Source organism: Festucalex cinctus, chromosome 2 (assembly GCF_051991245.1).
Source record: "Festucalex cinctus isolate MCC-2025b chromosome 2, RoL_Fcin_1.0, whole genome shotgun sequence".
NCBI classification, from domain to species: domain Eukaryota; kingdom Metazoa; phylum Chordata; class Actinopteri; order Syngnathiformes; family Syngnathidae; genus Festucalex; species Festucalex cinctus.
Window position 1 is genome coordinate 34,019,880 of NC_135412.1, and position 142,012 is coordinate 34,161,891.

The window sequence follows — 142,012 nt, forward strand, 5'->3', positions numbered from 1 at the left end:
ATGGGTTCAACTGTGAAAACCACTGATAAATATTTTGACAATCAGCCGCCACAATTGGTTCATGAGTTTGTCTTTCCACTGACGTCCCAAAAATACTTTTAAGTTCCCTGAATTATCTTTATTTTCGATCTGACCAATTATTGCAACATGCTGATTAGATTGATTTTTTTTAAACTCAAATGATAACTATGTTACAAAAAAATGCTGTGTTCGTTCCACCACAATTCAATCAAAAGTGATGCAAAACTACTGAATGCAAAATATATTTCAAAGTGTTGATAACCCTACTCAAGGTAATTCCATTTATCATGCAATCAAGTGAATGTGGTTTCCCATAAAAGATAACAAAAGGCTCTATAGTTGCAATCAAAATGAATCAGAGCCCATTATTAATAAATTACAGCACATTTGCTATATGTGCGCAATTTGTGTACTAAGTGTCAATGAATGAGTTGTCATTCTGCGTGGAGCTACTTTGTTTTTCTTTTGTTGGTTCATTTTTAACTGCCGACTCTATGAAGCATGCAAATAAACACAAATGGGATTTGAAGCATTTTGTGTGCAACTTAATAGTTGGCATAATAGTTACATGGAGACGCAGAACGTTTGTGTCCTTATTGTTGGTTGTTTTTGTCCACAAGCCTCCTCCTGAGCTCAGAATTCTCCTTTTGCAGCATTTTGTTCTGAAAGTGACCACAGTGAGAATGCAGTATAGTAGTAGACATGATGTTTCAACAATATGGGCGTGGGGCTGCCGACCTTGTGCCTGAGAGCCTCCACTATCAGGTCGCGACTGCCTCTCACGCTCTCTTCTTTTTTGGCAGCTCGGAAGACATCGCCGACAGCGGAGACCAGCACGTGTGCCTGGGAACAAGTTTTGGAAGTTGGGGTCCACCGTCCAGTTGTGTGAATGAACGCATACTCACCAACGTGTTGCTCTTGAACAAGTAGCAGTGGTACATGTCTACCGCAGGGTGCTTGGCCACAAAGCCGAACACTTTGGGCAACGAGGGCAAGATGGCGCAGAAGGAAATAGACGGGAGGGGGCAGGTGTACAGCAGAAACTGACAGGAGAACAAAGTCACGCCACATGCGAGGATGTTCAAAAAAGTCTGGGTTTGGAGTTGCTGCACACCTTGGTTTTGTTTTCCAATATGTCAATCCCACTCAAAGACACAAATAGATGGACTTTGCTCTTCTTTGCAGCCTTTTCTGCGGAGTATGGGTCAGGGGTCTTGGGGATGACAGGGAGCAGCTTTAGGAGTCAGTTACCACAACATGTACACCTTCAAATGAGATCCAATATGCAAAACGCATTTTTTTTTTTTAAATATTACACCAGAGGATGTAAAGTATGGCCCAGGGGCCACATACAGTACTGCACCTTCCACTCTTTCTGCCAACCGACAATTGTCAGATGAAGGGGAATGTAATATGCTTGTGAATCAAATCAATCTGTGCAGAAACAAAATGTGTGCGTCCATTAGCAAGTAAGTGCCTCAATATTAAGTATTATTTTTTTTACAATATTATGATTTTTTTTTTTTTTTTTTATAATTTCCATCCTCCCCATAATATCATAATTATCGTATCGTGATGTTTGCCTATCGTTACATCTCAAGTAGTTACTGGTATAGTTGGAATGTCCGTCCGTCCATCCATCAATTTTCTGAACCGCTTGCTCCTCACAAGGGTTACTGGTTTAATTTTGAACATAGACATCCCATTTAAAGAGGGTGTGCATCTCTTTTATCTCAGTTGTTTATTTTTACAACCCCTCTTTTTTTCAAAATAAACTGTACTGTAAAGGCAAACGGGGGAGTGCAGACTTTTTATATTCACTCTTATTACAAACGGCAACAACAATAAGTTATATCGATACATATGACAGAGTCGTAACATTATCTGTGAATCTCAGTTTGTGCAGGTGTACCTTCTGATAGACATCATGTAAAGGGTGCAACTATATTTGTTTAACTTATTACCTTGAGGCTCTGAGCTGCTTCCTCCAGGATATTTAATCCGTTTGGGCGAACCACCTCCACTCGGCCGAGAAACTGGTGTACAACCACATAAGGTGATACGGAAGGCAGGCTTGTTACATGTAGTCAGTATGTCTGCCAAAATTTCATTGCGCTGATTGTACATTACTCTCCGAACTGGCGAACTGTCATGCTCATCTATCCATACTGAATTTACTTACCTTCACTGTAAAAGAGATCTCACTGTCATCCTCTGTGTCACTCATCCTTCCTGGTAGCAGGTTCAGCCCAGTGGGCCACAACTATTCATATTTACACTCATTTGAAAACACAATCATAAAGGCAATGCAAATATCAATAATGGAAATAGAATTCTAAGTTCAGCTTACCGTTTTGACAGTCGACAATAAGTGACTTCCTATAGTGGACGGGAGTAAAGTCTGCTGAGTAAATGAATAACTTACATCTTCTTTATTATCCGTTATCAGATATCCATGGTGACGACTGGCAAATAAACTACAAATCATTTAAAATTGGAAATAAATTTAAAGGCACACAAGAAAAATTCCATATGACCTGGATTTAATATGCTTAGAGTAAGCGCCACTTTGTGATTCTCTTGATACAGGTTGTATGTTCAACAGTGACATGATGAAAGAGGGAAAAGGCAACATGAGAGGAATTCAGAGCCTAAAATAAACAGTTGACAGACCAGAAATTCTCAAGATGCTAATTTAAACGGTTGTGACAGCTTCAGCACATACACTAACCTTGTAGGATTTTTTTTAAATGGTGTTTGGTCTTAAATGAGCTGCTGAAGACAGATTTAGACCTACACTACAGTGTTCCCCAGTGCTACAAGCACTCACAAACAAACAAAGCCAGAAATTACAGTGATCTTGTTTGTTTTAGGCTCGGAATGTGAGTGAGTCATTTACGAGCCGTATTTATGACCACTGAAAAATGCACAGGAACTATCCCTTTGTCAATTATGGTACATAGTAATGGGATGGAGCCACCAAAAGCATTTTCATTATTAAGTGCCCACTACATTTGTTTTCTTCTTTCTTGGAAAGGATTTGGTGTTACAATGAAAGGCTCAATTCCATAATATTTATTATTTGTGCAGCTAGGAGTCGTTGACTGACATCTCCTCCATGGCGTTGGGGAGGCTATAATCTCCTGCTTGCTTATTCTTTTGTTTCTTTGCCTTTTTGGACATCTCCAGGTCGATGGGTGCGGGCTTGACGAACTTGATGATTTCGGTCATACCTTGATGGATAAACAGCGGAGACAAGTGGACAAATTTGGTATTACAAAGCAAAAACAAATTTCTTCTTCCTGTACAGTCAAGTCAAGTCATCTTTACTTGTGTAGTAAACATAATATGTGCAGGAGATAGAAATGGCGAACATCCACGTCTATTGTAATTAGCCAGTACCCCCCCAAAAAAAAGCTTTACCTAAAAATGCCACATGGATGGGATGAAGGACATTTTCCTATTCGATAGCAATTATTTCCTATTAATGCTATGGCCTCAACAAATGAAGCTCCTTCCCTCACTTAAACAGAGCGCTAAAGCCACTACAGTAAATCCCCTCCATCGCGGGTTCCGAATTCGCAGTCCTGCTATTTCACAGATTTTATTTTGTACAGTTTACTCTATATTGTTCCAAATCTTGTCGATTCTGTGTGTAATATTGTTTTTGACCAGTAGATGGTGGCACACAACTTACTTTGAGTGGGTGTGATTTTGAAACAAGGTGCTGATCAACAAAGACAAATAACCAAAAGTCCTACACAGCCTAGCTTTACAATTAAACGTCATTCCATCATAAAGGATCAGCAGTAGCTTCATTTTATAAAGTACATTGTTTGGCATGCCTGCCAGTGTCCATTCAAGCCATGTACAGTGTTGTTCAAGTCTAAGTCAGGTCAAGTCAAACGAATACCAAGTTAAAAAAAAAAAGAAAAAAAAAAAGAAAAAAAAAAAAAGTCAAACTCGCCTCTGTATGTTTAGTAGTATTTGTGGCCTAAATAGATAAGAACATTTTCATTTTGGTCACCTCACTTACCAGGAGGCATGAATTCCCTGAGCTTCTCTGGAACAATGATGCCCTCTTCCGTTTGGTAATTCTCCAGGATGGCGCACATCACGCGTGTGGTGGCACACATGGTGGCGTTAAGCATGTGAACAAACTCTGCCTAGAAACAGGAAAAGCAGGAAGTGTCGAGTTAACAGCCATAGATGAGGGCATTTCCAAAAATAGCATCAACAGAAAATACAACAAATAGAGAACAACTAATTAAATTAGATGGCAGAAACTCATTCAAATATGAGCTAATTGTAAAAACAACAATTCTTTGAAAATTACTGAATCATTTAAATGTGTGACTGCAGAAGCACTGGAAACGCTTGCGTGTCTGATTCGGGGACCTCACTCCATTCATTTGCTATCCGTGTGTTGCCTTGTACTGAAAGATGACTTGAAAGGTTCTTGCACCCCCAACAAAAGTAGTGAAGATTAAGGCCAATATAACCGATTTGTATACGTTGAAAAATCAACCTACTTCTTCTTATAACATGAAGCATTAATCAATAATGCCAGAAAGTTCAACGTTGTGAAACTTTTTGAAAAGTCAAACCCTATGTGTTCCTAGCACTGACGGTTGGGAATCCTTGATTACTTTTATTTTCCAGTTCAAAATATTCAGACAGAAAATGCTGAACAGAAAACAGGTTGGGCCTGAAATCGCACCCTCTGATGGTTGCTACCAAGTAGTGAAATTGATCGTCTCTGGCTTGCGTCATTAGAACCTCATTGATACTCATGTTAGAGTCGTTTAACTCCACATGAAACACTTTTAATAAGCATCCTTTAATAGCTTCAATGCCCAAGTTGCTGCAGTCCTACCTTGTCCATCATTTTTTTGGTCTGTCCGTAGCGGATCCGCAAGCGTCTGGCCTGGTAGTCTGTGCAATTGGAGCAGGAGACCAGCTCTCTGAAAGCACCGGAGCCCGGGAACCAGGCCTCCAGATCCAGCTTCTTACTGGCGGCGTGATTGAGGGCACCTGAGGATGGATGGGATCCATTGAGTTAGCTTGAATTCAAACGACTGACACACGTGGTAGGCGATCAGACATACCAGAGACGATATTGACGATACGATAAGGAATACCAAGAGACTTGTAAAAGTCCTCTGCGGTCCCGATCATTTCGTCGAACATCTCCCACGATTTGCCGTCGTGCGGCGATGCGTAGACAAACTGCTCAATCTAAGCAGCAGGAAGAAAAAAAACAAACAAAAACACTTGACATTTCTATGCCACTTTTACTGTGTTACAACCACCTTAGTCTAACAAAGCCAACCTTCTCAAACTGATGCACCCTGAAGATTCCACGCGTGTCTCGGCCGTGGGAGCCCACTTCCTGTCTGAAGCAGGTGGAGAAGCCGCCGTAGCGTATGGGCAGGTCCTCGGGCTTGAGCCACTCTTCCCTCAAGAATGCTGCGATAGGCTGCTCAGAAGTGGCGATGAGGTACTTCTCGTCGATAGAGTTGTCGTCTGCTCGCTCACTGCCTTTACCAATCACCTACACAGAAACACGCAGGAGGTGAACCTAAGACAAAATTGCTGGGCTCCTACATTAATTACTCACATGAAAAAGAAATTACAATGGAGACTGATTAGCAACAGGGAGTGTAATGTTGGCAGTAAATCCTATCACTCTTTCCAGTTATATATTAAATTAAGAAATGATTTCCAAAGCAACAATAATTCTCTTCGTGAACCACTGTGACCCAGTTTTCTTCATTATCAGCCCCCCCGACAATTTACAACAACAACAACAACAACAACAAAAAAAAGAGAGAGAGAGAGGCCTGGAAAAGCATTTCCAATAAAGACTACAACAGTATGGTGTTAATGAACATATTTTGGGAAACAATTTTATGTATTACTCCCTCTCTTTGGGGTCATTTACCTTGTAAAGCTCTTCATCAAATTGGCTGAGCTGGGCGACTTCCTGCATGACCTCTTTCCTCATAAAGAAGGGCGTGTAAAGCATGGTGTAGTTCTTGTTGTGCAGGATCCTCATAGCAAAGTTGATGAGAGCCTGTTCAAGGAACACCAGCGGGCCCTGAACACAGCAAGAAAGCAAAACAGTGAGAAAAGCAAAAGATAGGAATGTCCGTGAGTGTTTGTTCGCATGCTTGATTAGTTCACCTTCAGGAAGTAACCTCTACTCCCAGCTACAACGGCTCCCTTCTCCCCCTCGAAGCCGTCAATCATGACCACTAGGTCAACATGGGAGTACTTCTTCTGGACACTGCAGTCACCCCATGTACGCTCCACTTTGTTGTCTGCATCCTGCAATAATAGCAGTGGAATCACTCGACGTGATTAGAAACAAACAATTGAGTATTTCCTAGACAACGGATTTGTAAATAATGCACACTATTCGTGTGCTTGAGATCTTTACAGTGAGCTGGTCAGATTTTGGAAAGAGCTGAATTTCCATCCATCTTCTATACAATAATATTAAAGTCTTAATCTAACTTAAAGGCATTTTTATGATGTTGCAAGCAAAGGATTCATTAACATGTTGTAGCATGAGAAGCAACCTGTGTTAATAATCTCGCCTCAAGATATGTAAACGTGGCTGATGGCGAAATGGGTATGGATGGAAGTAGTAATCATTTCTCTGCTTAACATCCCACTCATGCACCCCCAAGACCAGGGGGTTGCTAACAAACAGCTGGTGGCTTGTCTGTAAAGATTGTCAACTTCTAAATCCATCTTCAATGCTTCCTGTTCCAATAAGCAAACATAAACTAGCATCAATTCAGGCTAAACTTTTTCACGAACACCCACCTCATCGTTGCTGATGGGTACGGATGGGTGCAGAAGATTGCCGATCTCCCTCAGGTATGAGAAGCGTTCCCCCTCCAACTTCAACCGTTCGCTATCAGTTTTAACCATGGCCTCATCCACCAACACACGCACCTTCTTGATCTGGGTAACTGTTAGAGCCTACAGTGAGGGAGGGAGGTTGGTAGGAAGGACGGAAGAGAACAATTGAAATTTAAAATTAAGCTAAAGAAAAAAGAAAAAAAAGACACTGAATGGGACAAGTTATGTAAATGACTTTTTATTGGCTTTTATGCAAACAGCTGGTCCTCTGAAGTGCCTCACCAATCAATAATTGTGAAATTAAACAAGTTCTGCCTAACCGAAAATGTGCACTTCTGAATTTCTCAAGGTTGTGACATATGGTGTAGTTAAAGCGCTACATAAAAAGCAGTCCGTAAAGCTTTCATCCTTTAAATTTACCACTGCACTATAGAGTGGCACTACCATGTCAAAGACAAAAGGTAAACACAGCTGAATGTCAGTCATATGAGATTAGCGTGAGCTAATGTGTCTGCTAAATGTGCCACATGCACAGATCTAATAATTATATATATAAACTAATAATTTGGCAGCTTGGTGAGAAAGACTACGTCGCTGCTAGCCTCGTTGCAAGTTCATCGTTGCGCCATACTTGCCATTGGCCCAGTTGCACGGACGTAAGACGAGTACTGGCACCGCTCCAGAAAAACGTAAAAATAAATAAATAAATACAAATAAATAAATAACCAAGGCGATAAAGTGCATGTTAAATGCCCTGTAACTCTTTATACTTTGTGTCTTTGATGGAAGACTATGAGAGACCATTTATGAACACCTCTGGGGACTGTTTTAAATTATAGTTGAGTGTTTTGTTCATGTGTCTCTTTTTAGTGCAAGTGAAAACGTGCACACATACAGCTAAATTACCACATACCGAGAGTATATCTGCCGTGAGCGCCTCCAGATTCTGTGCTGCCTCTGGGATAGACTCATCCTCCCCAACTGGTTCTTTCCTCTTTAATGACATGATGTGTTATTAGATAATAAACACAAATAAAAAAAAATACACTTTTTTTTTTTTTTTTAATAAAGTTAAAGCGGATACCTTCATTTTCTCCCCAATACTCTTGCTGCAAAGGTTTTTTGCTTTGTTGAGGTTGTCTGCAGTGAAGCGGCCTGTTTGAGATTGGGAAAACAGTGAGCAATGCACCGTGAGATTACCTCTCTCATAAACAACACTCATGGCACCTTGCTTACAGGTAATCTCGCACAATCAAAAATAGTACGTGCACACGCGATCAATGAAACAAATAACAGCGTATCTGCAGTGTGGGTCACAATGACACGCGTGGAGGAGTCAGCCAGCAGGGCGAGGTTGTCAAACTGCTAGCCGAGATTGCGTCAGACTGCACGTTGCCGGCGAAGCTAAACCAAAAATATCAACGTCAACTCTCCCACAAATATATGCATGTAATTCAAACTACACAACGTGTGTAGATTTGGTATTCAGAATTTTAGATACGCACTCATTTAACCAACAGTTGTTACCTCATTGGCTTACTTTGCTGGTCGAGTAATGCTAACATTAGCACCATTGCGAGGTAGCATATGTAACTTGACACATCCCATTAAACCCTATTGAAAATCGCTTCCTATCACGATAAAATTATAGAGATCCGTTATCATTTGAAATGTAAACAAAAGGGTAATTTCGGAGGGGATGAAACCCTCTCAGTGTAACAATTGTAATTGTAAACATGCTTAAGTTACTGCCACTGCCACTGCAGTCAATGTTAAGAGCCACTGCGGCATTGGTCTGTGTGTAATTAAAATTAAATATGGATTAAACACTTTTAAAAAACGTTTCCATGTGCATTATGATGCCGAAGAGTGGCACTGCCCTTATATTATCAGTATATTTAACTTATTCAGCAACAAACACTTAAATGACACTGTAGTATAGGCAATATTAAAAACACTGAAATCTGTAATGTGGTTACGCTGACGTTAGTACCAGTGGCTACATGTTAGCATTAGCACAGTGCCTGAATGAGTAAGAAGGTATCTTACACTTTCTCCATTCTGTATCCGCGGCGACAAGCTTGTCCACGAGCGTGACATCCTTAAAGCGATTCCTTTGGACCTCACGGACGAGTTCAGGATCGCCGCCTTTGTCGGTCCGAAACAGGTCCAAGTCGAGCACCATTTCTCCACGTTGTCTTACTCTGTGCTCTGACAAGTCGGAAAACCCGAAAGAGCTCCAGCTTGTGTTAGGCATCTACTGTGTTGCCAGATTTTTTTTTTTTTTTTTTTAACGCAGGCGACTAAAATGCACGTTCAGCCTTTATTTGCTTCGACTTATAGCTTGTTCACGAAACAAAAACGACCCCCAAAAAACAATGATCTAAGAAAAAAAAAGAACGTAAATGATTTTTTTATACAACTTATGTGGCTTTTGTATCAAAAACTACTGGAAAGTTTCGCACGATTCTGGCAACCTAGCGAAACAAAACAAAACAAAAAACTGAGGATTTTTGTTTTTTCTATTTATTTATTCAAACCACCAATATTTTCAATTCGCATATATATTTTAAAATAATATATTTATGCATTACAAGAAAGGCTCAAATGTTTTTCGCTCTCTCTCATTTCATCTTGTCAGTTTGTGTGAACTGTGAAGTGCCTTGGGATGAATTTTGGCACATAGCTATTTTGTATGAATGGGCATTCTGTTGGCACATGACACATTGAATGCGCCCCAGTGAAATTTATTTTACTTTATTTGATATTTGAGTAGAAAATCAATAAATAAACCACAAAATAAGTCATTTGTATACATTACAATTATTGTCTCCTCTATACTTATGTATTTGTACACACATGTTTCACAGAGAATCTTGTATACAGTTATATAGCGTGCACAAAATGCATAGTGCACAGTCCCAAGAGTTTAAGGGCTTTTAAAGGAGAGCCCATTTTAGTGGCATGATGTGCTGCACAAGGACTATCGTACAAGGAAAAATGAATCTGTGTGAACTATACTTACAATATCTAAGTACCATTTGAACTGTTAGTTGAAATACACTGATTACAATCAAACAAGTCCAAGTTAATGTGAATACTCATTGTCTATATACACAAACTCGACTTACACAACTTAGAAAAACACAATTCACACATTCATACTCATCATTTGAATATTATCATGGTATTTTTTGTGGTAATATTCTTCCATGTACGGCATTAATAGCTTATTCACAGACATCAGTAATCACACCATAGTTATATGGTGCTTCATATGCTTCATATGAACATATGCTTCAAAATAAATAGAACAGCAAATGTTATTAGAACACTTGTTTTTGATTAGCTTATGTTAGTTTAAATCTTTCACACATCCTTTGGGTGCACATAACTAACAATTCATAGCATCTCTATCTATCATAGCATATCTATCGACACATGTTTTAGGTCAAAGTGCACAGCTGAGGTAGAAGTATACTATTGCTGTGCAAAAAAAACAAAAAAAAAACAGAGCAAAGAGTGACTATTTAGGAAGAAACTTTCTTTTTTTTTTTTTAGTACATAACCACGTTCATTCATAGTTTTGATGCCTTCAGTGAGAATCTACAGTGTAAATAGTCATGAAAATAAAGAAAATGTATTGCATGAGAAGGTGTGTTCAAACTTTTGCATGTACTGTAAATATCTTTTAAATGTTTGTCTGTATATTGTGTGCATGTGTGTATAATTTTGATTGGATTTTGAGTCTGCTAATAAAATCAATATAGGCTAGCCTGTCGGGAGAGAAAAAAATATTCTTCCTAAATGTCAAATCTCTTCTTTGTTTTCCTTCATCGCCGTCTCAGAGTCGCGAATCGCCTGCTGCAAAGCCTGTCCAGCAGGTGACATGGTTAAATCTTCCTCTGAGATATTGTTGATCTTGACATAGCGGCCCGGCGTGTGAAGGCGAACTTGGTGGAGTTGGGAGAAAAGCAGCAGCAAGTCAGCCGTCAACCTGTAGCGGATCACCAGTCCCAGTTCGGTGGGGATATCTGTCTCCTCCGAGTAATTGAAAATGGCTGCCATGTACTTGGAGAGATCTTTGCCGCGAGATTTGGCTTGGCCCACTTCCGCGCCGATGAGGCTGACCATCAACTCGGATCCCAGGAGTCCCTGTTCTGAAGGCCCACATTTGCGGCACAGACCCTTGGAACAAACCACCAAGACAAAGTCGCTCTCCTGGATTCGGCGGCAGAACCACGACATGCTTCCCTCCTCGGCCAGTCCCAGAGAATCCCAAAGGTCCAGACATACCTTGAGGGGGAAACAGAGAACAGCTAAAGTCACACAGAGAATAAAAAATGACCACGAACTTCACTATTTCATCCCTTGGTACATACGGAATTGTAAATATGATTAGGTATTGTTGCAAAACACGTCTTGCTGGCTATAAAACCAGTAAATGGGCGTGAGCAGTGGAGTTACTTGCCACATCGCCAAATTAAATGACACTTAATGTCACGGCCTAACTCGGCCTGTGTTTTAGAACCACCTCGAAAGAGGTTCTGAAGAGCGGTTCCATATCACCAGCCCTGAAAAAGTATCATTGAAAAGCGACCACTTAGGGGTGGTGCAAGGCCGTTTGGAACCACCGCAATGGAAAATCGGTTGTAGCCCTTTAAGCCATAGTGCCCCCCAATTGGAGGCCTCTCAGACTTTGAAGAAGAAAGAATATAATGATGTTGCACATCAAATGAAACTGCAGAACCGGGGCTACACGAATATATAAGCCATTTTTACATTCCCCAAACACAGCTCAAACGCTAATGTAGTTATCATTTGTGCTTGTGCTGATATTTACACATCTGAACAAATCTCACAAGTGTCCCCTTTATTATGACACAAGAATTATTCAAATAGACCTTGTGGTTTCAGAGATATCTTTTTTTATTTTGGGTATATCATTTTTGAGCAAAAGCCTGAAAAATAGCTTAGGGCTTAAAGGGCTTTAAAAAGTCCCCCTCAGAAAATGAAAAGAACAGTTAATTCCTGCTTTACCTGTTAAATTAAACCTTGTATTTTAAAAACCGTGGCGTAGTAAACGGTCAAACCGCAAATCAGTCCATGCCTACAGCAGACATTGCTACATTTCCAAACAGGTATTTTGCATTTAATACAGACCTATAATTTAATAGGTCATTAACCTCAACTCAATTTTATTTGATTTCATTGGTCTTATGGGGTTTGGTGGCTCTAGCTTGTTGCTAGCATGTCAAGTGAAAAAAAAATAAAGTATTTTTGTTGATCTACGTCACTGCATTGCCACTTAATTCCAGTCAAGTTCAATTTAAAATGAAAAATGTTATGCATCCCAAGGGTCAACTCAAGGCCCAGTGCAGCTTAAAAAAAAAAAAACTTGCACAACAAATACAAATAAAAAAAAAAGAGCTCCAAATGAGGATGGAATTACATAAGCTGAAGACATGTTATTTACAAATATGAAACAATATAATAAATCAATACTGATACTAATTTTAAAAAGTTTAACGTTACAAAGGTTTTTTTTTTTTTTTTTTAATACAATGAATCATGGATGATATGTTTGTGTATGTTGTGGGTAAGTGAGTACAGTACTGTCATTGTCCTGGTATGTAGGCCTACCTAACTGGTTGCTGCCCTACCATTTTCGTTAATATGAAAACACATTCAGTTTTACAAAATACATCCTAATCCACATGAAATCTTAAATTCATCATCATCAGTGATACATTTCTGTCGCATGCTCATAACAGAAGTTCAACTACCTGAGTGGCCATGTGTTGCTGCATGAAGGCTCCCAGCTTCATGACCGCATTGACGTGGGCGGGGCCATCATTGCTGCTGTAGCAAATCAAAAGACGAGGAGGGCTCTTCCCGTTGTCAGACAGTATCATCACTTCTTCCTGGGCCTTTACTTCATCTAGATGCGTATTTATTAGCTCTGAGAAAGAGGGGATATTATATTTATGTATTGCTCAAAACAACATGCCAAAATAATACAAAATCTGATTGTACTCATATAGTGTCGTTTATACTGATTGAAAAAGTTTTTTTTTTTTCCACCTGATTTCATATAAGGCTTCTCCATTTGATTGCAGGGCGTCCGCTTGAAAACAACCAACACAACTACAAAAATGGCCACTGCAGCAAAACCCACAGGAAGAACCAGAATCCAGCTGGGAGATGCTGAGGCAACATCTGTGGGCAAGAAAGTGTTGTCGTGTTTTTTTTGTTTTTGTTTTTTTTGTTATTGTTGTTGGGTTTTTTTTGTAGTTACAAGACACTTTGACCTCAGCATTGAAGATATAGCCCTCAATTCATTTCTTGTTGTCTTTGTTCCGATACTTGTTAAGGAATTTTTTTGTTGCCCATGTTTATAACTCAAAATAAAATGAATATTCACCATGTTTGGTAGTATCCGCATTTGAAGGTGACTTAATAACAAACATACCTTGGCGCTCGACTTGAAAGTTGAATAATTTCCTCACGGCATCTATTTCGTTTGCAGCTATCTACAACATAAAGGTCACCAAGATAATTATTGTTCTCATGAGTATTTAATGGGAGAACAAAGAGTATGTTAGGGCATATAATAGGTATAGTCTACCCATCAACCCCACCAAAGTAAATGTTTTATTAATTTTTAATCTAGCTATTGTGCATAAGTGTTCAATTTCATAGTCATGTTACCTCGCATGTGTAATTGCTTCCTTCTTTGAGGTCTCTGAGCTCGAAGCTGTGGTGTGTCCGGTTTCTGGAAAAATTCTAAAGAAATATACATTGAATTAATAACCTAATATATACACCCATTCACATTTCTGCACAAAAATAATATGTGATAAAATCCAATGCTATAATATGGTAAGGTTTTGGTTACCCTATTTATCAGCAGCACAAAATATTTGAAATAGCTCTCAATACATGTGACATATCAAAATCGAGCGTTGTCATCTTTGTTTCAGGAGAAGTTGGAATCTCGTTAGAGGGTGCAGGTGCTCCTAATGAAGTGTCCCTGTTAATGTATTTGGATGGAACAAAGTCACTTACAGGTGCTATCTCCATGTACGTGCTCTTGCCATTAGCGGAGCAAAATGAGAAGTAGCTTGTGATGCCCAAGTTATGAGGCGCCAGGTTGAATGTGACCGTGATCACGGTTCCTCTCTGCTGAACGTCAACGTACTTCGGATACCAGTCTGCAACCACAAGCAGCAATTTTACTTTCAAAACTGACAATAACGTAAGATAGTTAGTGTATTGAGAATATTGCAGTGAAAACCTCAGATATTGACAGTATCTGTTTGGTTAGAAAGGTTGTTCTCATTTCATAAAAAGGTTCAAAATGAGGTTTTCCTGTACCATATTTAACTTTATCATAATTTCTTTCTAAAATGTGGGAAATTGAAGATAGGTCTTTGGATCCTCACCTGCTTTGCAGTGCTGAAATCCATTTTTCTCTGCACATGCTGCAAAATCATGATACGCAGGAATTACTAAAATGGTGTGTGATGTATTTTGCTTCAACTACTAATATAGGACTGTGCAAAAGCATTCAGCAATAGCTTTGTCGTTTTCAATCATTACTTTTTTTTTTCTTTTTTAAAATCATGATGCAGTCACCACCATGCGTCACTGCAGGTACCATACATTTTACCTTTTGGAATTATGGCCAAAAAGTTCAACCTTGTTGATTTCTTTCGGAAAAAAAACAACAACAAAAAAAAAAAAAAAAAAAAAACACATTTCAAATCTGGTCTGAATGGTCAGATGAAACCAATAAAGAAGGTGACAACAATTAATGCATTATTAGATCTGCACAGTCCTGTGAAGGATCATCACAATGTTTAGTATTATTTGCATGCAAGTGTACATGTGTGTGTCTTACTGCGTGTGGAGAAGATCTTGCTATGATAAAACTTCTCCCACCTCTCAGGCACCGGCAAAGCCATAACGGTAATGGCATAATTGGACCCAAGGGAGAGGCCGCGAAATGGGTCGGACTTGTAGACCTGCAAGGGGACGAATGGTCTCGTGATTAGTAGTTCATTTTAAGAAATGATGTTTATGATACATTAAGTAGCATAAAGTATCACCACCAATCAAGTTATCATAACTTCAACGGGTTCATATCTTGACTGGTCAGACATAAACCATATTAACATGTTTTAAATTGAAGAGGAACAAAATATTGTACAAGTAGCATATCTATAATGACTCTGGTGATGTAGAAAATACATCTGTTAACAGACAGACTAAAAAATGTAGAAAAACAACTTCATTGCTTTTGTTGGTGTGTAAGCGCCCATGTGAAAAATACCATTTGAGCGTGCGAGGCTGAGAGTGTGAGGTTTCGCTGGAAAACAAAGAGCTGACAGGCAGCACCGGAACCTGCCAAGGGCTGGAGGGTCACCTGAAAGCCTCGCAGGAAGGCAATACCTACAGTAAATGGAAAAAGGCGTTTTAAAAAAAAAAAAAAAAAAAAAAAAAAAAAAAGTTCATAGAAGCCTACAATGCATTCGACTAGACATCTTTCGGAACTTCTCATACATTTGGAAATGTTCCAACGTCAAGACATTAGAGCTAAGTTGGGTTTTTTTCAGAGTGGAACGGGGGCATGGGTGAGGGGCTTTTGTGCCTGACACGGCAATGGGTTTGTTATTTAAAAGCATACACACATACACTGCATGGGGCGATGTGGGGTGAATGGGTGTGTTTAGGTGTAGGTCAACACACCATATTGGCTTGGCTTCCAGGAGACATCGACAGTGTCAGAATTAAGATCCGGATCAGGTACAAAATGAACGTGCACATCAGTGGGCGCTTGAACATAGTGCTGGCAGATGCCAGGGTCCTCATCACCCAACAGTTTGAAACATGGCCACGGAATGCAATCTAAGGAAGGTAAAAATACAAAATGATTAGACTTTCACATTTGTAAGATCACAACCATTTTCAATTGATGAGGCAGCATTTTATCACAGTATTTACGGCGCAAACACATGCAAAAATTAAAGGAATACTTATTTGGCCATTTTTGACAGTCAAACATTAATATTTTGCCTATAATAAATTTGATATTTTCATACTTTTTCACATACAATTAGTACCTTTAAAAACACATTTGGCAACTTGCTGTCGACTGAAAATGACATCACAAGGGCTCAGGTAACCAATCACAGCTCAGCTTGTGAATGTCACATGACCAAACCTAGAAAACAGGTAAGCTGTGATTGGTTACCTGAGCCCTTGTGATGTCATTTTCAGTCGACAGCAAGTTGCCAAATGTGTTTTTAAAGGTATTAATTGTACGTGAAAAATAATGAATGTGTCAAATTAATTATAGACAAAATATTAACTTTTTATTGCTATAATGGGCTAAATAAGTGAAGTAACCCTTTAACAATAATAAATATTACTACAATTACTACTACACTCAGTATATGAGCTTCAACTGTATTAATGTGTGAGGAAATGTACAAAAAGTGCCCTACTTACTTCCCAACAAATTTTTGGACGTATGGCCCACAGCTTTGTTGACATCGTCACTGCTTATTCTGCAGTAGTCACACCCGGGTCCCCCCTGCGGGTGACACAATCAAGTGTAAGTGGATTCTCATTTGGTGTCGTGGTGTTTGGTGTTTTGGGAGACTATAAATCTGTAAATCACAGCTGTCGTGCAACAAGCTACCGTATTTTCCGCACTATAAGGCGCACCGCATTATAAGACGCACCTTCAATGAATGACATTTTAAAACATTTTCCATATATAAGGCGCTACAGTAGAGGCTGGGGTTACGTTTTGCATCCATTAGATGGTGCTGCGCTAAAGGGAATGTCAACAAAACAGTCAGATAGGTCAGTCATACTTTATTCATCGATTACAAACCAGCTTTCTGACAACTCTATTCACTCCCAAAATGAATAAACAGCTGTTTTATTATTTTCTCTGAGGTAAAGTATTATTATTAGCTAGCGATCCAAGATGGCGGGATCTTCTGCCAATCATGCAGGGTCACCGATAGCGTATTGACAGTGAGAACTGTTGCGGCTCAATATTAATCCATATATAAGGCGCACTGGATTATAAGGCGCATGGTCAGCTTTTGAAAAAATTGAAGGCTCTTAGGTGCGCCTTATAGTACGGAAAATACGGTACTTAAATTAAAAAAAAAAAAAAACTATTTAAATGCACAATTCAGAGTAGTCCGGAAAAATACAGAGTACTCAGACTTCTTGTTTTCGTAACACAGAACTAGTTTGTCAAGTTATCAGGAGGCCTCAGCAGCTGGGACGTCTTTGAATAGTAACAACTCACTTGCACACAATCATTATCCCAATTAAGCCGTAGCCATGTTTGCTTCACTTTCACATTCTATTGAGATGATCTCATTGAGAGCCAATTCAGACCAAGTTTGAGTTACAACATCAAAGCGGTACACTACTCATGAAAAGATTTTGATAAGATTAGCAACAACAGAAGCCATAACTACAAAGTGACCTGTGACAAAAATTAATTTGACGATTGACACCCCTGTTATTGTGATGTAATGTACATCACAATGTGGGTACCAACTTCCAAACAGGCAGCTCTTTCTGCTGGATCGGTTGGGTCATTGCAACAATTTGACCTCAAAAGGAAAACTGCAACCATGTAATGAAGTTCTATTAGGACATGTGGCAACAAATTAAATAGAGTTATACCTCAAAGATATTAAAAGGCTGATGTGACCAAGGTGTTAATGTATGTAAACAGACAATATCATTATAATGCCAAATAGCATCCGCGAGTTTATTATTGAAAACATAGCTGTGGAAAGTCCAAAATACAGTAAATGCTTCCGTCATGATGTAATGTGCGTGCCTAAGTCAACGCTGATGAAAGATATGTTCTCATATGGCCTCATTTCCTAATATGCAGAGGGGAGGAGTTAGTGCGCAGAGAATCAGCCAATCAAATCCTCATCACCATCAGTGCAATTTGCGATGAATTGCTCATGCCACAAAAATGCAACAAACCATACCTAAAACCTGCAAGCCAAATATGCATACAGTCATTGAAATGCAACTGAGCCAAAGCCATTGGTTACATCATTGCCATCCAATTACATACAGTATATCAGCTGTGCCAAACAAGTTACATGGTGATGGCAATGGTGCTGTAATCAAAAGGAATACAGTACAGTACACTAAAAAGAGAATTGTTGAACCAATTTAAGATTAAACAGAGAGTTGTTGACCTTGGTTGGGCATTAGGAGGACAGCTAGAGATATTTACTCATTATTATTCTGATTGCTTATTATACCCCAAATATGTAGTTTTTTGTTTTTTTCTGTTTAAGGAAACAACTCAAATTGTTCACTTATATCCATTTGCTTACTGTTCAAACAATTTCCCATTGATTGTAATAGAATGAATAGGCAATAGAATAGGCAAAAAATCATTAATAAATATTATATTAATGCTTTTGTTTTGTTGTTTGACAAATATCAATATGAATGTTCATCGACACTGGCCCGATTCAGCCAGTTCACATTTCTTACACAAATATGATTAAATCAACGCATTCTTGCTTTTTAAAAATATTAGTAAATATTTGAGTTTATCCCCTTCAACTGATTAAGTTTCATTGATCTTTTAACTGTGCTGCTAACATTTTTGTACATCAAGTCCTTCAATAGATTATTTATTGATCGTATGGATAATTTTGTCAGATGAATAATAAACAATATCATTCCACTCAAATTCAGCACCGTCACTCACATTCAAACCAAAACAAAAAACACATCTCGCTAGAAAGGGTTTTTCATGTGTCATTCCTGTCAGTATCGGCAATGTTTTTGTTTAATTAAACACATAATACAAGAATATGTATTTGTTAACATTCCCACCATTGTAATTATTTTATTTTTGGCATAAAACAACACCCTTAATAGAGTTGCACAAGACACACAGCAGGGGGCCTCACCTGACGGATACAGCTGAGGCCGCAGTTTTGTGGTGAGATGGCTGCCGACAAATCGTCATCCGATTGGCCAAGCCGAGCAAGAACCAGGACCTGGCAGAAGATTAGTACTGCCATCCACATCTTCATGGAAACAACATTCAAACTTCCACAAGTCATCCACGTCAAATGTATGACAGCGACGAAGTAGAGTGGAGGAAAGGTAGAGAAGTGTACGCAGAGGACTTCCAAGTGTTGCGAGTGAGAAATGATACAGGAAGGAGAAAATAAAAAAAGTGCAGTGGGCGTGGTGATTGCAAAAGGCGGAGGGAGGTTTGTGTGGGGTGATCGCATGAGTGTGTCATAACAAATCCACAGCTGACTAAAGCCACATTATATAGATTAAAAAAATAAAATAAATAAATAAATAAATAAATAAAAAGCCTTGTCATAATTACAGCCAAAAAGGAGCAACAACATCCAAGTGTCATTACAGGATCAATTTAATCAGCAATATTTACATTTACAAATGCACGTTTACATGGGAGACAATCAATGTTTGAAGTACGTTTGGGGGAAGTTCAATTATATAAGGGTGCAAGAGAGATATGCTATAATACAGGAGGAGTTCTCTGCAGCCTCACCGGATCTGGAAAAACATAACAAAGGTAAAGAGGCGTTATGTTGGAAGGCCAAGCAAACTGCCAGTCTGCAGCAGTCAGGCATGTAACTCGACCGGTGTTGCATTGGAGGCTTGGTTCATACAAGACACGTGTCAAAACACAAGCAGCACCACAGACAGGAAAGTTGGGGAAATCTGTCACTTTTTACTCAAGAAAGGACACAAGTAAGAAAGGAATGGGACTGCTGTTTTTTTTTTTTTTTATCTACTGTGGAACCTGTAAAGTCAAACGCCCTCAAAGTTGTACAATTCCAAATTCAAATACAAGTTTCTAAGGAAATTTAGCATATCAGCAAACTCATTCGGAGAGAATATACATGGTTGAGCTTTTTCATCTAGATTTTTATTTTTTTTTTTAAAGTAGGAACAACCTTAACATTGGGTGTTTTGAGAAGAATCAACATCAGAGGATACGGGAATTAAAAGCAATAAGGCTCCAGCGTTTACGTACTATTAGGTACTATTAGTAAAAAGTTTGAGATGCTGGATACCGGGCTAAGACTAAAATGCAAATTAACCTCTTCAGATGACCTGCTCTAAACTTGTGAATGCACCTTCCAACAACTTGCTGTTCTCTATCAAGAAGCAGAATGGCCAAATTTACAACTAGTGTTCGAAACATTTCCAAGGAAGTCCACTTTTATGCTTTTCTGTGGCTTCTCCAGTCTCGGTTGTAACCAACTGATAACACTCTGTGACACTCGGGTCAGTGTTCACTTTCCCTCAGAGGACAACCTGTCTGAATCCTCGACAATGGCTTCACTGTTGACCAACTGTCAGGCGTCCTCTTGGTCTCATGATGTCAAAATAGGAACAGCATGATGAAGAGGACTAGCACGATACTTGATTGGGCTGAAGAAAATAATAGGTCTCCAGTTTCTTTCTGGATTTAAAAATGGTATCAGTACTAAAAAAAAAAAAATCAGTGGTGATTTAATTATTATTATTATTATTATTATTTTAATGACTAAATTTAGGTCATCGTAATGATGCCAATTATTTACTGACAACTTTTAGTGAAATGTGTATACATAATCACTTATTGAAGCTGTTTGTTTTAGTAGCTGTTTTGACACAATTATTTGGCAATTCAGATGTGTTATCACCCCTGCAATATGCCATGAAATGATTCCCTTTAGTTTTAATAAAGGTGTACTAACTTCATCTCATTTGTAAAATGACTGATTTTTTTTTTTAAATACTGCATAACTTTATGGCTATTCATAATGGACAGTAGATAGGACAGAGAAGGCAATTTGCTTGAGGGAGTGTGGGAGGAGTTCCACAAAGCGTGAGGTTTACCACTACACCTGCTAAATTGACAGACAGTAAGTAAGCTCTGCGCCACACATACTGTACTGTAAAATAGATGTGAATTCAAAATGGCGCTCAACAGCCTGTGTAGGAAAGCAAAGCTCACCGTATACTTGTCCCATTTCTTCTCTGGGTCGTACGGCTCCCAGCGGCTGGCGGGAAAGATGTGCTTGTTCTTCTCATACCAGCTCCTCAGCACTACTTTACCTGCATGAGACTGAAGGACAAGAGGGACAATTGCATGGATGTTGATTTGGAAATCTTTAAAACTAGGACACTCAGAGCTTTACTTTAAATGGACTCGTAGCAGTTTAGGCTGTTACCCAACAATAAAATCCTTACAGTAAAGAATACTATTGTAAATGAGCTGTACACATTTGAAGGCTACTATGTGAGCCCTCCTTAATCCTGGCTACTGCTGACCACATACACTCGAACCACATAAGGAAATGATTTCAAGTTTGGGAATGAACCGTTACATACACCGAGCTCAAATAGAAACAAAGATAACTATTACATTACAAGATGCTAAGAATTTTCTTTACCTCATCTTTCTCAACAGTGGCATCGTTGACCAGACGGATATCATCGTGGACGTCAAAGCTGAAGAGAGGACCTGTTAGGGTAAAGACAAACAAGTCTTTCTTCTAAGTAAGGACATACGGGATACCACTTGTGACTCAACACCTGAAACAACTCACGTGCAGGTGGAAAAACATGAATAACAGCATTTATCAGGGAACATTGGAAACCTTGTTATTGTTTCCCTTTTGCAATGCTATGTTAGAGGTTCTGGACGCAGACCTATCATTCTTTTCTTTTCTTTTCTTTTTTTTTTTTTAAAGGGTGCGATCCTTACAATAGTAAATGTATATACATAGAAAGCACATGGGCAAATTATGTGTATGGCAAATCTGCCAAGTTGTTTATTCAGTGCAGTTTTACATGTGGACGGTGGAGTGAATGGGTATGTGATGCAGGCCAATGAGAAGAGAAGACCATGGAGGAAAGTTCCAGCTAAAAAGAAATGTATTTAAAAAAAAAAAAAAACAGCAGTGAATAGGAGATGAAAAAAAAATGTTTTTAGTAGTTGAGATTATTTAGGATGGTCTATATATGACATTTTTTTTCTCAACTGGGTATCAGGAAGAATGCCACATCCGATAGTATTCACTAGTGTTGTTCCGAAACCGATATTGGTATCGGCAGAGGTGCCGATACTGCATTAAAACAGTGGTATCAGTATCGGTGAGTACTCACAAAGCAACATGCCGATACCATTAATTCCAACACTGAGATAGGATTTTGGATGCAGCATCTTGTGTCTTGCTCGTGCACGATTATTCACTGATATGAGACATGTTCACTGCATGCCAATCTAAGCTATCCTATTGGCCCTTGAATGCTCTGAACCAATAGCAGGACAGCTTTTTCATGTTGAGGGGAAAAAAAACCTTAGGTATCGGTATCGGCCGATACTGCAAAGCTGGGTATCGGAATCGGTATCGGGGGCCAAAAAACGGTATCGGAACAACACTAGTATTCACACAATTATCTTTTGAAATTTCTTCACAATAAACCCACCACATGCAACATTATGACCACTTGGGCAGTGGAATGAGATCCAACACGAGAGCTGAATTGAAGTTTTGCCTTTGCAAAGATGATAATGCTCAAGTTCAAGAGGTATTATTATTCATTTAACTATATGGTACAGTGCCCCTCCTCGAGTCATCACCTTATCGTGGTGGAGGGGTTTGCGTGTCCCAATGATCCTAGGAGCTATGTTGTCTGGGGCTTTATGCCACTGGCAGGGTCACCCATGGCAAACAGGTCCTAGATGAGGGGCCAGACAAAGCATGGCTCAAAAGACCCCTTATGATGTTGACGACAAATGGATCTAGTTTTCCCTTGCCCGGACACGGGTCACCGGGCCCCCCTCTGGAGCCAGGCCTGGAGGCGGGGCTCGAAGGCGAGCGTCTGGTGGCCTGCACCCATGGGGCCCGGCCGGGTGCAGCCCGAAAAGGCAACGTTAGTCCCCCTCCTTATGGGCTCACCACCTGTGAGGGGGACCAAAGGGGTCAGGTGCACAGTAAGCTGGGCGGCAGCCAAAGGCGGGGGCCTTGGCGGTCCGACCTCCGGCTACTGAAGCTAGGTCTGGGAACATGGAATGTCACCTCTCTGGCAGGGAAGGAGCCCGAACTGGTGTGTGAGGTTGAGAAGCTCCGAGTAGATATAGTCGGGCTCACCTCCACGCACAGCTTGGGTTCTGTTACCAATACTCTCGAGAGGGGTCGGACTCTCTTCCACTCTGGAGTTGCCTACAGTGAGAGGCGCACAACAGGTGTGGGCATACTTATTGCCCCCCCGGCTTGGCGTCTGTTGGGGTTTACCCCGGTGGACGAGAGGGTAGCCTCCCTCCGCCTTCGGGTGGGGGGACGGGTCCTGACTGTTGTTTGTGCATATGCACCAAACAGCGGTTCAGAGTACCCACCCTTTTTGGAATCTTGGGGAGTGTGCTGGAGAGCGCGCCCCCTGGGGACTCCCTGGTCCTGCTGGGGGACTTCAACGCTCACGTGGGCAATGACAGTGAGACCTGGAGGGGCGTGATTGAGAGGAACGGCCCCCTGGATCAGAACCTGAGCGGTGTCCTATTATTGGACTTCTGTGCTCGTCACGGACTGTCCATAACAAACACCATGTTCGAACACAAGGGTGTCCATATGTGGACTTGGCACCAGGACACCCTAGACCGCAGTTTGATGATCGACTTTGTAGTCGTGTCATCGGATTTGCGGCCGTATGTGTTGGACACTCGAGTAAAGAGAGGGGCGGAGCTGCCAACTGATCACCACCTGGTGGTGTTTTGGATCCGATGGTGGGAGAAGATGTCGGTCCGACCTGGCAGACCCAAACGTGTTGTGAAGGTGTGCTGGGAACGTCTGGCAGAATCCCCTGTCAGAAAGAGTTTCAACGCCCACCTCCCGCGGGAGGCGGGGGACATTGAGTCCGAGTGGACCATGTTCCGCTCTTCCATTGTTGAGGAAGCCGATCAGAGCTGCGGCGGTAAAGTGGTCGGTGCCTATCGCGGCGGCAATCCTAAGGGATGCCGTCAAGCTGAAGAAGGAGTCCTATCGGGCCTTTCTGGCCTGTGGGACTCCGGAGTCAGATGACAGGTAACGGCTAGCCAAGCGGAACGCGGCTTCGGCTGTTGCTGACGCAAAAACTCGGACATGAGAGGAGTTCGGTGAGGCCATGGAAAACGACTTCCGGACGGCTTCGAAGAAATTCTGGTCCACCATCTGGCATCTCAGGAGAGGAATGCAGTGCACCATTAACACTGTTTATAGTAGAGATGGGGTGCTGCTGACCTCGACTCGGAACGTCATGAGTCGGTGGGGGGAATACTTCGAAGACCTTCTCAATTCCACCAACACGTCTTCCTTTGAGTAAGCAGAGTCCAGGGACTCTGAGGTGGGCTTTCTTATCTCTGAGGTCAAAGTCACTGAGGTGGTTGGAAAGCTCCTCGGTGGCAGGGCCCCAGGGGTGGATGAGATCTGCCCGGAGTTCCTAAAGGCTCTGGATGTTGTGTGGCTGTGCACCGCATCATACTAACAGCTGTGTCTCATTTCATTACTTCTAGAAAGTAAAAATATATATATATTAGGAGCAGCACTTAAAGCCCAATTCACACTGGCTGCGGAACGGATGCGGTGCGTTTTCCGTACGGCAAAACAAGTATAGAACGCATTCAAGTCTGTGTCAATTCCTACCAGCTGCGGTGCGGTGCGTCTGCGGTGCGGAACGGATGCAGCGATGCGGAAGGTTTCCACAAGCGTTCTATTTTTACCGGACGCCGCATGCGGTATTTCATGAAGCTGAAGAAACTACACGAGACGGACAGGAAGTCGGGCGTCTCATCAAGGTAAATCCGGTATATTTAAAAATAAAACAGTTTGCAAACTCGTTTTTTTCGGAGGGAAGCTAGCTAGCTACATAGCATGAAATGAGTCTGACATTTAAGACACAAAAATAGCTCAGAATAAATTAAACATGACAAAATGACACTATTTAAAAACAAACCGTACTTACCCATGGTAGGGCCATGGTAGAAGTCCAAAAAGCACATCGATGTGACAACAGGCTAACGTGGCTATTGCTTATAAATAGGACTCTTTGTACACGGTTGTTATTGCGTGAACTCAACTCTCCAGCGTGAACCCCATGTGATCTTGTGGTCTGCCGGGAGCAGATTTCCGGACACGCAACGGTGTGAATTGCAGTCCTTGCGGAACCCGTATGGAAAACGCACCACTTCCTTTCCACAGCCAGTGTGAATTGGGCTTTAGTGTGATCTATACAAGAGGGCATTTTTCTGTACTGGAATGTTTCGACTTTTAAGTGAGGACCCGTATTTGATGCACTTCTGAGCCTGAGTAGTTTCTAGTAATTGCAAGTGTTTTGTTTGGGCAGTGACAGAACATCATCAATCGGCATCATTGCAGGCACATTAGTTGATACCTGGATCATTTATCCCATTTTTTCCCCACCAGTTTCCCTCCATACTCCTGATGGAGACCTCATATGGATCTGACGTTGCACTTTTTTTGTGTGCTTGCACTGCCTGTTTCACTTGCCATGGTTCACTTCAGCTATAGAATTCAGGAGTTAACTTACCCGATTTGCCCCTGGCTTTGGTCACAATGAAGTCGTAGAAGCTATGGTGCTAATGGAAACAGAAAGGGCCATTGTTTGAATATTACATTTGTTATCTTTTTTTAATAAAATAATTTAATATCTAACTTAATGAAGGAGCACGTGGGATACTTACATGTGGAATTATCAGATCTTCTTTAATATACATCAGCTGCTCAACTCCAGCAGACCTGCACAGATTACAATGCTTCTCTATTTCAGAAAATGTCCAATTTTCCTAGAATTTCCTGTCATTTCTGCAAACAAGGGCTGAACAAGTTTGAAAATTACCTAATTGAGATTGTTTTTTCCCTAAATATTGCTATTGCGATTTAATATGTGACTTTTTTTTTTTCAAGGTCTATGTCCCATGCTTTTTTTTTTTTAAACACAAGCAATAAATAGCGGTAATCTGTATTACAAAAAGCAATATCAGATTTAATTTACAGAAATGTTTTATTAAAGTGAACCATGAAAACTGTATCTACTTTTACTAACTTACCAAACATGTTGACTTGCAATCCTTTAAGTGTTCACTACAACAACTTCACCAAATTCTACCAAACAAGCGTGGCGTAAATCTAAGTCAGTGACTCAGTATAGCCAGACTAAGTCCACAAAGCTGTGAGATAAACAACCCATGTTTCCCTTTCCTATGGGCGTTTGTATCAAATTAGCTTAAACAGCACTCTCAAATGGGCTATTTCAGCAGGTCGGTTTTACACTTCACTAACCCCACCTTTTTCAGTTTTACACGTCACTAGCTCAGCACGAACTCCACCCTCACAGTTTTCAACCACTCCCCCCGCCGGATATTTCCAACCAACGAACAAACAGCAGCAGCAGCAGCAGCAGCAGGAGGACAGCATGGCAGCAAAACAACCCCGTAGGAACTTATCTGAACCGGATTGTACAGAGGACAACAAAAACATTTTTCTTCTGCCACAGAAAGGCTTGTGGTTGGACTTTATTCATGCATTAACTATGGGCAAGCAACTCCCAAAACGTGTTTGTTAGTTCCTGCGAGTGGGGTGGACGAATTCGCGGCCCCGTATCTCGGGCCCGGAGGGTCGTGGAGGGCCGGCACCGACACCGTTAGAAAGCCAAGGTCGAGCCGGTTCCGGGGATGTGTTCATTTTCCCCAGACGACATGGTTCGACCGGGACGGGGGTGTCAATCTATCTCCCGAGAGTAGGGTGGCCTATTTCGCCACCCGGAGGCTCGTGGAGGGCCGGCACTGACGCCGTTGGAAAGCCGAGGCCGTGCCGGTTCTGGGGATGTGTTCATTTTCCCTGTAGGATTTATGGCTCGACCGGTACAGGGGTGTCAATCCCAGTAGCTTTACCGGGAAAATGTGCATCGTGAGGAGGGTTAGCAGCCCTGACAGTTTGTGCCAAACATTTTACTGCCGACTGTTTCAGGAATTTGGGACAATACAAACGTGGATTAGCAGTACATCTTTAACTTACCCTGGGATCGGTACCAACTACTTAAACTAAAGCATGCAAAAGCATGCGCCAATATTCCTTCAGGTGCAGACGTGAAGTCTCTGTTTGTAAACAGGAGCACACGGAAAAGATGAGACTAAGTCACGCCCAACTCATTTTGTCCTCAAGAAGTCTGGTGAGCCTTGGCCACTCCCACCAAAATCCGCTTGTTTAATGCTAGGCTAACAGTAGACCTTCCTAATGGAGACTGCAACTCTGCAACAAGGTACAATTTCATGAACATTTCTTTGATACAGTATTAGAGCGTTCAGAGGATGGTTGGTGTCATTACTGCAAAGCTCATTTCAGGGGATCTTTAATTATCAGTAAATTAAACAAATTTTTTTTTTTAAAAAAAACATCGGCTGATCGAAATGAAATTACAGCCTTAGTGATTTGAAAATTGCATTCTACTACATTGCGATGTCAATTTGAATTTCACTAATTGTTCGTGGAAACAGAGACTCAAGATAAGCAACAAAAATAACACTGTTACATCAACTAGAACACTCATGCTTCTAATTTCGTAAGGCTAATAATATTCATGCGGTTTTGCTTCATCAACTTTAAATCTTTCTACAGCTACAGTGATTGTAAAATAAGTCTATGAAGACTTAATTACTTCCATAAGTTGGAGGAGAGTAACATTCAGACGGGCCAAATACGATAGTTGCAACACCAAGTGTCGCGAGATCCTACTTTAGAAATTCTGATTGGTTACCAAAGAGAAAGTTACACCTACATGAACCGTTAACTCTTTGACTGCCAGCCATTTTCGTAAAAGGTCACCCTATAGTGCCAGCTGATTTACAGAATTTTTAAAGATTTTTCAAGCTCCACAGAAAATGTTGTGTTAGGACTATGGAAACGTGGATACTACCAAATGAAAGATTGAACTCTCATCTCTCATCGAAAAAAACCCCAAAACGTTTCTACCTTATTCAGATTTTCAGGAATCAACAATAGAAAACAGCTTCGTTTCACCCAAATTCTCTGTTTTCTTCCAAAATATGGAGAAATCAAGCTTTTTGTTAAACGATGTTATTTCATGCACTCTAGTGAATTTGACACTTTTTTTGCATGAGTGATTCTACAAACACCTAAACTTCTATAAAACACTACCCCAACGAAAAAAAAGAAGTGTTTTTTGATTGCAAAATAACAGTTTATTTACATTCAACAATAACAATCCGAACAAATAATTTGGAAAACTATTTACAAACTACTTACACATGTGTGCAACTGCGCATGTGTGGTGTGTGTACGTGTTACTATTTACAATTGTGTGGATGTTTCAACTCCACAATTTTTCTTTTTGTGTGGTATATTGTGGAGCAATCCCCTGCGTGCAAGGGGGATGCAGCAGGATTTGCACCACAGATTTGCTTCACGGCAATAGGTCCTTTGCGTGCAGACCCTAGACTTTCTCGCCAGCCCTTTTTGTCGGTCTGCTTCTGCAAGGACTAATTCGCGTAGAGGTTGGTATGATGAACGATGTACTGGAGAAGTTCATCCGTGATGAAGAGCTCCAGGAAGTCAGCTGGCAGGTGGGAATTCAGCTCTGATGCAGCATCCCTTGGTCCTGGTTTTGCAGCAAAGGGGAAGATGGTTGGCTGCCAGCCCACTTCATGCCAGCCAGAATCTTTGGGATCTGCAAATATACATTTCAATATCATATATTATTTTAGAGCAATGTAATGTGTGTGTGTGTGTGTGTGTGCATATGTTTACTTTTTTTCTTGGATCTATTAGTTGATGCACATTCTGTAAATTATAGAAGACACTTACCATCAAATATTTTATTAGTGCTGTGGAGAACCTTTTTTTTTCTTTTTACCTTTGTTCTGCTCACTGTGAGAAGGGTCACTTTGGGCCCTAGCTGAAAGAAACATATACAATTACAATACTATCGAAAGACTGTTTTCTTTTATTGTTGCGGTGTATTGAAAACTTTTTTTTTTTTTTAACCTTTCTTTGTCGTAGAAACAGCGGTCGGACGTTGCTGTGAGCACGATCTATAAAATATACATTCACGTTTGTATAGGTAATGGATGTTCTAGTGTATATCAGCACATTTACACATGCTGTTAGCAGATCGCCGGAAAAGTTAGGAAAGTAATCTTACTAGCAATCTCTTAGCATGTTAGCGCTTACCTTCACATTCTTTGGAGGATGAAAGACTGTCCAAATCCCGTGTCTTGTCCATAACCAGACTGTACCCACTACGCCGATGAAGATGCATGGTAGTCGTCATCGTCCGATGAAACGTCATACTGTGCACAAGTGCTCAGTTGTGCACCACGTTCTCCGGTGTTAGCATCGCCAGCCGGTGGGGCCTTAGGACGTGGTCGAAGCGGCCGCGTCACCGCTTCAACTATGACGTTAACCTCGTCATCACGGTGCTCTTTAGCACTGGTCGATGCTTTTGAGCTTTGAAAATAAGGATCGTGTGAGCTGCTTGCCATCTGTAGCCTTTTTGACTCCCTTAGCCAAGTTAGCCATTCTCTGCCCCCAACACTCTAGCTCAGCCTCTCTCTCCTTCTACTGTTGTCTCCTACCCGATCTTGTCCAAAAGACTCATCACAGCCATCTAGTGGCCAGGAATTAGGGCTGGGCAATAAATCAAATTAATTCGATACATCGTCATTTCAAAAAATCGAATCGTTGAAAATTTGCTAAATAGTGAAATAGAATTTTGTCTTCTGGGTGATTAAAAGCTGTTGTTCTTATGTTCTGTTACATCCAAATGCTTTTATGTGATGTAATTTTGCCTTAAAACTGATCTAGAATCAGTATACGTTACTGGTGTCTGAACATTTTGCACAGGAATTATTTTTGAATAAATGAAACCTTTAAGTAAACGTTTGTTGGATTTATTAGGTTAAAATCGATTAAAATCTTAATCGTCCTGAATGACTGCAAAAAAAATCGAGATTTTATTTTTTGGCCATATCGCCCAGCCCTACCAGGAATACTCATTATAGTAACCCGATCGGCTTGATATTTGGAGCACAGCTGCCCAAGGCTTTCCTCCACCCGTTTCCATTAAAAAACATAGTTAACGTCAATTGACGTTTTTGGCAGCAAACCCTAGGTTTATACTAAACGTCATATGACGTTTTTTGCGGCCAAAGAGTTAACAACAAAAATGGGCAAAAAACAGTTCCAAACTTCTCTGACCTGAGCTCACTGAAGTCCTTCCTTAGGACTTCCAGGGCCCTCTGCAGAAAGTTCTGGATAGTGTTTCCCTTCTTCATCTGAAGGAAAAAAAGAAAAAGAAAAAGGGGAGTATGAAAGCAATGAATACAGAAAACATTTTCCGAACTTTTCATCATGGCCCATGCACCGACCTTGACAGTCTTGCGATGGCCAGATCCATCCCAGTAACTAAAGGTAATCTCAATCTCCTCACCTGAAAACAAGAAGTTAAAACCACAGGAATAAGGTGAATATGTGCACATAATCACAAAAGTTTATGTGAGTGTTTGTCATGTGCTGAAGGTAGGATCCCAAAGCGCAAACACAAATAAGGTTTTAACTATTTATTCACATCGAGAGGTGTGGAACAAACTTGGCTAGACGAAAAACAAAGCGTTGCACATAGGGACAGAAAGCAATAATCCGGCAATCACACACAGTTCTCAAACTGCACCTACAAACAGTGAATCGATCTGATTGGTTGTAGCAAGTAAAGGACCAAAGAACGACTTCACAAAGGTCTAAAACATCACCTAAAGGATTAAAATTGACATCACATAGCCTAAAACTAGTTGAAACTAGATGATGGTTATATGATGGGTACATCAGTTCAAAACAGACACTTGTTATATCAGTACAAAACAGACACTTGACCTCACGGTCGTGAACCCAACTTAACAGGTCATGAACTCAAACTTAACCCTGGCGTGACCCCACACATGACAGTGTTTTTGTGCATTTTCACACTCACTCTTGATCTTTTCTTGTTTGAGCTCCCACTCCTGCCTGAGCTCTTCTCTGAGACGATTCTCCTCCTCCTGGACATGAAAAGAAAATCATTCAGTATAAAAGACCATTGTGTAAGACCTACTGTATATTGGCACAACGTTTTAATAATACTATCATACTGTTTGAAAAATTTGCCCATTGCTCACTTTTCTGTAGCGACTACAAACTAATCAACGAACCCATTTTCAAATGATCATTTTTACAAGAAGAGAAAACTACAATGTCTCGTCACTGGTGAGGTACATTTAGAATCTTAGGTACATTGTGGGCTAACCTGGCCCCCTCTGGCACCTTGTCTGTGAGCCCTATTACACCATTATACAGGTACAGTATAGCACTCATTTGTGCCCAAGCAACTTTACATACGACATATGTCTGGTCGCAGCAGTACTGCAGTTTTCCTGACTTTGTTAAAGTATTGTTGTTGTATTAATTTTATACTTCCACAATAATGTCTGTGCAGCCAAAAAGCCTTTTATTTCTCATTCTCAGGTTAATGTTGAGCGATATCTGACTGCCCACTTCCCTCTCGCACTTTCTCTGGAGGTGGCGTGTGCTGTAGTAATGAAGAGTCTTAAGTGGCTCCACATTGTATTTGTTTCTTAGTGGAAAAAGGGGAGGCGTCTCAGGTGAGATGATTTGTTATTCAAGCAAATGCTGCAACTGGTAATTCAATTTGTCTTCTAGACTAAAGCAAAGGTGGAAGACCAAGAAACAAGAAACGCTTTACAAGTGTACTGCAGCATTTAGGAATGTGTAATTATTTAACCACACCTCTCTGTCACGATCAGGAAGGAAACTTGTGTCTACATCTGGATTTTTTCCAAGCTTCTTCTTCTTTACGGGAACATCTACAAGAGAAGAGATGTCTTTATTTACAGACCAGGAAGAGTTGTTTATAACAGAGGGAAAAAAATAAATACACACTTCTTTCATGAAAGCAAACATTATGCTTCTATGCAGCTATCATATTCATGTTTTTAGAACCTACTTGCATTGAAGGGAAAACCAAGAGACTGCCAGAAGATGAAAAAACAGCATACTACAGCATTATTTTAACAAGCGTGATCCCGAAAAGAGTGAGAACATACACAGCGTCTCAACAGGTATCAGAAATCAATACAAAATCAGTCCACAACCACAACAACAAAAACATTTTTATACAAGTATGTCTGACGGTAAAATGTTTGACACATATCTTTTATTGGATCACGCTAAAGTGTTCTGGTTTAAACTAATGTTCAAAAGTTTGTGGTCAGAAACGTCCTTTTTAAAAAAGTGTTTTTGCTACCAAGATAATATAAGATTATTTAAAAATAAAATTTATAGATATTGTTAATGTGGTTAAAAATTGTGCCTTTCCAAGTGACCCTGCAACGTTTGAATGGTAGTATATATGTACAATTGTGTGTTTTCAATTTCATTAAACTGTCTGGGCGACCCTGAACCTTGAAATGGTGGTGTACCGAATGTATTGGCCAGTGAGTGTTTGGCTAGTTTTGATGGCTGCAGACATCCTTAACCAGATTTACAGAATAACAACAAAGTAGGGGTACTCTGATTGATTGGCCACCGATCATGATCGGCCAATATTCGTGAAAAGGTGTGTGATCGGTAATCGCCAATGAACGCCGTTAAAAGCCGATCGCTCACCGATCACCCAGTGGCCCGTTGTCTTTATGAACTAACCATTTGCAGCAACCACAACGATGTCATGTTCTATTCAAGTTAATTAACGTGACATGAACAGTAATCCGTATTTCTAACTTATTTTTCACCAGCGATGCTCTAAGCATTGCTAGCAGAATCAGGGGGGGAAAAAACAGTTATAAAGAGGAGTATTAAATATGCCACACGTTCAAGTAGTGGTAACACAAAAACACATATATGCCAAGCATAACCTCCTTATAACTTCATGGCATGATGTCTCGTTACGTGGCTGCAACCAGTGTTCATAGAGAAACCACAGTTGAAAACTGGTTAAATGTTAAATAGCTATTCCTAAATGTTCTTTTCCTTCCATAACTTTTTGTTTTTATTATGCTTAATAAATAAAATAAAGGAATTTTTAATGTCATACTCCAGCAGGATTGGCAAGAGGAATATGCCACCCCTTTGAACGCAAATAAAATTTGATTCTGATTTGCCCTGTGATGTGTGATATGGAGTATTTTCATTACATTTGGTTTCGTTCTATTTGGAATACATAAATGTGACTAGTGATTATATGTTTATACATGTATATGTTTAATCCATAGAGGACATTTACAAACAGCTGCTATTACTTGGGAAATTAATTATCCACATTTCCCCCTATTTTCTAATATGTCAAAGACCAAAATATTAACTGATATAATTCATAATGTGTGTGCATTTTCTGCACTGTCGATTTGAAGCAATGTACTGTTTTTGAGAAATAAAGGAATAGAAATTCAACAAAATGTTGTTGTTTTTTTAATCTGAATAATAATTTAATTTTAAAAAATGGATTAGTTAAATAAAATTGGTATGGTATTGGTATGAGCCAAGCACACTCATGAATGATCGGTAACAGAAGCTTAAAACGCTGATCGAAACACCCCTACAACAGAATGATTGTAACGTAGCATGAACACAAAAAGGCGGACAGGCCTGGGACTTGATCCGCAGCACTGTGTGTGTTAACAGTCGTTAAATTAGAACTCACATTCTTGCTCTTCCTCTTCTTCTTCTTCCTTTTCATCATCCTCTTCTTCTTCTTCATCATCATCATCAACATCATCATCATCATCATCATCACCATCATCTTCAGGATTAAATGATAAACTGGCAATCTTCCTTTTCTGTTCTTCTTTTCTCTTTTTTTCCTTCTGCTTCTCGAGCTTGCTACAAAGAGATGAGAACGTGATGAACAATGTGACAAATATCGTGTGGTGAACAAATGGACAAAACACCATGAATATACAACACAAAATGTTTAACTTACAGCTGGAGCTCCTTGGATTGCTCCTTCTTTGCCAGCTGCTTCTCACGCTCCTTCACAAGAGCCTCCTGCTTGGCTTTCATATCATTCAATGTCACCAGACCTAGAAAAGACATTAGAGATGAAAACATATTTACGGCACAGTACTATTTTTTTAGATGAATTTCCAAATTGAAGTACAAGTATTTGAGAAGGTATGAGTGCAACAATGTCTTGACTTGTTGGGTACTACAGATACTTGTTAAGTAAATAGCGAACTGCGATTCACATACCAACTGTGCTGGACTTCAACTCTGCCTCCACAGCGTCATAGTGAGCTGAGAACTTCTTGTCGATGTTGGACTTCACCATATTGTCCTGCAAGAAGGATCCACACGATTAAAAATAAACAGATGAGTTGCATCACACAGCAAATACAAACATTTGAAACAACAAGCGTTACAAACCTCTGCAATCCTCTGTTTCAGTTGTTCAAGTTGTTCCCTCTCCTTTTCTCGTTTTTTCATCAGCTGCATAGCTCTCCCAGCCTCGCTGGCGGCTCCTTTGTACTGAGCCATCTTGTTTTATTCTTTAGTGAATGTTGCGCTAACAAATGTAAAGAGTGCAAACTCCAGAAAAGAAAGATAAACGAATGTACTAAAAAAACAAATTGTTCTCCGAAATCTTGGACATGACTTTCTTGCGGAACGTAACAATAAAAATGGCGACGGCGAAACGCATGCTGGGTACCCAAGTTGCGTTTACGTACAGCGTTAAAGCTCGTAATTATGACAACACAACGCTCCGCACTTAAACGTTAGAATGATTATTAAATAGTATAGAAACTACATAATAATAATAATAATAATAATAATAATAATAATAATAATAATAATAATAATAATAATAATAATAATAATAATAATAATAATAATAATAAAAATTGTTATGAGTTTCTTCAAATTGTACATTGTTATCGTTCGAGGAATTTCTGATAAAAAAATACGCATATATTTTTTTTAAGTTTACTTTTATTGATAGTTCTAATAAACGTGACAATAAATGTGTTAAATAATCTACAGTACACTATAAATAAATACTATTTTTTTTTCATACTCCACTCAGACATAAAACTTCACTCACTTCGCTCACTTGCTCATTCACTGACTCATTCACTTCCAGTCATACAATGTTTTTGTCTCTCATTTGATGCCAATGTCTGTTTGATACAAAAATGGCAATTTGGCTGCAGCACAGAGCAAAAGACATACAGAAGGGTGCGATGAAGCTGTTCACAGCACAAAAAATCAAGGACCGCAGGCAGGGAAGGAAGGTGTGGCTCAGTTGTATGCATGGAATCACAAACCTTAAGAAAGAAAGAAAAGGAGAAGGAATTATAGATCTTTAATGTATTTATCTTTGTACATTATCTATCGATCTATCAATCTATCAATCAATCAATCAATCAATCTATCTATCTATCTATCTATCTATCTATCTATCTATCTATCTATCTATCTATCTATCTATCTATCTATCTATCTATCTATCTATCTATCTATCTATCTATCTATCTATCTGCAGTGGATCTAAATCTACACACCCTATCGGTCCATCCATCAGTCCTCCCATCTACTGTATATCTTGAGAGGACAGTGTCCCATGCATTAAATAATGTACTGTTCTACCATCATACCATACGTGTAGATAGGCAAGAATTGCCAAGAAGGTGCCACAGAGGAAAGCAAAGGGCACAGCCAACAACAAGGAGAGGAAACGATACGTCCAAACACGAGTCTTCTCAAAGCCAACAGAACTGTAAAGCGACACTTGCTCAATACTATGAGGTGCTTCTGCCCTTGGTAGAATATCACTGACCACCACCTATACACAAGAAACAACATACAAGCAGAGAAGAAGATCAAGATAATATTCACAGGTATACATATTTTATTTGTTTAATTTGATAATTCAGTTTAGCCTATTTGATGTGTTGATTCTGCTCACAATTAACCTTTTGTATTTACATATCTTAGATTACTTTTAGATTTTAAAAATTCACAAAATCAAAAAGTGAAACAACAGAAATTGTATTTGGAGTTATCATTTGTCAACATGAGACAATGCAAGAACATACAGCACCAAAAGGCCTCAATACATCCAGATAAATATGACATGTACACATTTGAGACCTTTAGGTGCTGGTTGATACCATAAGGGTCCCTGTTGACAGTTTGAGCGTGTGGAGGCGCGGCCTGGGTGGCGCGAGGAGCATCTGCATGTGCACTGAGCACAGGAGTTGTGGCTTTGGATGCAAACTCCGGAGGAGGAGGGGGAATGTTTATCTGTTCCCCTGCCACATCATCTTCATCACTGTCACTGATGTGGCACTCCAGCGTACAGTCATCGATCGCCATAGTCATCCTCACTGCGAGGGAGAGGGGTAGGAAGAATGCTCAAGCACACCAAATTTTAGCCATCATCTGATCCCGTCGAGTTTCCTGCACGCACACGCATGCAGACACATAGACACCCTCCTTGCAGACATGTGGGGTGTAAGTGGCACTGCCACCTGTTCTCGAGACCCTAAAAAAGGAGTCACAGCAAAATCTGTAAATAGCCAAGGCTCATTTTGAAATGACGCATCTAATTTGGTCTTTCTGCAGGGAACTGATCACAATCAGAATTAGAAATGAGGATTTTTCTCTTTTTCGCCTTGGAGTATTTAGGAAAGCCTCACATTCATTTGCTGCAGTTGATTTTTGAAGCTCAATTAAAGATGGCTACAACCACGTGCATGTGTCAGATTTACACACATATAAATTGTAATCCATAGGCCTGTTAAGAAGTTAGTCTTACATATCCAGCAGCATCAACAGTTGATAGGATGCCCGACATACCTTAATCTCGTATCAGAGATGAGAGCACTAATCCAAAATGCCACAGGACAGATTTAGCCTATGAAAGGAGACCTTTACTGTAGATATATACACAGAGTGGCTCAAGTGCTATTGTGGTGATGCCCATTTTTCTCACTTGGGTGTGCACTGGGTGTTTGTGGGCAGAGCTTATTTTAGGAGGATGGAAGGATGAGTCCATAAGATCAGGTTGCAACACAAGTGGGCATTAGAATTGGGTGGTGAGGTGGGAGTGCTCATCAGGAATTAAGGGAGCACAAGCAGCAACAATTGTTTAAGAAGGGCGCAAATACACACATTTTTTGTTTGTTTGTTTGTTTGTTTGTTTGAGATGACTGTGATACACAAAGCCAAACAATCATTGACACCTATGGGAAATTCAGTCTTCAGTGAAACTTGTGTGCATTTTTTATTTTTATTTTTTTAAGAAAACTGTAGTACCAGGAGAAACTCCACACATGGTGAACATACAACTGCACTCAGCAAGGCAGGAGCTGAAATTCAAACTCTGAACCTCAGAAATGTAAAGCAGATTAACTAAACTCACATTACTGATATAATTGAACAAACAAACAAGAAACAATTATTAATATTCATAAGGTGTTTCTGCCACTGTAATACTGTATAAACATCATTAAATACACTGACAAAACTTTAAAAGTCATCACTCCATCTTTTATTTTCATCATAGTTTCTTTCACCACACACAGTATGTAATTTTACACTTGAAATCTATTGACATGATCAAACAGTGATTTAGAATAAAAGTTTGCGTTTATTGCGTAAAACAACGAAACATTACATGTATGTTTTTATGAAAAGTCAAAATAAGAGGGTCGCAATGCATGTCAAACCATCTCAAATGTTTGGAATCAAAGTCGATAATATCATAGACCTTTTGATCATGTTCTGTGGATGTCTATACTTACATATATTTTAGTGTGTGTGAGTGTAGTTACTAGTTAGGAGTGAGTTCCCCAAACGTAGTTGCCATAGTCACAGTTAAAGCCAGACGAAGTCACATGAGTTCTCCCCTGACACGAGGGCAGTTTTGGCTCTTGCACAGCTTGAAGAAAGCCACGAAAAGCCATTTAATTCTTTCAAAGGCAAACCTGAGTCAGCCCATCTTAACTCTGCAAAGCCCTGAGTTTTGCCTTGTCGGCCATGTATCACATATGAAAGGGAATGCTTTTTTGTTTGTGTGTGTTTTGTCATATCACTGCATGCTATTTCATATATTGACATCCTGTGGCTGCAAACAGCAATGTCAATGCAAACATCTTTTCATGTCGTAAAAAGACTTGAAATAAAGAGAAGAATGAAAGTAAAACTAACACAGAGGCACTCCTTGACACAGGCCTCAGATTGGCTGTCTTGTTTCCTCCTTCAATAATGAACAGAATTTGCTTTTTCAAAACCTGCCACTAGAGGACAGTCGTTTGCTGACATGAGCATGCCAACCAGTTTGTTTTCACATCACGAATAATATCTATGAAGAAGTATTAAGGCCATATACAAATGGAAAAAAATCACCACAAGAACAGTCAAAGACAAGAATAAAGTTGCAATGCTAAATCGGGTGTCTTTAATAAAGTTGGGATTTGTGAGAAATAGATAGTTATTTGGGGAAACAAACTTTTATTTTTTTATTTTACAGACTAAAGTTGGGTTCTTTTCAATGTATGACAAAAGGCTTGTAATTTTTGATGAATAAAGTTGTAGTCTGCTTTTAGTTTATTATAAAAAGAAATAATAAATACAATTTCCAACTTCATTTTTGTAAAGTTTACATTTTTTCCCCCCTCTACAGCATGGCCCTAATATTCCTTCATATTGGTCAGAACATATCCCTTACTCTCCAAAACCAGTCTAAACTTTAAAAAAAAAAAAAAGAAGACTAAAACCATCTGAAAAACACACAAGACATACTGCAATACAGCACCATGTGGCACTAATGAGATGGCACAGACGTAAATATATACATTTATCCTAAAAATAAATCAAGATTTTCCCAGAATGCATGACAGCATATTCATTCTCAAGTTTTAAATCTATACTTTAAACCATCCTTCCAGTTTTAGGGTATGTCAGTCCACTGGCCGGAAAAGGGCCCGTCCTCGGATACCAAAGCCCACTTTTTTGGCAGTCGGGGCAGCTTGAGAGAGTGGAGAAGAGGATGAGGTGGATGAGGAAGAAGGAGGGGCAGCAGGAGTAGCGGCGGCTGCGAGGGTTGGTGGCTGCATGGGAGGCTGTCGAGACAACAGCTCCTTGAACACAGAGTTCATCTGGCGACTGATCATCTCCTGAGTGGCAGGGGGCGGGGCCAGAATGGGACATAGACAGGATATGGCGCATTTAAAATGACAAATTGTTCTACATTTACTACATCATCTTGCACTTATACTATTTTGTAATAAAAACTAGATTATGACAAAAACACAACTAAAAACCTTATTCGACTCTGAAAACAGTTCAATTGAGCTACCAACCTTGTCAACCGATGTCCTGTCTGCCTGAACAAATGCTGGTCTGTCCACAGGTTTGAACCCTGCCTGTCTCACAGTGTCCAGCGTGTGTCTTCGTTCCTGAGACCTGAGGCAAAAAAAAATAAAATAATAATTCTTTAACTTTTCCTGGGGTGATAAACGCTTGTTTTAAATTGCGCTAAACTGTGTGCATCTGCGAAAATACCAAAACAAAGTCTAATCGGTCCCTGCGTAGATTTATACCACGCCTTGTGCCAGACTTGAGCTGCTTACAAAAATAGAGCCCTGAGGGTATATTTTGATGGCTTTCATGGTTATTTATTTTTGCATCAGCATATCAGTAGGTAAGACTAACCCTGTCTCGTGGCCGTCTAAACTTAGCTCATGCTGTTCCCTATTAGTGGGCGATTCTGCCTTAAAATGAAAGTAAGAGCCAACATCAAAGGATCAAAAAGCTGTCTTTATGAACACTTGGCATACTGCCAATCAAAGTTTATTTCCAAATTCAGATGGAGAACGGCGAACCAATCAGAGTAAAATTTATTTACATATAGATTAATAACATGAAATCCAGCTGTCTCATCTGCCTGGTGTTGTGGACCAACTAGAATAGCTTGAAAAAGAGCATCCTGGGCATTTCCAACACAAATGATCTTGCATATAAATGTGCGTGGTCCTCCTCAATTTTATTTTCAGAACACTGCTGCTTCACGTCATATTTCATAACAGGAACACTACTTCTCAAGTGATGCAAGATTTCTTAGTCAGTCCATTTTATAGACCTGTCAGGCGTGAGTATGTCTTACACTGGCAGGTGGCGTGCCGCTGGGGAGGTTGGTGGCTTTCGACCGGGGCTTCCATCACTTCCTCTCTGTCGTCCAGGCAATGACGCGCCATCACTGTTCACCCGCATGCTGTTGAAAAGCACACAAAGAAAGGTTAGAAGTTTTTGACTGATACAATTCTGGTTGGAACAGAACATTTGCATCTCCTGTAATTATGTCCAAAATTTGTGATGAGCAAAGCATTTTTGATATGCTGTAAAAAAACTAAAAAAACAAAACAATATTAATAGTTCTTACAGCATCACTGTTGTCTTAATGTATTGTGTTACAGCAAAGTAAATCATTCCAATAAATATTATAATATATCGTACTCATTTCCCACATTGTGTTGCATTGTGTTGTTTTTTTGACCTGAACAATGTCCATGAACAATATACTGTATGACAAACGAAATGCATAACGTATTTCATGATGGTAGTGTTAATATATATGCATAACGGCTGAAGAATAAATTCACACAAACAATTGCAATATAGGCCATATCGTACATATTAAACAGTTCCATTATGATGGGAAGGTCTTTTAATCTAAACATTCAATCCAGGTAAAATGGGGAGAAGAATTTAAAATATAATGTCGCATTACTTTCTCTGTGATCCTCTGGTGCATTCTTATCCAGCTGTATGGCCTATTTAGATTTGCCACATTTGCAAGCAAATGGTGAAACAGTCGGTGCAATGTTTTTTATTATCCTACTGTGTATGTTTCCACTTAGAATATAATGAATAAATACGTGTAATTAGCCAAACCTGAGTGCAGTCACCAATTTTTTTTTATTTAATTATGTATTTCATGACTCGTTGACTCGTCAACTTTCTTGTTGTAACAAAAAATGTTATGAAGTCATTATATGATGCAAAATAAGTGCTTATTTGTCAATCATTGCAAAATGTGAATGTGTGTGTTTATACCGAACGGTGCTCTCTGTATGAGGATCATCTGCTGACAGATTTCCAGTGCTGCCGCCGCCACCTCCTCCTCCTCCTTCATCCTTTTTCCCTTTCTCTGACCTGCAAGAGGAAACAAGAAATGTTATTTTCACAATATGAACTTTAAGCATGAGATGATACTTCCTTTCAGATGAGAAGACAAAATATGTGCTCTTCACTCATTTCTGATCCAACTCCTCTTATGACACAGAATTTGGATCATTTATAAATGTAAAGAAATCCTTTAAGGTGGTGATTGTTACTGCATATAAATACAAATAGCATGCATATACCATAGATACAAGGTTATACTAAAACCTGAGAAATTATGATGAAAGTGCTTGAAATTGATCTGGAAAAAAGTGTAGATCATGATTTTAATTAAATTATGTAAATAAAAGTTTTAAAAGACCAGAAAGTGTTGACTTCTGTGCTCTCTTTCACTGAGTGAAAACCAGTGAAACCCATTTGATTACTTTCTTGGTCTTTTTGCTAAAAATAAAAAAAATATAAGAACAAGAAAAACAAACATAACATGATCTTTTTTCTTAATCTAAAGGCTTCTCACCCTTCCAAGACGCTGATGTACTTGTGTGGGATGAGACCTTTGACCCCTCCTGCTTCGCCCCTCCACCAATCAGAAGAGGCCTTGCTGTGAAGAAGAAGGAGTTCTCCCTGCTTGAACGACAGCTCTGCCGGGGATCTCGCTGCGTAGTCGAACATCGCCACGGCCTCCCATTCTGTACGTGCAATACATGGAAAAAAGAAAAACACAAACAAACAAAGCACACACTCTTATACACAGAATCCTTATGATTTGCAGTCATATTCTAAAATGTAATTCCAAAAAGGATCAAAGAGAGGCTATATTATTGTCATATCTGAAATGTAACTCTGTGTGTGCATGTGTATGTTCTCCTCACCATCTTCACTAGGCAGATGTTCAGCCTCTACATCTCCCTCCTCTGTGATTGGTTCACTGGAGACAAACAAAAACCCAAAGGTGAGTTTGGGGTATTTTCCTCTTCGTTGTCTCACATTTGGTTTTCTTGCAGAACAAGTCAGTTTTTGATGCTGATACTGATACTGATAAGTGTTTGGCTGTCTGTCATCAGTCATCTAAAAACACGCAGCATTTTGTTCTTTGATTAAGTGTGAATCTCTCGGAAACGACAATGACATTAAGAAGTACAACATTTAGAGTGAGAAGTGTCGAAATAGAATAATGATACTGTGAATGATTGAGTCTCCATCAGCAGTCACACAAATTGAACAGTGCTTGCACAAAGCGGCCCAGAAAAGCCTTTGATGTGGCATCAAATTCATTTAATAAGCCAGAGGATAAGCCAAAAAAAGAAGCTGCTTTACATACTTTAAGCCATCTCAAAACTGGATATTAAATTCCATCACTCACTCCACACATATCACATACAGAGAGAAAATGGCCAAATGAAGCAGTGAACAACCACATTTAAATCACATTTCTATTAAAGCACTTACCAATATTCCTGCTCAAGAGTCATGTGCTTCTCGTAGATGGGGCCTGGCAGTTCTGATTGGCCGGGGAATATAACATCATGCTGGAGGATCATGGTTTTGACAAGGTCATTGACCTGTGGCTGCCGAGCAACGGCATCATCCGAATCAACCCCCCTCAGCAGGCTTGGGCCGAAGCAGACTGCCAGGTTGTAGGACTGCATCATGTTCTCATCACTGTACTGAGTCACGCTGTGAGAACACACACAAATTAAAAGGTATTACAATAGCAGGCAGCAAAAAGAATCAAATATGCCTATGTTGTGTCTCTTGTGAAAAGATAGCAGAAAATACTACAAAAAGCTAAGCACTATAATATGTTTGAACTGCGCAATATGTTAACTCACTGATTGAGGAATGCAAACAGGTATCGCATTACGATTTGGAGAGGTCGTGGGAAGGCAGAGACAATTGCTTTGATCTGCGCCGCTTTCTCCGCCATACCTTCGATTTCTGAATGAAGACAGCAAGGAAGAGGAAAGCTCAACATCAGACAATAAAAATAAACTTTAATTTTCTGCATTCAATCTTTTTATTAGAATAAAATGATGAGATACTAACCCATTTGGCTCAATACCAGGAAAAGTACAGCCACTACTGTCTTTTACTAATAGAAATAGTAAGAGGAGACTAAGGCCATAATGCCACGGGTATACATTTTTATCAATTATAAATCTTTCTTGGTAGAGTCTGATCATTTTAGCTTTAACTAGAGTTGTCAAATGATTAAATGTTTTCATCAGATTAATCACATTAATTTTGATCAATCGCCCAATCAAGATTTTTTTTTTTTTTATCATCAGTTTTTGTCAACTAAATTTGAAGAGCACTTGTTACGTGTTAAGTCTTTCAACATTTAATGTTATGAGGTGGTCTTCAACAGTTTTTGATCCACTGCACATGCTCATCCTCTTTTTCTAATCAAATAATTATTTGCATAATTTAAAATAGAGAAAAAATACCCAATACTTTGACATGAACAAATATTCTGAATGTCATATGCATTTATTAAATGCTTTACTTTAATGCATATAGTTGTTTACTGCTCAAACACAACATGTGCTACCTTATTAAATTAATAGTGTGGTTAATCTGTGTTAATAAATAAAGCAATATTTTTTTGTGATTAATCAATGAGTTAACGCATTAACTTTGACAACACTAGTTTTAACATATCTTTTAAATGTAAAATCACATGACTGTAATAAAGTGTCAGAGTCGTTTCATTAGCCTCTAGGATTTGGACCACCACTGCAAGTGATATTGAGCCACCAGGAGTTGCCGCCACAAAGAGCCAATTATAGTAGCTGCAGGTTTGATTTGACAGATTTGAGAGTTGTCTAAACAATTGCTGGGAATTATAGTACATGTCGAATAAGGTGGTGGACATCATGTTTGACAAATTTCATTAACTACAACAATGCTTCTTGACCGGGGTTCGACTATTATCAAACCCCAAGGCTTCAGTGATAGTGATTCATGATTAGACGCCCTGCTTGGCCATGATTAGCTGCAGGTGATGATGCTACATTGCTTGGTGTAACTGCATGTGCTGTAGAGAATTTGGTGCTCTCAGTAGTTGACTTGTGGCTGTTGTGAAGGTACGTCGTGTGATTTCTTTATTATTGTAATCCCTTCATACTAACCATGTTGAGCAAGAAAAGAAAGTGGTCGGACGAATTTCTGCAATATGAATATGCAGGGATAACGGAATGGATTGTGTTCCACAGGGTTGAATTCTGGGGCCTCTGTTTTCATTTTATCTGCTGCCCATGTGTTCCATCTTAAGAAAACAGCGGTGGTTGTTTTAAAGTGCTATATGAATATAGAGTTGAATGATGGGTGTCAGCGTCCTAACTGCATGATTTATAATGCCAAGTTGAGCATTTCTCATCCAGTACAAACTAGCTATCTAGAAAAACCTCTTTAAGATGCATGGAGATGAGTAATACAAGAACATAGCACTTTCTGAATTCAAGGTGACAAGAGCCAGATTTGATGAAAAGGCTGCTCTCCCTGTTCATTTTGTTCAACAGTCAACCCTATACATATGTCTTGAGTTAAAAAAAAAAAAAATCTTTTAATAAAGAAGGGTTCAGTGAATGCGTGTAGGTGAGGTTCAGTACCTCCAACATGGTTAAGAAGTACTGAATTAAAAAGTAACAACAATGTTGAAGCACAAGCTAGATCAGTATCTGAAAACACAGAATCAAGAGGGGTCTTACGGACACACTCCAGAAGCTGCAAGTAGCTATCATAGGGGAAGAGCGGAGGCTCAAGGCCCCTGAAGTAAAGCTTCAACACTCCAGCCACCGAGTCCAGGTCACACTCACTGTCCGATAGAGGGTCTTCTCCTATACGGGAAGAATATGAACAGATATGTACAGTGTGATACACAGTATCTCTATAAACACAACTTTACAAATAGATTAAAGCATAACCCAAAGCACATTGTTTTGTGAACAGAAAAGGGCCTGCTCCCTTATAGAATATAGAAATTTTCCCAACACTGCATTTGGTGATACAACATGTAAATAAACTAAACTATGTGTTGTTTATTGCTCTCTTAGTTTGAAAAATATTTTCTTTTCAAGACATGGGTCAACATTTCATGCATTATCTGAATATTTAGTGATTAACAAACAAAACACATGCATATAAGTAGTTGCAAAGTTAATACTACTTAAAATCATTATTTTATTAACATATTGAACATGTACTCTGTCTTTTCCAGATCTACCTCTCTCAAAGGCATCCTTGATCAGATTAACTTCTCTTTGTGACCCAGGAACTCTGAATATTCCTTCATGGTGGAGACCTAAAACAAACACACACAACATGCACTTCTATATATATATATATTTTTTTTTTTTGCTTGTACATTAAGATTCACAATAACAATTTGGTTTTACAGTAAAGTACGATCAAATTAGGAGTAAAATATATGACTAACTCAAAATGCTGGTAGAGAACATAGTGGGCTGGCTGACATCATGATGACTACATCGCTCGTTTTAAAGTCCGCAGAAGCTCTCCCAGCATGGTTTATGGCCAGTCATGCAAATTATCTCACCGTGAAGGTTTATGAAGCGGATGCAGCTTTCAACCACCACAGGGATCTGCTGGCCAGAGCTCTGCAGAGGAAAGAGGATTTCAGAGTCGGAAGAAATAGGACACAAAGAAAAGATCATAATAAACGCCTTTGGATGAAGGAAAAAAAAATGCAAATAAATATACAATATGATTGGAAAATGAATAAATGGATTGTGAAGGTGGAAAAGCTACAGAAGGTCATAAAATGATGATGGCTTTGTCTTTTTGTTGCTAAGGGGGAAAACATTCATCTGTCAGGGCAGTAGCAAGGATGAGAAATGCTGTGGTTAAGCAAGGCTCCCCACAACCCATTTATGTATCAGTTACTGTATATCTATCTACTGTAACTGTTTCTCTCATTTAACGTTAATTCACTGTCCGTGTGAAATTAAGAAGGTAGTGTAAATATATATACACATATATAATGTATTGCTAGTCTATATATTTTCTCATATAGTGGTTGTAAATTATTCATTTTGTAATAATTTAAACATTTTCAACAAAAATATATATAAATTAATGATTACAAACGTGCCCTGTGACTGACTGGCGACTAGTTCAGGGTGTACCCCGCCTCCTGCCCATTGACAGATGAGATAGGATCCAGTATGCCCACGACCATTGTGAGGTTAAATGATTGGGAAAATGGATGAATTGATGACTATAAATGAAGTCATTATTTTAGGAAATTGTTACATTCGGGGTATGGGTGGACCCAAAAGCGGAGGAAACAGGCGGGAAGACAGACTGGAAAGATGATGTAAGGAACTTTATTAACTATGACAGGGAAGGACTGGACGAGACGGAAGGGGAGTAGACTTGGCTGGACGTGGACACAGATCATGGCGGAGACTTGGCGTGGCGTGAGGCAGAGACTTGGCGTGGCGTGAGGCAGAGACTTGGCGTGGCGTGAGGCAGAGACTTGGCGTGGCGTGAGGCAGAGACTTGGCGTGGCGTGAGGCAGAGACTTGGCGTGGCGTGAGGCAGAGACTTGGCGTGGCGTGAGGCAGAGACTTGGCGTGGCGTGAGGCAGAGACTTGGCGTGGCGTGAGGCAGAGACTTGGCGGGGAAGACTTGGCGGGGAAGACTTGGCGGGGAAGACTTGGCGGGGAAGACTTGGCGGGGAAGACTTGGCGGGGAAGACTTAGACTTGGCGTGGAAGACTTAGACTTGGCGTGGAAGACTTAGACTTGGCGTGGAAGACTTAGACTTGGCGTGGAAGACTTAGACTTGACGTGGAAGACTTAGACTTGACGTGGAAGACTTGGTAGACTTTGGCGTGGAAGACTTGGTAGACTTTGGCGTGGAAGACTTGGTAGACTTTGGCGTGGAAGTCTTGGTAGACTTTGGCGTGGAAGACTTGGTAGACTTGGCAATAACAGACTTGGTAGACTTGGCAATAACAGACTTGGTAGACTTGGCAATAACAGACTTGGTAGACTTGGCAATAACAGACTTGGTAGACTTGGCAATAACAGACTTGGTAGACTTGGCAATAACAGACTTGGTAGACTTTGGCGTGGAAGACTTGGTAGACTTGGCAATAACAGACTTGGTAGACTTGGCAATAACAGACTTGGTAGACTTGGCAATAACAGACTTGGTAGACTTGGCAATAACAGACTTGGTAGACTTGGCAATAAAGACACCGCTGTGACTAGACATTCAAACAGCAAACATCAGACAATGCTCCCACACCCGCGTGAGACAAACACCACTCCCTTATACAAACACTAATGACAATAGCAGGACACACCTGGGAGACACAGCAGGGAGGGGGAACCAATCAGCAGTACACACCAGGAAGGGAAGACACAAGCAGGTGGACAAGGTTAACCATAACGAGACTGGGGAAGAAGACAGGAACACCAGACAACCAACACTCACCAAAATAAAACAAAAACCCAAACAAACTGAAACGTGACAGAAATACAGTGCAAAATGTGACAAAGTATTGAGTCTGACAAGACTTTATAGATATCACTATTAACATTTTCTTTCTTTAACGCTTCAAAAGGCATTAGGAGATAAGAAAGGAGTATTTTTGCTGTCTTTTTTTTGTTTAACAATGATCCATATTTACTATATTAAGATAAGCAAAGTTGAGCTAAAAAAGAAAAAAAAATAGATGAAAAGTGGCCCTTTTTTCATCACAGGCACCCAATCAACTCCTAGTCTATTCCTCAATATTACAACAACAAATGAATCATGTTGATTGTAACATTTTTACCATAACACTCCTTCTTATGAGTGTATTTTAAGGTTGACAGAATGACCTAATTGTTCCTTGCTTCTTAAGAGCAACAACAGAGTTTGGTACCTGTGTACGAGACATTCGTCTTCTTCTTCTACACCAAGCAAAGCACAGCAGTGAAAAGAAAGAGAAACAGCAAGTAAGAAAATGAAAAAAAAATAAGCGTAAGAAAGATTTCGAAGCAGTGGTGCAAAGTGCACATAAGCACACACGTTAAGTTGAGGAGTCGAGAGAGGAGGCAATGGAGACTCAAGTGTGTTTTAATCCCTTTTAAAAAAAAAAAAAAAAAAAAAAAAGGGGGAACGGATAGAAGTGGGAAATGGATTAGAAGGACAGAGTACCATAAATAAGCTATAAGCATGACCAGACAGTACACACAGAGGTGGGCCCAGAATATTCCACATCAGCTCCTCAGACGCCGAATGGCATAAAAGCAAATCAAAAGATGAAAATGCATTTTTGGATTTGGAGATCGCGTGATCATTACCTGTATGTAGGAGAGTATATCTGTGCTGAAGAGTGTGTGGCAAAATTGGGAAATGGGTCTGGACTTCCGAACTCGCAACGAGCGAGCACATTGAGCTCTGGGAAGTACATAAAATGCATTATGGCGTTTTTTATTTTATTTTTTTTGTGGATATTAGAACAGTCTGTAATGATGCTTGCTAAATGCAGCTATTAGTCACACTCAAGTTTAGCAGTCCCCATTCCAAAAAAAAAAAGACTTGTATGTTCGAGACTGGCTCAAAATGGCAATGTTGAAACCAATTCTCTGTCCTCACTGCTCTCCTCTCTCGATTTCTCCATAGCTCACTCAGTCACACTATGTTTACATTTCATAAGTACCTGGAAGGATCTGTGTTGACGGCCTCAGCTGAAGGAAAGAGAAAAAAAACAAACATTTTTTTAAATTGATCTTTCACATATTTAAAGCCTGACCAGCTATTGAGAAGCTACTATTGTACAGTGGAACCACCAAAGTAATTCGACCCCAAAAGTTAGACAATGATCAAGTTTCTAAAAATGTTTGCTTTTGTTATGTAGTTGATGTGCTTTACTTTTTCTTTGGCTTTTTGAAATGTGTTTTGCCTTTTTGGTGATGCCATCACTGAAGGTTACCAGTAATGACTAACAAGAAAATTGTAGTGATAACCATAGAAAAAGAACTGCAACTTAGTTAGACATAGGGAAGTGTCTGGCTGTTTGTTTCAATATGAACAACACAATTATTTAAATAAACACTACATACACCACATTTGACCAAACATACACTAATGTAAATGTGACTCTAATAAGGACAAGCACCATAGAAAAGGGTTCATTTGATGCTAATGTAAAAGTCACAGATACACAAGTTTGTAAGTTTATGAATACAAGCAATACCGACAACATGCGAGTAGTTGACATGATCGCTCTGCAAATACCTCTTCGAGCCCAAATTTGGCGGCTCCACTGTATAAGAGTATACCTTTCTGTATGGCATCTTGTAGTAGATCATGTTTGGCTTGAAGTTTGAATGTCAAAGAACTACTGGTGAGAAACTCCTTCACTTTCTACGGAAAATAATAAGAAAGACATTAGCATTTTTTTTTTTTAAACAAATTACGCACTTACACAGGTTGATGATACAAAATGTATTCATTTTGGTAAGTGAATTGTACAAGTAGTAGGCTACATGCTGTACTATACATATAACCCACTGTAAAATAGTAGGTCTCTGTCTCCTGCTGATTGGCTCGACGTTTGGCGAGGGTAAGTTTTTGGGCGGAGCCTGCTCCGGGGGGCTCATGTAATAGGCTGCTGGGCACGTCGGGGGTGGTGTTGCAGTCGCTGTCACACATAGAGTCCAGCAGAGCTGTGAGTGTTGCTTTGAGGGTTTTACTGACCTGGGATTGGGTGAGATACAGATTATCAGGAAATTGATTTTCACTTTCTGATCATACAGTGGAGAAAACTAGTAACTTGAGCTGTACTTAAGCAAAAATAATATTAGGTCTATTTAACTAACTCCAAATAGAGTATATCCTATCAACTTTTAGCATTGCCATTTCTTTAGCTAATGTCAACTAACTTGAACTATAGTCTGGTGACTTTAGCCACAGTTAGCTAAATTTACGCTATTGTCAACTGGCCTATGCTACTGCGAAACTTTAGCTATCATTGACTAACTTCAAAAAACAACTTAGCAACAACTTAATAGTTTAACAATAAACTATAGGCTAGACTTGAAATTTTAGTTATTGTGAGTTAAATAAAGCTATCATCAATAGACCTTACCTTTTGTGAACTAAGTAGCTATTCTCAGCTAATTTCAACTATAGTGTGGTTACTTTAGCCCTCATCAAATAGTAAACCAACATTGACTTCCCTCAGCTAACTTTGTATATATTCTGGTAACTAGGTGTATTTCAATCAGTGTACTTGTCAATTTTGTTTTTCAACGCAGATGGGTTTGATGTGGTGCCAATGAAAATGTCAAGCTGCTGTTTCCAACTTTTCTGATGTGCAAGCACCAGTAGGTTGCAGCATTGCACCGTTTTCAATAAGCGATAAACACAGTTTATGAGTTCACTCGGAGATAGGCTGCATTTTGTTGAACTACCTTTGTTTTGATACTGATAAAAAAAAAAGGGGAAAAGGCAGAATCAAACTTTTTTTCCCCTGGTGAAAGCAGAGAGACTATTCTTTCATTTAGTAGATATGGTGTATATGCTGTATAATCATTGAACACAATATTTTTGGGGTCTTGAAAAAGTCAAAATTCATCTAAAATGGCTGGCAGTAACGTTTGGGGTATCTTTAGTCTTTAAACTATTATCATGGGCAATTATATACATTTTTGTGGGTGTGTCCATTATTGGTGAATATTTGATATTCACATTAGGGCTTGGTCCCTAATGCCTGTAGGTATAATGAAGTTCATCTTACCTCCTCTGTCTCCAGAGTGACAGCAGCGAGTCGAGACTGAAGCTGTTGAAATCTGGTCTCCATCTCGTACCTAACCTGACTCTCCGCACTCACCTCACACACCTGGAATTACAGATAATCAACAACATTGAGGAACATTTAGGTTTCATCTTGTTGCCACAGAAACCCTACTATACCTGGTCGCCCTCATGCGGGTGGTAGTTAAACCTAAACGGAAGGCAGAAGGCGGAGTCATGCTGCTGCAGCAGTGCATCTCTGTCTCCGCCCTGGTCCAGCGACGTTACTGCGGCCTCCAGCTGTTTAAGCCCTGCCTCCTCCGTCTTTTGGATGCGCCACCTACTAGCCAGGTAGCACTTCATTACCCTCTCCACAGACGGATGGAAACCCAGGTCGCAACACTGCCCGGAGGAGACAGGTAGCAATAAAGCATGGAAAGGGGAAAGAGGGAATAAGCAGGGGCAAAAAAAAGAAAAAAGAAAAAAGAATGCATGAATAATTTTGATGTTGTGCGAGTGGGAAATCTCTGTATCATTTGTTTTTTTCCATTCTCATAAATTTATTTCAGGCTCAGATTTAAAAAAAAAAAAAAAAAAAAAAAAAAAAAAAAAAAAAATGGGACCTTGGACTGAGTGAGAAATGTAAAGAACAAATGATGTATGGATTGGGAAGAAGACGATGCAAGAGCAGCTGAAATGTTTCTCGTTTCTTACATCAATGAGAGTGCTGACGTCCTGCAGATAGTACTTGCTCATGGCTGCATTGGCTGCAGCAAGATTGAGCAAGTAGTCATTTCGAGCCTTAGTACACTTGAGCTGGGTCTCCTGCACTCGGCCATGCCTCTGCATACATAAACAATAATCTGTGTGTCCATTCACTTTCCATTTATGTAAACACGTACTTTAAAGATGACTGTCCATTCAATTGGCCACATAACATACAGTAAACAAACAATCATACACACAAATTGGACACTATATTCATTGATATCACACCTGCACATGAGCATAAAAACGGGCATATCTTGACTTTCGTGCCAGTGCAAACCTTGTTTTGACTGTTTGGAAATTTGGCAGACTTCTCTATGCCATGGTGGGCATTCTGGCATACTGAGCGTGTTTCATTGAACATACGCTGGCGCACTTGACAATATGGTGGTTAAAAGTCGACTGAACGAAATGCCAACTGGAACCATGTCTAAATATTGGCGCATGTAGTTAAACACATTTGCGACAAATTCTGTGCTCCGTGATCAAGTGTGGTGGAAGTCATAGTATTTCATTCATGAATATAACAGCGTGCATCAACCCCTTTAAATTGTTTTAGAAATCAATTCATTGAATGAGTTATTATTATTACCCTCTCTACAGAAACCCAGGTTGCAACACTGTCCGGGGAAAACAGGCAGTGTATTTTTACATTTTTTAAAATAACACCCCTTTGGGAAGGGGATCACACGCTGGCACGAATAATCTGTGTGGAAAGCGATCTGCAAGTGACCAATTCACAGATCTGTAACTACCAGGCCAACTTTATATCATCTGCCCGTGGAGGTCTGCTTGCAGGTCCTTCTTCCACTGCGCCTCTCGCACCCCGATTTTAAAGGGATTGAAAAGATACGCATAAATTGGCAGCTAATCAATTTTGCTGTGCATGCCCAAAACGATGCAAAAGCCCCTTTTAATTGCATGAAAAGCTGCGTTCGTCTGCAAAAATACCAAATCCCAATCTAGCCTTCCCCTGCACAGATTTAGACCGTGCCTCACACTAGACTTGCACTGGGCACGAAAATAGGGCACATAATGTCAACATCTGTTCGTCCATTCCCATAAACACACAATGTAAATATTTTTAATTCATACTGAGGGCAACACATGCGATTTACCTTCTCCATTAATCTTTCCATCTTCTTGACAGAGCTCCGCCTCTGTCCTCCTGATTGGCCGAGGCCGAGTTCAGCAGACTTGCCAGTGTGTCTTTCTTCCAACCGCTCAGCTTCCTTCAGTTTGCCTTCAGCTATCAGGCAGTCAGTGTGGTACTGGTTGTATGTCTTCAAGGCCTTCATGCCATGTGTCATGTAACACACAGTGTACATGGTCATTCTCAATTTATTGTGCATTTTGCATTATTAATATGCAGAACAACGATATCAAATGTTCACCGTCTGCAGCTCAGTGGTGACCTTAAGCAACTCATCCTGCATCTGGATTCCAACCTCTTTGCTCTGTTGGCAGAAAGAACATCTATTCTATTACATGATGTATAGACAGATTGTAGATTAACTACGGTAAATTTATTTATTGACTGGGGGCTTCTGGCTTGAACAATGTGGACACAAGTACGAAAGGAAATAGAACTCAGAGAAAAATGGAGCGATTTAATCCATCCATATTCTTATTTTAGTTTATCCCGTGAAATGGACTCTATTCCAGCTTCACCAAATTACTAACTAATATTTTATAGTGTTGTGATTCCATTCATTATGAAACAAATACAACCTTTGGACTAATGATAGACCGATATGTTTTTTCCAGGGCTGATACCGAAACCAATTATTTGTCGTCTAGGAGGCTGAAAATGAAGCCAATATTCATTTTTAGCAAAAGAGAAAATATTAGCGTAAAAAACAAACAAAAAACACTTTAAAAAAATAACATGTAAAGAATTGACAGCTTTGTTTAAAAGTTATGACAAAACTTGCAGGGAGCTTCTAGGGTCGTCAGCATGTTTTACGCTAAATTAAAAACTAAGAAAGTAAAAAGTTCTTAGTAAAGTTTTTTTTTTTTTTTTTTTTTTTTTTAAATACTGTAAATAAATTTCCAAAATTTCAACATACAGTAATTTCTTCTTGTTATTTTATTTATTTATTTTTAAATATTTTAAAACAAAAAGTGTAGGGAATTCCCAGTGTCAGCATCATCAATTTCAATTTCCAATTTCAATAAATCCATAAATGAAAAGTTCCCTGTATCTCACTGAGGGACAAATGCATGCGAAATTGTGAATGTACCTGAAGCTAATGTGGGGTTTTTTTCAGGGTTTGTAAAATGTTTCAAAAGGTCTTTGCAGACAGTGAAAAATTGTCTGAATATGTTCAAAATGTATTTGCGACAAGTAAAAAGTATCTGTGAACATCTTGCAAATTCTGATGAAAACCCTAAATTTGCTATGTTCACAAGCATTCAGCTTTATCGGCCTTCAAATTTGTAAAAATGTCGATCCCGGTATTTGTCAAAATGCGAAATATCGGCACCGATAATCGGCCTAGCCGATAATCGGTGTATCCCTACTTTTTGCAGAATAAACATTTTTCAATTCAAACAGATTTTGGTCAGAGAATTCAAATTCATTTCATCATGCTACTCCATACACAACTCCTTTTAAAAATGTAAATATAGGAATTTGATTTCTAGATGATTTTTAATCTGAAACTATTCCTGATGCTTTAACTCCGAAATTACGGTTGGGTATATTCAAGATTTTAAGGAATTTTGTAAACTCGAAAATTTTGTAACCCCCTCAAAAAGAGATAAACAGTGTATATACAGTGTTAATAATGTGAAGCCTGAGCACACTGGCCTTATAGTAAATATTAAATTAAAGATAATTGAAATTTGAAGGGTTAACAATAACTATTTATGTTATCATGATTTATGGGTAAACTACAAGCCATGTCATCCCAAGTTTAAATATTTTAACTCTGAATCCCCCCCAAAAAAAGAGCCAAGGCTTATGTGTCACTCACTCACCCGTTTGTGTAGCCGGTGCGTGTCCTCTGTACTGTGCGCTAACCGCTGTGTAAGTGCATTGCAGCAGGTGTCACCCAGCGTTGAGTGCTCACGACTTTCCAAACGGGTCTGAGTCAGCAAAACAGACCAGACTTGACACACCGATTGACCCCACTGTTCCTTCCTGCAGAGGAGAAGGCAACGTCACTCACACCGAAAAGCTCATTACTGATAATGCATTCATGTGAAATGAGATGTCTGCTCCTCACTTCTTGGTTTTGTGCGTGAACCTCTCTGTGAGCTTATCAAGGGCCCGAGCGTATTCGGCCTCAATATCGCCACGTCGGCGGAGAAATTCAGAAAGATCTGAGAGCTGCTGCTGTTTCACCTCTACCTGGGAGTCCAAAATCTTAATCTGGTCAGTCAATTGTGCCCGCAAGTCTGGAACACAAAGGGAGAACAGACACTACTGTTAAATTTTTAATTGGCATATGTCAGACTGGAATTTGAAAATGTTGGTCATCCAAGTTGGTGGCTCACAAAAAAAATAAAAAATAAAAAAAATAAATACAAAAAATCACAAATCATTTGCACTGACGCTGACACTGAGTAAAAAACAGCTTAGGCCTACCTGAAAAAGAAATAATCAAATCTGGTATTTTTGTCATTCCAGAAAGAGAAGAGAAGAACCCACAGATTTTTCTTGAGGGATACAATTTGTATCTGTTTATTTCATGGCGCAATTATCGTAATTTCCGGACTATAAGGCGCACCCAGTATATTTCTAAAGGAAAAAGTATGTTGTGCATGCATAGGCCGCACCTGACTATAAGCCGCATGTGCCCACATTGAAACGTGAGATATTTACAAAGAAAGAGTTGTCAAAGGTTTAATAATATACCTTAGCTTTTCTTTCCAAACAGTGCCTGTGATGCGACAGTAACACAGCAGCAATATGGTAGTAACTAGCAGGGCTGGTTAAAAATAACATACCGGTAAAAGTCACTGAGACTGAGACTTCTTGTATTTTCCATGATGAGGTTCAGTTCATGCTAATTTTATTCATGCACAAAGTGCAAGTTACATTGAAGGGGCACGATGCAAGATTCAGAGTTTTTGCACATTTGCGACCCCTCTGGCGAAACGTGGAATGGACCCCAGTGACGTGCACACGGCCAGGAGCGTGCGCGACTTTTTAGGCACGAGCAAGCCTCCAAGTTAATCGAACAAACGTAAACACGGAGCATAACGCCTTTTTTATAGGCTTAATGATGTCTACAGAGGTAAGAAACGTATTAATCTGAAATTCATTTTGAGTGACAAAAGCTTACGTAATTACAGCCTTCCAAACGTAAATAGTACATTCCCGTGAATCCGATGACATTGAGGATAGCAGTGCGTTGCTAATATGCCCAAGTGCGGAGACATTAGTAAGCGACCGTGTGGTAGTTTTATTCTGCACAGCTAATCATAAATAGACCCTATCATATTTCCGTTACGAAGTCTTACCTTTTTAGCAAAAAGTCAACAAGCTGTGGGTCCCATTTCATCCCCAGGATAGCTCTTAGCTCTCTCCACCTGACAAACGCTGCTCCTATATTTATCCGCGTCCTCCCGTGACACTGGTCTGAAAGTTTTTTTACTTCTCTTTGTTTTCCGTGGAGTCTCCATAAGGGATTGAGACGTATCGGGTGCATGTCTCTTTAAATCCAGTTTGAATTAGCTGTCCTGTCCGTGAAGTTGCGTGAACAATCGCGAGAGCTAACGGGGACAATAGCGTGCAGGCGCATGACGTCATGCTCAGAGCCACAGTTAAAGATTCCGGCCCGAACGCTCCAACATTTTTTCCTTTTACAGAAAAATAGGGGCAACAGTCATTGTGCCACAGCAGTGCCTCCTGAATATTATACAATTCTTAAAACATGTGCAGGTGAAAAATATGGTTATTTTAACACTCAAATTTGAGTCTAATCTTGCATCGTGCACCTTTAAACTTTCGTCTTCCTCGACGCATGTATTCCACCTGTCTGACTCTTACCTTTTCTGCTCGAGCGCCCCTGGCGGCCGTCAGAAAAAATACATATATTAGCCGCATCATTGTATAAGCCGCAGGGTTGAAAGCGTGTGAAAAAAGTCGCGGCTTATAGTCCGGAAATTACGGTACTTCCACTCAGGTAACTCATTATAGCCCCAAATTAAGTTCTAATACATACACGCTGGGGTGTGAACTCAGCATGGCCCAGCACTGCGCATGAGCTTTGAAAGGCCAATAAAGTCATCATTGTCTCATTTCAAAAGTGTCTGCGCATCACTCTTCATCTCGCTCACGTAGCCTTTCTCAGCTTTCTCATCCCCCATCCCTCTTTTCCCTTCTTCCCTTCATTTTGGGCACACATAGCCCAGGGCTGACTGGATGTGAGGCGACAGCGTCGCTAATACCAACTATAAATACATCCTTGTAGTACAGTACAGATCCAGTGAGCCACGGTATGGACTCTTCCAAAACCCAGCATATAAAGCATGCATGTATACGCACACACACCATTCTCTGGCATGTGAGTGCTCTCAATATTGATTCATGGTTTGGCTCCCATTAAGGGATTCTTTACAAGTCTGACGGGTTAATTGATGGAACCTTTCACACGGCCCATCAGGGGGCTCTAAACCAGTACTGTGGTACCCACATATTTATTTTTGTTTGTGTGTGTGTGTGTAGCATATACTTTGGTTTGCGAAAAAGTAAAGAGAAAGTACTAATAAGAAGTAAACCATGACCAAACACACAGCTGAGAGAAGCCATGATTAGACGCGCTTGAGATGAAGCTATTTTGACAAGAAAAGTTCCTCACCGTAGGTTGTGTGGTGGTGACGAAAGCGACAAGTTGTGAATGAAGCCGACATACAAGGGGATGTATATCTACCCTAAAAAATTGCAACGCATCAAAACTGTTTTATCATTTGACGAAGTACTACCATCCAAGTGATTATGTGGAAAGCATGGAAAATTGGAAATGCTAGTGGAGTCATACATATCAATGGCCAAACCAAACCAGCCATCCATTGCATCATCTTTTAAGCATACACATTTGCAAGAAGAAATTATATTGACACCGTATATAGCATCACAACTTGAAAGAATAATGTTCACAGTTTAAGGCGTCTTCATTTTGACTGAGATGTGTTCATTTTGGTCTTTCATACCGACTAAAACTAAAACCCTCAAGACTAAGTACTTCACTGTGTTATTTTACATTGTTTTACATTAGTTTTAATGTTGAGGCTTTTTTTAAATTTTATTTGATTTGTTTGTTTTTCCATTTTGTTTTAAAAATGTACAGTACTTCATATGCTGATAAAATGTCAAACTACATTCATGTTTTAGACCTGCAGATGTTATGAAAGTGTCAAATTAAAAAATTACGTAAAGAAAGAAAAATAAGTATAACTGATGAACGATGGTATTAATTTAGGTTGGTTTCGTACAGATTGCTCTTGATTTGAGTCTGAATGTGAAAACGTGATTCTACCGCAGCTCATCCTAACTTATTTCTGTATTCTAGCTGGATACAGAAATAAGTCAAATCCATCCATCCATCCATCCATCCATCCATCCATCCATCCATCCATTTTTTGAACCGCTTTCTCCTCACAAGGGTCGCGGGGGTGCTGGAGCCTATTCTAGCTGGATAGGGGCAGCAGGCGGGGTACACCCCGAACTGTAAGTAAAATCCTATTTTTAAAAACAATACTTGAATCTTTCATTTTTATAACTTTGCTGCTTTTGTCATGATCAGTGTTGCCACAGTTACCTTGAAAAAGTAACTTAGTTACTTTACTGATTACTTGGTTTTAAAAGTAACTAAGTTAGATTAAAAGTTACTTTTTTAGTTACTTTCAGCAGCTGCCGATAACACCATCTCAACATAAAAATAATGCAGTAGAAACGGAGTTCCAAATACTTTATTGAAAGTGCATTTTTAACATGAAAATAAAGGTTTTTTTTATGAAAAACAAAATAGGCAGTCTCTCTTGACTTCTTGTAACGTAAATACTTTTTATAAAACAAAAAATAAAAATCTATCCAGGTTGAAAATGAAAATCCCCTAAATTCCTCTATTGTTTGTTTGTTCCGCTATTCCAGTGTGTACACATGTATCAGTTTAAATATTTATTAGTAGTTATTGACAGTTATAATTGTTTTTTGGTTTGTTTGTTTTTTCTCTTCAAAATAAGGATCAGGAAAACAAAAGGTTGATAATTTAATGTTAAATATAAATATTTAACCTATAGACAGACACCAACACAATTAAACAGAATATTTGCACATTGTGAAGTATTTCAGAAACATAAATTTAAGACATGAAATAAACCTACCGTCCAGCCAAAAGAAATATGAAGCCACCTTATGGAACAATAAATCTATCAAACACATTTTAACCACTTAATATATGCAAAAATATTTCCAAAAGTTCATTTCCCTTTTTAATCAACAATTTTTCTATTTAACAATTTTTTTTTCTTTTGTCATCACTTTCATTTTTGGTTAATGTATGACATCTTTTTTTGTTCTTTTAATCTGAGACACGATGATGACCACAGAATCACTACTGTTTATATTTTGTTTTTTGGGCTGTCGTAATCGCGGGCACGTCTCAGTTCTCCTATCTGCTGCTCATGCTAGTTGTAGACATTGACAGGGAGCCACAAACTGAGAAATGAGATACTTGCAGTGTGCTTTTAGCTTAGCTGGTGTGTTGGCTGTGGGACATACCTGTGTCGTTTGAATCCATGCATTGGATCGTCACGGGAGTTATTCTTTTTGGCTCGCGCGCAGTACCAACGCCGAGTGCACCGAGAGGACTCGATAGCCATGGGAAATACCGAGATGTACGGCACCGGCTTCTGCAAACTGTCTCCATTTGTATGTTGTCACTCGTTGCGCGCGCGCGCGCCGTGTCGCGAGCACGGAAACACGGAAGTAGCTTGAATGGTGATGCTGTAGCGTGTCGTGTGTCGCGTTTCGGAACACTCTCCGTAAGGAAAAATACACAAGAACTTGTACTGCGTTTGGGGAGCAACTCCGGACTGCCCCGTTTATTTCTTACTCCCTCCAAAACTCTTTTTCTCCTCCCCTCGTCGCCTCGCTCTTCCGTCATCATTCCACGACCTTCCTTTTGACGCTTACATGCGTCCCCCCTAACTAGAAGAAATGTCCTCATTTACATAAGCGAGATTAAACGAAGGAAGGAGAAAAAAAAAACAACCCAAAACATCCAAAGGTAGAAGCACACTTCCAACATTACCTTCCAAAACAGTAAAAAAAACAACAACAACAAAACAAAATACACCGCACACTTAAAAAAACAACAACTTTTCCCCAGTATTGTGAACCCAACACAAAATACAAGACATTTGAAATCAACAGGGTATTTCTGTTAGGACTTTTTTTTCCCCTTTTTTTTTCCCTTTTAAACACACTCAAACAAAATTATCACCCCCATAAGTATCCCCCCAGCCAGGCAGGAGGCCGTGAGGGCCTACCGAAACGTGAAAACCTAGAAGCCTCAATTCCTGGAGCAGGTGACTCATTCAACCCCTGTGCAGAAGCACCATCTCCATCCCCATCCGCAAGAGACCCACCAGCAAGGCCGTCAGATGAAACATCATCCGGCGATGCCATGAGCAGGGCCGGAGAGGGAGGGGAGGGAGATCCTTCACTGGAACCGTCCCTGGGGAAAACCACAGGCAGATTGTAACGCCGCAACCTGTCATAGTGGACGGTCTGAAAAGGAGAGTCCTCAAACGGGCTGCCAATCTGGTAAGTAACCCCTACCTCATCATCCCTATCCATGCGCCGCCTCACTACATAAGGCCCTTTCCAATGTGGGGCCAACTTACGGCGGCCCTCGGTCGGATTATTCAGCCATACAAGGTCTCCGACCTCATAAGGATCATGCCTCAATTTAGCATCATAGTGGGCTTTTTGTTTCTTGCTCGCTGCAATGTTGTTGTCCTTTGCCTGACCGAAAGCCGACCCCAAACGTCTGAGGAGAGAACTAGCATAGTCCCCTGGAGGCACCCCCTCCGGGCTGTCCTGCAACAACGGTCCCAAGACCACCTCAACCGGCGTCCGGGCCTCCCTGCCGTGAGTGAGGAAATACGGCGTAAATCCAGTACTTGAGTGTACACTCGTATTGTAGGCGAATGCAACATGCAGCAGGAAAGAGTCCCATTCCCCCTCACAGGACAAAAGGGTTTTGGCCAACTGATCAATCAGCGTCCTATTGAACCTCTCGACCATCCCATCAGATTTGGGGTTATAAGGAGTGGTGCGAGTTTTCTTCACGCCCAACCGTTGGCACAACTGTTTCACCACATCGGATTCAAATTGTCTTCCCATATCTGTGTGTAGGGTCTCCATCACCCCGTGTTCTAAGACATAGTTCTGAAAGAGACAATCAGCGACCGTGGTGGCCTTCTGATCAGGGATGGCATACAAGTTGACAAACTTAGTGAAATAGTCCTCAACAACCAGGACGTAACGGTTGCCTTTGGAGGTGAGTGGCAACTCCAGTATGTCGGCGGCGACACGCTGGAAAGGCCTCACCATATGCGAGGTCCTCATGGGAGCCTGATATTGTGGAACTGGGGATTTCCGCCTCTGGCATGCATAGCACTGATCACACCAGGCCCTGATATCATTGTCCATAGTGGGCCAATAACACACACTCCTAGCACGTGATACAACACGCTCGTATGCCAGGTGAGCTGTCAGCGGTGTGCCATGCAGCTGAGAGAGAACCTCAGGGACCAACGCAGCTGGGACCACCACCTGAGTCGTCCGCCCCATGTCAGTCAGCCAAACAATCCTGCACAGTAGGTCATCAATGAAAACGAGCCGGTGAAACTCACGCCAAAATCTCCTCAAACTCCGACTCGCCATCTTCAACCGCCATCTAGGGGGTCTGCGGCCCTCCTTCAGCCAGCCCAACACCTGAGCAATATCAGAGTCCTGCTGCTGGAGTTCCCGGACGTGAGACCCATTGTGAGACAGCGTGTAAATCAAATTCTGGTCTGACTTAACTTGGGGGCTCGGAAACGAACCCACTACAGGGGCGGCGGGGGACGACTCCACAGTACATATGGAACCGAGGGCATCGGCCGGCCCCGTCTGGGTACCCGTATGCACGGGACCACCCGCCATATCATGGTCATCCCCATCGACCAACTCACCACTGAGAATCGGCCTCCGAGATAAAGCATCGGCGTTAGTATGTTGCACCCCAGTTTTGTGCACGATTACCCAGTCGTACGGGTCCAGTTCAAGGGCCCACCGGCTCCGACGCCCCGTTCTGTCATTGTCAATCGGGAGACGTCGGAGACCGACCAATGGCCGGTGATCCGTAACAATGGTGAAGGGGCGAAGGCCCAGGTAGTGTCTGAAATGACGAACTGCCCAAACTATCGCCCACAACTCCCTATCGTATGTAGACCACCGGCGTTCGACTGTTGTAAGAGAGCGGCTCGCATATGCAACCACCCTCTCCTGACCATCGGCATCTTGCGCAAGCACTGCCCCGACCGCCCCCTGTGAAGCATCGGTATGAAGAATGAAACGGTGGGAAAAGTCTGGATGCCTCATGATAGGTTCAGAACAAAGAGCATCACGAAGGAAGTCAAAGGCCACCTGGCACTCGGATGTCCATAAGAACGGAACATCCTTCCCTGTGAGCTGACAGAGGGGGGCAGCGCGCAGGGCAAAACCCCTCACAAACCTTCTGTAATAAGAGCAAAGACCCAGGAAGGCACGCACCTCAGTGGCCGACCGTGGCACAGGCCAAGACTTCACTTTGTCTGTGTTCTTGGGGTCTGGACGCAGTCCCTCAGCAGACACAACATGACCAAGGAAAACAACATGGTCCCGGGCAAGGTGACACTTCTCCGCATTCAGACGCAGTCCAGCGGCCCCCACCCGGGAGAAGACCTCTTCAAGCGCCGACAGGTGCTCCTCGAACGACTTACTGAATATTAGTATGTCGTCAAGGTATACCATGCAGATATGCCATGGGAGCCCCTTTAACACGAGCTCCATAACCCGCTGAAATGTTGCCGGCGCATTGGTGAGTCCCATGGGCATAGACAAGAACTGGTAAAGACCCTGCCCAGTGGTGAAGGCTGTTTTTTCACGGTCCTCCTGGGCCACCTCTATCTGCCAGTAACCATCAGAAAAATCCAAGGTACTGAACCAGAGAGCACCAGCCAAGGCATCCAGTGAATCATCGACCCTGGGCAATGGATGGGAGTCTTTAACAGTTACTGCATTAAGACCCCTATAATCCACGCAAAATCGCCACGTGTTGTTCTTTTTCTTAACAAGAACTACAGGGGATGACCATGGGCTGCAGCTCTCCTCAATGACACCCTCCTCCAATAAGCGCTGCACCTGTCTATTGATTTCTTTACGCTTGTCTGGGGAGGTACGGTACGCCCGTTGTTTTATTGGGGTGTGGCTACCAGTGTTGATGTGATGTTTAATCAAATTAGGGTTGCTCACCCCACCCCGAGCCTGGCTGAACACGCCCCGATGCTTCTCCAGCAGGACCTGCAGCTGCAGCCTCTGATCATCCGACAACAGCCCATCAGCTACATCTGGCAAGGGAGCATTCCCCCCTTCAGAACCAAAACACTCTGCGGGGGTGATTATGTCACATTCGTTAACATGGTGGAAGACTCCCAAATGAGAGCCAGAGTGTAATTTCAGTGCTTGGTCATTTGGGTTAAGTAGCCGCGCAACAGTGCACCCATTCTTCACCGGCGCTACCGAGCGTGCCACCACCAGTCCCATACTTTCACGTACCTCGGGTTCTACATAACCTAGGTAGGTGCCAAGGGGCGGCCCAATAATTCGAGTAGGCTCAACCTGAACCGGAACAATCATTTCGCTGAAAGGAGGAACCGTAATGTCAACATGCATGGAAACATTGCAACATGTTGGAATAAAGTCGGTTTCCTGGAGGAGAGGAATGTTGACATCCCCGATAATGAGTAACTTGCGGCCCACATCCATAACGGCCTTAGTTTGACGCATAAAGTCAAAACCCAGCAAAATGGCTTGCGTAGCCCCCCGCACAACATGCACAGTTTGTTCATAGGATTTCCCCCCCAGCAATATAGGAAGTGTCACAGTACCTAGAGTGTCCAACAGTTGTCCATTCACTGCACGTGCAAACATGTACTGTGTATTCAAAACACGTTTACGCAAAGTTGGGATGGACATTTTGAACTCCTCCGAGATAAGTGAAACATTCGAACCAGAATCCATTAACACGTTCACATCAACACTTCCAACTGTCCCCCTAATGTAGGCAGTCGGTTCTGACTCACCCACCAAACAGGAGTCCACCAATGGGGGTGAGGAGGGCACTGCTAAGTCATCATTGTGACCCGGTGGCGGCAACACTGGCATCTGGGTCTCGATGCCAGTTACTGGCCGTTTCCCTGGCCCAGTCCGTGGGGTGAGGGAGAACGCTGGGACGGAGACAAAAACCTCACTCCACGTCTCGCCTGCCGGTCTTCAGTGTAGGGCTGTCCTCTCGGCCTCTCGCTACGATGTTGGGGTGGCGAGAAGGTTGTAGCAGTGGACTCGCGGGTCCTCCGCTTGTGGGGAGACCACTCCTCGTCGCTGAATCCTCCCTGGCGTCCACGCTGCGGAGACCGACCTCTTTCGTTGTCGCTCCTCCGGAAGTCCTGGGAGCGGGACCTGCAGCCAACTCCGCCACACTCGCAGTGACAAGCACGTCGTCCACTATGCTCCCCTGGACTCAGCTGGCGAGTCCCAGGAAAAGAGGCGCGACGCCCACCACACTCATCCTCGCGGGCACGGGATCTTAAATCTCTCACTTCTGTCTGTAGGTCGTCCATCCTCGAAGTAAGTCGCTCCAAGGCATGGACAAGTTTCTCCGTTGCCTTCGCATTGCAATCCACAACACTCCGAGCAGAGGAATTCAGGGACGCCACGACTGTGGGCTGCGGGATAGAGTAGGGCGACGGGGTTGCGCCTACCCTCAGAGTTTGCCTGGCCCGCTCACAACGTCCCGCGACGATCAAGGCCTCATCCACATCCGTGGCCCCTTGCTCGTGGCACTTAGCCTGAAGGGCAGGGTCAAGGCCAGCAAGAAAACGCCTGAAAATTTCGCCATTCCTGGCGGCTCTGTCATAATCCGGAAACGCTTCGGCCACGAGTCTGGAAACGTCAGCGGCATACACATCCAGACTCTCATTAGGCTGACGGGGCCGTGCATTGATGCATGTCTGAAAATATAGCAGGAACTGCTTCTGTCCAAAAGCCTCTTTCAACTTCTCCTTAACTCGCTCATAGTCACACTGGACCTCCGGCGCCAAACTGTCCCACAGCAGAAAAGCCGCGCCGTCCAGCCTCGTAGGGAGGAGACTTACCAACGTAGCGGCGTAACTCCCGCTCCTGGCGTGCGCGCGGACGGCAGCCTCAAACTGCTTTACCCAGGTAGCAAACGGCTTCTCGCCGTCCCCGCGAAACGGCGCCGGGAGCTCGACTCTCACTCCAGTCACGCCACCAGTCCACGGGGTGGCACTCCCGTAAAAATCTTCCTCCGTGTCCCCGTCGAAACTTCCGCGTTTCACTCCTCCCAACATGCCGCTCCAACGCAGTACTGCTAGCCGGCTAGCCGAGTAGAAAGTTCGGTAGATTCCCGGAGAGGAACGGTTCCACACAAAAAAAAAATCTTGCAGGAAACACACACAATCCCACCGCTGCCACCAATGTAGCGTGTCGTGTGTCGCGTTTCGGAACACTCTCCGTAAGGAAAAATACACAAGAACTTGTACTGCGTTTGGGGAGCAACTCCGGACTGCCCCGTTTATTTCTTACTCCCTCCAAAACTCTTTTTCTCCTCCCCTCGTCGCCTCGCTCTTCCGTCATCATTCCACGACCTTCCTTTTGACGCTTACAATGCTACTGAAATGTAAACAAAACAAGTAGAGCACGGCGCAGAACTCTTGCTATTGTTATGAAAACCATAAAGCCTCACTCGCAACCGATACGGTCGTTTAGCTCCCCTTGACGAACGATGGTTCGGTCGAATCGTTTTTTTGTTCCACCCCTACTGAAAACGTAACTTGTCTGACGTCACTCCCCCTGGCGAGAGGGCGGAGACGACCTCATCCCATAATGCTTCACGGACCAGTTGAGGATGGAAATAAATTATTTTTTTTACCACTTTTATGGTCCATAATGCACACTTTTTTTGTTGTGTTGTGTGCCTGTTGGTTAATAAAACTAGTAGTAAAAGTATCATCACTTTTGTTTTGAATGTGCAAACCATTCATGACCAGACCATGGCTGAATTCAGTGTGGTGATCAATGACTTCTGCCTCATCTTCGTAGTTAGCAGTAGTTGCTTGTGACCGTTACAACAGTGAGATAGTTTGCCTTCTTCATGAAAATGTGGAGTAACGCATTGATTCTCTGGACAGTAACTTTAATCAGACTACTTTGTAGAATAAAGTAACGCGTTAGACTATTAGTTACTTTAGAAAGCAACTTTTTTGAGTAACGCGTTACCGGCAACACTGGTCATGATGTATTAAACTTGTCCCTTTGTGACATTTAACACGCCTGTCCTGTGTTGTCTCAGCATTTGCCATTTAATTCTTCCCAGCTTGCTTACCTACAAAGATTAAATCCTATATTGATATACGTGTATTGGATAACTGCCTCAACGGTTTAGATAATCTGAGTGATATATTTTTGCATAACTGAAGACGCAAAATTGTCTGTAGGCTAGGTAAGCGTTATGTAAATGTGAGTGTGACTGCGTGTTTGTCTATATGTGCCTTGTGATTGACTGGCAATTGAAAAGCCCAAAAGCTCACCGGTGACCTTAATAAGGAAAGCCATATAAAAAATGGATGGGATGTCCTTCAAATGTGTCAGTGCCGTCTATATAAACCCAGAAAAGGCAGCTCAATCCTGGCTTGAACCGGCAGGCTAGAGCGGCATTCATTGCTGTAGGTAGAGCAACTAGACTTTAATCATGAGACAGCCATATAAAAAAACATTCCCCAAGCTCAATAATGCAAATGGTTGTGTGCAGACTAGCTATTGCTAACATTTTATGTCATTCTTTATGAATCTGAAAGTAGTTTTCCACCTAAGAAACTACCAGTCAAATGAACAAACCTATTTTAAGGAATGTCACAAAATGGATACCGTGGATAACGTGGATGACAATAAAGACTAAAACAAAACAATTCCAATACGAATAGCCTATCATTGTTTTCCTAAAGGCAGAATTTTTGATGCAGCAGTTGTAATAGTAAAAAAGTGTCAGGTGTGCATATGTGACACAACACACGAGTATAAACATGCCCGGTGACTCACCTTTCATCTGAGATTCATACTCGGCCAGACTCCCCTTCTCCCTCCTCAGTTTTCCGTGTGATGTCATCATCTTTGCCACCCCCCTTACGCTCGTCTGCTCTCTCCTCTGCTTCCTGAGCCTGGCGTGTTCTTCTAACGTCCCAGTTGCCTCTCCTTTATCGTTCACGCCTCAGCGCCTGTAGTTTGTGACCTTCCACTCCTCACCCCTCGATTGACCTAGTGCCTCATGCAGCACGGCGGCATCAGCGTCGATTGGCCGCACTCGCCAGGGACATCAGGCCCGTTCGTTGTGTCCGTGGAATGGCGATCCATTTGCGGATAGTTCTGGACATGGGATAGCGAGAGGAGAAGATCATGTTTAGAGACTACTTGTATGGGTGGATGGAAGAAGACAGCTGAGAGAAAGAGAAAGAGATTTATAGTGTGTGCAATGGGAAAATGAGAGAGCGGACAAATGAGGCCGGGATAGGAGCAAAAGGCATAGTGGCACTGGAGAAGGGAGATTTAGTAGGAGGGACAGTGTGATCGGGGTCACGTCAAAGAATGGACAGTGCCAGAAACACTGTGATGATGAGGAGGGTGATGACGAAGGAAGAATAGAAAAGGGGGAGAGGAATAGAAGGATGAGAGGTGATGAGTAACAGCAGTGATGAATGACATTCAGTGCCTCAAGGTCGGGAATGTCCAAAAAGATAAAAGTCATCGAAAAAACAACAAAACAAAATGAGTTTTAGATACTGACCCATTTTTGCACGTTAAAATTAATGTGGTATAATGTCATGTGATAATTTGTAAACAAACTAATTAATTAATAGGCAGTCTCAGTGGACGAGTGATTAGCACTTCCTCGCATAGTTGTTGGATGGGGAAAGTAACAAATGGCCGAATTGTTCTTGTTCTGTTGTCTTTCAGGATTGAAATGAAGAAAGTGAAATGAAGAGCATTTCTTTGCCATTTAACAGCAAGGTAACTGGACCTTTATATTGGACTTGCACTACTTTATCCACTCAATACTACCACTGTCACGTTGCAATTATAGAAACCATTCATACTGTACAAAAACACAATAGATCACAACTGTGTTACATACGGTATTAGTATTTGTAGTACAATCAATATTTACTAAAGAGCATGACCTAAACAATAGAATACAAAATACATCTTTATCAGAGATGCTGATTATCAAATGTATTACTGTGTGCAGATGGTTATTGATGTGCATACTGGTCGAAGTTGGCTTACTCTGACCAATCAATCAGGGAACAGAAAAATGCTGACGTGATTGTGGGCCAGATAGCTGGCCCATGTGCTGCAAATCTGAAATGTGACTGACTCAAGATACGTTCCCATTCCAAATATAGTGTTAAGTTAAATCATGCATCACTATTGATACTGAAGACCTCGGCAGATTAGATTGACTTGGATGAATAAAAAAAAATAAAAAATAAAAGTCTAAAATGTATATAAGCATACTGAAACCTGCCCAGCCAAGATAAACACTACCAAATGAAGACAATATTGTTGGGAATAGAATAATACAATTTAATGGAGAAAATCTAGATGTAGGTAAATGCTTCTGATAGTATGAAGGCCAGCAGAGAGAAGGTTCTCACTGCTTTTTTTTTTTTTTTTTTTTTTTTTTTTTTTTTTGCTTTTTTTCTTCTACTCTTTTTTTTTTTTTCTTTTTTTTCTTTTTTTTTTCTTAAGGAGTTATTGAGTATAGTGTCGTATAGTGTGGTATGCTCGAGCCCACTAGCAGCAACTAGGTTCCTGACTATATAAAAATAAAAACAATCAGATACAAAATACCAAATACAGAAGCAGCGAAAACAGAAGTTGTAACGATGTGGTGGCTCTCGTTAACAGGCAGAATCTTGGCAGGATTAAGTTGCCAAATTGAGATTAAAATATTCTATGTACATAGACCATATTTGTTTAAATCTTGATACTTGATTTTTATTTAAGGCAGAGATTTTTTCCATTGAGATATAATTTATTAGTAAGTTTAACCAGTGGTCGATATTTAGAGATTGTTTATTTTTCCAATTGACAAGGATTATTTTTTTAGCAATAGTAAGGGCTATAAATATAGATTGAGATTGTTTACATGGTAGCTCAGTTATTGTTAAGTCACCTAGTAAACACAATCTTGGAGATAAAGGAAGCCTACAGTTTAATATATCAGCGAGCTTTTCCAAGATTTTAGTCCAGAAATGCAGCACTGGAGTACATGACCATAAAGCATGAAGATAAGTATCGGCAGTGTTTTGTGAGCACTGGAGACAAATGTCGGAGTCAGAGAGTCCCATTTTTTTCATCATATATTGTGTAATATATGTTCTATGAAGTATCTTATATTGGATAAGTTGCAAATTTGTCTGTTTGGTCATTTTAAATACATTTTCACAGATTTGGGTCCAAAAGTCTGGTTCCGGAACTATAGACAAGTCTTTTTCCCATTTTAAAGTCGGTAAATACGTTTTATTTGTGTATAAAAATAACTTATATATTTTTGATATTTTCTTTATTGTTGTTGGAGAAAGCTTTATAATATCTTTAGCTAAGACAGGCAGTTGGAGCGTATCCTGAAGTGTTGGGATTTGTTTCTTAACCATATTTTTAACTTGCAGATAATGTAAGAAATTTCCCTTTTTTATTTCATATTTCTGGACCAAGTTTGTATACGATATAAACTTATTATCTGAGAAAAGATGATGAAGGTGTGTAATTCCTTTCTGCTCCCATAGGCTTAAATGGAACGACTGATTATTAAGTTGAAAGTCGGGGTTATGCCAAATGGGAGAGAGCCCACAGGGCGCCAATTGGGAATTTGTAATTTCTAATGCCTTCCACCAGGCAGTCAGGGTGGCGGCTATCATTGGGTTTTTAAAACAATTATGTCGTCTTATTGATTTTGTAATAAAGAGTAAATCTGACAGTCTAAGATTATTACAATCCTTCTGCTCCAATTCCAACCAACAGTTAGTATCTCTGTTGGGTTGTGTCCATAGCACAAGATATTGTAGTTGATTAGCTAAATAATAGTACATAAAGTTTGGTGCCTCTAAACCTCCTTTAGATTTACTTTCCTGAAGAGTAGATAGACTAATTTTGGCTTTTTTTTTATTCCAATAGAATTTTATGATAGCAGAGTCCAGCGATTGGAACCAGTTAGACGTAGGTTTAAATGGAATCATTGAAAATAAATAATTAATCTTTGGTAAAACTTTCATTTTTATAGTAGCTATCCGTCCTATTAAAGAGATCGGAAGATTATTCCAGCGCTCCAGGTCACTACGGATACTATCCAATAATGGTGAAAAATTTAAAGAAGTTAATTCAGTTAACTTAGGTGAAATTTTAACACCTAAGTATTTTAAATTACCTGTAGGAAAGGAGTAGTGTGGATCCTGACTTGTAGGATTCCATGAATTTTCTGTAATAGGTAATAATGTTGATTTTGTCCAGTTAATAGAGTAATCTGATAAGTGAGAGAATTTAGTTATTAATTTAAATGCTTCCCCTAGCGAGATAGCAGGTTCTTCTAAATAGAGTAATATATCATCGGCATATAGATTAATTTTATGTTCTATTGTCCCGGAGTGGATTCCTTGGATCCGTCTATCCTGACGTATAGCTAATGCAAGCGGCTCAATAAATATAGCAAATAATAAAGGAGAAATTGGGCACCCTTGTCTTGTTCCCCTTTGTAAAGTAAAACTCTGTGATGTAATCCCATTAGTAGTAACTGTAGCTTTAGGAGAATCATATAATATTGAGACCCATTGAATGAATGACTCCCCGAAGCCGAATTTATTTAAGACAGCAAAGAGGAAGGACCAGTTAACTTTATCGAATGCTTTTTCTGCATCCAGCGAAATAACAACTGCCTTTTTATCATACCGCTGTGACATACTAATCAAGTTAAAGAGTCTCCTAATATTATTAGTAGAATGACGACCTTTAATAAAACCTGTTTGATCACTATGAATAATTGTCGAGATTACCGTCTCTAATCGAGATGCCAAGGCCTTAGCGATAATTTTAATATCGGTATTAATTAGTGATATCGGTCGGTAACTTGACGGGAGGGTAGGGTCTTTTTCTGGCTTTAATAAAAGTTTAATTGCTGCTATATTCATATCTTGACGTATATCACCTTTACTTTTAATTTCAGTTACTACTCTTAGAAATAATGGAGCAAACATTAACCAGAAATGTTTAAAAAATATAGCCGGAAAGCCGTCTGGACCAGGTGCTCTGCCATTAGGCATACTGTCTAAAGCACGATACAACTCATCTATAGTAAGCGGGGTATCGAGAATATCTTTATGTTCAATAGATAACTGAGGTATATTTAAGCTGTTTAGGAATTCCTCAATATATTCAGGGTTAGGTCTATTAATTTCTGTGTATAGATTTCGATAATAGTTATAAAAAATATGGTTAATTTCTTCTGGTGATTGTGTGCATTCACCATTTATATCTTTAATAGCCGTTATAAGAGATTTTTCCCGATTCCGTTGAAGTTGATTTGCCAGGAATTTACCTGATTTATTATTATGTTCAAAATTATTTTATCTCAACTGTTGTATTATAAACTCTGTCTTTTTAGATAACATGTTATCTAACTGTATTTTTATATTCTGTAGTTCTATCCATATTTGATTATTTGGGTTTAATACATATTCATCCGTTAGTTGTTTAATTTTATCTTCCAGGTATTTTTCTAATTTTTGATCCTGTTTCTCTTTTATAAGTTGAATATGAAGGTCTCACTGCTGTTGTGGTTGTAACTATAAAATATTCAACAACATACAGTAAAGTTTCAACTCTGTTAATGTTTACACAACGTGATGGTTGGTTATATGTTGTCAAACATTTTACCTATTTTTCTTGTAAAAATGTCTTGTAATGATCAAAATCACCACATGTTTACATGTCGTTCGTAAAATAAAACATCATCTATTGGTATAAGTTCTGTCCAAAAACGAGGGGTGTAAAAGACAGAATACAATTTGCCTTTTCTCTAGTCTAAAACATTGATGAAGCATTAAACATCCATTTGCTATTGTCAGACAGGTTATGAAGTGCAAAGAGCTGATGTTCATAATTCAAGATAAACAATTATTATGAGGATATTGTTGGCCTGGTTCAAACCCGACCCAGAAAAAAATGAAAAAATTAGACATATGTACTGGAAGGGTTAAGGAATTACAGAACCATTCCCCTGGCTCCAGAATCAAAAATGGTAATGTCACAGATGTGCCCCATAAAAAAATGTCACTTTTTGAAATTTCATGGCAATGCCACATATTGAAAATAATAATATATGTCATAGAATAATTATCAGTCTGCCCATCTTTCAGCATTCGTGCCCAATCATACGACATCTTTCGGGACAGAGCAAGTCGCATTTAACAAACTTTTTTCTTTCCGTGTTTTTTTTTTTTCAAGTATTGAGGAAGTTTTTGCCATTCTTGTTGACACTCACGTGAAGTGGCTCGTACCATGCATAGTTAAATCATATATCGTCTTAAATCCAGTCAATGAGGTGTAAAAACAAAACAAAAGGCTCCAAAATTGTAACTGCACTGCAACGTACAGTAGTCACACATTGACACATTGCACTGGCGTGGGCTTGTCTGACTGTTTTTTTTGGCTCACAAGATTTTGCACACGAGGCAAGCACAGACAATGGCACACCATGCAAAAAAAAAGCATCCACTCACCACATCCTGTGTCTCAACAGGTTTCCTTTCTGCACACTGTAATAAGTTGCAAAGTCTGCCAATTTGACAGCAATTTGATTGTTCTTAATCATCTTGTCCATGTCAATGACCAAACGAGCACAATATCTTTTGTGCGCTTCACAATCACTGTGTCTTAGTAAAACGTTGACACCTTGCAGAGCAGCAGCATTAGTATTATGATTAAAAAGCTCCATTTCCAGCTCCCAGCCAAAGCTCAGCTGCAGAAATTGAAAGTTAATGGAGAATTACAGTGAACAAATGAAGTGATTTCCCACAGCTGAGAATTGTGAGGACACGGAGACCTTGGAGGAAGCTCACAGGCCTTCATCAGCTCGCGACCTTAATCGGCACGGAACAAAGCGGACATAAAGATCTGCCAGCGAGGGATTTAACAATCCTGAGGTGAAACAAAAAAGGTCAAGAAACACTGTTTGTTGATAATTGTAGTAGGATTTTGGACAGAAGCTATAATGTAAATAGAACACCGACATTAACTTTTAGAAGACAAGACACGACTGTGGTTTATGGATTCAGTACATGGATGCTATCTTCTATGAAACTGTATAATTGAATTAGACTTTGGTACAGTTTAAAAGTTCATACCAAGGTTATCATATGCATGTTTTTTTTACATATATAGTAAAAGCCAAGATAAAGCAAGTAAGAGACCCTCCCAAAGGTGATTTTAAAGCAGATTCAAGACAAAAAAGTGTGGCTCATACTGATACGAAAGGGATTTTCAGCTACAACTGTATAAGAAAAAACAAAATGCGACGCCTCATCAGATATAGCAGAATATGTTGTAAAATAGAATGAACAAAAGGGTAGCAATTTGTTTGATACATAGTATGGCAGATTATGAGTGAACATTTCCTGACAGACACACACTGTCATCATGTGCAACTATTAAACTTTGGTTGATGCAAGGTGGAAAATGAATCAACATTGTAGTCTGTTCTTTTGTCGTTTTATGGTAAACTGAAGCTCAAAGGAGGACTGGAACAGAGATTGATTAACAAAGAAAACTAGTGTGCTGTCCAAACTGGAACATGCCAAAAAGTGCCAACATTTTCACATCACCTGTTATGAATTCAATGTTAACAAAATGCTTCAGACCCCAGTACTTTGAAAGTGTAGCAAAATAACCCTGTGATTTAATTTTTGCCATTTTGTGTTTAGTAGAGTGTCAGTGCAGATGTTTGCATGTCCAGGTTGAATACTAAATGCTAAAGGGAATGTAAAATGCCACTTGATTTTGAATCTTTGCTACAGCTGCACATTCAGCTGCAAACTCCCACAAGTAGAAAGGAAGTCATGAAAAAGTATCCATCCATCCATTTTCTATATACTGCTGTTCTGGTTCAGGCTCGTGGGGAACAGGAGCGTATATCATCTGATGAAAAAGCTGGACTACACCCTGGACCGGGACCACATCAATCATTAAACCATCAATGAGTGGGAACTAAACTCACACTTCTGCACGAGAGTCAGGCGAGTTCATCACTTCGCCATCAGTGAGTCATTTGGCAAGTCGTTTTATTAATTAATTTAATTGAATTTTTTTTAGGCAAGCACCTAAAAGTTCGAACGATGCATGTTGTTGTACATTCACTGAGGTTTGACTCTCAATGTGTTTGACTCACTGATGAGAGATTCACAAGGGGAAATGCTTCATAGCAATAAACTTCTATCTCCTGCCTGCTAGGAAGTCTTAAAAGCGCCCATGGGAGTGTCTTCTAAAGACTAGTATGCATTCCATTTAGTCATAAATCTCTGCAACAGCTCATTGAGTATCTCAGTAGGCTGATAATCAGGCAGTGCATGTAAATAATAATAATCATTTTTTAAAAACATTATTCTTATAATTATTATAACTTCTTGTAATTGTGTTAATGAATCTCCTTTTGACAAATTTGTCAAATCTTTGACAAATTTGGGGTGGGGGGTGGGGGGGATTCCTGACACCAGTTTCAAGGACCTATGTATAAAATTGAACAGGAAGTTGGCCTTATTGGTTGGAAGTGGCCATTTTGGGAAAATTCTGGGGCTTATACATTCGGGAATTTGCCTAAACGTGCAATTTCATTGCTGCTTGTATTGTTAACTTTCTTTCATGATAATTGCAATAATAGAAGAAAAGAAGGCCAGTCAATCAAAATCTCACTCACATTTTACATATTTGTGCTGATCAGACATTGTGCAATAAAAGTTTAGATCTCAGGTCATTCCAAACTTCAGTCAGACCAGTATCACACCTCAGATCTCAGTGTACCTTACAAGAACTCCAATCCCCTTTTTAATCGACTGTTTCATTGTTTTGACATTTTATGAGTGGTTGGCTTCTTTTAAAAAACTGACTTAACAGGTAAAAAAAAAAGAAAAAGAAAAAAATGCTTTGATGTTACTTAAAACATCTCCTGTAAATTCAATAATCATTTTGTGACGATCTTGGCCTTAGACTATTTTCAGCTACTCCCAATGGGGAAAAAAGGAATGACGCTCAACCTTACTTTTCTAACGACTAAACATTCAGTCAGTTTACTGTGAATCACAGAAAGTCCAAAAAGGGCTCTCCTTCAGCATGAGTCAAACAAATTGGGCCTCGGCAAAATTTGTTATGCACAGAAGCTTAACCCAAATTCAATATATCACTGACAAAATGAGTTTTGGTCAGATTCAGCCTGCACACCTAAATGTTATTTATTCAGTCTGCTCCTTCAGAAGGTTTCCAGCCACATTCATTCTTATCAGATACATAAAAGCACACCGCTGGGACGACTCTTTTAGGGTTGCAGTGCAGAAGTAAACATCCGGCAGTAACCAAAGGACCTCTTGCAGAAAGCAGCAGGGAAGGCTGACCATTTTTAATCAAAAGGTAAAAATCAACAGCACTGAACATGTACCTAGTCTTTTAGCCTTTGGCAAAGCAACTAAATACAACTGAAGGCAACAAGATCAAACACACAGCAATCAACATTTCTCTGCTTCCTGCTGTGGTTTATGTGGAGGATCATTTACAGGGTTTGTTTGTGGATGGCCTAGCTGAAGGCTCAGCTAGAAGGTACAATTATAAACAATCAGTTTGGCACTGTACAGGGTGAGAGAGATGCTTATGCCTCCTCTGAAAGGCCTACGCTACTGTCCAATCAACTTCACTATGACATAGGCCTACCTGTTCAGAGGTCCATTTCCGACAGTGAGCATCTGAGCATCTTATAATATGGCTCAAATTTCTAATTCTGTTACAGGTGCTAAGTGTTTTGTTTTTATGTTTTTTTTTTCTTCCGAGGGTGGTGACAGACACATGTGACCATCCATCCATCCATCCATCCATCCATCCATCCATCCATCCATCCATCCATCCATCCATCCATCCATCCATCCATTTTCTTAACCGCTTACTCCTCACGAGGGTCGCGGGGGTGCTGGACCCAATCCCAGCCGGCTTCGGGCATTAGTCGGGGTACACCCTGAATTGGTTGCCAGCTAATCGTAGCACAAATGACCAAACTACACCATACTATATGGCTTGATGGAAATGTTTTACAAATTGGATTTGTGTCTAACCTTGCGTTGGCTATAAAGTTTAGTTATCCATCCATCCATTTTCTTGACCGCTTATTCCTCACAAGGGTCGCGGAAGTTTAGTTATGTTTGTTGTATATAAGTTCATTAATATTAGATAATCATTTAATTGTGTGTTCTCTTAGCTCAGGAATTGATTTTTGAACCAAGGGCTATCAAGACCCACCATATGTGAAATAGCTGGGGAGTAGGCATTTCACTTGCTGGATACTGTAGCCTACTGTCAAAGTGCCCTAAAGCAAGGCATCAAACCCCCAATTACCCAAATTCTCAGCAGAGTGACCATTGTGAAAGAACATTGAGAGCTGCTAGGTTGGGCAATTAATCAAAATTTAATTATGCGTTTTCGATAGTTCTAATGCTAAAGTCAATTGACCATTGACATGCTAACGGGAAATTAGCATCAAGTACTGACTGATATTCCTTCAAATAAAGAATATTTACAAATGCTGTAGGAACACATAGACAGGTAATATAACAATACTCAAAGGCACATACTCTTCCGAATGTTAAAAATGAGTTATATCAATAGATCTTAAGTGCAACTTTTTCTTCTATTCTTCTTATCTCATTATGTGAGTGTGTACTGCATGCAATGCACCCACAGCAGCAACGGTTGGTTTTCATTTTCATTTATAGTTTTTTAAATTGAAATTATTTTAGTATTTTCTCATTTTAACTTGTTACTCGTTTATTTTATGGTTCTTCTTTCATGCTATATTAAAAGTTAAGTTTTAAAGTATTCATTGAATATTTATTGTTGGACCAAAACACATGATGCGGCACAAAATTGTGATACCTGAGGTCACAGGTTAGCTAAGTCCCAAGACTTGTGGGCTTGGGGGGAACAGAGCAACAAAAAAAGATAATAAATATGACAGAGATAAGGAAGATTTTTTTTTTCTTTTACGTGTATGTGTGCGTTTGTGTGCGGGGGTGTGCGTGCGTGTGCGTATGAGCGGGTGTGCGCGTATGTGTGTGTGTGTGCGCGTATGTGTGTGTGTGCGCGTGCGTGCTGAAAACCTGTAAATTTATACTCATTAATTCACCTAAAACCTAATAAAAATCCCATTACCCTTCACCTTAAACAGATACTTCAGAGTCTCGCTGTTATTCACAGTTTGAACATGTGCAAAGATGCAAAGGTTTGGATGCAGCAGAATGAAAATACTGTACAAGAAACTTGAAGTTCACATGATATTTACAAGGTTATTTTGTACTTGACACACAAAAAAAAGTGTTCAAGAATAAAGTGCTCAACATGTAGAAATGAATGAGCCATGAGGCTGTGGTGGTAGTTTTGAGTTAATGAGTTTTGGTAGTTGAGTAAATCCAAAGTTTTGAAATCAGTGAATAATTGTTTTGATTAATTATGTTTCAATACAAGTATCATAAAAAGATTGTGATTACTTCCCCCCTGTAATCACCCAGCCAGGCATCATTTTAACTCCCAAACATAGTCAAGGTGCCCTTGAGCAATCAAGTTACCAGGTGCGGCACATTTATTAATATAATATGGGTGAAATTGTTTTAATTTGTAAGGAGCTTGGCGTTGGATTGGAGGCCATTGGGTTCGAGACCCACATTTGAAGAATTAATAAAAAAAACAAAAAACGTGAAATTGGCACTGTTTGGGGGTGCATTTCCTGGGCATTGTCCAAATCCCCTTGAGCAAGGCCCTCCAGCGCCAAACTCTTCGTAGCAGATGTCCATCATGAGCTCTCGTCTGTTTATTTAGCATTCATTTTGTTTCCTTATTTTTTCAAATATCTACAAACAGTACATTCACTGATTTCATGAGCAATGCATATAGTTTTTTTTTGTTTGTTTTTTGCAAAGCAAACAGCCAAAATAAATCCCATTCTTATGTGATATGTGCTTATTTTGTTTGCTCTAATAGACGGGGGAAGGACAGATGCGACAGGGGCATAAGATGTAAGAAGGAGCTGATATGATGTGTTGACTTCTATTTACAATTGCCATAAATCACTTCCTGTGACCAATGAGACTCTGTCAGGGCTCCACACAATAAGCCACATAAACACCTCAGCGTAATTACACAAGCACACACACTGAACATGATGCACACACGTTATATAATGGAGTCAGCATGTCGCCTACAAATGCTTTTAAAGCACCAAACTAAATACTACAAAAATGTCATTCACTTTACATATACACAAGCATGCACACGCGCACACACGTAGAGTGTAAACACAAAAACGAGCACACACACTGGCTGTCAGCGCTGCATACCTCACTTTGTGCTCCTCTGCTCTCTTTCTATCTTTTCCTCAGATCTCTCCTCCCATCCCTCGTTCTCTTCATCGCAAAGACAGCGAGAGTCGTGTGTGTTTGAATCTGACAGATTCCTCTCAGCTCAGTACTCTCCTCCCTCCCCCCTCCCTCATCTCTCTCTCTCTCCCCCTTGCATCTCAGACTCAAAAACAGCCCTCCCTCCCCTCTTTCTTCCTTTCTCCTGCCAAATACGCTAAATAGCCTCCCTCTCACACCAGAGATGCTTCACTCCTCCCATTCCCTCCCTCTCTGCCTCATGAAGCCAACCAAGCCACGCCCCCACACTCTCCACGCCTCCAGGCGGCTATAAATACCACTGCTGCTATGAATATACCATCTTTCTCCCTCAGCATCCCTTGTTCTTGCTCTACCCCCTTCCCTGCATGCATCCATCCATCCGCCGCTTGCACTGCAAACACCCCAAGACCACCCCACCCCACCCCACGTCAATTTCTCTCTCACTCTTGCAAATGTTATTCTGATGACCTTGTATTATTCACCCTCAACATGACTTGCATATACACACAAACACACACTTAGGGTGATGGATGCGATAAGCCACCAACATTCACACGCAGACACCAACAGACAGACATGTTTGCGGTCTGTGCAGAGCGTCACAAGCAGCTTACACTCATTACAAGACCGTAAACACAGTACTGCAGACAAATGCATTCTTCATTTACATTCCCAATGCTGCTAAAACTAGAGGTCAGTGTGGGTGACAGCTTTTACACCATAATGGAATCATTCATCACCTCGTGACGGCTTTATGATTCAAGGGTGTTCCCCGCACTGAATGCAGTGTAATAAACGTGAATTGAGAAACGCATGTGGTGAGGTAGAACACTTGCACTTGGACTGTGTGCATTGTCCACATTATGACAGCAGCGTGTCTCTGCAACACTGTCTGGGAAGGAGGTTACCAACATCTGGTACAGGCGCCTCATGCGCGCCGAGGGTACATTTAAACAGAATCAAATCTTCCGCTGCAGGCTATATAGCATGTCACGCACGTAATTAATCCGTGGATTGCCCGGCAACGTGCTCTAACTCCATAAACGACACAGCAAAAAAAAGATGTTCAAATCCAGGAAAGGGAGGGTACTCTCTGACTAATCTGCTATTTTACTTTGAATATGACGTTATTACTGCAGACTCTTATATGGTCCGTTTGTCTTTTTAATTATGTGCGCCATGATATTTTATGGGGGGATTGCTTAAATTCAAATAGTTATGCCTCTGGAGTTAGCTGCTTATTTCCAAAACTGTGTCTGTATCATTCAGTAATGGCCCACCCTAATTTCCTCTATCTGTGATTGTTAAATTGGACCAAAGGGTAAGCAGAGCTGCAGTGAGAACACATATAAGCAGTAGATAACAACGTTCTAAGTATCAGCTTCTGATAATCGCAATTTAGCCAAAATGTCAAGGTGGGCACGTCCGGCTCACCCAATAGGCCAGATTGGCAGATGCAAAGGATGCCATAGAACCTAGGCGGCGCCAAAAAAATCAGGTAAAAATTCACTTTTAATAATATATTCAACAAATGTTTAACTCTTAATTTGAAGTCAAAATGAAAAAGGACTTGAGATAACATTTGGAGCCAGGTCATGAAATGCTCCGTAATCCAAGTTGGTGAAACTCACACAGTCACAAGGAAGGACAGACAAACATGCTAAAGCAGAAGTAATGAGTCAGGGGCAGAAGACAGGGGATTCCTATGAGGCACGAAGGTCAAGGGTAGACAGTGTTGACAACAGGCAAGGAAAAGCATCTTTATTTATACAGCACATTTCATACAAAAAGCAACTCAATGTGCTTCACACAAAACAGTTACAGACATTAAAAAGCAAACAAAAAGTCGCCCACCAAAATGACAAAATTAAGATAACATTTAAAAACAATCACAAAATTAATCCATGGAAAAATTGCTTGTGCATTTTACATCGGCTCAGGTTGAACAATCTGGAAATGAGCGAATCATCAGCAGTCTTGATTAGGTGGATGTGACTGGCAGAGTGGAGAAACACAGAGAGTGCACTGTTGACTCATTGAGCTGAATTGTGTGAAACCCAGGTACATTCGCACCTTCTCAGAAGAGGAGCGGATTGTCCAAGACTGCCACTCCTGAACCTACACCGCCATCCGAGTGTTCTGAACTCTTCGTCCTCATAAGATAGCCCACACAATCGTTTCATCACCAGGTCTTTACCTTGCCTGCACAAAGATAACAAAAGATAGGATAACAAAAGAAACCTTTTGTTGTCTTTCTTTTAACTCCTCATCCTGATAGTAACAATGTGAAACAAGCATTGAAAAGCAATTCTTTTCGTGACTGTGCTTACCTGACATAGGCTCCAAAGAAGCCCAGTTCACTTAGACAATTACTTAGTTTGAGGGGCTTGCCTCTTCTCAGCAGGTAGTTCTGTGTAGGCATGGGCTGGATCTTATCCATCAGAATGTAGGCCATCCTCTCTGGACTGCTCTTCACTTTGCCAAGAACCTCACAGATATCTTGTCCGTAAACGTTGTTTCCTCAGTGTATAGGAGTGTGATTACTTTATTTACTAAGTTTAAGCTTTCTGGATTTAGTAATGTATGAAAAAGAGCAGTACTACTACTAACAATAACACGTAAAATGCCACCCCGGTAAATGCAGTTTAAGCATTTCAGAAAACTGATGTTTTGCTGCATAATGAAATGAATGACTTTTAGTTCTTTGACGGTACCTTGCAAACGTTTTTGACTCATCTCCTATTCTCTGAAGGAGGATGTGTCATCTTACATTACCATGTTACTGACAATGTTTAATTTAATTAATTTCATTTTTGTTTTAAGCTATGATGCTTGTATGGATTCATGAGAGCCTCTCAAAAAATGAACTTCACTCTTTGCATCCACTATTCAGAGTATACTGTCTCATTGTGAATCGTGATTTACAGAGGTTTTACATTTTGTGGCATTTTTTTTTCCAGATGGTTTTTGTTTTCATTTGGGAATTTGAATGAAACAATCATGCTGATGATTTCTTTAGAGCCCAGAAATAGTAATTACTTGTAGATAATGGTTTGTTTAGTGCAACGTGTAGTGAAAAAAAGAGCATTTGTGTAACTTGTGATTCACAACCCCAGTTTGTTGGCCACCATGTCCAGAGTGTAGAGGCCAGCAAAGGTGGCCCTAAATTGCTCCACAACTTGTGGCTGGTTGGGGAAGAACCGTTCCAGAACACCGGGCTTAGCAAGCACCTGCTGCACCTTCTTAGTTCCCGCCAGGTGGGTGCTGATATCCGGACACTTCACAGCCAAAGAGCACTCCATCATCAGGCGGGCCTCCCAGGCCTAGAAAAATAAGAAGAATTGAGCTTGTACAATTGAAACCCGTGTAGTGGCAATAACCAAGTATGATTTCTTTTTACATTTTCAGGATCCTGATGAGAAAATGGTCTCAGGTTTACTTAACTTTGGGATCAATTATTTATTTATGCTCTCATTTAAAAAAAAAAAAAAGACTGGCTGATTTAAATTGTTACTATTATTATCAATTCAAGTACGAAGATACTGACGAATCACACATTTGTGCGTAAAACGTGTAAACATTGGTGTAGTGTATATTGTGGGGTTAGTGAATGACGCCAATTGTGAGTGGAGTCTTCCAGAAACATATGTCTCTTCTGGTGTTAAATGTTTACCATGCACCTGCATCTTATTGAAAAAATTGTGTAGTTCACCATGAAAAAAATACAGTAAGTCACTACCTTTTCAGACTTGTAGTTGTGAGGCATATCGCCATTCCTGAAGTAGACCACTGCAACCTCCTGACAATCATTGAATTTGTGTTAGGGCAGAACTGTATCAAAACAAGCAAAAAGACAAGTCTACATTGTTTTTTATGTTGGATATTGACGGACAGAAGACACTTACACGAACAGTCTCTTGTCCTCATCAAGTTTTCCAGATTCAGAGATATCCTCAAAACGTTTTCGTATTGTAGCAATATTCCTGAAAAATAATGAAAACTGTGAGATTATCATTAAATGAACACGTGTTCAGTGTCAAGGTCTTAAATACTGTAATCACATCTTACCCTTTCCACAGCTCATTCTCAATTACCTGTTGATCCAGGATATTGATCTGATTCTCCTCCACCAAGAACATGACAACCGCTCTTTAATGACAACAGGGCTGTATTTAAACATTTTACCACTACATAAATGCATTCTACATTCGGGGTATGGTGCATAACTTTATCAAATACCCATCTTTGGAAAGCCCAATTGATACAATGGAAATTAAGTATTATTTATTTTAATATGCCTATTTAATATACAAAAGCTATCAGCAATGAAGTGTTGAAGACGATGATTGACTCATTTAGCCAGTTTAACCAATAAAAACATATTTAGTCTTGAATTAATTTGATAATGTTATTATTTTTCACATACATCACAGGTGCTCAGAGCTCACCTGTTTTCTGGGTCTGGTAGATGTTCGCAAACTGAGCCATGATTGGTTGTCACCTTAGTTCTGAGCACAGGTGATGTCATTTTCAGTCGACAGCAAGTGGCAAAATATGTTTTAAAAGGTATTAATTGCACATGAAAAATAATGAAGTTATCAGGTTAATTCTAGACAAAATATTAACTTCTGACTGCTTAAAATGGCTCAATAAGTCAAGTATCCCTTTAATACAGTTTTCAGGTTAGGTACCGCTTTGATCCATAGAGCTCCCAGGCCTTGGCCACAGCCTTGGCCTGACCCACTGTTAGGTTGTTGTCAATGATGCGCTGGCTCTCTTCCAGCTGGCCAGACACCTTAAGAATGTGTCTGTTATAATAATGTAAAGGACATTTTCGTCATTATTAGTAACAGACATTTAGAAAAGAAGGTCAACAACACAAGAAATTCAGTGCAAACTCTGAGGTCTAACACAATTTGGATGTTAAAATTGTTTTCATAGGAAACACTGTGCTTTTCCAGAGTCAATACTGTCACAATCTTAAAACCTTGAACAGTACAGACTATTTTTAAAGCAACATTTGAACATAAGAGTCTTGATAATATTACTTACGTGCATATAATTTTGTCACGAATGGTGGCAGTACTCAACTCACCTATTCCACACTAAAGTTTTGTTCCACAACAGAGGCCCATTTTCCCATGGAGATCTTACTCCGATTTTCAACATCGGGGCCTTTTGGGTACATTCATCCAAAGCCGTATATACAGATATCAAAGTACTTGAGGCTACATGTTGTCAACTACATCACCGGTGTACATTAGGCATGCGTGAGGCGACGCCTCCAGCAGCAGCAGCAAAGGTGTTGATCTCAATCTGTTTCAGAGATGTTTGTCCATCACCATTAGGCTCCCACATGTAGTCAGATCGATTCAGACCCAACACAATAGACTGGAAAGAAGGCACAATTACTAAATAAATGACATCCTGACAATCTGATGAAGACAGCTTTTCCTTGTAAATGTATGTATGTAATCGGTGCCTAAGACCATTCCATGGTAATTTTTCCATATTAAGTGGAATGTGTACCAAGCATGAAGTAGAGGATCAGAAGGCAAGCGTTCCCTCTCTTTGGAATGATCTCATGCTAATCCCCCTCTCTATCCATTTTTAAAACTCATCTTAAAACACATTTTTATTATATGGCTTTTGATTCGGACCGGTCAATGCATTTACTGTTTTAACCACCTTATAGCGTCAGCACTTTGTAAATTGTGTGATTCATTGAAAAGAAAAGCTAAAAATGTACAGCGATCCAAGAAGATCAACAGTGAACAAGGCAAGCTTAGCTAGACAAGCTTATGCAGGTGAGCTCCCATACCTGCAACCTTCCTTCTTTAAGGACATGCTCGTGTATCTTGAACAACCTTGCAGTGAACACATCTACAGCAATGGTGCTAGAATACAAAAACATTTCAAAATTAAATTTGTTATCCTTAAGTAACTACAGATCACCTGACAAAGATGTATAAACAATGGCTCTTTTGGAGAAGGTATGTATAACTCACTAATATTTCCTTCTTCATATATATATATATATATATATATATATAAAGTCCAACATCCCACCTGGCAAGAGCCTCTTGCAGGAAGTCAGGTTCTTGGCTGATTTTATCGACCAGTATGTTGTAGTGAGTTTGCACTTCCATGGCTTGGAGGAAAATAGCTTTCGGCACAGGTGTAGGGAAAAGTGAGATGGGAGCATATGTCACCACCTACAATACAAAGAACATTACTAATAGACTGCTGATTGCTTGGTATGAAATGTGGAATCTTCATTGGCCCATGCTACACCCTACTACAGTTTTAGGAGACATTATTTGAGTAATTTTATGCAACCACACTATCTTACATTTTCAATTAAAGGGCTTCATTATTCCCAAGAAGATGGTAAATTCTCACCTCTGATGAGTTGGGGTATTCTTTAAGCCTCACAAGGAAACCATGCATAAGTGCTGAAACTTTTGCCACTTCTGCCAGTTCTTTTATCAGGCGTGTGTTCATCAGTAACTCATTTCGTCTCCCCTCAGCCATTCTGATTGATATGTGATATGAAAAACACAGTCAAAGCAAATGGAAATATGTAGCATTCTAACACAACTTGCAATTATAAACACCAGGAACATCCAGTTGTTCCTATCTAGTTCAGTGTCATTCATCAGTCAAAACAACAAATTGTAAACCTTAATTCTGAGCTCCAGTATATTATTCAATGATTTGTTTTAAAGTTACAGAATGCACCATCAAACAGACTTTACTCAACACAGTATGCACAAAATGAGCTTTTCTCCATCTGATATACGCACAAATGCACTGAAAATATGTAAACACCTGTTTTCATGATATGTGAGATTGCAAACCGAATGCACACCTTTTACACTTTAGTTAGGCAAAAAACAATCCTATATTTTGAGCTGCAGGAGTAGCCTACACCTCCACCAACATCAAACATACTCAGGGAATTAAACCTGACCAACCTCTAAAAACAATACTAAGAAAACAGTTTTGCTAAATTGGAAAAATAAATAAGCCATTAATATAAGTTGTTATAGGATGCATTGCATTAAAAATGTATCTTGCAAAATAATCAACTAGATAATTACAAAGCTGCTCACCTTTTATCAATATGTTGGTCCGAGATCTTTGATTCCACTTTATGTCATCTGCCAATAACAATGTTGTATTAAAATAGATGTGTAACTATTTCTTCAGGACTGCCCTTGTATGCTGAAGGGCCACAAGAACATATTGGAGATCAGTCCTTCTTAACCCTGTGCTTACGTTGCAGGATTCTGTGGGGAGTGTCTTTCCTTCTGCCCGACCTAGTGGGTGGAGCGGGTGCTCTGGATTTCTGTCATCCCTCGGGGGTCCATTTCACAAAGCAGGTTTAGTGAGAACCCTGAATCTGTTAACTCTGAAATGCGTGAAACTATGTTTTCCGTTTCAGAAAGTGAGGTAACTTAAACCAGAAAAATAGAGTTAACTGTAGCCTGTTTATTAATAAAGATGTCAGTTACCATAGTAACAGACTCTATAGCCTGGTTTTCAGGGAGCCATGTATTCCGATTATAATGAACCTGAACAGCCAAATGGAATGAAAATGCTCCATATAAACACCTCAATCGGAATGAAAAGTCTGAATTTCATTCGGAGTCACAGGGGAGGTATATTCCTTTCGCCAATTTGTCTTGACGTAAATGCGTCAGACATCATCGTTTCCACCCACGAAAATGACGGCGTCTTCCAAGAGCTTGTCTGCGAGGGGAGGACTTGTTTTAAAGCACTTGAAACTTCTTTTTATCAAGATTATTACTTTTATAAGTGTTCACGCTATTGCAACTACTGTGCTAAATGACAAATGAACATTTTGATAAATCACGTGATCGATGTCCGTGCATCCTGTGGCTGCCACAGGGCTGATCTCATTAAAGGAGGGAAGCATATAAACGGCTGATCAGAATGGATCACGTCACATGTAAACAGGTGACCAGAGATCTTCATTCGGACTGATTTCAGTCGGAATGACTAAAAAGTCTCCATGTAAATTGTAAACCCGGCTATTGACGTTCATAGGGGTCCATTTCACCAAGCAGTTTCAACAAACTCTGAGACTAACCGTGAACTGTGAGTTGACCTATATACCCAGAGATAGTAAAATCTGCGTTTTCGGTTCTAAAACAGCTGATTTGAGTCAGTTTGCTCAATGAAGAGTAGTTTCACCTGGAGTTAAGTGCGTAAACCACTACCATAAAAAGACCGCATCAATGATTCAACAAGTCACCTTGGCAACGGGGAAGCAGAGGGCTTTAGAAAAAGGTGGTGAAACCTGATTGAATGGTAGCTCATTAAGTTATTTAATTGAGGTGCAGTCCTGCGGGGGAGAAGCGTACTTGACTTAAGATAAAATAGGAAAACATTGTTCAAAGAGGGGGTGGATAACTGGTTAGCATGTTCGCCTCGCAATGCTGAGGGCGTAAGATCGAGTCCGGACTTTGGCCTTCCTGGGTGGAGTTTGCATGTTCTTCCCATGTCTACATGGGTCTTCTCAAGGTACTCCAGTCTCCTCCCACATTCCAAAGATATGCATTCTAGGTTAATTGGGCACTCTGAATTGTCCCTATAGGTGTGATTGTGAGTGCGAATGGTTGTTCGACCAGTTCAGGGTGTACCCCGCCTACTGTCCGAGGCCAGCTGGGATAGGCTCCACCACCCCCACCACCCTTGTGAGGAATAAGTGGTTAAGAAAATGGATGGGTGGATGTTCAAACAGGCAAGAAAAAAAAAATGGAGCGCAACACACAATATATGCTGGGATGTCAGAGCATGACGACGGCTGGTATGTACATTACATGTCATGTCTTGAAATGACACATCTCTGCGCGGCCTGGTAACCATCTCAAGACGACTATTTAATTCCCTGCGCAGTAATACTGCACACTCTGAGAGAGAACTGTTGAACCAATTCAAGATTACATATTGTTGACCAAATAAAATTGCTTCAATTGGTAACACACAATTGAATTAAGTTACCGTAATCCAAAATGAATATATTAAATTTAATTATGAGTTCATTAAACGCTATATATTAACTTGAATTAAGTTAATCCAAAATGAATCCAAAGTGAATATATTAAATGTAATGTACTCATAATTAATTAAAATTAATATATTCACTTTGGAGTGTGGATGGTTGTTCGTCTCTGTGTGCCCTGCAATTGGCTGGCAACTGTTTCAGGGTGTACCCCGCCTACTGCCTGAAGCCAGGTGGGATAGGCTCCAACACCCCTACGAGCCTTGTGAGGAGTCAGCGGTGAATAAAATGGATGGATAATCACTTTGGATTCATTTAATTAAGTGAAGCAATTTTATTAAGTTGGTCAACAATTCCATTTCCATCCATCAATCCGTCCGTGCGTCCGTCCGTCCATCCATCCATCTATCCATCCATTTTCTTGACTGCTTATTCCTCACAAGGTGTGCAGGGGGTGCTGAAGCCTATCTCAACTGGCTCTGGGCAGTCGGTGGGGTACACCCTGAACTGGTTGCCAGCCAATCGCAGGGCACACAGAGACGAACAACCATCCACACTAACAAGCACACCTGGCGACAATTCGGAGCATCCAATCAACTTGCCATGCATGTCTTTAGAATGTGGGAGGAGACCGGAGTACCCGGAGAAGACCCACGCAGGCACGTGGAGAACATGCAAACTCCACCCAGGAAGGCCGGAGCCTGGACTCGAGCCAGAACTGGGAGGCGGATGTGCTAACCAGTCAACCACCGTGCCGCAACAATTCAATTTGTTTTATTTATCTAAAACAAAAAGTTGAGTCAAATAGATTACCCACAAACTAAACTAAACAAAAATTACAAACCAAATTTTCGGGTTATTTTATGCGTTATTTCAACCACCTTTTTGATTTAATAAAGTAACTCAAAACATTGGGTCGTCCCTTTTTTTTTTTTTTTTTTTTAACAGAATTTGGGTTATTTTTGACCCAAAAGTGTGTACAGTCTCTTTCAAGACGTGCCAACTGGTGTTGCCTCATGATTTAAGTCTGTAACTGAAAGTGGACACCCACTAAACAGTACGCACACCATTGCGATTTATAAACAACAAAACAAGTCTATAAAGTTAGTAAGTGCCACATTCTTTTTTATTTTATTTTTCATAATAGCAACACACAAACAAAAAACAAACTCACTGCTGATCTACTTTTAGATCAGACCGGCCAGCAAGCTACTCATGTGGCCCTTGAGGCCTACTCGGCGCCCACTGGCATCATGTTGGTGACTCCTGATATCCACATAATTTCATGAGAATTTCTAACTGCCGGCCTATGAATTTAGTGTGGATTAATTTAGAATACTATTTATCTATATTGTGACTGTACATCTATGTGTGCTTGAGTAACTGTGATTCAAGAATGATCCCTCTCAGGCTTTGCCAATGCAAGTGTTGCTTTCAGGTCCACTGCACTCTGTGTATTCGTCTTCAGTGAGTTCTTGAGGGCTTTGTGCAGGTCCTCGGGGGCAAGCAGGTGGAGGCGCAACAGAGTGTCGATCAGCTGGGTGCGAGCGTTAGCGATGAACGTGTGTGACAGGAACGAAGAGAGGCCTCCCCCACTTTTTGTAGTGTAGAGAGGGACTCGGACCATCCCAAGAACCTTGACATAAGAGAGAAAGACGATGGTGAACAGAACATGGCATTGGGAAAATGGCTGCAATCTGTCATTCTCAAAGGAACAGGACACGCATTACCTCCTGGCCATGATCTCTTGCTGTGGATACAGCCGCCTGCTCCACCTCCTTAATCTGCTCCTCCTTTAGCTTCTTCACATAGAAGTGAGTGATGAGACGGGGGCAGGATGCGGTTCCTGGGGCATGGCGAGCATCCAAATGATCGTCTTCAGATATAGAAAGAGCCACACCCAACTCCTCTTGTAATTCCCTACAAAGCCCCGCCTCCAGGCTCTCTTGTGATGGATTGACAAACCTAAAGGGGTCGGCCCATAGGCAGTTAAAGGTTAGAAATAAAATATGAAAACATATCAACAATTTCGGGCATTTTGCTCCTCAGTGAACCTCCACATGTGTTTAAATCAATATGGAAAGGGACTGATTACAAAAGGCCAACAGATGATGTGTTCAACACACACGAGTACATTATGAGATATATGAGGATGTATGTTTGATAGTCTACAGTATTAAAGCAACAATATGTCGTAATGGGACCTGAAAATAGAAGGTTCAAAATCACATGGATGGGACATTCAGCTGGGCTGGGCAAAATCCTGAATTTCAGAATTCAATTCAATCCAATGGATGAATTTGAATTCACTCCACTCTACAGGATGTTGAATTGAATTTGAATGACAGCAGGTCGGAATTAAATTCACTGCAATTCGGAGAAATTAATTCTCATCACATATCAGTGGGAACGAGAGACTTTTAACACATATTTTTCTTCCAATTGGATTTACAGAGACTAACATTAAGTATAAATGTCCTTCATGTAGGAAAGCTTAGCATTAGCAATATACATTTATTTCAAAGTAATGACATGAAACGATGATTTTGCAGTTCGGAGCAGGGTGGCCATTGGAAATTTTGGATGGCCAGTACATTTTTGGAGTGGATGGGGTGGTTGCACATCCACCAATTACTACTCAACTACTAACTACTACTACTACTACTATCCATCCATCCATTTTCTTGACTGCTTATTCCTCACAGGGGTCGCGGGGGGTGCTGGAGCCTATCTCATCTGGCTTTTGGCAGTAGTCGGAGTACGCCCTGAACTAGTTGCCAGCCAATCGCAGGGCACACAGAGACGAACAACCATCCACACTCACAAGCACAGCTAGGGACAATTCGGAGCGCCCAATCAACCTGCCATGCATGTCTTTGGAATGTGGGAGGAGACCGGAGTACCCGGAGAAGACCCATGCAGGCACGGGGAGAACATGCAAACTCCAGCCAGGAAGGCCGGAGCCTGGACTCGAACCCGAGTCCTCAGTACTGGGAGGCGGACCTGCTAACCAGACCGCTAACCGTGCCGCCCACTACTACTACTACTACTCAACTAAAATTCTACTTTAGCAGTCAACTTATGCAATGTAGTAGATAGGTGTACCTTTTTGGAGTCACTTTTAATTTACTGTCTTTGCTCTACGCATTTTTAAATGCCAAAAATGTAATTAATTTAAATGTCAAAATTAATCAATGATCAAATTAGTTGACAACTATCTTAATAATTGAGTAATCGTTTGGAGACATTTTTTATTTTATTTATTTTATTGGTTTATTTTTATTTATTTTTCATTATTATTATTTTTTTAAATTGTCCAAATCCTCAGCATATCAACAGTAATTGTTCACTGATTTCGGTAGTTCTTCATAAAAGAAGACTGGTTATCTTCTGTGTTTAATCAAAATAAGACATTTACAAACATCCGTTTTTACTTTGGAAAACAATGACTAAACTGGTAACTTTTTTTTTTTTTTTTAATCACTATATGAATATGAAGTACAAAATAACCACCAATCATGGTTAATAAACCATGTATAATAAACCCAAGTAATTGGGGGAAAAATGCATTTGTAATACACTTTAATACAAAATTAAAATGAATCCAATTAGTCAATTAATTAAATAATCAATAGATTAATGGATTCTAAAAATATTCGATAGTGACAGCACTAATGTTGAGGTAGGTAGGTTAAAACTCGGCGTCAGTAGCTCATCTGTAAGGACTTGGGATTTATTTAAACTCGAAGGCAACTACATATATTGGAGTTGCTTGTCTGCTTCCAGACTGTTGAGGTTACGTCGAGTTAACCTGCGGGCTGTGGCCATAATAAGAGTTATAAGACACGACACACACACCTTGTTGAGCATACCAAGCGTAGGCTGTTTTCTAGTGTCTTTGCAGTGGCAGTGTGTGAATGTTTGCTCTGGTTTATACCATTTGACAGGGATTGCGTGTGCGTGTGTGTGTGTGCATGTGTGTCATAAAAATGGAGTCATGAAGGAATAAAACAAAAGCAGCACTAGGAGAGACTCACCCGCCAGGGAAACCCAGCAGACCATCAAAGCGCATCTGCATCTGTGGGATGTGAAAGGACAGAGGCTCTTAAACATTCACACACCGATGCTTCCAAACATGTAAACACCTTTAAGACGTATAGTAGTGAGAATTTGCTCAAAAACTTTAATTAAAATAAAAGGGCAGGATTTTGCTAATGCATTCTAAATTTCTGTATGTATGTGTCCCCCGCCCCCCCTCTCCCTCACCAGTATGATATGGTTGATGGGTGTCCTCCCAAAAAGCAGACTTTTCGTGTCAGAGTAGAGCATCACATGACATGCGTGTCTGCAGCCTGAGCAGGCCAACGCCTCGGCCCTTGACAGCTGTTCATTCGCCATCTACGAGTACACAAGCAAAACACTGTACTATAATACAATATGAGCCACTGGTCACAGTTCAGTGCTTTCTCATATCCCTGAACGTTGCCCTTCTGCTATCCAGTGCCACCAAGACATCAGTCAAGTCCTTATATTGTTCTCCAGCTGTCATACTCTTTTTTTTTTTTTCAAAGAGCTGTGGAAAATGAAGTTATGTGAATGTGTCAGTCCAGGAAGCATGCAGGGAAAGCTGGGTAGATAGACTGCTTCATCATCACCCCCTGGTGGTACGGGGTACAAGCAGCAGGTTCCTCCTCCACATTCATTCATACATTCTGTGAACCACTTGTCCTCACGAGGGTCAAGGTACACCTGAACTGGTTGCCAGCCAATCGCAGGGCCCCTCCATTCCAGTGAAAGTAAAATTGCTGTTGATAAGTCCCAGTTTTAACCGCTTTGCCTGGGAGGGAGCTATCAACGGAGAAGCCATGGGAACTGGTCAAATTTCACATTTTACTTTGGTGCTGTGCTCTAAATAGATAGCCTTTATTGTCATTATACAAACAAATTTATAATGAGATTTAAATATCTCATTTCAGTTCCACATATATGTAAAATAGAAAAATAAAATTATCGCTTCCTATAATAAACAAACACCAAACATAAAATCAATCTAAAAAATATTAAAATTGTGAATTTTAATATTTGTTTTTCATGTAAAATATGTGTCTTGGCTGTTGAGAAAACTTGCGTAATAGCTCTAGTATTGTGTTGTCACAGTTACATTGAATAATAATTTACAAACTACAAAAATAACTAATCTTTGTTACAAGTTACTTTAATGGTTACATTCAGCAGATACGAACCCTGTTTAATATAAAAATGACACCTGGTTTTGCCACCTAATTGGAAGTGACCTTTAAGAATAACGTTTGTTTTTATTAAAAAATAAAATAAAGACAACCTTTTTGGCTTACCATAATTATTTTCTAGTCTAGTCTTTCTAGACTACACTGTAGTTTTTTTTTTAAATAAAATATAAAATAAATGCAGTTTTTTGTTTTTTTTACTTTTCACATTTAACTATTATTTTTTGTATTAAGACTAAACATTTATAATGTATATTAATAAATATAATAATTAAATGCGGGGAACTTCTGTAGTCACAAAATCTGGTTAAACTTTTGAATGCAAATTGTGCCTCGATACGTTTTTTTTTTTTTTTTTTTTTTTAATGGAGCGTCTCCAGTTTTTATTTTGTCATGTGTTCTGTGAAGTGTTTTGTTACATCTGAAGCTGTTGTGAAGTTTGAGTTAAAGTAAACACACATCACAGAAATACATTTTAACGTTGAACAAAGACATTTTGTAACAAATGCCCAGTGCCACACCAACGTCAAAAAGTAATTAAATCATATCACAGCATCATGTGAAATGAGATAAATAACATTAGAGACGAATCGACGATAGTGACTGTCAGTTTTAGAAAGCGTTTCAAACCGAGAAACCGGAAACAACAACCATGTCAAACAGAAGCGACTGTTGATTGGGCGGGTACGGTGCAAAGGGTAAAGTTGTAGATTCAAAAAATCTACAATTAGAAAAACCTTACCCCATCGGCACTATGCTCAGCAACTTCCTGGATTTTCATGCATTTGGCAGTGTTCAACTCGCAGATTGGGTGCATAAATCACGTGATTCCAGGTATCCAATAGCGCACTAGGAAGTGGACACAGTGGACACGCTTGCACTCTTGCACAAAATCACTTCCACTACGGACTGACGGAGTCTGGATGGAACGGTGAAAAGATACCTGCGTCTGTGTCAAGAATTCATCTCGTAAAGCGATAATATACCGACGTTCTTCGAAAAGGTAACTGAGGGCTTCTTTTGACATTCACGCAAATGTAATTCCAATAAGGCTTTTACTACACAAAAAGAAATACGCCAGGATGGATGATTTTGGACTAGGTTCTGCACTTGGTTAAAATCCAGTTAGCATGAAGCTAATAGCTGCATTATTACGTGTAAAAAAATAAGCGTATTAGTAATGATGTTATGTGCATTTCCTGTATGTACGTTGTGCAATTTATTTTTATTTTTTTTTAATGTTTTTCCACTTGTATTTTTATAACAAGCATTAGTTAAATAATATACTGGTGCTCAAAATTAAGTTTTACAGTTTATGTTTGAAGAATGACACTCAACTCGTTAAAAATTAATTTATAAACAACTGGATTTTCCTGGTGTTTTGAATTGCAAATCTACACCCTGCGGTACTATTTCACATACAGTATTTAGATTCACTTAGTCTGTTTTATGTCTATATATCTATCAGAATGGCCCAGGGAATACCAAGTGAGCTGCTGATGAACACGGCTCTCATAAATGATTTAGCAGAAGTGGCAAAAGATGCAGCACTTTTACAAGGTGTCCTTTTAAGGATTAAAGAATCCCCCAACTCATCAGAGGTGAGAATTGTTTATCATCTTTTTGGTACACGCTACCATCTCCTTTGTGTTGTTATTGTCACCTAAGGGTACAGTGTGAACCACATATCCATACCTGTTTTCAGAAAAAGTACAAGTACTTACATTTGACTGACTACTCACCAATACCTTACCTGCTGTATAATGTCATTACTTTTTAGTACTTGTCATGAAAGTGTGTGTTTAATGAAATATTTACCTTTTGTGAACATGGCATACTTAATTTAAATAGGACATTGCACAGATATTACTTGTCAGTAGTATTACTGACATACAGTGTTACCATGCATGAGCATGCATTTTCAAGTTTTACCACAGACACACTTAAACACTTCACTTATATGGAGACTGTAAGACAAGGTGTTTTGGTTATCTCGTGTCTCAGTCAGAAAATCAGAGGCATTTACAATTAATAGTAAGAGGAAGAAGAAATATGAGACATTTAAAAAAAACAAAAACAAAACATGGCACCTGATAAACAATTGTGCCCACTACAAAATGAAGTGCGTAAAAAGAAATACAAGACTGTTTCTTTAGAATACCAGAAATCACAGAGTTAAACTGTGACAGGGCAACTGAAGTGATACATTAGCACATCATTGCTTACACCTCTTGAATCAACGTGCCAGGCTGCACTGGTATTGTCACGGAAGTGCAGCTGGCAAAAATTTACTGTCACCACAACTCATGGGGCTCAAGCAGATTTCAGTATCTGCAAAGTATTTTAAATACCAGAATTTATAGCTAACAAAGTGTTGTCATCTGCGTCTTAAGGCTATGTAAGAGTAGTGTCAACACTGATATCCGTATTGGTATATTCCTACTAGTTATTTAACATGATTACACAAAACGCCTCAAAACGACTTACATGAACCTTTGTAGAAGGGTGGGGCAAGGCCCAAGGAAGAACCTATTAGATTTCTACATTTTGTTACAACCAATAAGCTGTATTGCACTTTGTATTTTAGTTGGTGACATATGCTCCCTTCACGCTCTTCCCCACACCTGTGCCGAAAGCTCCTTTCCATCAAGCCATGGCAGTGCAAACTCACTACAACACACTGGTGGATAAGATAAGCCAGGATCCTGACTTCCTGCAAGCGGCTCTTGCCAGGTGGGATGCTAGCCTTGTACTGGGCTGTAATTAATCATATATCAAACTGAATCGATTGCTAGCTTCCATCCTCATGAAATAAGAAAGATATTTTTAATTTGAAGTGTAATATTTTAGTAAAACAAACCTCTAAAATAGCCAATTCTCTTTAATCTCTCTGTGCTGATCTATCAACATAAAAAATAAAAATAAATAAATAAACAGTATGAAGGATAATAATTGCCATATTCTGACACATTTTTGTGTTCTATCCTAGCACCATTGCTGTGGACGATTTCACTGCAAGATTGTTCAAGATCCACCAACAGGTCCTGAAAGAAGGAAGGTTGCAGGTATGGGAGCTCACCTGGATAACATTCTTTTCCAAATCTCGTCAAGAATACATTCAGGGATCTTACACAGTGAAAATGGGTCACAGTCAGAGTAGAGTGCTTTAGTGACTTTTGGAATTCATGATGCAAAGGTCCCCTTTGGCATTGAAGTATCTTAGAGTCATAGAAATAAATTATTGTAAGGCACAAGTCAGATCACACCTTGTACCTAAAAGGCAAATTAAAAAAAACCCAAAAAAAAAAAAAAAAAAAAAAAAAAACCCCAAAAAAACCATTTGACTGTACTTGAGAGCCCCAAATCTTTGCTTCATTTATTGTTATAAAGACATGGTTTCAAAAGTGTACATATTTGGGGTCAAGGAATCTAATAAAATGGGTTTCAAGTAAAACCATCCATCCAAACCTCCAACCAACCTTCCAACACTCATCTCGGGTGGAGTTGCTTTAGCGGGGTTGCCCGGACTTCTTCTCCCCAACCCATTCTTCCTGCTCTTCCCAAAAATTGAACAATTTGCATCATGAGCAGATTTAGGCAAAAAAAAATATTTTTGCAAAAAAAATGACTTAGGCAACATTTTAAGACGGTGACGATATGAGGCCACGTATCTCTGGTCTTGTTCTTTCAATCATGATGATCCACAGCTCGTGACCATAAGTGAGGGTAGGAATGTAGCTCGACTAGTAATTCGAGAGCTTCACCTTTTTGCTCAGCTCTTTCTTCCCCACGACAGACCAACTCAGTGTCTGCAACTTGAGCTCCTCCACTTGGAGAATGATCTCATTAAACCAACCTGGAGAAGACACGCCGCCCTTTCCCAACGGAGGACCATGGTCTCATATTTGGAGATGCTTGTTCTCATCCCATCCGATTCACACTCAACTGCAAACTGTTCCAGTGATACCTGAAGATTGTGGGTTTAAGCCATAGAACCATATACAAACTGAGATACAATACTAAGGTAACCTAACCAGAACATCTCAATGCCTTGGCTGCACCTAGAAATTCTGTCCATAAATGCTATGAACACAATCGGTGACAAAGAGCAAGCTTGGTGGAGTCCAACTCACAAAGGAAACAAATCTGATTTAGTCGTGGTAACGCGGCCCAAACTCGCCCCACAAGATCCCAAGAGGGACACGGTGGTCTAAAACCTTTAAGTCCACAAAGCATATTTTGTCTGGTTAGGCGAACTCCCATGCACCCTCGAGGATCCTGCTGAGAGTGTAGAGCAGGTCCACTTTTATACAGCCAGGAGGAAATTACCACACTGCTCCTCCTGAATCTGAGATTTGGCTTCATCACAGGCCCTCCCCTCCAGAACCTCTAAATAGACTTTCACAGGAAGGTTGAGGGTCTTTACCAATCCATTTGTAAAACTTGAAGCCCATTTTGTTGGATTCCTAATCCTAGACCCCCCAAAATGTATACGTTCAAGACCAAATTTGTCACAAATAATTGAATCACTACAATAATACAAAAATATGATCTCAATCTCAATTTATGTCTTAGGATAACTTGATTTGTATGACCCTATGGTACTTTCCACCATGTCTTGAAGTTAAGGGCCTATTTTTTGGTCTTAATTAACTATCATGTAATCAAACTGTTCTGAATCAGTAAATACTAAGTTTAGTTTACGCGAAGAATAAAGTTTGTGGTGAGCAAAGGAATGCTGTAAAGCTTATTTTTCAAGGTCACATCGCTGGCTCTATAATCATCAAAATGTCAGTCTGTCATTTAGTATTCTTGCATTCTTCCCCAGTCAATTGTGTTGGGTCTGAATCGATCTGACTACATGCTGGACCAGAAGGAGGATGGACACACGTCTCTAAAACAGATCGAAATCAACACCTTTGCTGCTAGTTTTGGAGGCCTCTCTTCACGCACGCCTTATGTCCACCGGTAAATTAGCCATCAACATGACAAAAAAAAAAAACTAATGAAAATAAATAAATAAATAAATAGAAAATTTGACATCCACAAAAAGGGGATTTGGATTAATATACCATAAAGCTGCTGGCGTTTGTACATTTAAGAAGCTGAGCAAAATGTCCATGTAAAAATGGGACATCTGTAGCATAAAACCTAAGAGTGAGCACTGCAAGTAGAATAGAATGCCTTTATTGTCAGTATACACTCCAGATGTACAATGAGATTAATATCAACACCTTTTCCAGTGCAGACATATATGTTAAAGATAAAAAAGTAAATAATACAAAATATTTAGAACAAAAGGATACATAATAATGCTAGAGGCTATACAACGGAAATAACAAGACTGTTTAATGCTGCTTTAAAAATTGGATGAATACATTTTTTTTCTGTTTCCGTTGTAATACTCGGTTCAGAAAATGGATGGATGGATGTTTACGTTCTTTCCCTATTAAAACAATTTCCAAATCCAAATTATGTTTGATCTTAGAGATTGCACGCAATATCGTATGTTACATTTGACTTCCTTTCAAATTTTCTGTTTAATATTGACAAAAACGTCCTTTACCTTAATGCAACAGGCACATTCTTAAGGTGGCTGGCCAGCTGGAACAGAGTCAGCGCATCATTGACAACAACCCGGCGGTGGGTCTGGCCAAGGCTGTGGCCAAGGCTTGGGAGCTTTATGGATCAAAGCGGTATGTCGTCCACTGAAAATCTTAAATCAACAACACTTCATTGTCTAAAAGCGCATTTAATTGTAGAATACTAAATTTCACATTTTATTCATGACTGTCTAAGGATTCTCTTTTGATACAGTTTTGCACCATACTCCTGATGGTATCTATGTAGTGTATGTTTATACCATGCTCATGTTGTCATTCAAGAGCGGTTGTCATGTTCTTGGTGGAAGAGAACCAGAGGAACGTCCTGGATCAACGATTTATTGAGAATGAGCTGTGGACAAGGTCAGATGTGATTATTTTAGACCTTTGCAATACCTTCTGTAACCTCAATGTTTAAAATTAAACATTTGCAGATTTGCTGGAAAATATTATTTGGTCCTTGACCATTTTTTTCTTATAATGACAATTAGACTTTTCTCAACGTGTTTCAGGAATATTGCCACCATACGAAAGAGATTTGAGGATGTCTCGAAATCTGGAAAACTTGATGGGAACAAGAGACTGTTTGTGTAAGTGTCTGCAGTCCATCAATATCCAACTTCAATATATATTTGCTTTTTCATACAATTCCATCCTGCCACTCATTTAGTGATTGTCAGGAAATTGCGGTGGTCTACTTCAGGAATGGCTACATGCCTCAGAACTACAAGTCTGAACAGGTATATCAAAAAGATATGCTCATTTCTTCAAGATAAAGCACATTTGTTTTTCAAGGAAGCATTCTTTTAGTGTATGTGTTGTACATTCAGTTGAAATGTACATGATCAACATTTAACCCATCTAAGGACATGCATATATTAAAAATATTTGACATGCATATATTAAAAATATTTTTCATTCTTGGATCAATTAGAAAATGTGCTGTCTCTCAACCGCAGTGTTTCTGGAAGCCTCCAAAATCCACTAACAATGTGGCTGGGATGAAACTCTTCTTTCAGTGTTCAACTCGCAGTCACATGCTTCCTGCCCCTCTGTCAAAGTAAAACAAACTTATTTATGCTCTGCTGCCCATTAGGATCTCTGTTATGTCAAGAACAGAGAGCAAATGCCACTTGAAACACATTTAAAATGTGTTGACACCCACTTCATAGTTGAGGAAACTTATCTTCATTCAGTTGATGCTTCAAATGTAAAATATGCGGTCATTAAATTATGCTTCCTCTCAATGCTAAGGGCAAGGTGAGTTTGCCTAAACACACAAAGGCAAATTAAGAACTTTTAATAATTCCTAGTAGGAGGAATAGCAACTTTGTTACAGTTCAGTTACACTTTCAAATGGCATTGTTTATTTGCCTCTTACCATCTACTCAACTAGTGTGGAAGCTTCAAGCTCATCATTTTTCACCTACCAGACACTAAAACCTATCTTGTAAATTGTACAAAGTTGAACACAAGTAGTATACTGCATTGGGGAAAAAAAGAAAACAAATTGAGTCCCTTACATTTAACCATAACATTATGAACAGCTTGAACATTTCACTCAGTGATACATGCCACGAGTATGAACCCGCATACCATCAGTAGTATCCATACCACACTTAAGAATCACTGTTCTAATTTCTAGGCCTGGGAGGCCCGCCTGATGATGGAGTGCTCTTTGGCTGTGAAGTGTCCGGATATCAGCACCCACCTGGCTGGAACTAAGAAGGTCCAGCAGGTGCTTGCTAAGCCTGGTGTTCTGGAACAGTTTTTCCCTGACCAGCCACAGGTAGTGGCACAAGTCAGAGCTACATTTGCTGGCCTCTACACACTGGACATGGTGAGCAACACTTTTTTTTATTTGTAGAGTTGCAGAGAAACTTGTTGGCCACTCCATGTTGCTGCACTACAATTTTATGTGCAACATAGCAAAGACAATAAACACCACAGTGTGTCAAATACATGCCCAAGCAACAGGCTACACTATAAAATCTGAACTTGACAAAGATTTGTATAGACGAAACCATTAAAAACAATGGTGAAAAGAGAAAAACAGCTTCAGAAAAGTGCACAAAGTATCCAACCTGTCATTTTCCAATTATTTATTATGCTACTGTATACGTGACCATGTTGAGGTCTGAAGAACTGGCACATACATACAAATGGCTATCGGCGTTGTAAGGGAAATTGGTCCAATTATTTATTAAATCAATAATTGTTCATTATTAAATTAATAATCAATTGACTTGTTAATTGAAGGAGGCTCAAATGTAATATTTGAATTCATTTTTATCTCGCCTGCGGAGCACCACATCTATTTTTCATCATTTTATCAGTATGACAGATGAGAACCGAATTGAATCAGTCATTAAAATGAAGGTTGTACCCTTTTTACAATGTTCTGAGTTCTTTGTTCAGTTTAGAGATTACTACAAATTGATAAAACACACACACACACACACACACACACACACAGTAAACAATCAGTTTTTGATTTTGTGCACGTTTATTTTCTAACCTATGTGGGACAATCTACTTGGAATTTACAAGAAGCAAAACTACTGGTATAGGAAATGAAAACAAGAATTTGAATGATAAACAACTGGATGCAGAAGTGTAAGGTCCCATTTGGTTGTGGGTCTGAGCGCCGTTGGGAACGCTGAAATCCGTTTTTAGCCTCTGCAGGGGACCCAAGTAGTGTGTTTGACTGCACCTGTCGCATCACGATGGCTTCGTGAGTTTCGTGTGGTGGTGTTCGCCAGCCGTGTTTCTAGCCCTCAGCTAGCGGTCACGCCCAACAGAGAGCCTTGAAGAGAGAGGAACCAGGAGTGTGAAGGCAGCCAGGAAACGAGAGCAGCAAAAGAGAAGGAGACAAGCAGGAAGTGTGCCTTTTGTAGGGGGGCTGCGGCTAACTCCTCAGCCAGGGGTCCGATATCGGATTGCACAAAGACCAAGGTGGAAATTTACCAGCCTTGGAGTGAATTTTGGTAAAGAATAATCAGATTGAATTTATACGGAAGCGTATTGCATTCACTTGAAAAAAATAATAATCTCCTGTTTTTCTGATTAATGTTTTTGGGAGCTTTGTTTTATTCAGTATTTTTTATTTTTATTTATTTTTTTCTGAATATTTTTTTTCTGTCATAAAAAAATTATTCCAAAAAACAGAAAAAAAAATATTCCAGAAAAACAAGGGGGAAAAACATTATCCCAAAAAAACAGAAAAACAAAATATTCCAAAAAACAGAAAAAAAAATTACTCTGTTTTTCGGAGTATTTTTTTTTTTACCGCTGAACTCCAAGTGACTTGTTTCAGACCACTGACCTGTATTTATGACTGGATAGCTGAAAGTCCATACACGCCAGTGCAATCCTTTGAAGTCACTGGGTGGCCATCTTAGTGACCACCCCGGCACAAACCCCCCACCCCGCCTCTGGCCTTATACTAACTGCCAACGAGCTGCATATGTCTCATCTGTACATATACCGTATAGTTTATACAGCAGTCTGCTTGCGACGTGGGTGTAACAAGATGGCTGCCCTGTGACTTCAACGGCTTGCACTGGCGTGTATGGGCTATCGGCTATCCAGTCATATATACAGGTCTGCACCAAGTCATTTGGAGTTCAGAGGTCCCAAAAAAATTACTCTGAAAAACAGAAGTTGGTGCTCTGTTTTTTTGGAATATTTTTTTCTGTTTTTTTTGGAATATTTTTTTCCCCCTGTTTTTCTGAGTAATTTTTTTTTCTCCTGTTTTTAGGAATTTTTTATTTTTTTTTCTGACAGAAAAAAATATTCAGTAAAACAGAAAAAAAATATTGAGAAAAACAGAAAAAATATTACTCAAAAAAACAAAGCTCCCCCAAAAAATTAGTCAGAAAAACAGGGATTTTCTTTTCCAAGTGAATGCAATACGCTTCCGTAAATTTAGATCCCATGTTCAAATGAGATTCTAAGGTCAAAATTCAATCAATGCAAGCACGTACCAGTGAACACATCAAAAGAAAAGTTGCCTAGCTTACAACTGTCAAAACATGCACAAACATGAAGGTTAAGTGGAGAATCTGCCACTGAAATGGAGTCAACATTTCAAAAATGGCAAACGCATTACATTTCATAATTCATTGTTCTGTTGCAAAATAAGACAGTCAGGTCTACTTTTTTCTTGTGTTAGTCAGAGCTGGATTCAGAGCGGGTGGGGGCTGTCTGTTTGTGGGGGATGCTATTGGACACCCAACCCCCATGGTGGCATTTCCAGGACACAGGAATGAAATTCCTTTGTTTGTGATGAGGTTGCGAAAGTTACAGCGTTCATTAGGAGAAAACGGTGTACGCCACCCACCATAAGCGTGGAGCTACAAAAAATTAATTAATAAATAAGTTGTTTCAGTTCACGTCTACCTTTACGTTTATTCTGTAAATTAAAATGATCTTAAACTGAATTTACACTTGGATACATGTAGATTAAAAGCACATCTACATTGCAGCTGCATTTCACAGTCAGCATTACGTGTAATTGTTGCATAATGATGACATTCTTGCCATGGTTTCACTTCTTTGTCTTCAAGGGAGCAGAAGGTGACAAAACAGTCACAATGGCCTTGGCGACACCAGCTCGATTTGTCCTGAAGCCTCAGCGCGAGGGAGGAGGTACAGTCAAACAAATCAAATATCATTCAGTCCCAAGGACCTAAATAAACATTGAGTACCGGTAGTTTACCAGAAAGTTTGCTTCAACCCAGACTACCAAATGTTTTTGTTGCATGTACAAAAACATAGCAGAGAGGAAATAACAACCGATCTTCATTTTCTTTTCTGTAGGTCAAGTGGTATAAAATTGAAATGGCTTTTTGAGTATTTAAGGTTGCTGACACCTCGGTTAGGTTACTCTGCTTTTTTTTTCTTTCTAACCATAGTGAAGTCCAGAACAATTAAGCTACATAAAATAAATAAATACCGGTAAATAAAATCAATCTTCACTTCCAGGAAACAACATTTATGGACAAGAGATCTGTGAGGTTTTGGGCCAAGTGAAGAACAGTGCTGAGAGGATGGCCTATATACTGATGGATAAGATCCAGCCCGTGCCCACACAGAACTACTTGCTGAGAAGAGACACACCCCTCAAAATCAGTAATTGTCTCAGTGAACTGGGCTTCTTTGGAGCTTATGTCAGGTACGCAGTAACTATTGATTATGTGTAGAACTGCAGACCGTCACATTAGCATGTATGTGAGCTGGGCATTGCTTCTGCCAGGTTGAGAAATAAAAAAAAAAACAAAAAAAAAAAACACAACAAAAAAGTCTCTGTTCATCCTCACACATCTGTGCAGGCAGGGTGAAGTCATGGTGATGAACGAATGCGTGGGCCATCTTCTGAGGACCAAGAGTTCAGAACACTTGGATGGTGGTGTTGCTGCAGGAGTGGCAGTTTTGGACAACCCACTCCTCTTCTGAGAATGTGCACCAGTATTTGGACCCCATCAGACAGCACTCAAATACACCAGCTTTTTACGTATTTAATAGTAATACCCAGTACTACCTCATGCTAATCTACATTGCGAAAGGATGAATTCAAATGCTAAAAAAATAAATATCAGAATATGGAGATGTTCATCTTCTATGGTATGGCCAGTAATTATGATATGATAATATGATTTTTGGGATACAGTATACAGTACATTTTATCCTAAAATTATTTGTTTTGTGTTTTGTTGAATTGGTATCTTCAAATGACAGAAAAGAACAAAAGGCTGTTAGAGCTTAATGAAATGTTTTTAAAAAGCAATTCATATTCCTGAAACTCAGTCTTTTGCTCTGCTAATTGAAATCGAAGATCATATTATTATTATTATTATTATTATTATTATAGGATCTTAGGAACGTCTACGTCTAGTATAATTTACAGTTTAAATTAAATAAGACTTTGCAAGAATCAGGTTAAGATGAATTTTGGGATTTACTTTTAAGTAAATAAATTTTCGCAGAAAATATAGTCTGTTGAGCTATGGTGGTTGCTTTAGAGCAGATTAATTTGAAAGATGGGTTAGCTTGTAAGTAACTGCTTGAGAATGTTAATTATGTTTGCCTCCAAAAAGCCACCAAACAAAATTGGTGATATGTATTATAGTACTTCCTGCTAAAAAACAACAACAAAAAAACAACAAAAAAACAAAAAAAATAAGCAAAAAAAAACTAATTTTGAATTTATTAACAATTCATTTTTATTTACAAATAATAATCATACAATGTATCTCTGCAAATACTCCGGTCTCCTCCCACATTCCAAAGACATGCATGGCAGGTTAATTGGGTGCTCCGAATTGTCCCTAGGTGTGCTTGTGAGTGTGGAGGGTTGTTCGTCTCTGTGTGCCCTGCGATTGGCTGGCGACCAGTCCGGGGTGTCCCCCGCCTGCTGCCCAGAGCCAGCTGAGATAGGCGCCAGCACCCCCCGCGACCCTTGTGAGGAATAAGCGGTCAAGAAAATGGATGGATGGATGTATCTCTGCAAAGGTTTTTATTTTTTTAATTAACATGGAAGGGCCGTAAGGGAGCATTATAAAGTGGGGGTTGGGAGACCAGACCAACATGCAAATATTGACAATTCTCGGATAATTGACTGCCATAGAGGCAATGGAAGAAAAATGACCCCCAAAACTCTCCAAAATGTGTTTCCCGTGAAAAAAGGGGAAATGGGGAGGACAGGAGTCCTGCACAACCGCTTTCCCTCCCCCCCTTAAAAAATATTGGGGAAACAAATCTGCAAATAGGTGAATTTGTGGGCGCTAAAACGCTAATATGCGTGCGTCCACTGTATTACCTAAAAGTATACAAGGGAAGTGTTAACTACTGTTTCCTTCTTTCATAAAACAAACCAACCATCAAACAACGTTCATTAGACAGTTTGCTTTCTCATCTGATCAAACAGGTTTTAGGATGAACGTTGGACCATTAATTAAGCACTCTGTCAAACAAGTTTCTGTTCTCCACTCAGAAACGGACTAAGAAATCACTTCTTTTTTTTCTTTTTTTTTCTTTTCTTTTTTTTGTCGTCAGTACACATAAAGTTGTGCTCTTAAGATTTCATACCCTAGGGCAGCCCTTTTCAAATAGTGGGGCGGGCCGCTGTGCAATGTCGTGGGTGGGGGTGCGTGTGATCCCAGGATTTTTTTTTTTTAACCGTGCTAGAATTACTAATAGGTCGCTTGCACATGTCGTCACTTCCGCCTCGGATTTCTCGTAGTCGCCATGCTGGGTGGCCTCCATTTACGTAGCGATTCGGTCTAACACGTATCTATCACGTTTGTTTTCTGCGTTTAAAATGGTACATTGTTGCTGCATCGTTGGCTGTTCGAACAAAGCCAAGGGGGAAAATGGTCGGTCTTTTTTCCGAATTCCGAAAATAATTAGGAACCAGGGCCTGGAGACAGAGGAGTGCGGACTCCGGAGGGAAGACGTTACTTTGGGCTCGTGTGTGCAGCGATCACTTTGTGAGCGGTAAGCTTGTTTACCTTTATTTAATGCATGAGGATTAATAACGTTTCAACCGCCCATATATGGGCAAGTTGCTTATGTTTTGGATTCATGAGCAAGCAAGTTCGGTAGTACAAGCTGGCTAGCGGACGTTAGCCGAAAGCTAACATCGAACATTTTCACCCAAGTAGTGCCAGTGCAAAGTGTTTACTGCTGAAATTGGATTGATTAGTCTTGGGCTTTTAATGCCGATAACATGTTTTTTGGTGGCAAAATGTAAACTTGGAAAAAAAAGAGACAGAAGGGGCTGATGCAAGAAAACAGACCCCCGGGGGTGATGCAAGAAAACAGACCCCCGGTAGCCTACACATCATGCTAAAGAACTTATTCACGGCCACCCTACTGCGGTAAAATAACCAGTCTTTCCATATTTTATTTGTTTATATATTTGTTTATTTTAACAGGTCGCCCTGCGCCCGTTTTTCTGTCCAATCATCCCGACTGGGCTCCAACATTAAAGTTGGGTCCCAAGTTACAACATCTATGTCTCAGCCCAGTCGGTGCCAAGATATGAACGTGCACAGGAGAGACAAGCAAAGAAAAGACGACTCGAAGTGGCAGAGATTGTTGCAGTTATGCAGCCAGATGGCTCCAGTAACCTGTACCCTCAAGAACTGCTGACATCATTGACTCTGGTATGCCACTCAGAATTCATTACACGATATATTGTATGCATGAGTGAATGTATGTGTTTGTTTGTGTGTGTACACGCACCTTATATTTTAGAGACATTTGGAAGTGTTTATAGAAATAAGTATTTGCCTGTAGCAATGTTCATACATTAAAAAATGCAACAAAATGTGTACATTTCTTTTACACTGACAAAAAAACTATACTACTTTACTATATTAAACCTATTACTGGTACCGTATTTTTTTGTGATTTTTTCTTTATTTTTTTCTTTAGGGATCTCATGCCACACCGACTTGATTGCCAATGACATGATGGAAACGAAGGCGAGCATCAAAGCATTGGAGGAGGACAACATGCGACTGTTTGTTTGGCGCTAATAAAGGCAGCGTTTATACAAATTCTATTGTTGGGTTTGTTTACAAAGCTATACATAAGACAAATGACAGGATTTGACTCAATGTGCAATATGGTCCCTCTTAAAGTAATGGCATAAATCTCTATTATTTCTAAAAGCACAAAAAATGAAGTGAATAATGATTAGATGTAGTAATTTCAGGGTTAAAAATTGAACTGTTAATTAATGTAGTTTATTTTAGCACAGGTGCCTACCATCCTGAGATGACGGTATGATGTAATGTTGATGGGGTACGCAATGACTTTCATTATGCTATGTACAGAGGAAAAAGTTGCTCTCTTTTAAATTTGTTTAATGTAAGACAAGTACCAGTACTGTGTTACAGTTTTCCCAATAATCCTTGTTTCACACTTGTCACAAAACCACTGTCCTTTTGGCAGTCTAGATTGGCACACTTCAAGTGATATCATTTGATTTTACAATCTGCTGCAGCACAAAAAACTACTTTATTCCGCATCTTTGAAGTACATGAGCAAGTGGTATGTGACAGCGGCTGAGCAGGAACACTGGAAGTCCACTGCTGATCTAGTAAATGCTCTCCCGAGCAGTTCAGGTAAGGAGGGGACTTTGGGAAAAAAAAACTCTGGCTTTTCCAGCTGGCCAAAACGAGCGATCTGGGTGGACTCGCTCAATCACACTTTGTCCACACCACAAAGTCGCAGAAGTCCGTCCAGTTAAACTCATCTGTGCCTGAATCTGAAAATATTACAAACATTGTAATGAAAATATGAAACATAGAATTAAATAAGAAACTACAAAAAGTAAAGCCATACATACCTGGTAATACTATTGGTGTTGTCGTGACAAGTGATGGGAATTGTTGCCATCTGGCACCAGACAGAAATTGGGTGTTGTGACAGCCTCCTTAACCGTGAGATCATAAGAAAAGCTGTCAGTATGCTCAGTAGTTACCATGAACACGTTTTATTGTACTGGAAACTGAAACTAAAAATACGTCCTCTGAGAGTGGTTAACCTTAACCATTTAGAATAAGTTGATTAAGTAACATGTAACTAGTGAAAGGGTAGCATTAAATTTAATTAAGCCACGGGGAGGCTGTGCATAGTTACTTTTTATTCTTATACGCTCTGCCATATTTGCCTGTTATAAAATGATTAGAAAAACCACATCAGGTAAACCTAGCTGTGCATGTAAACACAATGATAACAGGAAGCCTGAGAACAAATCAACATTTTTGTGTGCAGAATTACCAACACCATGTGGTTTACTTACGTGCAACAGCAACCGTTTCTTCTGATGCGATGTTAAAGTTTACACTCTGTATCCACCCGCTTACAAAATAATTGTAAGCCTCCAGGGATTTGTTGGCGTGTTATGGAGCATGTTGTCAACACGAGGTAGGGAAAGATGTCCAGAGATGTCACATTTGGCCAGCAAGCTTTCTCCGTCAAAAAAAAAAAATCACCCTTGGTCAGGACGTAATTAGGATCAATCCCGCCACACAGAGACACCTTCTGCCTGTATCGTTGTTTTTGATCTTCCGGTAAATCGTGAAAATACTGCGAAAATTACATCAGGTTGATAAGCTCTACCGTGTAACTCGCGAGTGTACCTTGTGAACCGGCGGACACCCAATATGGCGCCCGAAGGAAAAACTCCCATGATGCATTACGATGTGCAAGCGACCTATTGCACAATAGGTGGCAATAGCGCTCTCATTATCAGAGTGTGTTGTGGGAGTAAAACAATGTTAATAAAGTTATTCAGCAGATTTAATAAAGATATAATGTTATGCAGAGGTCCACTTTTAACAATTTTATAGACAAACGATACTATTCATTCGCGGCAGCGAGTTTTTTTTTGGGGGGGGGGCATACCATAAAATATTTGAGTAGCACTGCCCCTTGGCTATGTAAACTTATGATTTTACCTTTACCAACCAACTAAACCCACTAAACAACATAACACCAGTAGGAATTGCATTTACAATTATATTAAATTCAGAAATGACAATATCATACATACTTCAATATAAATTCCTTGTATGTCAAAAACAAGCCATTTGTATTAAACAATTGAACAACCAACAGAATATTATGACAGAACCAAGGAGGATAAAATAAGGATTTAAGTTTATATACAAATTCTGCATTGTTCCATTAATAATGTCTACGAGGTGATAAGTTATGTTTATAAATAAAATACAATGAAAGAAGCATCTGTTTGTGAAAATTAGACAGTCTAATGAGGAGTTTTTGGATGCTGTATGTTTGTGTGGATCTTTATAATAAAAACACGTCCAGCTTCTTTACTCTTGCCCAATTCAGTCAGCCTTTATTTAACATGCAGCGTCTCCACATCCACGCTTGAAGCCTCAGGCTTCACCTGCTTATCACCTGTACAAGATCGCCCCCTATTGGCGTAACTGATAGCAATATAAATCATTGTTACACTTAAAATTGAGGCCTCCAAGTTTAGAAAAAAATCAAATTTGGGATAAAATTCCACATTGAAAATGGGATTAACATTTATTTATTTATTTTATTAAAATTATATGAACCAGTTTATTTTGAAAGTATTTAGAGTTTGAAAGTCCAAAAAGTTAAGGCCACCTTAGGAGTTCATTATTACAGATTATTATTGTTTTTAATGTAACGAGTTTTGTTTTTCCACACAAAATTAAAAAGCATTTCGTGTATATTTCTCAAAATCTTGCTGACGTCAAGAGACTGAGCAGCATATGTATCCTTCAGCTTTGGTCAGCAATTCTTCCACTTAATGATAAATCCTGTTGCAACCATTGATTCAATTTTTTCTGAGATTTGTCAATAATCAAATTAAAATTCAAGTTGCACCTAGTCTCTTCATCTTTGGAAATATTAATTGACAGTTAACAAATTCAATGATTAGATGGTACATTCAAAGACAAATATGTTCATTTTTTCCCCCCTCAACCTAGGCTTTTTTTTTTTCTTTTTTTTTTTGTGCGTGAGCACTACGGTGTACGGACTCTTGAATTCCCTCAATTCTGGCATCTGAATGGTTTTTTTTTTGAAAACTCACCAAAATGTCATTAATGTACTTTACTGTTATACACTGCTAGTGTTTGTCCTGCTCACTCAGCCTCGTTTCTTGCTGTTTCTCTGCATTTCTCTAATCATCCGTATATTTTGTTTTTAGTTTTCATTTCAGCTACTCTTGGTTTGTTTACAAATAAAGGTCTCTTCTAGGGCCTGACCGGTATGCATTTTTTAAGGCCGATGCCAATACTGATTTATTGGCAGAAAAAAAATACAGATTACCGATTAATCTGCAGATTATTTTAAAATAGATACAGTGTTCCCTCATTTTCCGCTTGGGTTAGGTTAGTTTCCAAAAAATACCCACAAGAAATTAAATCCACAAAGTAGTTAGCTTTATTTTTTACAATAATTATAAATGTTTTAAGGCTCTAAAACACCTCACCACACAATTTATACACTTTTCTCATTGAGGCATTTACATTTCTCTCGTTTAAACATTCTCAATGTTAATTTTTTAATAAATTTTATAAAATAGGTTCATTACTGTTAAAAATTGCACCAAAAACAACCTGCGATACAGCAAGGCTGCCCCCTTATCATTCCTGCCATTTTTGCCGAAAACGCCTTAAAAAGGTGCATCAAAAGTAAATTTGAACTGTTCTTAAAGCATTTGGACTATCAGCATAGTTTTGGTCTCTATTTATCAAGACAACACTTTGAATTTTTCTCCCAAAAAGTCCGAATTTGTTTAAGTGCTCCTGGTGCTGAGTAATGGAAGTGGAACACACACACAAAAAGATGAATTTTATGTTTGTCTAATTATTTTTCACAGAATCTGCCTTAAATATGAATTCAGAATGGTGATTAGGACTTGAAAACATGACAGGATCAGGATGAAGTTTTACCTAATTCCAGTTCAAGTTTAACAGTACAACAAACAAATGGAAGCTACCAGCTAACTGTTCATAACATTTTCTTTTTATTTTTAAGATACATTATTAGATGAATATAATTTATTATTACATTAAAATGATACAATTAATACAGAAGACAAGATAAATTATTGTGCTTTTCCCTACTCCTTTTGAACATGTAAATTATGACATTATTGATGAATTATTTTATTTACATTTTTATTTAACTTTAACTTGTGTTTTTGTAATGTGTTTATATGTTAATATGTTCAATACACCAACCAACCGACAACAATAACAACTCTGGAATGTAGCCTCCTCTTCGGCCAAATCTTCTCTTAGCCGACGGGATCTGACGATCTCTGCCTAGTCAATATTTTTGAAGCAGCTGTAATGCATCTACTGTTTGTTTTTTGTTTTTTTATTGGCTGGCCCATGGTGACATTTCTCTTAATGCCTCGCTGAAAAGTGGTTGCTATGGAACTCCAGCAGTGCCATCAGTGGTGCAAGAATAACGACTCATATAAATATTTTTCATGTTTTTTAATACAATAAAATGGCAGCAAAGTAATAATATACAGAAAGGCAGAAACATCAACACATGTAAACAGAGTAACAATATATTGTAGAAGCTTAACAACTCAGCTCTGGTTCTATTGTTCACAAACGGCGCCCTCATGTGGTCGACGGATGGATAACATCAGGAAGAAAATACCAAAACCACACTTTGCTGTCTCTCATAGTTATCCCTGAGAATGTTACAACAAACTGTCTCCGCTGGTCATCATAAGAGAAAAAACTAGGCAGAGTTAAATACCTATCGGGGCACACAGCAGTGATCGCTCGATGTACTGTCGTCTCTCCTTCTTTGATGCCTTGACAAATGCATGCAACCACACTCATGAAAAACAATGACGAAAATATACTCCAAAAGGCTGCCAACTGATTGATACAGAAAAGCAACGGCAACAGCCATTACCGGAAAAGGCGGTTTCTGTCTTTCCCAGAAATTCGTCACAGCTCTTTGTGCATGTAGTCCATAATCAGCTCATCCCACAATCAGGAGCCCTATAGGGTGAATGCTAAATTTACTTTTAACTTCCAATAAAGCACCAGCGCAAGTTGTTTTTATGTTGAATTTGTGTTGTGTGCAGCTGCTGAATGTAACTCATGAAGTAACTTGAAATGTAACTTTCTTACTTTAAAAAAATAAATACCGTAGTCAGTAAAGAAAAAAAGTTGTAATTACTAATAAATTATCAGGGCCCCAAACTTTTTTTAAAGTTATTATTACTAAGAGCACAGTAGCACCTAACCAGAAAAGTTTTCTACTACAAATAATTAAGAAAAAACAAATTTAATTGTCGCACATGCGCAAGTACAGTAGTTGAAGTCCATCCATCCATTTTCTTGACCGCTTATTCCTCACAAGGGTCGCGGGTGCTGGCACCTATCTCAGCTGGCTCTGGGCAGTAGGTGGGGGACACCCTGAACTGGTTGCCAGCCAATCGCAGGGCACACAGAGACGAACAACCATCCACTCTCACAAGCACAGCTAAGGACAATTCGGGGCGCCCAATTAACCTGCCATGCATGTCTTTGGAATGTGGGAGGAGACCGGAGTACCGGAGAAGACCCATGCAGGCACGGGGAGAACATGCAAACTCCAGCCAGGAAGGCCGTAGCCTGGACTCGAACCCGAGTCCTCAGTACTGGGAGGCGGACCTGCTAACCAGACCGCTAACCGTGCCGCCCACTACTACTACTACTACTCAACTAATATTCTACTTTAGCAGTCAACTTATGCAATGTAGTAGATAGGTGTACCTTTTTGGAGTCACTTTTAATTTACTGTCTTTGCTCTACGCATTTTTAAATGCCAAAAATGTAATTAATTTAAATGTGAAAATTAATCAATGATCAAATTAGTTGACAACTATCTTAATAATTGAGTAATTGTTTGGAGCCATTTTTTATTTTATTGGTTTATTTTTTAGTGCCCGGAGAACATGCGGGCACGGGGAGAACATGCAAACTCCACCCAGGAAGGCCGGAGCCTGGACTCGAACCGGAGTCCTCAGAACCGAGAGGCGGACGTGCTAACCACTCGTCTACCGTGCCGCCCGTAGGTGAAGTATTGACTAGCAAATATCGTCAAAATGCCACAATTTAAGCCACTGGAGCCGTCATATCCTGTTTCACAAAGTCAGCAAGTCAATGTTTTTATCAATCATTTCATGAAAACACATTGGAGAGTTGATTGGAACACCACAACAACTCCAGTGTATTTGTTATGACCTGTGGGTTATTTATTGTTTTGCATATGTCAACAAAAAGGGTTCCATGTCCCTGGCATAAGGCTGAAATGTAGTGTTGTAACTGAACGTGTTCAGTGAAGGAGAGTTCACTGAACTCGTTCATATTTTAGGCGAACGTGAACTGAACGTAGTGTATTTTTGCTTTGTGAACGTTTCTTTGAATGAGCCCATTCCGAGGCCAGTGAACATTTTTGAACGCAGTACATTTTTGTTCAATTTTGCTAGGTTTTCTCTTGTTAGACTACAAAAGAAAACCCAGGTAACGGCAACGTAAACAAGCTCGAATTAGGCAGGAAAGGTCATTACTTGGCAACCCCAGGGGCAAACACTGAAACAGCCGCAAGATGCATACGTCATCAAAATGCAATGTGTGCTTGCCGCGATGTAAATACAGCAGTGCTGTGTGTTGCTTTTGTAGCAAAAGGCAAAGCATATGTAATTTTGCCGTCACTAAGCACCATAGATGCATTCAATACTAAATAAATTTTTTGTTGATGAACTGTATTGGTGCTGTCTAAATGTCCTGGTCATTACTTCGACATTTAATGCATGTTTGTTGAAAGCTTGAATCTGGGGCAAAAACTGTGTTCGGCTCCATCTTCAGGTTAAATACTGGGATAACACAATTTGGCTGTTTCCCTCTCATTGCACAAGAAGTCAACTACTGCGTCACTAGTCGCTCTGCCACCCTAACTTTGCCAGCAAGCTGAATTCTCGCGGTATTTGTTCACAAACACCATGAGAATCCATCTTGGACTGCTCCCGCTGATCTGTTCGCAGCCAACCTTTTTTAGGTTGGAACAATCAGGTGTTGTTTAGGGTGAGAGTCGAGACATGAAGCTGTGATGAAATCAGGAAGCCCAAAGCCGTTACTTGGAAACAAACAACGAACCTAACATGGCGACACTGGTGGATGAATGCATCGACTTTGCAATGAATTTTGTTCTTTCAGAATTACTCACAGTTTACCTTTTAAAGAAGAACAGCGAGAGGTGCTTCGTGCATTTTTTAGCTGGTAAAGATGTTTCTGCTTTTTTCACATTCGTTGCCGTGACTGGTCAAAATAAAAGTTTGGTAGGCATGCATAATTTTTTTTTTTTTTTTTTTTTTTTTTTCTTCTTTTTTAAAAGAGCTCAGAATTGTTCATTCGGTAGTCTTACCGATTCAACGTCTTGTCATCATTGCTCTTTTTTTTGTTGTTTTTTTTGTGTGTGTATGTGTGCGTGCGTTTGCGTGCGTGCGTGCGTGTGTGCGTTTGCGTGCGTGCGCGTGCGTGCGTGTGCGTGCGTGCAAATACGTATAAATTTATACTCATTCATTCACCTAAAACCTTATAAATATCCCATTACCCTTCGCCTTAACCAGGTACTTCAGAATCTTGCCAGAGTCGTGAGGTTTAAATGGTCAGGAGACCAGAGAAAAGGTCAGAAAAAAAAAGAAATAAAGAGAAAAGAAAGGTAGATCAAAGTGAAATCCAGCACCGACCAAACACTTCCTGCCTTCCCCATGATTACAAAATCAAAGTCTTACGCCAACCCCGGAAGCCTCTAAATTCCAGCAAATTTAGCGAGATCTCAAGAGCCCAGAGGAAAAACTAAAGAGAGGAAGGAGGGAAGGATCGATAAGGCAGAGTGAGATCCATAGAAGCCAGTACATCCAATCCATCAAGGTGAAGTCCAGCACCAACAAGACCCCTCCTGCGTGGTTACAAAACCAGAGTCTTATGCCAACCCCAGAAACCTCATACTTCTAATAAATTAAGATCTCAAGTGACCAGAGGAAAAACTAAAGAGAGGAAGGAGGGAAGGATAGATAAAGCAAAGTGAGAACCACAGACACCAGCACCAACTGATTCAAGGGGCTGTGGGAGGGAGAGGGTACTTCTGTTGAGTTTCAGTAGATGCTGGTGCGACGGATCTGGCATGCATAAGGACCACCACCAAAGAAAGAAGCCGTCAACCGCGGTCCAGCAAAGCGAGCACCCCCCCCCCCCGGAATCCCCAGGCCGCGGCAGCACCAAGGCCACCTCCAAGCCACCCGAGCGGACACCGGTCGGCGAGCCGACCCAGACACCCGGAACACCCCCGCCCCAGCCCCGGCCCACACCCCCGAGCCCAAGGCCGCAGAACGAGGCCCAGCGGGCCCCCACAGCGCCCCACCGGTCCCCAGCCCCCATCCCCCCACGACCCCCCCGCACCCCACCCAAACCCGCCATCCACCACGACCCAGGCCCCACCACCCCTGACCCCCAAACCCCCGAACACCCCCCGACTCCCAGCACCCAACCCCCCCCCCACCCATACCTCCACCCCCCCCCCCCAAACAAGCCGCCCCCCCCCCGACGGCCGCCCCCCCCCCCCCCCCCCCCCGCGAACCCGGCCCCCCGCGTGAACCCCCCCCCCCCCCCCCCGGAAACCGGCACCGGGCAGCAGCGCAGAGAGGGAAGATGTGCCCACCCCACCTCCAGCCGCGCGAGATTTGCACAGCGGCGGGAGGGGGGAAGCAGAGGAGGAAGCACCAGGGGAGAAGGCGGAACACCAGAACACCGAGCCCGGTGGGGAGAGGCCCCGGTCGTCACGCCAGAGTACTAGTGACACCTAACCCTGTTACTGAGTCCGCCAGCTCGCCGACTGGCGAGCTCTACCCTTACACCGTGAATGTGGCCCCACCCAGTGTATATACAAGTGTGTGCGTGTGGTGCATTAAAATTGGGAGCAGGTGAGTCGGAGCAGAGGGAAAAAAATTTCCCCTACTCCGACACACCCGTATCTCCCCCCCAAAAAATGAATATGTATATGTGTGGTGCATTAAAAAAGGGAATGGAGGGACAAAGTGGTGGGGCAGGGACACAAATGGGGGGGACCACAGCGCTGCCAGGCACTGCAGTCCATCCCCTCTGATGGCTCCCCGCCCCAACTCACCCCTCCCCTTGGACGTGAGGTGCATTAAAATTGGAGGGGAGTTGAAGGGTGAAGACGGTGTTTCCACCCTTCCCCACCCCACCAAGGAAAGGAGTAGTGTGGATCCTGACTTGTAGGATTCCATGAATTTTCTGTAATAGGTAATAATGTTGATTTTGTCCAGTTAATAGAGTAATCTGATAAGTGAGAGAATTTAGTTATTAATTTAAATGCTTCCCCTAGCGAGATAGCAGGTTCTTCTAAATAGAGTAATATATCATCGGCATATAGATTAATTTTATGTTCTATTGTCCCGGAGTGGATTCCTTGGATCCGTCCATCCTGACGTATAGCTAATGCAAGCGGCTCAATAAATATAGCAAATAATAAAGGAGAAATTGGGCACCCTTGTCTTGTTCCCCTTTGTAAAGTAAAACTCTGTGATGTAATCCCATTAGTAGTAACTGTAGCTTTAGGAGAATCATATAATATTGAGACCCATTGAATGAATGACTCCCCGAAGCCGAATTTATTTAAGACAGCAAAGAGGAAGGACCAGTTAACTTTATCGAATGCTTTTTCTGCATCCAGCGAAATAACAACTGCCTTTTTATCATACCGCTGTGACATACTAATCAGGTTAAAGAGTCTCCTAATATTATTAGTAGAATGACGACCTTTAATAAAACCTGTTTGATCACTATGAATAATTGTCGAGATTACCGTCTCTAATCGAGATGCCAAGGCCTTAGCGATAATTTTAATATCGGTATTAATTAGTGATATCGGTCGGTAACTTGACGGGAGGGTAGGGTCTTTTTCTGGCTTTAATAAAAGTTTAATTGCTGCTATATTCATATCTTGACGTATATCACCTTTACTTTTAATTTCAGTTACTACTCTTAGAAATAATGGAGCAAACATTAACCAGAAATGTTTAAAAAATATAGCCGGAAAGCCGTCTGGACCAGGTGCTCTGCCATTAGGCATACTGTCTAAAGCACGATACAACTCATCTATAGTAAGCGGGGTATCGAGAATATCTTTATGTTCAATAGATAACTGAGGTATATTTAAGCTGTTTAGGAATTCCTCAATATATTCAGGGTTAGGTCTATTAATTTCTGTGTATAGATTTCGATAATAGTTATAAAAAATATGGTTAATTTCTTCTGGTGATTGTGTGCATTCACCATTTATATCTTTAATAGCCGTTATAAGAGATTTTTCCCGATTCCGTTGAAGTTGATTTGCCAGGAATTTACCTGATTTATTATTATGTTCAAAATTATTATATCTCAACTGTTGTATTATAAACTCTGTCTTTTTAGATAACATGTTATCTAACTGTATTTTTATATTCTGTAGTTCTATCCATATTTGCATAATTTAGCGCATCGTCCAATCATCTTGTAGTATTCTACAGAATGTTCTGTCTTTCCCGAGAATGTTACGTTTCAGTTCAGTGGGGCTGGGGTTTTGTTTAGTTTTGGGTGTTAATGTTGTCTGTTGTCCGGTTTTGTCTCACCTAGTCTCGTTATTGTTAACTTGGTCCACCTGTGTGTGTCTTCCCTCCCCGTTTGTGCAGACCTAATTAGTGCCTTCTGCCTGCTGTGTCTCCCAGTTAGTGTCTCATTTGTATTGGTATCAGGGAGTGGTGTTTGTCTTGTGTTTGTTTGGGTATGGGAGCATTGTTGCAGTGTCTTTGCTTGCCATGTCCAAGTGTGCTGCAAGTTTCTCTTTGTTTGTTCCAGTTTCCTTACGTCTAGATAAGTTTATTTACATTTGGTCAAGTTTCACTACGTCTGTCACGGTTCTCTACGTCTAGATTAGTTTTCTTCATGCCAGGCCAAGTCTCCACGCCATGCCAAGTCTTCACATCATGCCAAGTATACATGTCATGCCAAGTCTACACGCCATACCTAGTCTTCTCACATCCCATCTCGTTATTTATTTAGTTATTGGAAATAAAGCTCCATATATTGTCCAGCCCGTTTGTCTTCTTGTCGGGTTTCTCCGCCTTTGGGTCCCACCACGTCCACATCATAGCAGATAAAATCACAGTGGAGTGGTCCCACATTGATATTGTGAAGAACTCCCTTGTGAATTACAATTATCAACCTGGCTATTTCCAGGTTATTGCCACCCACCGACTCAGTCCCGTACAAGCCTGCTTAAATGCCTCCTGAGCAACGTTGTAGCATTTTGCAAACATCTTTATACCCATTTTCAGGTTAGTGATTTACTACCCCGAGCAAAAAATATGGAATCACCAGTCTTGGATGAGCACTCAGACGTTTTATTCTGTAGATCAAACTCATAAAAAGCATGAAACAGTGGTAAGGTAATTCCAAAGTGCAACATCTTGACTTTCAGAAGCACTAAAAGAAATGAAGAAAAAAAACATTGTGCTGGTCAGTAAATATTACTTTTATAGCGCAAGTGCAGGGGAAAAATATGGAATCACTGCATTTTGAGCAGAAAATAAGGACACACCCAGTCAATTTCCTTTCCTTAATTGGGCACCTGCCTCAAATTACATCTGCTCGTTAGTCAGCAGTTAAAAACAGTGCAATAATCACATCTTGGAGGGCTGCTGGACCAAATGGATTGGCAAGAATCATGGCTCCAACAAGGGAGATGTCTCTTGAGATCTAAGATAGGATGATCAAACTTCTGGAAGAGGGTAACTCTACACGTATGGTTGCCAAAGATGTGGGATGTTCACAATCAGCTGTATCGAAGATCTGGACCAAGTACAAGCAACATGGGAAGGTTGTTCAAGTCAAGCGTACTGGTAGACCAAGGAAGACATCTAAGTGTCAAGACAAACAACTAAAGGCCATATGTCTTGAAAGCAGAAAATGCACAAGACAAATGAAGAAGAAATGGGAGGAAGCTGGAGTCAATGTATGTGACAGAACTGTGCAAAATCGCTTCAAGGAAATGGGATTTACATACAGGAAAGCTGAAAGGAAACCATCATTGACGCTTAAACAAAAAAGAACAAGACTGCAATGGGCTAAGGAGAGGCAATCATGGACTGTGGATGACTGGATGAAGGTTATCTTCAGTGATGAGTCACGAATCTGCATTGGACAAGGTGATGGCGCTGGAACTTTTGTTTGGTGCCGTTCCAGTGAGATTTACAAAGAGAACTGCCTAAAGAAAACATCTAAATTCCCACAGTCCTTGATAATATGGGGCTGCATGTCAGGCAAAGGCACTGGGGAGATGGCTGTGGTTAAATCTTCATAAATGCAGTTTTAAAAGTTTACATTGACATTTTGGACAGCTTTCTTATCCCCTCAATTGAAAAAAAATGTTTGGGGATGATGAAATCATTTTCCAAGATGACAATGCATCATGCCACAGAGAAAAAACTGTGAAAGCATTCCCTGGAGAAAGATGCATCCAGTCAATGTCATGGCCTGCAAATAGCCCAGAATCAAATGGACTGAACCATTTCAAGGCAGGGGAGTATTTCCGACGCTGCGTTGTTCACATTTTCGTTTTGTTTTATTTTTTATCTAGCGGTTTTCATCATATTTAAGCCTATCCCGTCCTTTATTAAGGAAAAGAGAGTTTTAAAAATGCTATAATTTTTGGGGGTGCTTGGGTTGAATTTGGGAGTGCTTGAGCACCCCCCAAAACAGGCTGGTTACGTCTATGGTATAAACACTCAGTTTTTCTATAAAGTAGATTTAAATGTCCGGCCATTGCACGGTGGGTAGTCCTGTTAAATTGTCTATCCAGTGTGTGAGTGCGTAGGGGTTAGTGATGTGTCGGTCACGAACGAATCGAGTCTTTTGGACGACTCTTCAACGTGAACGATGGGAACAGAGTCTTTATCGGGAGCCGTTCGTCCCCCTAACCCCCGCCAACCGCGCGCCGACCGTTCGCTTTTGGAGGGAGCGTCAACTTCGCATATTACCGTCAATCAAACACTTAACTTGTAATAAGCGAAGTGCGCATCTCAAATTCAAGGTGCATTATGGGTTGCGGCGTAGTGCATCGTGGGTAGGCGAAACTACCAAACGGTCATTGAAGATGAATTGGATCCAATGGAATCGGCTTTGATAGAAATGTTTCAACTGCTGGAAAGTTGCTGTTTTTTATTAACATGCATAGCATGTGGTTTACTGACATCGGGGAAGTTGACTTGCAAGCTTTAAAGTGTACAGTTGGGCAAAGATTGTCACCACTCTAATCTCCGCCATTCAAATTAATAGGGTAGTTGGTAGCCTCGGTTTTTCCCTCGCGCATGTGCAAACTTAATGCAACTTCGCTTATTGGGTCGCTAAACTCTGAAACAAACAACAAAAAGAGAGAGAGGACACCGCTCACTGTGCATGCCTGCTTTAGCGCCATGGCAGGAGAGGAGGCATACAACATCGGTGCGGGAGAAAAACTGGGTAGGGGTGTGGCGGGGGAGGAGGAGCTGCCGAAGGACTCACGACCTAGTAGAAGTGAAGGGCTAAAAGGTAGATTTGATAGGTGTGACAGCTAGACAGACACTCTACTGTCTAGACAGATACTCTACTGTCTAGCTGTCACCAGACAGTCAAAATATCACTGGTGCATTGTACACAAGCACGTGCTGGTCAATGTATGTAAAGTGTTGTACACTACACATTTATATTTTCTTATGTTCCAAGAGAATAAAACTTCATTGAATGTTGTTTTTTTTTAGACTATTCCACATGTAATTTTTTGAAAATGGCATTGCTATTTTCAAAAAATGCTTTAAAAAAACAAAACAAAAAACACGACAGCCAGTCTTTTGAACGGTTCTTTTATATGAACGGCTCCCGAATGAACGTCTCCCCTGAAAGAGCCAAAAGTCCCATCACTAGTAGGGGTCAGTAAATATCGGCCCATCAGTCGGAGTTAACCTTTTAAACTAACATTCACGGTTGTGGGAAGTCAGTTTCCTCACATATTAACTCAAATGGCCACCATTTTCCACGTCCATTCCGATGTGAACTTTCTGTGAAAATATGCTGACCCACACGCCACTGAGGTGTTTTTGCCTCCAGCTAAGCCCCGCCCTTTAAATTGCGTCACATTGTTTACAAACTCTGAAGGGGTCTATTGAACTACGCTTTAAGCTGTTTAATAACACCACAGTTGAATTTTACTGTAAATTAAAACACACAATAAATAGAATTAACATGTAGATTTAAACAAAACATGCTTCGTTGATTAAACATCGCTCCCGGTTAAGGCTGCAGTCAATAGAGGATCGCATTCAAATGCTAATGAAAAATTAGCATTGACTTCACAAGTGATATTCCATCAAATAAATATTCACACAAAAACTCTGAGAAGCACATACACACGGGTAAGATAATACTATCAAAGGCACTTTTTTTCCCCCCCAAATCTGTGAAAAGCAAGTTATATTTGTAGCCAAGTAAATCAAGAAGGGTTGATCTCCAATAGGTTCTTGTGGCCCATCAGCACACATGTGATGGCAATCTAAAACCTGAAGAAAAAGTTACATTTTATTTAATACAACATTGTTATTGGCAGATGACATTCTACTGTCACGAAGGTGTAGTGGATGGACCCAAAAGCGGTGGAAACAGGCGGGAAGACAGACTGGTAAGATGAGGTAATGAACTTTATTGACTATGGCGGGGAAGGACTGGACGAGACTGAAGGGGAGAAGACTGGGCTGGACGTGGACCCAGATCATGGCGAAGACTTGGCGTTGCGTGATGCAGAGACTTGGCGTGATGCAGAGACTTGGCGTGAGGCAGAGACTTGGCGTGGCAGACTTTGACGACTTGGCGTGGCAGACTTTGATGACTTGGCGTGGCAGACTTTGATGACTTGGCGTGGCAGACTTTGATGACTTGGCGTGGCAGACTTTGACGACTTGGCGTGGCAGACTTTGACGACTTGGCGTGGCAGACTTTGACGACTTGGCGTGGCAGACTTTGACGACTTGGCGTGGCAGACTTTGAAGACTTGGCGTGGCAGACTTTGAAGACTTGGCGTGGCAGACTTTGAAGACTTGGCGTGGCTGACGTTGAAGACTTGGCGTGGCTGACGTTGAAGACTTGGCGTGGCTGACGTTGAAGACTTGGCGTGGCTGACGTTGAAGACTTGGCGTGGCTGACGTTGAAGACTTGGCGTGGCTGACGTTGAAGACTTGGTGTGGCTGACGTTGAAGACTTGGCGTGGATGACTCGGCAGACTTGGCATGGGTGACTCGGCAGACTTGGCGTAGAAGACGTAGCAAACTTGGCGTAGAAGACGTGGCAAACTTGGCGTAGAAGACGTGGCAAACTTGGCGTAGAAGACGTGGCAAACTTGGCGTAGAAGACGTGGCAAACTTGCCGTAGAAGACGTGGCAAACAGCGTAGAAGACTTGGCAAACTTGGTCAAAAGACACCACTGTGACAAAACATGCAGACAAGCACCCTGCAGACATTCAAACAGCAAACAATGCTCCCACACCCGGGCGAGACGAACACCACTCCCTTATACCAACACTAATGACAATAACAGGACACACCTGGGAGACACAGCAGGGAGGGGTAACCACACATCAGGAAGGGAAGACACAAGCAGGTGGACAAGGTTAACATAACGAGACTGGGGAAGAAGACAGGAACACCAACAACCAACACTCACCAAAATAAAACAAAAACCCAAACAAACTGAAACGTGACAGTACCCCCCCCCACCAAGGGTCGGCTCCCAGACGTCCCTAAAACAAAAACAAGCCAAAACGGGGAGGGCGGGGACGGGAAGGGAGCTAAACCCTGCCCCTAATCAGGGTACGAATATGAATCAATTAAGGGGCGAAAAACTGCCTTACAAAATTCCATAAATTCTGGATCGGGGGGCGGCCCAGGAGGCGGCATTATTGCGGGCTCATGGGGCGAAAACAGGGGTGGCGCCGCCAAGGGCCGGTTCCCGCGGTGGGCCCTTCTCTTGCGCCGCCTGGCGCTGGGTCCCGGGTCGGCCGCCATTACCGCGCTGTCCGGGGCGGATTCCAAGACCGGAGACTTTGGCAGGGGCGGAGATGAGGAAGCTGGGGACTCTGGCTGGGGAAGAGACGAGGAAGCTGGGGACTTTGGCTGGGGCAAAGATGAGGAAACTGGAGAAGGCGGCAACTCTGCCGTGACGAGGGGACTTGAGATGCCAATTGGCCGCGACAAGGGGACCTGAGACGTCAGGGGCTTAGGCGGCACAGGCGTAGCAGCCAGGGGCAGCGGAGGCAGCGGCACAGGCGAAGCGGCCAGGGGCTGCGGCGGCCGCGGCACAGGCGAAGCGGCCAGGGGCTGCGGCGGCAGCGGCACAGGCGAAGCGGCCAGGGGCTGCGGCGGCAGCGGCACAGGCGAAGCGGCCAGGGGCTGTGGCGGCAGCGGCCAGGGGCTGCGGCGGCAGCGGCACAGGCGTTGCATCCGGGGCCGGCAGCGACGAAGTGGCCAGGGGCTGAAGCGGCAGCAGCGGCACAGGCAAAGAGGCCAGGGGCTGAAGCGGCAGCAGCGGCACAGGCGTGGCATTCATGGGCTGCCGAGGTGCCGGGACGAGGACCTGGAGCCGGCGGGGCGCCGGAACGGGGTCCTGAGGCCGGCGCGGAGCCGGAACGGGGTCCTGAGGCCGGCGCGGAGCCGGAACGGGGTCCTGAGGCAGGCGCGGAGCCGGAACGGGGACTTGAATCCGGCGCGGAGCCGGAACGGGGACTTGAATCCGGCGCGGAGCCGGAACGGGGACTTGAATCCGGCGCGGAGCCGGAACGGGGTCTTGAATCCGGCGCTGAGCCGGAACGGGGACTTGGAACCTCCGCTGGGTCCGGGTTGGTGGGAGCATTCTGTCACGAAGGTGTAGTGGATGGTCCCAAAAGCGGTGGAAACAGGCGGGAAGACAGACTGGTAAGATGAGGTAATGAACTTTATTGACTATGGCGGGGAAGGACTGGACGAGACTGAAGGGGAGAAGACTGGGCTGGACGTGGACCCAGATCATGGCGAAGACTTGGCGTTGCGTGATGCAGAGACTTGGCGTGGCTGACTTTGACGACTTGGCGTGGCTGACTTTGACGACTTGGCGTGGCTGACGTTGACGACTTGGCGTGGCTGACGTTGACGACTTGGCGTGGCTGACGTTGACGACTTGGCGTGGCTGACGTTGACGACTTGGCGTGGCTGACGTTGACGACTTGGCGTGGCTGACGTTGAAGACTTGGCGTGGCTGACGTTGAAGACTTGGCGTGGCTGACGTTGAAGACTTGGCGTGGCTGATGTTGAAGACTTGGCGTGGCTGACGTTGAAGACTTGGCGTGGATGACTCAGCAGACTTGGCGTGGATGACTCAGCAGACTTGGCGTGGATGACTCAGCAGACTTGGCGTGGATGACTCAGCAGACTTGGCGTGGATGACTCAGCAAACTTGGCGTAGAAGACGTGGCAAACTTGGCGTAGAAGACGTGGCAAACTTGGCGTAGAAGACGTGGCAAACTTGGTCAAAAGACACCACTGTGACAAAACATGCAGACAAGCACAGCGGCAGCGGCACAGGCGAAGCGGCCAGGGGCTGCAGCGGCAGCGGCACAGGCGTTGCATCCGGGGCCGGCAGCGACGAAGTGGCCAGGGGCTGAAGCGGCAGCAGCGGCACAGGCAAAGAGGCCAGGGGCTGAAGCGGCAGCAGCGGCACAGGCGTGGCATTCATGGGCTGCCGAGGTGCCGGGACGAGGACCTGGAGCCGGCGGGGCGCCGGAACGGGGTCCTGAGGCCGGTGCGGAGCCGGAACGGGGTCCTGAGGCCGGCGCGGAGCCGGAACGGGGTCCTGAGGCCGGCGTGGAGCCGGAACGGGGACTTCAATCCGGCGCGGAGCCGGAACGGGGACTTGAATCCGGCGCGGAGCCGGAACGGGGATTTGAATCCGGCGCGGAGCCGGACCGGGGTCTTGAATCCGGCGCGGAGCCGGAACGGGGACTTGGAACCTCCGCTGGGTCCGGGTTGGTGGGAGCATTCTGTCACGAAGGTGTAGTGGATGGACCCAAAAGCGGTGGAAACAGGCGGTAAGACAGACTGGTAAGATGAGGTAATGAACTTGACGAGACTGAAGGGGAGAAGACTGGGCTGGACGTGGACCCAGATCATGGCGAAGACTTGGCGTGATGCAGAGACTTGGCGTGGCTGACTTTGACGACTTGGCGTGGCAGACTTTGACGACTTGGCGTGGCAGACTTTGACGACTTGGCGTGGCAGACTTTGACGACTTGGTGTGGCAGACGTTGACGACTTGGCGTGGCAGACTTTGACGACTTGGCGTGGCAGACTTTGACGACTTGGCGTGGCAGACTTTGACGACTTGGCGTGGCAGACTTTGACGACTTGGTGTGGCAGACGTTGACGACTTGGCGTGGCAGACTTTGTCGACTTGGCGTGGCAGACTTTGACGACTTGGCGTGGCAGACGTTGACGACTTGGCGTGACAGACGTTGAAGACTTGGCGTGGCTGACGTTGAAGACTTGGGTTGGGTGAGGCCCCGCTGGTCGCTCCTCTTACTCACTTCACTAGTTTTGCACTATACACTTTGTAAATATACACATAGGGCACACAACACATTTCTTGGTGGGGTGGGGAAGGGTGGAAACACCGTCTTCACCCTTCAACTCCCCTCCAATTTTAATGCACTTCATGTCCAAGGGGAGGGGTGAGTTGGGGCGGGGAGCCATCAGAGGGGATGGACTGCAGTGCCTGGCAGCGCTGTGGTCCCCCCCATCTGTGTCCCTGCCCCACCACTTTGTCCCTCCTTTTTTTTTTTGGGGGGGGGGGGGGGGGGGGGGTGCGGGTGTGTCGGTGTAGGGGAAATTTTTTCCCTCTGCTCCGACTCACCTGCTCCCAATTTTAATGCACCACACGCACACACTTGTATATACACTGGGTGGGGCCACATTCACGGTGTAACCCCGGGTTTTCACCGGATGCGGTTGCGGTGCGGTTGCGGTGCGGTGCGTCTTGACTGCGTGCTCCGGACGGGTCAATTTTTTTGTCAATCCACACCGCACACCGACTCCGCACAGCTGCGGTCCGGCAGCTCCGTCGCCGCCCACTTCCCAACGTGTCTCGCGGGACCGCGCGCGCGCGATCATGTGGCATTTCACAACGACAAACATACAGAAAGTCTGTGCTCAACAGAGAAGCAGAAAGAGAGGTGGACTTCTTATGATTTAACCTTTTCTTCTTCTTCTGCTATGAGATTCCATGCAGCATCCTTTTTTTGGTTGTCCTTGTAAAGTATATTAATAACGAGAGTCGGGTCAGTGCGGGTCCACTCTTTATTTCTGTCTTCCGCGTCCGGCTGCCGCTCAGTACGGCAAGCGAGACGGGCACAACAAGCAATCGCGAACATCAAACTCACAATACATTACAGTCCTTATAAAAAGGATGTGCCGTGTCATATAATATTTTGTGGTTTTCCACCTCCAATATAAACCTCTCTTCGTCCATGTTCGCTGGTGTCTAAACCGTGAATGAGCACATGGCCCGGCGACGCCCACGTCACGTTTTGCTGAAAACTTGCGAAATAGGAGCTGGCGAGTGTTTTATTCTGAAAGGTAACCGGAAATTTATTTTGAAACTGCCTCGGTCTTCCTGTCCCGCTCGATGTGTTTTGTGCTAGCTTGCCATTTGCCGGAGGCCTACGGCTGCGGCGTCCGGCAAAAATAGAAAATAGGTCTATCCTTGCGGAAGGCTTGCGGCACGCCGCAGGCCTTCCGCAGTCGACACGCAATGCACCCGCAAGCGGTGTAAACTGCACCATTCGAATGAATGGAATCTAATTGCTTGCGTCGCCGGACCGCACCGCAACCGCACCGCAACCGCATCCGGTGAAAACCCGGGGTAAGGGTAGAGCTCGCCAGTCGGCGAGCTGGCGGACTCAGTAACAGGGTTAGGTAAAAAAAACAAAACAAAAAAAAACAAAAACACTAATGACAATAACAGGACACACCTGGGAGACACAGCAGGGAGGGGTAACCACACATCAGGAAGGGAAGACACAAGCAGGTGGACAAGGTTAACATAACGAGACTGGGGAAGAAGACAGGAACACCAACAACCAACACTCACCAAAATAAAACAAAAACCCAAACAAACTGAAACGTGACATCTACACAGGAAAAGAGGAATCACAGATCAGCATATTTATGATAGGTGAGTAGCTTTCTATGTAATTATTTAGCTGATTATTCTGTTTTTCTGACATTTTTTAATGAGATGTTTTTTTGTTTGTGTTTATATATATATATATATATATATATATATATATATATATATATATATATATATATATATATATATATATATATATAATTTAACCACTGACTAATATTAGTAGCTTGTTTATTTTTTCCAGTTTAACAAAATTGTTTTCTTAGTGGTAGTTAAAATAACAGCATTGTGCAAGATGGAGGCAAGATGATAATGGTGATAAACCTTCCAAGCTTTTGTATGATCGCAAGGACTCACTATTGTAGTTCAACTTCTCCCCATTTGTCCTCATGATAGTTGTAAAAACCATTCCTCGTGCTTGACAAAGAACTGCAATATCCAACCAGCTTTCACATGTATCTCATTTTATTCATCAAAGTGAGATGTGAATTCACTTGGACGGAATATTGACTAATAAACACAAATTTTATCGCTGCTCTTCATTCCTGCCGCCTTTACTACTTTGCAAGCTTTTCTACTCAACAAATGCACGTGGGGATTAGTTACATGACATCCAGAGCTCTCAGAGTAGCGGTAGTGGGGTGGACATTCAATTTTTAATGTGTGTACAATGTCTCACTGTGTTCAGAACGCTACACATTTCCTTTCGCTTTGACCATGTTTTATATATGTTGAATATCAATCAGAATGGCCGAGGGGAGACGGAATGAGTTACTGATGAACAAAAGCCTAATAAATGAACTGGCAGAAATGGCAAAAGATTCAGCACTTATGCATGGTTTTCTTGTGAGGCTTAAAGAATCCCTCAACTCATCAGAGGTGAGAATATCCCATCGTTTAAAAAAAAAAAAAAAAAAAAAAGTTCTGATAGCATGGTTACGTAAAACTATTCAAGTAATTTCTACAAAATAAGCAGTCAATCATCAGTATAGCACCACATATTCCTGTTTGTATTTTAGGTGGTGACATATGCTCCCATCACACTTTTCCCCACACCTGTGCCGAAAGCTCTTTTCCTCCAAGCCATGGAAGTGCAAACTCACTACAACATACTGGTGGATAAGATCAGCCAAGATCCTGACTTCCTACAAGAGGCTCTTGCCAGGTAGGATGTTGATATTGGGATACAATCCCACATCTTAGATCGATTAATCATGAAGTAAAGGAGATATTTTATATTTGAAGGAGTTATTAGTGAATAAGTCAAACCTTCTCCAAAATATTAAATTCATGTGCTTTTTCAGAAAGTAGACCAGCAGAGCACAACGAAGCAGGGAGCGGCTCAGAAGTGACAGTGAGCTGTAAAAAAATATTAAATAAAATAAAAAAGTCCGTTAAGATTCCACAATAAGGAAAAACAACACCAACGTACGTGGCTGGTTTCTTTCTGTAATAATCCAGGGTGGTGTGAAACTTGCATCAGACAACGTTTGAGAATGCATTACTCTCCCCTTGTGTACTCGTACATGTTTTATGCAGCGTCACAAATCCATCCACAAACAAACTGGTCATAGCTTTCTTGACTCTTGTAGTTCCTTCAAGGTGTAAAATGGGTTGGGTAAAAATAAGAAGAAGAACAATAAAAAATTAAAATAAAAACAGATAACGTGCGAGTATGAACCTGCTGGGGAAGATATCATGATTGTTACTCAATGGATCTTCACTGCCACTTACAGCGGTTTTCTCCTTGTGTCTCAGAATACTTTTCCATCGTCCTAATTTCAGTGATATTTTACATTTTTCACTGACTAATTAGGAATACATTACATGTGAAATAGCAAGTGCTATAGTGATCATAGGATTCTCTCGTGAAAGCAGCCTCTCAAAATGGACGACCACATTGGATTGTGGGATATGTTACTATTTTTGAGCACAAAGGTCTAACCCGTCTATAGTCATTTAAAGTATTATTACTTAGGATAAAACATTTTATTTTGAAATATTTCCATATTCCAGCACCATTACTGTGGATGATTTCACCGCGAGATTGTTCAAGATACACCAGCAGGTCCTTAAAGAGGGAATATTACAGGTATGTAAATACTCCTTGTTTATCAAGCTTGTCTAGCTAAGCATGCCTCCAGGAACATTTGTAAAGCACCCCCCCCTCCTATTACGCAGAGTACACACAGTGCAGAGGGCACCATCGTCTGTGTGGGGCCCCATTTTGCACGCGGGCACCCATTGAAATATTGCGCACGTCATGCATGAATGCTCCGACATGCACTTGACAGGTCGTTGAAACATCTGTTAGCACCTCTTGTGCAAACCCCCGAAAAAATTTGAATCACTCGTTGCAGCCATCGGACCAATAAAGCAATCAATCATGTCATCTTTTGATCAAATCATGGCCACCTTGCTTGTCCACGAAAGGCACATACTTATTTGGACCGGTCCGTGGCACAAAAAAAAGGTTTGGAACCACTGCAAACTGTTATCGCTGCATGAGAAACTGCTGCAGACTCTGTCTTCATCAAAGTATCGGTCTGTCATTTAGTGTTCTTGCCTTTCCCCCCCCAGTCAATTGTGTTGGGTCTGAATCGATCCGACTACATGTGGGAGCAGGAGGAGAATGGCCACTCATCTGTGAAACAGATCGAGATCAACACCTTTTCTGTTGGTGCTGGAGGCATCGCCTCACGCATACCTGATGTACATCGGTAACGTAGTTGTCAACACGTAGCCCCAAAATAATTTGATATCTGAAATTAAGGCTTTTGGGACTAAAATACCAGAAAGCCCCAATGTAGACAATCTGAACAAAGTTTGAAGGTTGTGACAGGTTGACCCCGTAACAGAATATTTTAACTTTGATAGTTTCCTATAAAACAAAACAAAAACAAAAAAATCAAAATTGTACTTGACCTCAGTTTGTGCTGAATTTCTTAGGTTGACCGTTGTTTTTAATGTCTCGTAATATTGAGAAAAATGTCATTAACAGAAACATTCTTAAGGTGGCTGGCCAGCTGGAAGAGAGCCAGCACATCATCGACAACAAGCCTGCGGTGGGTTTGGCCAAGGCTGTGGCCAAGGCTTGGGAGCTTTATGGATCAAAGCGGTACGTCCACCGAAAACTTTATTAAACAACAATATATATAATAGACATAATTAAATGAAGAATACATCATCCATGTACAATATATCCATGTAGTGGCAAAGTGTTTAACAGGAGCCCTGTTTTCAATAAAGAGCGGTTATCATGTTTTTGGTGAAGGAGAATGAGTTCAATATCGTGGATCAACGGATAATTGAGAATGAGCTGTGGAAAGGGTAAGTTGTGATTACGTAAGACCTTGACAAAATCCTTAATCATCTTGATGTTTCAAGTGAAACATTTTCAGCAATTCTGGAAAAAAAACCCCGCATACTTTCCTCACTGAACATTTTTTCATTTCATGATAATTTCATAGTTTTCAATGTTTTTCAGGAATATTGCCACTATGCGAAAGCGTTTTGAGAATGTCTCTGAATCTGGAAAACTTGATGAAGACAAGCGACTGTTTGTGTAAGTGTCTTGTCTCCATCGATGCCCAACATGAAGAACAGTGTAGACTTTTTGCTTGTTTTGATGGAGTTCTGTCCCACCAATTTAGTGATCGTCAGGAGGTTGCAGTGGTTTACTTCAGGACCGGCTATATGCCTCAAGACTACAAGTCTGAAAAGGTCTTGGGCCCACACTCCTCACTGAAGTGTACACTTAGTAGAGGGGCACATAGGGCTTGAGGGCGCAGTTTATAAGCGTGTGGAAATCATACAATTGGGACAATGCGTGTGATGTCATCGACTTGTCACTGTGTTCGATTGCATCATCAAACATTGTGGCAGCATTTCGTCGCTGGTATATGAAAAACACTTATGTACATTTTTTATTTTATTTTATTTTGATAATTTTTACAGTCTTGGGATGTCTGCATTCAGGTTCATCAAATTAAAAAAAAAAAAAAAAGACAAAAATGGTCATAAGTGTTTTTCACATAGCAGCAATGATTTGTTGTTTTGGCGAATTTGCTGCTCAAAAGGGGAACATGGGTGGAAGTGCTTCCTGTATTTCTTCAAGGTAAACCACACTCATTTTTAAACAGACACAGGCACATGATGAGCTTTTAACACGACAAGGATGTGTTCACGGAAGCATCTAAATTCCACTCACAATAGGTATCATTTACTAATCGCACGTACACAACAATTTTTGCACGTTTGATGCACAAATGTGTGATTCATCAATATCTTTGTACTTGAATTTGTGCTATTCTGCCAACAAATTTAGAACATCCTCAGACCATGCATTGGCACAAATAGTGACAAATCAGCCTTTGAGAAACAAAGCAAAACCTCAAACATACATATTTTATGCGTATAAAGTGTGCATGATGCGTGACATATTGACATTGCAGTAATTTATAAAAACAATCATTTTAATGATAATAACTTCTTACCATTGTGACGCTTTTTTTTTTCTTTAACAATTCAGCCTCGGCAGAGGTTTGTGCTCCAGGGAATGACATTCTAATCGAGTATGATTACTATAGCATAAACTTGCTTTTTTGTTTTTTAGTGAGATCATAAAAAATAACTGATGGGATCCCAAAGTTAAGTAAACCTGAGTTTATTTTCTCATCAGAATCCTTAACATGTAAAAAGAAATCATACTTGGTTATTGCCACTATACAGGTTTCAATTGTACAAGCTCAATTCTTCTTATTTTGCTAGGCCTGGGAGGCCCGCCTGATGATGGAGTGCTCTTTGGCTGTGAAGTGTCCGGATATCAGCACCCACCTGGCGGGAACTAAGAAGGTGCAGCAGGTGCTTGCTAAGCCCGGTGTTCTGGAACGGTTCTTCCCCAACCAGCCACAAGTCGTGGAGCAAGTTAGGGCCACCTTTGCTGGCCTCTACACTCTGGACATGGTGGGCAACAACCTGGGGTTGTGAATCATAATGCAATATTTTATTTTTTGTAATTCCACAAAAGTTTTTTTTTTTTTTTCAGTCCACATTATTGCACTGCAAGACAGATAACCATTATCTACAAGTAATTAATATTGGAGTCATACCATCAATATGACTGTTTCATTCATTCCAGTTCCCAAATACGTACATTTTAAATCCCCTCATCCACTAAGACAGAAATCTTTTTCATCTTTTTTAAATGTGTAACATGGCAATGACAGTTAGACAGAGAGACTGTTTCCATTTTTTCCCCAGCAAAGTCATATCTATTAACTAATAGAATTACTCCAGGATTGCATTCAAAACTAGAAATGCATGATAGACATGAGTATTCATAACAATATTGGCCTTGTTCTCAAAGGAGCACCTGATGTTGCTGGATGCTCATGTTTTGTGACCCGCCAACCTAATTGGATGAGGTTGCTGAAATGAAATGAAATAGAAAAACTGTATGGACTGATTTAACTGGCTAGGGCAGCGGTCTCCAATCTTGTTCACACCACAGACCAGTTTCACATAAAGACAAGTTTTGACAGAGAAGGGACTGTTTTAGACATTGTGGTGAAAAGCCAACGTCTTTTTTTTACTCTTCTGTATTTTCTGAAGAGTAATTAATTTTTCAATCAGCCAATGCTGATTGATTCTTAATTGACCGGAAACTTGCCAGCCACAGCTCTACAACGGCTGACTCGTGCCGACGACGCGGGACACGTGAGGGCGACAATGCTAATGGCCTAGTATATGTATTACAGTGTTTTCAATTATTTTCTGCTAGTCTGTGAGAGGGTGCATCGTTTGCACGTCATCTGTATGTTCAATGCAAAGAGAGTTTTTTTAAGGCAGTCTTTCATTTGGATTTTGGTCTTTTGTTGTTATTTTTAAAGAGAGAAGAAGGTGACAAAACAGTAGCGATGGCTTTGGCGACACCGGATCGGTTTGTCCTGAAGCCTCAGCGAGAAGGAGGAGGTACCGTCAAAGAAATAAGTCATTAATTTCATCATGCAGCATGCATCTATCTGTTTTCCACACTGATTCTTGATTAACCTCTTCATTTACCAGGACGAAATGTTATGGCTTTAGATTAGTACTGCTGTTTTCATGCATTGCTAAATCTGGAAAGATCGAACTTAATAAATAAAGTAAGCACACTTCTATACTTGGAGGAAACAACATTTACGGACAAGATATCTGTGAGGTTCTTGGCAAAGTGAAGAGCAGTCCAGAGAGGATGGCCTACATTCTGATGGATAAGATCCAGCCCATGCCTACACAGAACTACCTGCTGAGAAGAGGCAAGCCCCTCAAACTAAGTAATTGTCTAAGTGAACTGGGCTTCTTTGGAGTCTATGTCAGGTAAGCACAGTCACGAAAAGAATTGCTTTCGATTTAGGATACTTGTTATTTTAGGATACTTTTCACATTGTTACTATCAGGATGAGAAGTTAACAAAAGACAACAAAAGGTTTGTAATCCTCACATGTCGTTTTTGTGCAGGCAGGGTAAAGACCTGGTGATGAACGACTGTGTGGGCTATCTTATGAGGACGAAGAGTTCAGAACACTCGGACAGTGGTACAGCTTTAGGAGTGTCGTACTTTGACAACCCGCTACTCTTCTCATAAGGTGCATGCGTACTTTTTTCTTTGCAAGTCTGCAAATTAGCCACAGCCACCTAATTAAGGCTCTGCTGATGACACATTCATTGTCAGATTGCCCAGTACAAGCCGATAAGATGCTCCAGCACTTTTCCAAGGATCTTGTTTGTTTTGTTGTCACTGTACATTCTCCTTTGGTGGACTACTTTTTTTCCCTTTGCTTTTGAATGTTTTTTTTAACAGTATTTTTATTTTTATTTTTATTTTTTTGTGAATGCTTTTAAATATTGCACTTTTGATTGTGCGACACACATTGACTTGCCTTGTGTATGAAATGTGCTATATGAATAAAGTTGCTCTGCCTTGCTTGTCTGCCCGTGACTTTCCTGCCTCGTGGTTCTGCCAGGAATCCAATTGTCGCCATCAAATTTTGAGCATATTCAAAATATCCTTGCAAGCATAAAAATGATTTGCCAGGGTCTGCCGAACGTTTTTGCATTTAATGTTGAAGAGAAATCAAATACCACATAATTGATTACATATCTTACTGAGACTGTCATGCCAGAGCTCAGACCTAACTCCAATTTTAATCTGTAGACTTCTTATACGAGTGTTGCGCACAAGAGATGCTCTTACTTTCTGACAGAGTTGGAACACTTTTGCGGGTTAATATTTCCAAATCAAGATAATACCATATTCCCAGGGATTGTAAAAAAGAAAAAACAACAAACTCTAGAATATTATTTACATCATCTGACTGTTTTAAAATGACGCTACTATCTCGTGGGACAAGTTAATTAGTGACTTGTCCTTTCAATGGATATTATCATGTAGCTTGTAGTGTTGCAAATAATTCACCAGGTGGCAGTAAAAGTAAAGGTTTTTTTTTTGTGCTTTTTTTTTTTTTTTTTTACATGAGATAATAGCTTTTTATTTGTCTTCCAAATGAACAAATAATCATTTTTATTTTAATAATATAATCATTTTATTATCAATGTATGAGTAGTCCTATGAGGGACAGCTCTGTTATATTTTCTATAGCACCTGCCATTATTTGAGTGGTGGGCCGGTGGCTGAGCTAGCTGACTGTGGGCAAGAGGCAGAAAACAAGACTCTGTCACCAGCCATTACACATGCTGACAATCGAACGCAGAACTTTAGAAGTGTGTTGCACAAGAGCTAACCACTACTCGACTAATCTGTCCACCTTCTTTTTATCTTGGATCACAAGGGAAGCAGCCTAAGCAGGGAAGTCCAGACTACCCTCAGCCAGCCGTTTTATTCAGCTTTTCCAGGGCTATCTTGAGACACTCTTACAGGCAGATGTCGTCTCTTGAGCATGTCCTGGGTCTTCTCTGGGGCATCCTCCCGGTAAGATGTAAACTGAACACCTCACCATGGAGGCATCAAGGAGACTTCCAATTGTTCCAAACCAGCCCGTGCCGCCTCATCATGGCTCCTCTCTATGCTGAGGAACAGCAGCTCTACAATGTACATGAACGCATACAACCCTAACATTACATTGAAGCACACATACAGCAACACAATTATTAGACCATTTCCAACCCAACTGTGGCTCAATTTCCTTCCCGGAAAACCACTGTCACTTCCTGTTATTTTTATCTTTAATAGTGTTGACTTGCAAGTACGACAAATTCCTCAGTGGGACTAGCAGGGGTCATCAAACAGAAAGAGAGGTCATTGCCGTTGTAGTCCGTCAGCACCAGATCATATCCCACAGGAAATGTGGTCCGGCTGCCATCCTTTTGTTTTTGCTGCCAGAGCCTCAAAAGAAAAAGGACAAAAAAAAAAAAAAGCATTTGTGACTTTGGACCCTTTGAAATGTTTCAATTGAGTATGGCCTTGTCACGTTAGCCTCATTCCTTTTTCTACATACCCTAAAATATATTTTGTACCTACCTTACTTATTAGTAAAGAGTAATATTTTGTACCTACAAAAGTGTCACTTTTCAGGAGACCCATGACGTTTGTTCAAGCATTAATGCTGCCTCATTAAAGACAGCAAGCCATTTTCAAAACTGTAAAGTAGTCAATAATTAGTCAAATAAATCAATAAATAAATAAGACCTGCATGTGTGGACTGACCGATAGTGTATATTTTGGATCACAATTCGTACACAAAATACAACTGTGTACTTTTCACATGAATTTTCACTGAAGGTTTGTAGACCCAAAGTGTTATTGTAACTGATGCGTTTTCTGTATTATGACTATATTAACCTACTAATTTCTTTTACAGTACATATTAACAAAGCTCAAGATGTGTTCTTTTCTTGCCTTCTGACCTACTACACCTTCAGCACTAACAATGAAATACCACTGAGTGACAGTATTGCTCTGCGGAAACCTTCCGCCCCTTGATTGCGGGCAACAGACATTTTTCAAGGGTGTTATTCAACTGCTGTTTAATTGTATTATTATATAGTTTAACCTTCATATTTGAAGTTGGAAAATACAAAATATGACAAAGTTTTAGGTTAGTAAAGGTTTAATGATGGTGCTAATTTCCTGTAGAAAAATGAAGGATGGATTTAGAACAACTTGGAAGCCACACTTGGACACACACGCACGCACACATCAGATTACTGCTAACCTACAGGATCGCGAGATGCTGTGACTATCGCGAGACCGGTAGCGAGACTGGGAAAATCTAACATGGCGGCGTCCTGCTGCTAAAATAGAATTAGCTTTATATTTCTAATTAAACCCGAATTTAACGATTAGATAAATTCGATTTTTTTCTTTTCTAAGAAAGATCGGAAATATTATCCAGTGTGGACGACCTCGAACGCTTTATTGACGATTATTTTTATAGCTGCGCGATGGATGATCTGGCGGCTAGTCGTGATAATCCTTCGAAAAAAAGGAAAAATGACTCGTCAACAGATACGGACGATTTAGTAACCGCCGACGTATCGGTGAGTATGCTGGATTCCATAAATAAAAAACTTGACGTCCTCTGTCTTATCCGCGAGGACGTCAAAGAATTAAAGGCAAGTTTGGAATTCGTTAGCCAACAGGTAAGCGATCTCCAACGAGATAATTCCGAGCTACGCTCCTCTCTCGTCGCTGTCACAGCCGAGTTGGAGACGATTAAAAAGGAAAATAAAATGCTAAAGGAAACGGTCTTAGATGTTCAATCCCGTAGTATGCGGGAAAATCTAATATTTTCAGGTATATCCGAAAATACCCCAGATAATCCAGAGAGCGAGATAAAAATTTTTTTGACATTATCGCTAAAGATCCCTCAGGAGACGATAAATAATATCTCTTTTCACCGTGTACACCGGCTCGGAGCTCGTAAGGGCAATAAGCCCCGTCCTATTATTGCTAAGTTCGAACATTTTAAACATAAAGAATTGGTAAAAAGTAAAGGACGGGAGCTCAAAGGGACATCTTTCGGGATGAATGATCAATTCCCAAGAGAGATAAACGAGCGGCGAAAAGTACTGTTTCCTATAATGAAACAAAATAGACAGGAGGGTAAACGGACTTTGATGGTCGTTGATAAATTATACTCTTCAGGAAAGTAAAGGGGAGGTTTAGAGGCACCAAACTTTATGTACTATTATATAGCTAATCAACTACAATATCTTGTGCTATGGACACAACCCAACAGAGATACTAACTGTTGGTTGGAATTGGAGCAGAAGGATTGTAATAATCTTAGACTGTTAGATTTACTCTTTATTACAAAATCAATAAGACGACATAATTGTTTTAAAAACCCAATGATAGCCGCCACCCTGACTGCCTGGTGGAAGGCATTAGAAATTACAAACTCCCAATTGGCGCCCTGTGGGCTCTCTCCCATTTGGCATAACCCCGACTTTCAACTTAATAATCAGTCGTTCCATTTAAGCTTATGGGAGCAGAAAGGAATTACACACCTTCATCATCTTTTCTCAGATAATAAGTTTATATCGTATACAAACTTGGTCCAGAAATATGAAATAAAAAATGGAAATTTCTTACATTATCTGCAAGTTAAAAATATGGTTAAGAAACAAATCCCAACACTTCAGGATACGCTCCAACTGCCTGTCTTAGCTAAAGATATTATAAAGCTTTCTCCAACAACAATAAAGAAAATATCAAAAATATCTAAGTTATTTTTATACACAAATAAAACGTATTTACCGACTTTAAAATGGGAAAAAGACTTGTCTATAGTTCCGGAACCAGACTTTTGGACCCAAATCTGTGAAAATGTATTTAAAATGACCAAACAGACAAATTTGCAACTTATCCAATATAAGATACTTCATAGAACATATATTACACAATATATGATGAAAAAAATGGGACTCTCTGACTCCGACATTTGTCTCCAGTGCTCACAAAACACTGCCGATACTTATCTTCATGCTTTATGGTCATGTACTCCAGTGCTGCATTTCTGGACTAAAATCTTGGGAAAGCTCGCTGATATATTAAACTGTAGGCTTCCTTTATCTCCAAGATTGTGTTTACTAGGTGACTTAACAATAACTGAGCTACCATGTAAACAATCCCAATCTATATTTATAGCCCTTACTATTGCTAAAAAAAATAATCCTTGTCAATTGGAAAAATAAACAATCTCTAAATATCGACCACTGGTTAAACTTACTAATAAATTATATCTCAATGGAAAAAATCTCTGCCTTAAATAAAAATCAAGTATCAAGATTTAAACAAATATGGTCTATGTACATAGAATATTTTAATCTTAATTTGGCAACTTAATCCTGCCAAGATTCTGCCTGTTAACGAGAGCCACCACATCGTTACAACTTCTGTTTTCGCTGCTTCTGTATTTGGTATTTTGTATCTGATTGTTTTTATTTTTATATAGTCAGGAACCTAGTTGCTGCTAGTGGGCTCGAGCATACCACACTATACGACACTATACTCACTAACTCCTTAAGAGTTATTTCTAGTGGGCACTAAGCATCAACACTTGGTGTTACTGCATGCTAATTAGTCAATTTTCTCGACGCCGTCCCCCGTGGTCGGGCGGGGGTGGTTCTGCCCCCCCCGTTGTCTGCTCGGTAGCGGTTGCGTCTTGGCCGCTCCCTGGGCCCCCTGTGGGGTGCGGTGTTGGGGTGCTTTCCCTGGTGCCCGGGGCGGTGCCGTCCCGGCGCGGTCCGCTGCGCCGTGCCCGGCGGCGCGGTTCGGCGCGGCCACCTATACCCGCCGGGTTGGGTGAGGGGCCCGCTGGGCCTCGTTCTGCGGCCTTGGGCTCGGGGGTGTGGGCCGGGGCTGGGGCGGGGGTGTTCCGGGCGTGCTGCCGCGGCCTGGGGATTTCGGGGGGGGGGGGGGGGGGGGGGGCGGTGCTCGCTTTGCTGGACCGCGGTTGACGGCTTCTTTCTTTGGTGGTGGTCCTTATGCATGCCAGATCCGTCGCACCAGCATCTACTGAAACTCAACAGAAGTAGCCTCTCCCTCCCACAGCCCCTTGAATCAGTGGGTGCTGGTGTCTGTGGATCTCACTTTGCTTTATCTATCCTTCCCTCCTTCCTCTCTTTAGTTTTTCCTCTGGTCACTTGAGATCTCAATTTATTGGAAGTTTGAGGTTTCTGGGGTTGGCATAAGACTCTGGTTTTGTAACCACGCAGGAGGGGTTTTGTTGGTGCTGGATTTCACTTTGATGGGTTGGATGTACTGGCTTCTATGGATCTCACTCTGCCTTATCGATCCTTCCCTCCTTCCTCTCTTTAGTTTTTCCTCTGGTCTCTTGAGATCTCGCTAAATTTTCTGGAATTTAGAGGCTTCCGGGGTTGGCGTAAGACTTTGATTTTGTAATCATGGGGAAGGCAGGAAGTGTTTGGTCGGTGCTGGATTTCACTTTGATTTATCTTTCTTTTCTCTTTATTTTTTTCTGACCTTTTCTCTGGTCTCCTGACCATTTAAACCTCACGACTCTGGCAAGATTCTGAAGTACCTGGTTAAGGCGAAGGGTAATGGGATATTTATAAGGCTTTAGGTGAATTAATGAGTATAAATTTATACGTATTTGCACGCACACGCACGCACGCGCACGCACGCACGCAAACGCACACACGCAAACGCCCGCACACACACACACACACAAAAAAAATAAATAAAAAAATAAAAAAATGAACAACTTGGAAGCCAGCGAGCATCCTGAAATAGATTGTCTTGGACTTTGGAGGTCCACAAAATAGTGTGTCACATGACAGTTGTAAAGTGCAATAGCTGTGCTTCATTTTAAGCAGCCTAAATCTCACGTCCCTTTTAATTGCCTGCAAAATGTTGACAGGCGTTTTTGCATGAGTAAAACTAGGACAGTGGTACGGGAATCTGACAATTTGCTGTTGACGGGTCAGTGGTGCAGACACACCTCCCTGTTATGTTTTTGATCTCCTTTTAATTCCCCATCCAAACCTGCCTCACATCCAACAACTGTGCGGTAATAAGCCTGTTACACAAGTGCTCTGGCCCAGTTAGCCAGTGACCTCTCTCTCTTAAGTGTGAGTCAAGTGTGCGTGTGCATGTGTGTGTGTGTGTGTCACAGTGAAACAGGGGAAGAGAGGCAGGATGTTAGCGTGCAAGGATGGAAGTGGGTCAGAGTCACCCTGCTCTTCTTTTTGACTCCTTCCTCAGGTAGGAAGGCGTCAGCAAGTTTAATGCGCCTCTGTGTGCTTGAGTGTGTGTTGGGTTGTTGTGTCAGATACTTCTGCATGACACTCGATACCACTTTTTCACTTTTTTGTTTGCTAGTGGCTGTTATAATGAGACAATTTCCACTTTTTTGGGCTCTATTTTTGTAGACCGTTTACGTGTAATTGGGGATAAAAACTGCTGCATCTTGATTTTTGTGCTGGTGCAAACCTTTTCTAGCGTGTTTGGGAATTTGGCAGACGGCGCTTAAGCCATACTGGGGTTTCCAACTGGTGGATGGACGATGTTTTCTTTTTAGTGAATTTGATCGAGGTGCAGGCAGTACCAAAAGAGGTAGACATCCATCCATCCATCCATCCATCCATCCATCCATCCATCCATCCATCCATCCATCCATCCATTTTCTTGACCGCTTATTCCTCACAAGGGTCGCGGGGGGTGCTGGCGCCTATCTCAGCTGACTCTGGGCAGTAGGCGGGGGACACCCTGGACTGGTTGCCAGCCAATCGCAGGGCACACAGAGACGAACAACCGCTCGCACTCACACGCACACCTAGGGACAATTCAGAGCGCCCAATTAACCTGCCATGCATGTCTTTGGAATGTGGGAGGAGACCGGAGTACCCGGAGAAGACCCACGCGGGCACGGGGAGAACATGCAAACTCCACCCAGGAAGGCCGAAGCCTGGACTCGAACCAGAGTCCTCAGAACTGGGAGGCGGACGTGCTAACCAGTCAGTCGCCGTGCCTCACAGGTTAGATAATAATTATTAATAATAATAATTATATCATAATTATTGTAGAGCTGTCAAAATTAATCGATTAATTGACAAGTAATCAATTATCAAATTTATTGACAACTATTTTAATAATGGAGTAATTGTTGGTACATAGTACAACATCAATCACCTCACCGTTTTTTTTTTGTTTTTTTTAAATCACTATATGAATACGAAGTACAAAATAATCACCAATCACTGGTTAATAAAGAGCAATCGGGGGGAAATGCTTTTGTAACACACTTTAATGCAAAATTAAAATAAATGCGAGGACCAGTAGTCGATTCATTGATTGAGTAATCGATAGATTAATCGATTCTAAAAATATTTGATAGTGACAGCACTAAATTATTGCCTGCTGTATTTTTTGTTTCCCTCCAAGTAATGCAAAGTATTTACTTGCACAGGCAATACATTTTGTATGTGATGCATTGTAAAACCTCAAGTAAAATTTTAACAAGCAGAAGCAACAATGATTCAATTTGTTGTGACTACCTTACCTGGCCACTTGTTACTAGGCAA

At 40.9% G+C, this 142,012-nt stretch overlaps 11 protein-coding genes and 2 long non-coding RNA genes across 20 annotated transcripts; 3 read left to right on the forward strand and 10 right to left on the reverse strand.

Annotated features, from left to right (window-relative positions):
- Window positions 1-614: 614 nt before the first annotated feature.
- LOC144013219 (PTB domain-containing engulfment adapter protein 1) lies at window positions 615-2,248 on the reverse strand. The gene is made up of 6 exons (XM_077511814.1): window positions 2,204-2,248; window positions 1,986-2,057; window positions 1,136-1,234; window positions 927-1,064; window positions 760-864; window positions 615-683 (listed from the first exon to the last, which is right to left on the reverse strand). Exons 1-6 carry the CDS (start codon window positions 2,246-2,248, stop codon window positions 615-617), a joined length of 528 nt encoding a protein of 175 aa, XP_077367940.1.
- A 299-nt stretch (window positions 2,249-2,547) lies between these two features.
- Window positions 2,548-9,146, reverse strand: sars1 (seryl-tRNA synthetase 1). Its single transcript, XM_077514779.1, has 11 exons — window positions 8,944-9,146; window positions 7,979-8,049; window positions 7,808-7,888; window positions 6,856-7,014; window positions 6,208-6,351; window positions 5,966-6,121; window positions 5,354-5,575; window positions 5,130-5,259; window positions 4,898-5,055; window positions 4,058-4,187; window positions 2,548-3,254 (listed from the first exon to the last, which is right to left on the reverse strand). Exons 1-11 carry the CDS (start codon window positions 9,077-9,079, stop codon window positions 3,112-3,114), a joined length of 1,530 nt encoding a protein of 509 aa, XP_077370905.1. The 5' UTR covers window positions 9,080-9,146; the 3' UTR covers window positions 2,548-3,111.
- A 489-nt stretch (window positions 9,147-9,635) lies between these two features.
- On the reverse strand, window positions 9,636-19,208 carry LOC144014644 (interleukin-17 receptor D). The gene is made up of 12 exons (XM_077514780.1): window positions 18,879-19,208; window positions 16,408-16,492; window positions 15,646-15,804; window positions 15,230-15,348; window positions 14,798-14,921; window positions 14,340-14,378; window positions 13,963-14,108; window positions 13,606-13,680; window positions 13,367-13,427; window positions 12,979-13,113; window positions 12,681-12,856; window positions 9,636-11,190 (listed from the first exon to the last, which is right to left on the reverse strand). Exons 1-12 carry the CDS (start codon window positions 19,206-19,208, stop codon window positions 10,705-10,707), a joined length of 1,935 nt encoding a protein of 644 aa, XP_077370906.1. The 3' UTR covers window positions 9,636-10,704.
- A 131-nt stretch (window positions 19,209-19,339) lies between these two features.
- fam50a (family with sequence similarity 50 member A) lies at window positions 19,340-34,713 on the reverse strand. Its single transcript, XM_077514781.1, has 13 exons — window positions 34,428-34,713; window positions 34,254-34,338; window positions 33,985-34,084; window positions 33,706-33,884; window positions 31,794-31,870; window positions 30,982-31,048; window positions 30,383-30,444; window positions 30,213-30,289; window positions 25,682-25,736; window positions 25,528-25,576; window positions 21,396-21,466; window positions 20,957-21,067; window positions 19,340-19,503 (listed from the first exon to the last, which is right to left on the reverse strand). Exons 1-13 carry the CDS (start codon window positions 34,536-34,538, stop codon window positions 19,495-19,497), a joined length of 1,053 nt encoding a protein of 350 aa, XP_077370907.1. The 5' UTR covers window positions 34,539-34,713; the 3' UTR covers window positions 19,340-19,494.
- Window positions 28,479-30,195, reverse strand: LOC144014646 (uncharacterized). 7 transcript variants are annotated; one of them, XR_013282519.1, is made up of 5 exons: window positions 29,187-30,195; window positions 29,001-29,047; window positions 28,870-28,911; window positions 28,764-28,796; window positions 28,479-28,683 (listed from the first exon to the last, which is right to left on the reverse strand). XR_013282519.1 is itself a non-coding variant. In XM_077514782.1 (4 exons), exons 1-4 carry the CDS (start codon window positions 29,302-29,304, stop codon window positions 28,588-28,590), a joined length of 303 nt encoding a protein of 100 aa, XP_077370908.1. In that variant the 5' UTR covers window positions 29,305-30,195; the 3' UTR covers window positions 28,479-28,587. The 7 variants fall into 7 exon arrangements, 1 of the variants encoding a protein (XP_077370908.1); XR_013282518.1 differs by having other exon boundaries at window positions 29,001-30,195; XM_077514782.1 differs by lacking the exon at window positions 28,764-28,796.
- Window positions 34,714-35,142: 429 nt separating the features above from the next.
- Window positions 35,143-36,383, reverse strand: cav4b (caveolin 4b). Its single transcript, XM_077511824.1, has 3 exons — window positions 36,153-36,383; window positions 35,657-35,844; window positions 35,143-35,326 (listed from the first exon to the last, which is right to left on the reverse strand). Exons 1-3 carry the CDS (start codon window positions 36,381-36,383, stop codon window positions 35,143-35,145), a joined length of 603 nt encoding a protein of 200 aa, XP_077367950.1.
- Window positions 36,384-37,531: 1,148 nt separating this feature from the next.
- Window positions 37,532-78,822, reverse strand: arhgap4b (Rho GTPase activating protein 4b). Its single transcript, XM_077514785.1, has 24 exons — window positions 78,687-78,822; window positions 67,093-67,416; window positions 54,944-55,115; window positions 54,696-54,858; window positions 53,108-53,170; window positions 52,832-53,005; window positions 51,660-51,788; window positions 51,126-51,347; window positions 50,950-51,051; window positions 49,722-49,907; window positions 49,490-49,574; window positions 48,868-48,895; window positions 48,088-48,115; window positions 45,748-45,808; window positions 45,415-45,492; window positions 44,900-45,028; window positions 43,022-43,127; window positions 42,639-42,866; window positions 42,062-42,117; window positions 41,707-41,878; window positions 41,121-41,219; window positions 40,171-40,278; window positions 39,368-39,470; window positions 37,532-39,181 (listed from the first exon to the last, which is right to left on the reverse strand). The coding sequence occupies exons 2-24, from the start codon at window positions 67,160-67,162 to the stop codon at window positions 38,966-38,968; spliced, it is 2,778 nt and encodes a 925-aa protein (XP_077370911.1). The 5' UTR covers window positions 67,163-67,416; window positions 78,687-78,822; the 3' UTR covers window positions 37,532-38,965.
- Window positions 66,367-74,610, forward strand: LOC144014652 (uncharacterized). Of its 2 annotated transcripts, none has more exons than XR_013282523.1 (4): window positions 66,367-66,496; window positions 68,005-68,058; window positions 73,123-73,261; window positions 74,211-74,610. It is a non-coding gene; the product is annotated as an uncharacterized LOC144014652 (long non-coding RNA). The 2 variants fall into 2 exon arrangements; XR_013282522.1 differs by having other exon boundaries at window positions 73,123-73,247.
- A 1,781-nt stretch (window positions 78,823-80,603) lies between the features above and the next one.
- LOC144014647 (glutathione synthetase-like) lies at window positions 80,604-86,885 on the reverse strand. The gene is given in 14 exon segments (XM_077514784.1): window positions 80,604-80,925; window positions 80,927-80,948; window positions 81,077-81,313; window positions 81,858-82,069; window positions 82,486-82,542; window positions 82,639-82,729; window positions 82,815-82,895; window positions 83,438-83,554; window positions 83,998-84,137; window positions 84,568-84,643; window positions 84,816-84,961; window positions 85,149-85,281; window positions 85,862-85,909; window positions 86,028-86,885. Coding segments are annotated over 12 exon segments (1,413 nt in total). The 5' UTR covers window position 85,281; window positions 85,862-85,909; window positions 86,028-86,885; the 3' UTR covers window positions 80,604-80,823.
- A 1,991-nt stretch (window positions 86,886-88,876) lies between these two features.
- LOC144014650 (U8 snoRNA-decapping enzyme) lies at window positions 88,877-93,905 on the reverse strand. The gene is made up of 5 exons (XM_077514787.1): window positions 93,766-93,905; window positions 92,044-92,175; window positions 91,815-91,855; window positions 89,508-89,742; window positions 88,877-89,413 (listed from the first exon to the last, which is right to left on the reverse strand). The coding sequence occupies exons 1-5, from the start codon at window positions 93,838-93,840 to the stop codon at window positions 89,168-89,170; spliced, it is 729 nt and encodes a 242-aa protein (XP_077370913.1). The 5' UTR covers window positions 93,841-93,905; the 3' UTR covers window positions 88,877-89,167.
- On the forward strand, window positions 93,433-104,232 carry LOC144014649 (glutathione synthetase-like). Its single transcript, XM_077514786.1, has 13 exons — window positions 93,433-94,026; window positions 94,492-94,624; window positions 95,611-95,756; window positions 96,013-96,088; window positions 97,852-97,991; window positions 98,603-98,719; window positions 98,909-98,989; window positions 99,139-99,216; window positions 99,297-99,366; window positions 100,272-100,466; window positions 103,195-103,276; window positions 103,613-103,802; window positions 103,960-104,232. The coding sequence occupies exons 2-13, from the start codon at window positions 94,493-94,495 to the stop codon at window positions 104,081-104,083; spliced, it is 1,431 nt and encodes a 476-aa protein (XP_077370912.1). The 5' UTR covers window positions 93,433-94,026; window position 94,492; the 3' UTR covers window positions 104,084-104,232.
- Window positions 104,233-106,844: 2,612 nt separating this feature from the next.
- Window positions 106,845-108,854, reverse strand: LOC144014651 (uncharacterized). The gene is made up of 3 exons (XR_013282521.1): window positions 108,441-108,854; window positions 107,985-108,071; window positions 106,845-107,903 (listed from the first exon to the last, which is right to left on the reverse strand). It is a non-coding gene; the product is annotated as an uncharacterized LOC144014651 (long non-coding RNA).
- Window positions 108,855-128,209: 19,355 nt separating this feature from the next.
- Window positions 128,210-134,090, forward strand: LOC144013220 (glutathione synthetase-like). The gene is made up of 12 exons (XM_077511815.1): window positions 128,210-128,341; window positions 128,482-128,627; window positions 129,479-129,554; window positions 130,043-130,182; window positions 130,464-130,580; window positions 130,712-130,792; window positions 130,950-131,027; window positions 131,116-131,185; window positions 132,233-132,427; window positions 133,354-133,435; window positions 133,633-133,822; window positions 133,964-134,090. Exons 1-12 carry the CDS (start codon window positions 128,210-128,212, stop codon window positions 134,088-134,090), a joined length of 1,434 nt encoding a protein of 477 aa, XP_077367941.1.
- Window positions 134,091-142,012: the final 7,922 nt, after the last annotated feature.

Bases quoted from the DNA above. Each gene is read 5' to 3' on its own strand.
- LOC144013219 (XM_077511814.1), bottom strand. From the start codon at position 2,248: ATGAGTGACACAGAGGATGACAGTGAGATCTCTTTTACAGTGAAG. The intron at 1,065-1,135 runs GTGTGCAGCAAC...TTCTCCTGTCAG, and splicing joins TATTGGAAAACAAAACCAAG to TTTCTGCTGTACACCTGCCC. The intron at 684-759 runs GTCGGCAGCCCC...GGTCACTTTCAG, and splicing joins TGGAGGCTCTCAGGCACAAG to AACAAAATGCTGCAAAAGGA.
- sars1 (XM_077514779.1), bottom strand. From the start codon at position 9,079: ATGGTGCTCGACTTGGACCTGTTTCGGACCGACAAAGGCGGCGATCCT. The intron at 6,352-6,855 runs GTGGGTGTTCGT...CTATTATTGCAG, and splicing joins TACCCATCAGCAACGATGAG to GATGCAGACAACAAAGTGGA. The intron at 5,576-5,965 runs GTAAATGACCCC...GTTTCTGTGTAG, and splicing joins TTGATGAAGAGCTTTACAAG to GTGATTGGTAAAGGCAGTGA.
- LOC144014644 (XM_077514780.1), bottom strand. From the start codon at position 19,208: ATGCGATCACCCCACACAAACCTCCCTCCGCCTTTTGCAATCACCACG. The intron at 14,109-14,339 runs GTGAGGATCCAA...TTGTGGTTGCAG, and splicing joins ATTTCAGCACTGCAAAGCAG to ACTGGTATCCGAAGTACGTT. The intron at 13,681-13,962 runs GTAAGTGACTTT...ATATTTCTTTAG, and splicing joins CGTACATGGAGATAGCACCT to AATTTTTCCAGAAACCGGAC.
- LOC144014646 (XM_077514782.1), bottom strand. From the start codon at position 29,304: ATGACGTTTCATCGGACGATGACGACTACCATGCATCTTCATCGGCGT. The intron at 29,048-29,186 runs GTAAGCGCTAAC...TATATTTTATAG, and splicing joins ATCCTCCAAAGAATGTGAAG to ATCGTGCTCACAGCAACGTC. The intron at 28,684-28,869 runs GTAAAAAGAAAA...GTATATTTGCAG, and splicing joins TCACAGTGAGCAGAACAAAG to ATCCCAAAGATTCTGGCTGG.
- fam50a (XM_077514781.1), bottom strand. From the start codon at position 34,538: ATGGCTCAGTACAAAGGAGCCGCCAGCGAGGCTGGGAGAGCTATGCAG. The intron at 30,290-30,382 runs GTCGGTGCATGG...TTTTTCCTTCAG, and splicing joins GCCATCGCAAGACTGTCAAG to ATGAAGAAGGGAAACACTAT. The intron at 25,577-25,681 runs GTAAGTATCCCA...TGTTTCCATTAG, and splicing joins AAGATCTGATAATTCCACAT to CACCATAGCTTCTACGACTT.
- cav4b (XM_077511824.1), bottom strand. From the start codon at position 36,383: ATGACTATGGCGATCGATGACTGTACGCTGGAGTGCCACATCAGTGAC. The intron at 35,845-36,152 runs GTCTCAAATGTG...TCTTGTGTATAG, and splicing joins GTATCAACCAGCACCTAAAG to GTGGTGGTCAGTGATATTCT. The intron at 35,327-35,656 runs GTATGATGGTAG...TTCTTTCTTAAG, and splicing joins CTTGCCTATCTACACGTATG to GTTTGTGATTCCATGCATAC.
- arhgap4b (XM_077514785.1), bottom strand. From the start codon at position 67,162: ATGATGACATCACACGGAAAACTGAGGAGGGAGAAGGGGAGTCTGGCC. The intron at 49,908-50,949 runs GTAAGATGAACT...ACCCAATCCCAG, and splicing joins TCACTCTGGAGACAGAGGAG to GTCAGTAAAACCCTCAAAGC. The intron at 45,809-48,087 runs GTACCAAACTCT...TTTCCTCTGCAG, and splicing joins GACGAATGTCTCGTACACAG to AGCTCTGGCCAGCAGATCCC.
- LOC144014650 (XM_077514787.1), bottom strand. From the start codon at position 93,840: ATGCACCCAATCTGCGAGTTGAACACTGCCAAATGCATGAAAATCCAG. The intron at 92,176-93,765 runs GTAAGGTTTTTC...GTGTACTCGTAG, and splicing joins CTGAGCATAGTGCCGATGGG to ATGGCGAATGAACAGCTGTC. The intron at 91,856-92,043 runs GTGAGGGAGAGG...CACATCCCACAG, and splicing joins CCATCAACCATATCATACTG to ATGCAGATGCGCTTTGATGG.
- LOC144014649 (XM_077514786.1), top strand. From the start codon at position 94,493: ATGGCCCAGGGAATACCAAGTGAGCTGCTGATGAACACGGCTCTCATA. The intron at 94,625-95,610 runs GTGAGAATTGTT...TTTGTATTTTAG, and splicing joins AATCCCCCAACTCATCAGAG to TTGGTGACATATGCTCCCTT. The intron at 100,467-103,194 runs GTGAGCAACACT...TTTGTCTTCAAG, and splicing joins GCCTCTACACACTGGACATG to GGAGCAGAAGGTGACAAAAC.
- LOC144013220 (XM_077511815.1), top strand. From the start codon at position 128,210: ATGGCCGAGGGGAGACGGAATGAGTTACTGATGAACAAAAGCCTAATA. The intron at 128,628-129,478 runs GTAGGATGTTGA...TCCATATTCCAG, and splicing joins CTACAAGAGGCTCTTGCCAG to CACCATTACTGTGGATGATT. The intron at 131,186-132,232 runs GTCTTGGGCCCA...TTATTTTGCTAG, and splicing joins AAGACTACAAGTCTGAAAAG to GCCTGGGAGGCCCGCCTGAT.